We start from the raw sequence: 144,179 nt of genomic DNA on the forward strand, positions 1-144,179 counted from the left end.
ATGGAGGTCATGGGCACTGTGTGACATGGTTTTCTGCCTGCCCCAGGCCCATCGACATGGTATCTGGGCACCTTGCTCTCCATGACTAATTTACCTGAGTTATTTCTCAAGCTCTCATCACTGGAACACTGAAGCACCATGCTGGCTTCCCACGCGCTCTTGCTGTGTGTTTACTTCCGATAAAATCCATGCTCGATGGGGACCCCGTTCTGAACAAATCTTTCCCAAACCCCCCTCTTCTGGCCTTCAAACAGCCCATCAGCCTTGCCAAGCTGTGCATCAGAAGCAAGCTCCCCACAGACACAGACCCACCAACTCAAAGCAGCACCAGACCCTGTCAGAACAACAGATGCAAAACCAGCAGCCATCTCTCCACTGCTGTGACGGTCCAGTTCCCAGGGTCCTACACAACATGTGGGTACCTCATCCAGTGCACTAAGAGCCCCAATAACAACAATGGGGGTGAAACCAGCCAGTTACTGCGCTTTTGAGCAAACTCACACAGGAAAATGGTAAACGATAAAAACACCCTATCCCCTGTGGGCGAATGCTTTTCACTACGTGATCCCGCCACATTGGCTCTCTCCGTCCTCCTTCTCAAAGGAAACCTGCACAACCCCTTCCGCAGAGGAGCCTGGGAACTCATATTCCTAACTGTCCTAGACACCAAAAAGCTGGCCTCAGCAGAGACACTAGTTTTATGGCTCATTACAACAATTTGTAACCTACTAACCCTCCTTTGTCCTGTGACTGCAGAGGTGTTAATGGCCCAGTTCACTTTAACTGGTCTCCTGCCACCCTAACCCTATATGCATATAGGACTGTGTCACTCTGATTACCTCTCCTAGACCTGAAGAAAAGCTCTGGAAAGCTTGTCTCTGCCACCAACAGAAGTTGGTCCAGTTAAAATTTTTATTAAAGTTAATGTTTAAAATTAAATATACACAAGTTAAGAGGGAAGGTGCTGTACATCTGGGGTCAGGCTTGAGTTATGAAGGATTACAGATATCGGTTACAAGGTTCACGAGGTACAGACATTTCACATAACCAGCATAGACCCAGATTGGGATGCGGGAGTTTTTAACGCCTCAGTGGATAAGTCGGCTCGGGTACGCCACCCATGGAATGTATTTATTACCTCTCCCCCACCTTGTCTCATTACTTCCCATGGCAGGTAATCACACTCTGGTGAAGGAATATGCCAAGGTCAACTCCCAACATGTCACATCCACCCAGTCTGGAGCACGGACCTACCCACCTGGATGCTGGCACAGCTCCACGAATGCAATGGGATTTGGGGGGATATTTTGGCAATTTTTGTTGTCAGAAGGGGGTCGAGGTGCAATGAAGTTTGAGAACCCCTGGGATTGATCTTTCTGGGAGGCTCCAGCCAGGCTATCAAAGGCAAACACGAACGTAGCAAGTATCAGAGGGGTAGCCGGGTTAGTCTGGATCTGTAAAAAGCAACAACGAGTCCTGTGGCACCTTATAGACTAACCAATGTATTGGAGCATGAGCTTTTGTGGGTGAATACCCACTTCATTGGACGCATGTCACATGCGTCTGACGAAGTGGGTATTCACCCATGAAAGCTCATGCTCCAATACGTCTGTTAGTCTATAAGGTGCCACAGGACCCTCTGTCGCTTTTTACGAATGTAGCAGTTGTAGCTCCGGCAGACCGTGGCTTTCCTTTGGTGGGCTGGACAGCTACAATTAGCCAGGAGGTTTGTTGCAGACATTTTTCAGAGGGTCATTTCCTCCTGGGAGAGGTTGGGACCATGCTAAGAATGTTGTTGAATATGCAAGACGTACACATGGTAATGGATGGGGCTGTGATGCTGTCCTCTGTTGCACTGCAGGATCTGTTCTAGGAGAAGTGAGTTGATACAGGGGGGTTGGTGTGTTGTACAGAAAATATTTGCAGACCAGTCAGCTGCATCAGCCTAGGAGGTGGGAGGGAAGAACACCAAAGTCAATGTCAGCTTATGGAACCAGTCCCTGCAGTGGGGCCAGTTATAAAACCGCGACCAGCTATAAGGAGAAAGCGTCCAACATGAGTAGAGCGGAGAGACATTGACACTGTTCAGTGCGACAGCTTAATCCAATAAGCCAGAAAACCAGCCTCCACTTTAGCCACTTCAAGGAATTGCTCAAGTGTGGCTCAGTGAGATGGAGATCCAACAGCTGTGGAACTATTTCCCGAACTGCAGAGGTGAAGGAGCCCATTTCATACCATTAATTAATGCCAGCTCATGAGACGGGTGTTGGGCTGAAACAACTCAGTTCTTGGCAATTTCCCTTTCTCCACACAAAACACTAAGTTAGAGACAAGATTTGTCAGGCAACAGATGGGGGCTGATCTTGTGGGTTTACAGCTCCAGACTCTGCCTCAGGAGATCTGAGGTCAAGTCCCAGCTCTGCCACAGACTCTCTGGGTGACCGTGGGCAAGTCTCTTCATCTCTCTGTGCCTCAGCTCACCGTGTAATGAGAGCAATGGTACGTCCCACTGCGTGGCCGGGGGTGTTGGGAGGTCCAAACCAGTCATGTTTGTGATGCTGAAAGTGTCCCATGATCTTTTAGGAGGGATATATCTTGGGCACCTCTGGCTCAACCCCCCCAAGGGGAGGCAAACCAGCAGAAGTTCAGGGTTTAGGCAGTTCCTCCTGCTGAGCCCCGGGGGACGGCCAAGGTCAGGCATTGGTTTGTATTTCTGGGCAGGGGTCGGTTGAGTCGTCACCTGAACAATTTTTTTAAACCTTGGTTTTGTCTCCAATTAGCCCAGCGCCTCCCCTGCTAACCTTGCCTTTCAGGCTGACCTTTCCCTCCCGTGCAGGGAGGCAGCCGCTAATGATTTCAGTTATTTCTGCGTGCCGCCGCATGCAGCCAGTGGAGGGTTTGTCTCAACATGACAAGATTTCAATTATAAATGGCTTGATTTACAAAGGCAGCACCTTCAGCACGCGGCTGGCAAGCTCCCTCGGAGAGGCGGGGGTGTAGCAAAAGCACTTCCTCATCCAGTGATTAATGAGCCCCACACCCACCTGTGCAGGACAGGCTCCTGCGTCCATGTTTAAAGGAGTCAGGCCGCCCCTGTGCAGCCTGCCCCTTCCAGAGGAGGGCAGCCGCTGGGCCAGGGGTTCTCAGTCTATTACCATTGTGGGCTGTGTATACAGCTCTCTAAGTGTTACGTGGGCAGCATCCACACGATACATATACTACCCTGAGGATGTCACACAGGCCGCAGCCGAGTGCCACTGGCCTAGGCAAAGATCCTGGATCCGTGGTCTAGACTCACTCACCCCCCGCCCCCCAGCTGCACATGGACTCGCGCTTTCTGCAGGATCCTAGAGAGTAGAGCAGTGAGTCCCGTGGCACAGGGGAGAGGAGAACTGATGGAGCCGATGCATCTCTGCTAGAGAGATGAGCGGTAGGCCCCCACTCCTGCAAACAAGCATGCACGTGACTTAAGCACCTCCTTAGTCCTGCTGAAGTCAGGAGTAAAGAGCTGGTAGAATTGGGGCCTTATTTCCCAGCTGGAGAGGCGAGTGCACTGTCCCCTTGACTTGCTAAAGCCTCTGATGATTTCCTTACGGTGCCCGTGCGATTTGCTGAGACAGCTCCTGGTGGAGGCTGGCTACATTAATTGGTAGACCGCGGGGAGCACAGAGGAGTTCAGCTTCCTTCTAGCAGCTGTCGCTACTGTCAGGATGCTGAAAAGGGAATTTTGTTTCTGTAGATTAGCATTAATATTCAAGCCCCTTGAGAGAGGAAATAGGGGCTGATGAAGAGTCGCACTGAATTGGTTATTTCTAAAGGCCTGTGTCTGTGCTGTGTTTGCATGTAACGTGCTGGCTATACGCTGCTTTCGTTTACTCAATAAAACAATGATCGGCTTTACGCACAGTACTCTACAGTGGTTTTCCCTCTCCCCTCCCTGCAGCAACATGCAGAATAGAGAGTTTGCATCTGTACTGACGGTGAGATTGCACTGCCGATAGCTCCAAGGTTACCCGCTCTTTGGAAGAACGTTGAGGGATCCTTCACTTCCTGAACAACTTCTGGAAACAGGCAGATGGAGACAGCTCTTCACCCAAGAAAGTACCCAGGATGGATTGTTGAGGTAGAACACCGGGCAAAAAATCTCTCTGGATGGGCTTCCACCTTACTCGCCACCCGCAGCAGGAGGGGAGGGTCTCCTTTCAGCATGCACTCTACTTAATAAACCATTGACACATGTCACACCTTGCCAGAGCTTAAACTACTAATTGGCTGATAATTGCCATCTGTGCTAATTGGCGCATTTCACTGGAACACCTGAAATAAACCCACACAAACAAGTCCTGGCACAGCTGGCATTGGGTTTCATTTATGCATATAGTCTCTCTTTATTGCAACCTTCAAACATGAGTCAATACATACAAAATTAACAAAAATGTCAATAGAGCTTTATTAATTATATTATTATTATTCCAAAACAATAGTGATTCCTGGAGACGCCGGACTAGAATTCAAATAGTGAAATGTACAGTGTCCCTTGTGTTCTTATATTACATTTGTTTGAAACTTATAAAAATATATATTGACTTTTCCAGTATGTATTTACAATATATAACATGTGGTCAATGAATATCAAAAAACCTAAACTGCTGAACCAACTTGATTCCAATTTTGGTTGGGGGGGAGGGAGGAGATTTAATACCTTGCTAGTTTGAACAAACTCACACTTCTTAAATTAAAGAATGGAGCTAATTTGTACTGAGTGCTGTTAAGCTCAGCACTTTGGACCATCCTCATTTCAGGCTGTCCCCTCCCTCAGGTCTCGTGGGTACCGACGCTATTGACTATGACGCTAGTTTTCCTACTTTAAAACCTCCCCTCACTATCCCCCAGCAGAGAGACACCAGCTTGCCCAGCCCCATTTTGGTATGGGATCATGGGACCTGTGGTAGTGTCCAGAGACCCTGATCAGATTAGGGCCACCTTGTGCAGGGCACGCCCCACACAGGTAAGTCCTTCAGGACAGGGCCTGCCTGCCTGAAGACAAGATGCAGCAAGCGGGTTTAACAAACAATGGGAGAGGTGATGAGGAGACCAGCTCCGACTGGCACAGCCGGGAATGCCGGTACCAGATGGCAGCCTGTCCCCACATGGGCTCCCAACGCAGCTAATGCCGGCAGAGCTGAACAGCAGGGACACTTTACAATTATCCCCCCCACAGGGACAGCCAAGAGCTGCAGGCAAAGTGCCTGTACCCTGGCAGAGTCGCATTTCCAATGGAGAGGTATTAGTTAGGGATTATACGGAAAAGCCCTTCAATGTTGCTCCCTGCTAGTGGCTTGAGGTGGCAGTTATGCTACCAGGGGCAAGGAGTGGAAAAATGAGTCTGAGGAAACCAATAATATGCCCAGACACCTAGCATGAGATGGGGATGACACGCTCAGGTCTGCTCCATACACTTCCTGAGAAATACCCCCAGCCCTGGCAGCCACGCAGGTACAGAATCCTCGCCGGAAGGGAGCCAGAGACTAAGCAACAAAAGGAAAAGCCAAAGTGCAAGAATAATGGCCGCACGTTGAGCCTTCAGCCGAGACCTGAATCCAAGTTTATCCTTTGTAAGTTGACAGAATTAATTCCTCCCGATAGCATCGCCCTATGTTCGCAGCATGCCAAGAACAGCTTTGCCTGTCGAGTGCTTTTTGCACTGGTACTTTTGTTCTGATCGTCATCATCCAAAGAAAATCCTTTGTCACAGAGTTGTTAGCAGATTAATGCAGAGGCACCCGAAGGAGCTTTGCGTGAATTTGAACAGACAGCCTGGAAGGTGGGCAGATGGACACCCCTCCCCCCCAAAGAGAGATTGTTTCACTGGAGCATGCAGGGACAGAGGAAGCAATTGCTGATAAGCCTCTTTGAAGAGGGAATTGAAGCTGCAGTTCAAGGCCAGTTGTTTGCACTAAAAATATAATTGACCTGTGAGTCCGGAGTCATTTCTGGTTACTCAGGTACCAGTGTCTTTCCAAGGGCACCTCTTGCATGAGAAAACGCAGGTTCTGCAGGCATGATGGGGGGGGGGGTGCAGAAAATCCATCCCTGGGAGCATGACCTATTGGCCATACGGGCATGTGCTGAACCGGGACACTCACTACCAGCCTGGCAAGTCCTCCTCACTTACCCAGACAAGGAACTCACCAAGGGGGTGATAACCTGGGGGTTTTCAGCACCCTCCTGCAGGGAAATGCCGGTTCTCACTGGCCACCATGTCACTTGCCAAAGCAGATGTTGACAAGGTCTTGGTGCCTGAGGAGGTCACAGAGCCTTTGCGTGTTAAGCTCTTTGGGCCGCTTTGCTCTGCAAAAGGACATCTGGGATCTAATGGCTGTTCTGTTTGTTTCATGCTTGCAGCCAGAGCCCTGGCTGAGGAAAAGCACCCAGCCTTTGGCCACTGGGAGCTCAACTGTTTACATACAGGATAATGGCCCCGTACCTAGAGGTACAGAACTGTGGCCTGGCTTAGGGCAGTGAGGCCAATGGGACAAGCTAAAGAACTCCAATTTGGGTTCAGGGGCTTTTCCCACTCCCGGAGCAGGGGAGGGGAAGGGAGACCAGAGCACAATCCTACTTGGGTGTGGATTCTGACACACACACACACACACACACACACACACACACACACACACACACACCCACCCACCCTCTGGCCGCATTAACGTCTACAATCTAATCCTGTGGTAATTGCATTTATTAGCTCCAGTAAAGCCTGCTGATTACCAAAAAGGGTTCTTTATTCTCCTCTAAATAGGTCAGATTACACTAATGCGCCCATGGGGGAGAGGGAGTACTGTGGCAGGAGCATTAAACCTTCCTTGCAGCCCAAGTGATCAGGGTATCCCTGTGACTAACAGGAGGGACGCTGGTTCTCACTGTGCCAAAGCTTGGAGGGGAAAGAGAATAAATTCCCTTGGTTGAGCAGCTGACAAACAGCATTGATAATTCATTGAATTACAAGGCGTTGAACACAGCCCTAAAGGTTAGCTACTGATGGGATAGACGTTAATATTAAAAATATAACAATAGTCTATAACTAGGGTGCTCCCAAATTCACGGCCATGAAAACCGCATCACGGACCGTGAAATCTGGCCTTTTGTGCGCTTTTAGCCTATACTTTACAGATTTCAAGGGGGAGACCAGCATTTCTCAAACTGGGGGTCCTGACCCAAAGGGAGTTGCAGGGGGCGTGTCACAGTTATTTTAGGGGGGTTGTGGTATTGCCACCCTTACTTCTGCGCTGCCTTCAGAGCTGGGCGGCTGGAGAATGGCGGCTGTTGGCCGGGCACCCAGCTCTGAGCGCAGCGCCCTGCCAGCAGCAGGGCAGAAGTAAGGGTGGCAATGCCATACCATACCAACCTTACTTCTGTAGTGCTGCTCGCGGCAATTTTTAAACCAATGGGATGTTTGTTTAAAAGATTCATCGTTGGGATTATTTTGGGCAGTTTTCTGGCCTGGGCTATGCAGGAGGTCAGACTAGGTGAATCCACCACGACCCTCGATACCATGTTCCAATGGTTAATTACTCTCATGGGTCAATATTCACAGTTTAGTTCCAGTCTGAATTTGTTTAGCTTCAACTTCCAGCCCTTGGGCTCGTGTTCGACCTTTCTCTGCTAGCCTGGTAGATTTTAAGGCCAAAAGGGAATTTGTTTAGCTTCAACTTCCAGCCCTTGGGCTCGTGTTCGACCTTTCTCTGCTAGCCTGGTAGATTTTAAGGCCAAAAGGGAATTTGTTTAGCTTCAACTTCCAGCCCTTGGGCTCGTGTTCGACCTTTCTCTGCTAGCCTGGTAGATTTTAAGGCCAAAAGGGAACATTATGCTCACCCAGGGCCGGCGCAATCCATTAGGCGACCTAGGCGGTCGCCTAGGGCACTAACATTTGGGGGGTGGCAACCACGGCGGCCGGATCTTCGGCCACCCCAGTCGTCATCGGCATTGCGGGGGCGGGACCTTCTGCCGCCTCTGTCAGGGGCGGCATTTCGGGGGTGGGACCTTCCACCGCCTCTGTCGGGGGCGGCATTTCGGGGGTGAGACCTTCAGCCACCTAGGGCGGCAGAAAGGCTGGTGGTGCTCCTGTGCTCACCTAGTCTGGCCTCCTGCACAACACAGACCAGAGAATCTCACCCAGCGATTCCTGCATCTAACCCAACAATTTATGCTCCAGTTCATCCCCCTCGTTTGGAATGAGATCCAGTTTTGATTTAAAGACTCCAAGAGATGAAGAATTTACAACTCTTGGCAATCTGTTCCTATGGCTGAGTAGAGTCACTGCTAAAAATCTGCAATTGATTTCCACTTTGAACTTTGCTGACTTCAATTTCTAGCCATTAGATCTTGTTATGCCTTTGTCTGCTAGATTCGAGTCCTCGGGTAGCTCTTCCCTGTGCAGGTACTTACAGCTCATGAACAAATCACCTGTTAACATTTTCTTCAATATGCTAAAGAGGTTGAGCTCCTTTAGACTCCCGTTGTACGGCATGTGTTCCAGACCTTCCTTCATTGGTGTAGCTGTTCTCTGGGCCCTTTCCAATTTTTCAACTCCTATTTAAAGAGTAGAGCTAGAGCTGGACACAGTTATTCCAGCAATGGTCTCCACAGCCTCTCTGCATGCCCTCCAGAGTGCAGACGACCCTTAGGAAGGATCACAGCCAAGAGGTTACAGATACTGGGAACCCAAGGGAAGATTTCAAATGCAATGAAATGATCAGGAATCAAGTTGGTTCAATTTCTTAGCTAGAGGACTACAGTACACTGTCTCTATAGATAAAATGTAAACATAAAGAGCATACAAATTGCACTTGATCCTTAGGATCTGGCGTTTCTACCAAACGAAGGTTTCAGTTCACAATTATTATTTGTCTGGGTAGGAAACAACAAGATGTTGACTAAGTGGGCTGGAATTAGATGAACCCTGAAGACAAATTCTTTCCATTAAAAGTTAACCAGGTGACATTGGGGCAGGTGTATTTTTTTTTAACTGAAGAAGTGACAAAGAGAAGTGAGGTTCTTACCCACGAAAGCTTATGCTCCCAATACTTCTGTTAGTCTTAAAGGTGCCACAGGATCCTCTGTTGCTTTTTAAAGAGAAGAGAGTTGATCTACCTCAGGGAGAGTTCCTGACCCCAGCAATTCCCCCAAGAAATGGTGTGTTGAAAGGCATGTTGATTTCTGCATGCTCTGTAGATTTGTAGCACAAATTACAGGTCCAGTTCTCCATGGGGCAATATTTCTTATCTCTTGCTTTGCACACAATTTGTGCTCTGGTTACTCCGTTGTTCCTCACCTTTACTACCAGGAATTGCTTAAATTTGTGTCAAAAGCCTGCAAAGAAAGGAGGCAACTTCCTTAAGGTCAGCTCACACAGTCTGAGCTGCCGGGATTCAGGATCCTTTGACAGGAGAGTTCGGCTGTGACATTGCCTGAAAGCTTCTACGTGGGCAGGAACATTACAAAGAGCTTTAGCTGGGACCTCTGTTGTATTTAAAATACACGCCCTCTTGGTGCCACATCTGGAGGGTCTAACGTAGTGACATGATGAACACTATCTGTACCCATCCCCTGGACCATACAACTGTCCCTCTGTGGAACTAAACAGATATAAATCCAGCCTGATGTCGCAAGGAGGCAGTACAAAAAACCAAGAAAGCAAGCCAGCCAAGTCCCATGTAGCTGTCAGAGTCACAAAACGTGCACACATCCTTCCCCAGCTTATAGACAGTGGTCATGAAATGTTATCTGAGAAAATCCCCTCTCGAGAAGAACGTTCCCATTTGCTTTGAGAATGCAACAAAACCAACATAAAGCTAAATCCTGCCAACAAAACCGCTGGACTCCAGGACTCCAGAATCTGAACAGATCACAGCACCTGAGCCAAAACAGAATTTTACTCAAGTATGGACAATTAAAAAAGCCCACCATCGAGTAAACCTTTCTGAATAAAAGAGTTAGATCCCCAACGTAATAGGCTCTGCAAGGGTCACCACGCCAGTGAGAGAAGTTAAAACATACTATTGCCTCTTTGAATGAATGGAGATATCCTATCTCCTAGAACTGGAAGGGACCTTGAAAGGTCATCGAGTCCAGCCCCCTGCCTTCACTAGCAGGACCAAGTACTGATATTTGCCCCAGATCCCTAAGTGGCCCCTTCAAGGATTGAACTCACAGCCCTGGGTTTAACAGGCCAATGCTCAAACCACTGAGCTATCCCCCCAATTTTGTTTCATCACCTCTACGAGAGCAGATGAAGGATGCTCAGGCAGTGGGTAAATACTGTGCCAACATTACAGGGCATAGGAGGAGTTAAGGTCCTGTATTTAGTTTCAATTTAGTTTTCTATCCCTATGGTGCAGTCTAGTAGGCACATCTGAATCACAATGCAAACAGATTTCTAAATGTGCTTTGAATACTTTCCACTGCATTAATTCCCTTTGTAAATCGTTGTCTTTCATCATCAATAATTCACTTGTAATGCTTATAGATGATAATCAAGGGCCTACAAAACTCTGTACATCTAACTGAATCCAGGCTGCAAAAATCCATTTAATTAACTAACTTAAAGGAAACTTGTACTGCTAAGCAAATGCCATTTGTGATCCCTGACTGAAGACAATGGGTGCGTTTGATGTGCAAGGAATGCAGGACTGGGCCTGTTATTTACAACAAAACAAGGGGCAGATACAGCCTGCCTTGTCTGGATTTCAAGACAGTTTCAGAGATCCCATTGGTTCATTGATTCCGTTCTGATTCCCAATTCCACCATTTGGCCAGAATTTCCTGTCTTGGGATCTAATCTGGCAACACCACCATTGAAATTACCTCAAACTGACACCCTGACTGTGGCTCATCAAACCAACCCCCGAGCAGCGTAGAGCGTTCTCATCACAGACAGCGCACATGGCCCAACCCTTCCTGGTGCTACAGCACCATGCGTCTCACACCCAGCGACAAGCTTTCTGGCTCTGACAGTGTGATACTGATCCGTGATGTGAAACGTCAATATTGTGCTACGATTGAACAGGGTGATTCTGACCAGCCATTTCTAGTCCTGCTCCAGAGAACGGTTTTAGGGAGTTCACGGGACAGTCTCTGGGGGAGAAATGGAGGCTACTCACCTGTAACCAGCGTTGTTCTTTCAGTGGCTGTGGGCACATCCCAGGAGTGGGACTGGACAGACACATGCCATATTCTTCTCAATAACTCCAGACTAACTCCCTAATTTTCTCTGTCCCATTTCTGACAGAATTTGGGGACTTTTTCCTGCCACTTTGATTTGAATTAGTTATTTTTCATACACTTTTTGTGATGTAATGAGGTAACTCTTGGAATGGAATGGCTCACGCTGGGGAAAAGTGGGAACTCAGAATCTCCTCTGGAAGGACAGGAATGGATGGGCCAAGTCACCTTTCAAAGCTGGGTCATTAGAGTGCGCTGTGCTCTGGACTCTAGAAAACAGACGGTACTCGGGGGGGTCAGTAAAACACATCAGCTTGTATAAAAAATACCTATGGATTTATCAGTAGAACGCGAGATACTAAAACACTGTCAAATCCAGTTTAAAACCAGTACACAAGTGTCCAGTCCACCCTGTTAACCTAGGTACCATGTGAAACGGCATCATTGTAGCTTGACTCTCATCCTACAAAACATTGCTGGGGAAAAACACAACCAACCAAGCACACTGCACTAAAGCTGCTGATGGGAGAACCCCAGGACAGGAAACGCCAACTCCTGGACTCCCTCACTACTCTGGAATGACTAGTTTGTAGCAGACCTGTACTTCCTACCTCCCACTCACACCGCTGCTCTTGGTAAAGTCTCAGAGATTTGGTCCAGTTTAGGGGCCAGCTCCTGGCCCTGCTGCACCACTGTCCCCGGGGAGTTTTACGTCAGTGCTCTGAAAGCGTCCGTCCGTCCCTGCTGGGCTCACACCTGCACGCCTCGACCATGCATCTGTATCACCTGGGCTCGCAGGGTCTGGATCCCACTCAGGATGGTTTTCTGATGTTCCACTGAGGTGATTCCCAGACTCAGGACATCTCTGGAAAACAACCCCACAGCAGAGGTGAGTTCACAGCAGCAGGCCCCCAAGGCCACCGGCCAATGGTGGAAATGGAGATTTTAGACTAAAGGCAACTGTGGCTCAGGGGTACAGCTCATGTGGACACGAAGCCTCATGCAGTTCTCTTTGGAGCAGCCCACACATGGAGTCCCAGCCAAAGGAGACAGCAACTCAGAGACAGAGACTGCAGCATGCTGGGCACTTCACAGGCAACAGATGCTCTCTCTGCCCTGCAGACTTTGGACGGGGTCCCACACTGTAATTGCCACTGGATGCAACAGAAAGACTGGAACAGTGTCAGGGGTCACGAGTAGAGAAGCCAAACCCAAAGGAAGCGGGCTGGAGGAGGTCACAGTGAGATCCGGAGCTCACTTGGGGCGGTGCTACCTGTATTATCTGCAAATAGGGCTATTTATTTGCAGCTTTATAAACTCCCGGTATGATCGGAGCTGTGCTGGGAGAGGTAGCCGGCCAGCCACTCACCCATAAATTCTATAATTGGCCTCCAGTTTTCCAGCTTTAAAATCTAAACAGGTCAAACAAAGGACAGATACACACACAAAAAACATGCAGCTCCAACCTCTCCTGGAGCGTGTTCGCCTAAGGGGTCCGATGCTCTATACATATCTCTTGTTCACATGTAATAGCAGCTGCCTGGTATTTCAGAGCAGGCTATTTTAAGCTGCATCTATTCTCTAGAACACTTTTCACTTACTGGACCATCATCCTTGCCACAGATTCCAGGTAGCAGTACCCCGCAGCGGTGAAGTTATCTTTGTATCTGCCCATCTCTATGGCTTCCAGCCACTCACCCACGGAGCTGAAAGACGGGAAGGCTGAGAAAGTGCATTCGGCCAGGGGGATGGATGGATTGTGAGGCCTGCCAACTCAAACAGCACACGAGCAGTTAGATCACACCAAAGCAAGGTTCAGCTCCCATCCGTAGGACGGAATCTGGCAGCTACCTCTCTAGCAGGCATGAAAGTGGGCTTGGCCCATGCAAGTTTTCAGGGAACAACTAAGGCAAGGCACATGGAAATTTAACCTGAGCTCTGGCCATGTAAGGAAGGGGAGAACTGAGGGATGGTGGCTATTTGGCTCCTTAATCCTACCCACTCTGTGAGGATCTGGAATCACAGAATGTTCTGCAGTTCCATCAGGAGCTGTGTCTGGCTGGGATCCTGGGTTACTGGGCACTTCACTTTCTTCCCAAGTGACTCAACAGTAGAGAAGGCTCCGTCTGCTGGAGCAGGTCTCACCCCTCCACCAGGAACCAGAGCAGAGCAGGTCACCCGAAAGTCCCAGACGGCCTGCAGCTCCGCCAGCGTAGCCACGCAGCACCGCTACCAATGGCTTACGAAGTAATTCAGTCACATAGCACCGCATGACAGACACACCCCAACGTGCCGAAGAGGAGCTTCTCTTAAACCCCTGCTTCCTCCTCTGAAGGGTTCTGCTTCTAATCAACTTCAGTTGCTGAATCCTCCTCCAGCCAGAGCTCCTAGACCCACCCGCGGGGGCTGAGGAGAGTGTGCCTGACCCATCAGTGCTGCATTAGCCGGAGGCAGAGAGGTGGGGAGAGGTTTGGCTCTGCAGCAGAGGCAGCGTGGGAGAAAACATCAAACAACAAGGGCAGGGCCAGAGGATCCTCACAAGAGTGCATTTGCTGGATCCCACTTCCCGTGATACCTCTCTCCACGCTGGCACGCAGGGCGCCGCACAGATCGATGGGGGGCGGGGGGACAGACGCCTCGGAGGCCCTGCCACCCACCCTGTGCAGAGAGGTTGTACTGGTTCTGTGTTCCCACAGGAGCGGGAGGGTAGAACTGGGGCTGTCGCTCTCCAAGGGTCTGGCTACACGGCAGCTAAAACCCCTCCGCTGGCCAGTGCCAGCTGGCTTGGGCTAAGGGGCTGTTTAATTGCGCTGTAGATGTTCAGGCTGCAGCCCTGGCTCCAGGACCCTGCGAGGTGGGAGGGTCCCAGAGCCCAGACTGCAGCCCAAGCCACCAAATGTCTGCCCCACAATTAAACAGCCCGTTAGCCCAAGTCAGCTGGCCCAGGCCAGGCCTTGGGGTCCAATTGCAATGTAGACATACCCCTAGGCACCGAGCTGGACCCAAGCCTTGGCAGGTCCATATTGCTGGTGTCAGCCCCAGATCCACACAGCAGTCTGTGAACTCAGCTTCAACTGTCCAGGAATCCCTCAATCCAGCCAGATCCCATGAGGCAGACTGCACTCAGAGGGCCCAATCCTGATCTCAGTTACAGCAGCGCCCGTCTGGGAATGGCTGCCATGATTTAGATGGAGTGGCTCTGGATGTGCTTCAGCATCTGGTGTCACCCAGGAGTGAGCCGTGTGGTGTGGCCCATGGGATACATACGGAGGCGAACGCTCCGGCACTCTAGAATTAAAGAGAAAGATTGGGGATACAGGCAGATTTTCACCTGGTGCAAGTGGAGGTGGTACATTTCAGTGGCTCTGGGTTTTGAAGCATCTTGCTTAGGATATTGTGGATGTGTGAGAACTTGGGCCTCTCATTTCGCTCCTTCTGCCAACAATCCAGCATGAGCTGGTGAAGCGGGGGCTGGCAATTCATCGGGGGAGGCAGCCGGAACCCATCCTCGATGGCCTTTATCACCTGAAATCCCACACGGGGCAGGAAGAGAAGAGAGCTATACAAAGGAGTCCATGGGGAGGGGGAGGCCCCAGTGGCTGCGAGCGGCTTTCAATCAGGCCCAGCCATCCAATCAGCCGCGCTGCTGCATGAGGGGAAGGGGGAAATCCCGGACATTTCTACTTTATTAGAAATCCCCCCCGGACGGCTATTTAAAGCTGAAAAAGCCGGACATGTCCGGGGAAACCCGGACGGATGGTAACCCTAGTTTAACCGAAACAATTGTTTTAAACTTTTTGGGTTATTTGCGTAGCTCTGCTCTTATAGGCCAAAAATATGACAAATGTCCCCCTGCCCCACGTTAACCCAAGATGCAAATACAGAGCCACTCAAGCGACATGCATGTCTTGCAATTCCCGAATGCCCGTCATTGAAACATGATCTCTCCGTAGGGTCAGAGTAAGGTGGATGCAAAGCAACTCACATCCTGGTTGGACATGTCCCAGTAGGGTCTCTCCCCGTAAGACATCACCTCCCACATCACGATGCCAAAGCTCCACACGTCACTGGCAGAACTGAAGCGACGGTACTGGATGGCTTCGGGGGCTGACCACAGCACCAGGCTCTTCCCGCTCTGGCCAGGCAGAAGAAAGGAAGACATGAGGATCTCCGCATCAGGACGAGGGACACGTTCACACAGGCTCACTAATGCCTCCGATCGGCATGCGTCCCACCTGTGTTGTGGAGCAGTTAGTGACACAGACCTTGGCACCATGTGCAGTTTTAATGGGAGGGGAAAACTCTGCACCAAATTCTTTAACAATGGACCAAGCCCCAGTGCTAGTCTGCAGGGCAGGGCGAGGCCTGAAACATTAATGTGGGAGGTACAGTCTCCCGAAGGAGCTGATGGCATTTTATCCATTAATATTGAATGAAAACACCCTCCGAACCCGGTAAACACACCGCCACTCCCCCCCACCTCACCTCCCTTGTAACTAGCAAATGCCTCTGCAGTGTCTGCAGAACCCTTCTGGCTGCACGTGGGACAGCAGGCACTGGGCTCCTCTCGGTGAATACTAATTACCTGCTAGGGACAGAGATGGACTTCGGCAGTCACACACCCTGCTTGTTAGAGAGAGGGGACCCTGGCGCTGGGGCATATCCGGCCCCCAGTCTCTCGTTAGCGCCAATGAGGTTTCCATCCATAACATTTGGGTCTCAGAGTCTCAGCTATAGCTCCGAGTGACATGCTTTCCCCTCCAATTCCACAGAGACTCCAAGTCAGGCTCTCCCCTGGCCTGACCCTCGATCAGGTTGGGGGGACGCGCCGAACACTCCACCAGCATCAGACACTCAGACTAACCGAGGTCGTTAAGTGCCAGGCTCGCCAGAGCTGGTGAGCGTCAGCAGTTCCCCGCGCAGGCCAGCAAGGCAGGGAGAGTCACCCCCCCAGTCTCAAGGGCTGGCTGCAGCCAGTGTGTCAGCAGCCGCTAGTTCTTTGTGCTACCAGAATACTGCCTGGGACAGAACGTGTTCTTTGGAGTGAAGAATCCATTGTCGTTTTTAAATACGAATGCCGTGGTTAATGGGATGATATAATGGTGTTGGCTCACGTATGCTGGCTGTGGGACATCAAATTAAACATTTTTTTATTGCTTTTCAGTTAAAAATACTGTACATTGATTTCTTCACTGGCAAGTGAAATGCTCTAAATTGGACTGTGAGCGAATTAATGAGAGCAGCGCTATCTTGCCATGCTGAAGATGTGCTCATGGGGAAGTGTGCGGCATTCCCCCAAACCTGTAATTTGACTCCCTAACGGAGCCTGCAGGACAGTTCCCCCCTCCAAGTGCCATGTTTGGGGTGTGGGTGTGTTTCTGGGGGAATGTAATGGGATCTCAAGCCCCATCTCTTTATGACTCTGAGTGTGTGCGTTCAGGAAGCCTATTGGCTGAGAACGCTGAATAGGCACGTGTGTGAATCAGACAGGTCTTAAATTCTTAATTGAAAACCATGAATTTCATTAGAAGTGATAAAACACACACAGCTAACCCCCAGGCTGTGCGAACTGCTTACAACTCCCAGTGCATGCATGTGTACGTGTATACACACACACACACACACACACACACACACACACACACACACATGATGAGAGGGGAAGAATTTGTCTTGCACTGATTCAGATTCATAGGTAGTTTATGCAGAAAGCCTTCGCATTTCACTGCCATTTACTTTAATCTCCAGCTGAAAAGAAAACTCTTTTACATGCAAATACTGTATCAGGAAGAGACCAGGCAACCAGAAAACATCCTGCTTTTGCAGCAGGTTCGCTGTATCTGGTATTAACTAGAGCTGTGAAACTCAGCTAGCTTCATATTTTGATCCCTACTCAACATTCAGATCAGGCCTGCAAACCTCTTCCACGATGCTGAGCCTAGTTTTAAGTTATCCTGATTGTGGCTTTGCATCGAAACCAGAAGAGATCTGGTTTTGCAAAGATTCAGCATGAGAACATGGCCATTCTGCCCAAGGTTTGCTTTTTGCTTTGGGAAACATTGGTACCAGAAGCCAAAGCTAAAGGAAACTTTCTCACAAACCCTGTGAAGTGGAACCCGAAACCCCAGCTGCTGGGAAGATATTAGATCTCTCTCAGGGGCAGGGCGGTGCAAGAAAACACTCCCTACCATGACAGAACTGTGCTCCTGTTCTGATGGGTGGCAGCAGAACCTGCACAAAGAGCCTCATAACCTTGGCTCTGTCGTGGAAGGGGCTTTCAGCATCTCAGAGGGATCTGGACATGTTGTTTTCTCTATCAGGTTTTTGCAGGGAACGTGGTTCTATCATCCGCCAGGTCCATAGAAGGGAGGTTTCGCCATTCTTACGTTTCCAGAACCTCTATGATTCGTACTTTGTACGGGGAAATTCCTCCTGCCTTCTGAACCTATGTCAGAAAGTTTTGCTTCTCAAACTCTACGCTGCACTAACAGATCAGTCCATTTCCAAGCACAAGAGATGGTCTAATAACCACGTTACCCAGGGAGCTCATCTTTGTATTCCTCAGTGACTGTCCCTGATATTCCATCTCATGCACCTTCAAACCCAACCCTCCCCCTCCAATGACCCCACAAAGTTAGTGAATACCCAGCTGACTGTCCTGCACTGACAGTCCCCCACAGCTTACCATGGTGGTGAAGATGGTCTCCATTTTATCTTCCTGGGACTGTCTGAAGCCTGATATTTTGCAAACCAGGTTGCTATTCACAAGGACTTTGTGGGCAGCAAGGCTTTTATGTACGTAACCCATCTCGGTCAGGTACTTCATGCCGGAGGCAATCCCATGTAACATACCAGTCAGCTGGGCGGCTGTGAACTGGCCCTCGTGTTTCTGCAAGGCAGGAGTAGGGAAGGCTGCATTTCAGGGAGGTTCAGCATGTCACACAAAGAGCTCGTGCTGTGACTCTTCAGTTAGGAAAATGGCAACACTGCTAGCCAAGGTCCGAGGGGGTAACAGACACCCAGGGACACTCACCCTGAGAAACGAATCCAGCACTCCGTTCCCCATGTATTCCATCACAGTCATCATGGTATTTCCTGGGCGCACAGACAGAAAGGGAGTATTTAGCTAACCTTGGTTTTTATCGAGCACAGTTCTGCACAGATATAAATACATACACCCAGCAAAGCCTCCAGACCCAAAGATGCCCAGCCCTTAACCCTTCGCTCCTCGAAAGATCGTTTTCTGCTTGCTTTTCACACGAGAGATTTGGGTCTCGTCTGCTCTGTCTGTCGTGGGACTCTCTGTGCATAACTAGAGAGTTAGTCAGGCAGCCACATTCAAAGGAAGGGACCCCTGAGCAAAGGAGGGGAGCTGGAGAAGGGATTTCTACTCACCCTTTAGAGCCAGCTTTTTAAAAACCTCAAATTCAAATGCCTGATAAACCATGGGGAGAAAATCTCTCTTGAAGATTCAGCAACCCCACCTCCTGCCGCCAAAGTGGAGAACTCCTGGAGCTGAGCTGCTGGGTACTCACCGGGCATGAAGCTGAAGGTTTTGGTTTTGTGGAACATTGGGCCACAGTCCCATGGGAGAGGGGCTGTGCCAAGGGACGGTCTACAGCCCTACAATCGTCTCAGCTGGAGACGAACTGGGGCAGTCAGAGCAACAGAGGGGAGGGTGCTCAGAAGACAAATGCAGAACACACACAAACTTAGCTTGTCGCAAAAAATTTGAACCAATGTGATAAAGAAGGTGAAGAAAAGAAAATTTTCAATGGCTTAAAAACCGATGCTGGGAATCTGGGTAACAAGAAAGAGGAACTGGAAATTCTCCCTGATGAGAAGAAACTTGATAAAATTGGTATTCCCGAATGGTTGGACTGTCCATGAGGGGAATTTTAAAATCACTGGTTACACCTTACTCAGGAAGGATGGAGTGGGCCAGCACTTTATACGATAGACAGGACCTGTTTTAGAGTGACTGACGACTCAGTTTCAGGACCATGAATGCATATGACTCAATGTGTTAAGTAACAAAGTCCAGGAAAAAGAACAGGAGTACTTGTGGCACCTTAGAGACTAACAAATTTATTGGAGCATAAGCTTTCGTGGACTACAGCCCACTTCTTCGGATGCATAGAATGGAACATATAGTAAGAAATATGTATACATACAGAGAACATGAAAAGGTGGAAGTAGCCACACCAACTGTAAGAAGTTAATTAATTAAGGTGCGGTATTATCAGCAGGAGAAAAAAACCTCTGTATATGGCGCTGGTGAGATCAGTACTGGAATAGTGTGTCCACTTCTGGTGTTCACATTTTAAGAAGGATGTTGAAAAAGTGGAGAGAATGCAAAAAAGAGCCACAAAATTATTTATGGTCTGGAGAAAATGCCTGACAGTTAGAGACTAAAAGAACTCAATCTCAGCTTATCCAAATGATGATTGAGAAGAGACTTGGTTTCTGTTACAAGGACCTTCAGGGGAGAAAATAATAGGCACTGAAGGAATCTTTCATCTAGTGGAGGAAGGCAGAACAAGACCCAATGGCTGACTGATTTCTAATGTGAATCAGACATGTTTTTAACAGCGAGGGTGATTAACAATAGGAACAAACTACCAAGAGAAGTGGTGGTTCTCCCTCTTTTATCTCCAGCTCAAGACTAGATGCCTTTCTGGAAGTTATCCAGATCAGTACAGGGACAACTGAGTGAAATTTACTGGCCTGTGATATATAGCATGTCAGACTAGATGATGGAATGGTCCCTTTTGGTTATAAACTCTACAAATTTATGAAAGGTCCTGCTTCAGGTCTCTAGCTCCTCCAGTGCAGGGGCTCTCAACCTTTCCAGATGACTGTACCCTTTGCAGGGTCTGATTTGTCTTGCAAACCCCAAGTTTCACCTCACTTCAAAACTACTTGCAAAATCAGACATAGAAATACAAAGTGTCCCAGTACACTATTACTGAAAAATTGCTGGCTTTCTCATTTTACCATACAATTATAAAATAAGTTGACTGGAATATAAATATTGCACTTACATTTCAGTGTAGAGTATATGGAGTAGTATAAACAAGTCATTGTCTGTATGAAATTTTAGTTTGTACTGACTTTGTTAGTGCTTTTTATGCAGCCTGTTGTAAAACTAGGCAAATATCTAGATGAGCTGATGTTCCCCCTGGAAGACCTCTGTGTACCCCTGGTTGAGAACCACTGCTGCAGTGGGACCTCCAAAAAACAAGACAGACATGACCTCATACTCCTGATATTTCTCAGGTAAAAAAGCAGAAAAAGAAACCTTAAAATAAATAAATAGCAATAATCCCGGCCTCCTTCCAGTATCATCAGGCAGCTGAAAAAAGCACAAACACATTTCTTTTCCCCCTTTCAACAAGCTCCCAGCCACCCTTCAGATTTTACATCCACAGACCTCATCTTTCTGCTAGGAGAACAGTGAATTAGGGCTTTCAAAAGTATGGCTTACTATACAATTTCTATATGGTGAAATGCTTCATGAATATCAAGTAGCTGTGGGAATGATGGGAACACAAAGCTCATGTGGGTTTTTGAGGCTATCAGACCCTGAGATGTCTCCAGAGTCACAGCTAGATGATTCATTTATTTTGAAACAAGATCACATCTGCCAAACAGAAAAGGAGGGAATTACACAGAAAAAGGGCCATTAACAGAGAGGAGGGTGCGTTTGCTCAGGGGGAGAGACTTGCAATTCTCTATCACAAACATATAAATGAAAGCAACTAATTAGTGTTTCTGATTACCTAACTATCAATGGTGGAGCTGTTCATCTAAATGGCATAATTCACACACCCACAAAGCAAGCATACACGTCGTATTTTGAAGAAGAAATTAGTAAAAGGTAGGAAATGGAATGGATATAATTAGAGGTACTTAAGCATTTGACCGTCAGAGGATGGATTTTTGTGCATCTGTATTGCACACAAGCGGCTTAAACTCTAAGGGCCTGATTCTCTCATTCCTTCGACCCCAATCCTGCAGTTTGCTCTGCCTGCATGGATCCAAGCGCAAGATTGGCGTCTCAGAGGGAGACATGGATCTCACCCTGAGGAATGCAGTCAGCATAAGGGGCCCTGCTCTTGATTTGGGGAGGACTATTAAATACTATCGCTAGGAACACTTTGAGTAGCACCATCGAGGAGAAAAGTATGCGAGTGAGGGTAGCTGGATCGGGCCCTATGTTAAAACAGAAGCTGATCCCCCGTGTTATAAATAGCACAGTTAACAACATGCGTGTTCATGTTTCTCCATATTTAACCACACCTTCCTCAGATTCATAAAGAACACACACTCCCACAGGGAAAGACAGCAACCACACACTCATCTGTTTGCTGACAAAACTCTCATTTTAATTTGCTTTTATGCCAAGAGTTGGGTTTTGCTGCTAACCCAGTTTGACTCCCTGGCTTTATTAATCTAGCTGTAAAAATTCGATTAAACAGCATCAGAACCATAAAATAATAAAAACCAACACAAGCAAACATTTGGCTTCCAGAGGGCAACTGTACAGCATCTCCACCACCAGATAATCACATTGCTAAACAACTGCTCGAGCATATTACCAGATTAGTTCAAAGGCGAGACTCTTGCATTAATGACCCAAACTCCATGGTGGGTAATTAAGAAAACAATCAGCATTCTTCCTGCTTTTCCACAGGACAATTGCTTTCTATTGCTTTTAAATTACCAAGTAAACGAGGCCGCATTGTTGCCACAAAAATCAGATCAGGGAGCGTATCGCTTCATTTTGCTGGGCACTAATAAGCGTGTAACAATGCTGGAATCACTTTGTATCTATCGATCAGAGTAAGTGCCATGCAATCGCAGAGCGGCTGTCTGTGCATATCCCTCTTACACTGCCCAACTTGCATCGTTATCAGCCCATAAACGCTCTGAGTTACACAGGACTTGGAATTGTGTCCTAACCTGAAGCAAACATGTTGTTATTGCTGTGTGTGGCTAGGGTGTTTTTACAGCCGTCCCGTATGTGTGTTGAGCATAAAGTCTCATCACGTAACGCACGTCTCTCTGGTCCGGAACATCTCCATGTAGTGATTCCGCAGCCGGCAACCCGGAGCCTGGGCATTGTAGCTCTGCCAGACTCCTGGTCTGTGGCTCTATTTTGTCCTCAACTTTTCCTGTTGTTATTACCATTAGCTGTAGCCACCGGCATTCTCACCACCACGCCATGCAGGCCTACTCTGAGCAGGGGATACAAGTCAGCAGCCAAGCGCTCCCAGCATTGCTACCACAGTGGTGATCACCTGGTGCTAGTGTGTTTGGAAACAGCTGGCAGAAGAGTCTAGTGTAGGCACAGTCAGTGTTTTCTAGTCCTTGCCCCTCCCCATGACTCAGTTTCCCCATGGCAACACACACCTGCCTTTGTGGAGGGCTTCGGGTGCCCTGGATGAAGGGGGCTGTGTGACCATTCACTGTATGTTCTTGCCTTCGCTCTGAGAATCGCACACTGTTAAAACTGCACGGATAGTGAGTGAAGCCACCACAACGCAGCACAAAGCTGCCAGTATTCTGGGGTTCAGCCCTCTCTCCGAGAGAGGGAACAGGAATCCAAAACTTTCCAAGCTGAAAGTGAGGGGGTGGAGGCAGGGGTGAGTGAACCTAGTGCATGAGGCTTTCTGTGCAGGAGGACTGAATTCAGATCTAGCTCTAGGATCTAGTCACAATGGGTTTGGCGAGTGTCGTCCTAGATTAATTGGCCCTTTTGTTAAAAAAAACCCAAACCCAATGAGTTTGCATACCATGACATGCAGAGTTAATAAGCCCTACCTCTGGTGATGACGCCCTCCAGGCGGATGATGTTGGAATGATCGAACTGGCCCATGGTGCTAGCCTCTGCCAGGAAGGTGCGCTTCTGCTTGTTTGAGCAGCCAGCTCGAAGGGTCTGGATGGCAACCGGGAGCTCTCTCTTGCTGGGAAGTTTCAAGCATCCCCGGCAGACTTCTCCAAACTCTCCTGTGCCGTAGGAGAGACGGGAATTAGAGCGTTTCCAGCTAAAGGAGTGCAGCCGTTTAGCGTCCCTGTGGTTGGACACTTGAGAGAGTGAACATCCCAAGAGAACGCCGCACGGGACTGTTTTCATACTGTCGTTCTAGGAGCTGTGCCAGCTGCTCTCGGTCACTCACAGGCCATGAAAACGGGAGCTATTGCTACGCTGATTTTATTTATGGCTTTGTCAAATCTTCAAATATCGCTGCACAGATCAGCTGCTGCGCAATGGGACAAGGGGCAGTGCTTCTCTTCTAGAAAATCAGCTCCCCTTCTGGTAGCGTTTCCTTGTGCCCCACATCCCCTAGCAGGACCTCTGCCTCTGGACCTGCAAACACTGTGATCTGGGTGCCGGGGTGTGGGCAGCCGGGGTCTGAGTACCTGGCTAATCAGGCAGATGGGCTCTGCTCTGACATAGCAGGGAACTGTACAGCCAGAAACGCTCAGGGGAAACATCCACCCACAAAACAGGAAAGTGAATTAAGGTCCCTTTAAAAATTCTCACCCTAGCCTCAGTTTATCATCTTCCCCCACTTCTGGGGGGCATCGTGACTTGTTGTGAACACACAGACTTTGAAACTCTTTAGTGCCAACTAGCAGGTGCAACAACACATGATGCAATTTCCTCTCTTTGGCTGCTTAGACCATTCCCCTAATACACCAGCCAAGTCCACACTGCACTTTTGAAGTGCTTTCCATGAATGGAAGATTATCTCTCAGAGATCAAGACAGTCCTCACTGGGCTCCGACTCTCTCCATTCCCAAACCATCCCAAATCTGCTGCCCACCGGAAGTACAGTCCGGGCCACGCATTGTTCATCAGCACTTGAGACAGAACTTTCTGCTCCTCGCAGTCACCAACGTGGCAGCACAAAGGGACAAATTCGAACGAGAAAAGGCCAACTTTGGTTTTACAGGGAAAAGCCAAGGGATATGAAGAGCTTTATTGATCTGAGAGGCAGGTATCCGCTAGGTCACCCGGGAGACTAATACAAACCATTCTACATTCCTCCTATTTCAAAGACCTACCCTACTTGGATTGCCTGTTCATTACTTATCTAGTGCTCAAAGTTCAGAATCACCGGGCCAGTTTCTCTGCCCAGATTCCTCTGCTCTCCACTGTCCGACAATCACCTTTTATTTCCATGTTAATATTTAAGCTGCTAGTTAAGCTACTCCCCTGCCTCTGTCATTTTTGTTTTTAAAGAGCTTCTCTTTGGGAAAACGACACCCAGCATACCAGGGCCTCCGCAGATCTGGCTTGCATTAGCAATTAAAGCTGCAGGGATTTTAATCTGCGTTGACGGTTTAGGCCGTAAAGTCGATGAAAATCAATAAATCATTGAGAGTTAGCATATTCATAAATAGTTTTTATGCCGCTGTCAACCTGCTAAGAAGCAGATAATTGCCAACGTTCTCTATGAGATGCTGGTCACATCACTGTATGCTCTGCCTGAGGAAAATAAACAGGGACACTAAATCAAGCTCATGTACAAAATATTAACCAACCACACTCTGCGTCTCCCTGCTACGAGCATACAAAACTGGCCAGGACCACAATGAGATTGAAAATCCCTAATGAAGCCGGTAGCAGGAAATAAGTAAATGACTTTAAGAACCCTGACGAGGCTCCCAGAATCCTAGAACGAGCCGAGCAGGTAACAATGGGCTGCTGAGATTCATTCCTACCCTGGTACCTGCTGCGGTCCCCTCAGTGCACAGAGCAGCAATTCACAGGCACCGCGGCCCTTGTCCTCTTGGTTTCAAGGAAGCAGGTGAAAGTCACAATCCTTTCAGTCGTTCCCAGGGATCTTGTGCCTCCACCTTGGCTGTGCCTCCTTCCTTTACAATCACTGACGGGTTTGACGCTGCTGCAGACTGGGACTCAGTTCTCCTCCGAGGGCACCACTCTCCACCTTCCTCCCAGGCCTGTCTCAGGCGAGAGCCTCCTCTCCAGCAGGAGGAGCGGAGTGGAACAATCCAGAGCCCCAGTGGGATGCACTGTGAGTTCTTGCATTTCTCCTCATTCCCCAGAACTCAGCGAGGGGTCACGCGAGACAAGGCAGCGAGGGCTATGGGGGAAGTGAGGTGTTTACACTTGCTGCCCTTTGTTACAGCTGACGAGATCCTGCCATGACCATCATCCAAGTGCGTGGCACAGTTCAACTCTCCACCCCAGTCAGTCCCAGGTATCTGTTTCCTAGCACATGGCAGCTCCCGCAGAAAGCTCACCATGGAAAGAAAACCGCGGGTTGTATTTATACGCCGGCAATGATGCAAGGAGTCATCACCTTACAGAGCCAGGAGCCAGGAGCTGCGGTCGATTTCAGCTAAGTAGCGCTGTGAACAGGTTAATAGGGCTCAGTTTCCTGGGTGGGGGAGGAGCAGCTTGGAACACATTTGCAGGGAAAAGGTCTGGGTGAAAAGCCTGTTTAAGCAGGTCCCCGGGCCCCCCCGCTGATTTCTGACAGGAGCCTATTCACAAGGGACTTGTCTACATCTCATGAGCTGCATTCGATGGAGAAGCAGCGCTTCTGGAACCAGCTCCTTACAGCTGCACGGAACAACGACCCGATGCAACTCTGAATGCCAAGTGTCAGACTTGTGACCCAGACCCAGATCCACACCTCTGCCAGGGCCGGCCTTTTCTGCACACTCCAGTAACATCCACAGCCTCCCCGCGTCCCTGCAGGCAGTTGAGATACAAGGGTTTGGAGGATCAGTTTATCATCTAGAAAAGGCTCGAGTGACATTTGATCTCTCCATTCAGGTGCTTATACAGCCCCATGCCTGTAGCGTCTGAGCACCTCTGAAGTGTTTGCAAGTCAAAATAGTAATAATTCTCTGTCTCTTGTCCCTCGCAGTCAGCAGGAGAAACTCTAGTCCCAGGAGGGAACAGGTCTCAGATATGGCTGAGTTTTTGTGTCTGTTTCATACTCTCCGCCCTGCTGGCTCCCTAGGAGGGGGCCAGACAGCGTCCTGACAGCTCAGCCAGTCGGACACACACGTCTGCTTCTGAAAACAGAAAACTCTTGGCTGCTGACGCAACATACTGCTCCCAAAATGGATTTACAGTTTTGCTTAAGTCCCCGCTAATGCAAGAGCTTAGGGTTACCATACGTCCGGATTTTCCCGGACATGTCCGGCTTTTGGGGGCTCAAATCCCCGTCCGGGGGGAAATCCCCCAAAAGCCGGGCATGTCCGGGAAAATCGGGAGGGAGGGCTGGGCCGGGCGCGCGGTGCCGGGCGCGCGGTGCCGGGCCGGGGCCGCGGGGTCGGGCCACCGAGGGGGTGCGCTGGGCCGCGGGGCTGGGAGCTGGGGGGTCGGGCCGGGAGCCGGGCCGCCGGGGGGTGCGCGGGGCCGGGCCGGGAGCCGGGCCGGGGCCGCGGGGCCGGGCCACCGGGGGGGTGCGCTGGGCCGCGGGGCGTCCGCGGGGCCGGGAGCCGGGCCGCCGGGGGGGTGCGCGGGGCCGGGCCGGGAGCCGGGCCGCCGGGGGGGTTCGCCGGGCCGGGAGCCGGGCCGGGGCCGCGGGGCCGGGCCGCCGGGGGGGTGCGCTGGGCCGCAGGGCCGGGAGCCGGGGGGTCGGGCCGGGAGCCGGGCCGCCGGGGGGGGTGCGCTGGGCAGCGGGGTCGGGCCGCCGGGGGGGGTGCGCGGGGCCGGGAGGTCGGGCCGGGAGCCGGGCCGCCGGGGGGGCCGCGGGGTCGGGCCGCCGGGGGGGTGCGCTGGGCCGCGGGGCCGGGAGCCGGGGGGGGGGTGCGTTGGGCCGCGGGGCCGGGAGCCGGGGGGGTGCGCTGGGTGGTCGGCCGGGGGCCAGGGCCGGCACCCGAGGGCCCGAGCCGACCCAGGCTGGAGCCGCCGGGGGGGCCAGCCTGGGCCGCACCTCCTCCCCCCACACCCCCCTTACCTGCCCAGGCTTCCCGCGAATTAAATGTTCGCGGGAAGCAGGGGAGGGGGCGGAGACTTTGGGGAGGGGGCGGAGTTGGGGCGGGGCTGGGGGCGGGGCCAGGGCCCCGTGGAGTGTCCTCCTTTTGGAGGCACAAAATATGGTAACCCTACAAGAGCTGCACCAGGGCTCTGTGCCCAGCAAACTGCGAGGCCAGACAGAGGCTGGGGATTACACAGACTGGGCCCCACTCCCTCACCTGGGAGTGAGGAAGGGTTTTTGGGAGATGAGCGATGTCACTCGGAACGCAGGCCTGCAGCACCTGCCAGGGGGTAGTGAGCTCTCACTGCGCTCCCACTGGCTCCGAGCTGGGGGCAGCTCTCACTGCGCTCCCACTGGCTCCGAGCTGGGGGCAGCTCTCACTGCGTTCCCACCGGCTCCTAGCTGGGGTCCTGAGGACAGGCGCCAGCAGCACTTGCCGGGCTCCAGGGCAGAGGCTGGGGAAGGACTGAGCTGGGAGGTAGGCTGTGATCTGCTCCACCTGGAAATCCTGCCTCAGCCTTGGATTGCAGCCTGGAGCCCTGGGAACCCTGCTGGGAATTAACTCTTTGGGGTGAAAGAGGAGGCTGTAAATCCAACCCAACGCCCGTCCGATGGGCTGAGGACACGGTCTCCTCTTCAGATTGATCGCTGTGTCCCTGTGGCACAGGCGTCCTCGGCCCGGCAGGAACGCCTCTCTGCAGAGCGCACCGGGAGCCACGCTGCAGCGTCTCGAACAGATACTTGCCTGTTCCAATGATCCGCTCGATTTTGATACTCGAGTTGTCGAGCTCTTTGGCAAAGAGGTGCACGGCCTGCGTGGGGTCTTCACAGGTGTCAGGGTCAATGTACGTCCTCCTGGTTGGTATCTTAACTACAGCAAAGAGGGGGAATAAACAGAGTGTGTGAGAAGAAAACCCTGCGTCACCTCCGCGAAGCTCTGCCCAGCCGGGACCCCACTGAGCGAAAGGCAGCAGAGTGCGAACCGGCAGGAGCTCTGCCCCTCTCTTTACCTGCCAGCCCTGGAAACCTCCTCCAGGCTGCATTCCCCTCGCTGTCTCCAGCCCAACCTACTCCAGCTGCTGCTCTTTGCTCCCCGGGCTTTTAGCAGCGCTTTGGGGCTCAGGACACGAATTGGGCCCACACTGAGGGGCCCTGCAGCAGCTAATCCATGCCCAGAGATTTCCTTTCGGACACCGTGTCCCCTTTTAGGATCTGAGACAGCAGCTCGGAGAAAGCCGGTCACAGTCGCCCCAGAGCTAGCGTTCACATCTCGGCTGAGCACGAAGGCTCCACGTAAATACAGAAAAACCCAAGATTCTGTAGCACCCAGAGCGCCAGGACGCAGCAGCAGGAGCCGGACTCAGCACTGGAGCAACAGCATCCATCTGAATTTAATGTAACTAAAAAACATTGCTGTTAAACGGGTAATTAGCTCTTCAGCTTAACGAAGTCTGACAATAACTTCCCTAAAACCCTACAAACCTGTATCCTCTCACTGTGCCGCCTGGGGCCTCTCGTGGAGCCGCTCTCCTGTCTGCGGAGCCAGGTGATTTGGAAAAGAACACGCGGCTCTGCAATCTACAATATGCTCCGCTGCTCCCAGCCCTCCCGCACTGGGGAGATCTTTGCAAGGCTCTGCTCTTTATCTCACAACCCCAAACTACATTTGGCAAATAGACTGTCCTCTCCTCTCTGTACACTGTTAATGAAATGAAATGAAGTGAGGCAGGCATCTGTTCCTGTCGTCTATGGAAACTATCAGTCAGACCAGGGACCAGGCTTCCATTCCCCAGGACACGCTGTCCACGCAGGCTACAGGCATATTGACACAGTAAGATTCTGAACCACCAGCGGTATCACTGCTCCGATAGACAGAGCGCCTCTCCTCATTGCTTAGCCCCAGACCACCTCTAGAGATACAGCCAACTCCGGCTGTAGGTCAGGTTTGCTCTAGGAGGGGGGGCTGGTCAGAACTGCCATTAGGACATGCCTGGGAGTGCTCTCTCCGGGCCTGGACGCAGAAGGAGCTTTGCTTCCAGCATCAGGACGGATGGAGCCAACGTGCTGCCTTTCCCCTGATCTGCCTCGGCAGGAACCTCCTGCCTCTTGGGACTAAAACCGCTGAGAAACTTGGCTCTGTCCGTTTGCTACCAAGTTCCTACAGGGAGAAAAGGAACCGTTCCCCCTGCTCATTCTCACCCAGACCAGTTCCAACAGGGACACAGCCCCTGCGAGTCTGAGCAGATCCGCCTCCTAGGTTAACCCTTCCCTACCTGGCCAGCCTCGGTGTCCATGCCCCCCAGCAGGGATAATTAGAACCACGTGCTGCTCCAGGCCCCGATGATCAGCGCATGGATTGCAAAGCCTCCCCCACAGGCCGCTACCATCTGCTAAATGGCAACTGACGCTGCCTGGACTGAGCCCAGGAGAACGAAGTGCAGCGAGAGCGACCCAGTTACAAAGAGCATTGCACAGCGCGGGTGGGGACCGTAGCAGCCACTCGCGGGGTTCCTGTAAACCTTCATTTTAAATTCCCAGAACAAATAACAAAGACAGGAGCGTGTTGGCTCTGCTGCTCCTGGGGCCTCTGCTCCCAACACAACAGCACTGGGTGCCCTGACCTGGGAGGTTTGCCTTGCTCAACCCAAAGACTGGCTGAGTTTCTGCACATTCGGAACAGGCAGGGGGCTGTGCCTGCTGCATGTGGTGCTCCCACTGGGGAACCAAACCAGCAGCGAAGGCCAATCCCACATCAACTGAGCACAAATTCCAAAGACTAAATATAACGCACGTGGCTCCTCTGGTGTCCTGCCTGTGCGTGACGGCCCCTGAGGCTTGGATCAGGGTGCCAGGAGCAACCCCCTCCCTATCCAGATCAGTAACAGGTAGCCTAAGAAACCCCAGCTCCTGCCCTTCCTCTCCCGCTGCTTTGTACGGAAAACTCTCAGCAAGCTTCGGAGCGTGGCTCGGCAATAATCAAGGATCCTGAAAAGCGGATGACAGCAGCAAAGGCTTGTCTGAAAAGCGCACCGGCTCTGCTGCCTCTCAGATGCTGCAGGGAGCAGAAGAGTAGGTGTGTGCTTAACCGGCATATGCCAGGAATCAAATACACTCGTCAGTTCTGACATTTGCATTTCCTTTGACAACTGTTGTCTGTAAAATTATCACTGCTTGATAATCAAGAGATGCCCCAGAAAACAAACCCCCGCTCTCCCGTAGCTGTATGTGAAAAGCTGACAGAATAATTCATACGCCCTCGAGAAAGCTGAAAGCATCTCCATTTCCTGTGGCATGCCAGTGACCTCCCTGAGCAGCCAGTGCTTTGTGCGCAGGAAGGACGGCCACTGGCTTATGAAGCTGTCAAGCCAGCTGTCTCCGGAGAGCCTTGCTGTGCTGAGCTGGCCTTCTCTGGGCTAACACGGGATGACAGCACTTCAAAAGGAAGGATTCCTGGCTGCTCTGCAGAGAGCAGGGTTGTTAATAACAGTAAATGCAGAGCTCCCCACGCAATCAGACACAGCACAGTGGCCAGACGTCACTTACAATGGAAGTACAGCTCCTCGTCTCCGTCCTGGCTGGCTTTGCTGTACCCACACTGTCTGCAATGAGATGCAATAGTCACGTTAGGCCTTGAGCGTGAATCTCCCACTGGATACAAAGCCCCAAATGCCAGTGCCCGAGAGAGCTGTCCAACCCCCCCAAATACACCAGCACCAGGAGCCAGAGGCCAGGGTCAAACAAACCTGTACGCTTAACCACTGTGGTCTCTGTGATCCCAACCCCAGCAAGAGAGAATTGCTGAGACAGGGACTGGATGTGGAGTTGCAGCTTCAGCGGTGGGCATGGAAAAGCGTAGGGGTTACAGCACAGCAGACGAGCCAATGACGGGGGCAAACCATGCAGGGTGGGCACCGGCTGATCCGGGGCTGGGGTGGAAGCCAACAAAGGGCAGGTCAAATCTGGGGCCGCAACACGAAGGCAAGTTCCGAACTCCCAGGGATAATGACAGAGCAGCGTCTCCAGGTCATTTCCAGCCCGCACTAAGAGCTCACTGGTCTTCTTGAGCCGATGGGCACCGGACGCCTGGCACACGAGAGCATTTGCTAGCTCAGTCATGTAGATAACTCAGATGTCCACATCCTGTGACAGGTGCAGATAAGCCCTGCTGCAGACAGGATATTTGCTCGCGTGTCCACACCCCTGTAATCTTAGCCTGACAAAGATGCTAGTCAAACGCCATGGGATGTACGGACTCGCTCCAGTGCAGCAAGCAACGAACTCACCAGGATTCAGACGTGGCACTAGCAGTGAGACGGTCAGATCCCTGCTCTGACCTTCAGGGACTCCTGTTAGCATAGACGCAAAGCCCGCTCTGCTGCGCGCCCATGGGCTGCCAGTCATCAGCCTAACCCCTCCCTGCTGCCCAGGGCAGAGCTGTGCTCCCTGGGCTGAACTGCAGTGGCAAAGTCCTGCTGATGTCCGAGGGAGCAGGAGGGCCCAGTGAGGACCGAGCCAGAGCGTGAGGCTGCCCCAGATGCCATTTGGTTAATAAACTAAAAGCAAAGCCAACACCACGCCCTGCCGCTCCTCCGGCAACCTCCCAGCTCAGCCCCCACTGACACCAGCGCCACGCCAGCCAGAGGGAGGAAGGAACTTCCCCAGCTCTAAAGCAGGGACTCAGAGCCTTGCACCAGGGCTGCCTGCACGTGCAAACTGTGCAACTCTAAACAAAGGAGACCTCCCTTGGAGCTGCTCCTCTGCCACCCCAGGGCATTCAGGGGAAACGGCCGCTGGGGGGAGCTGAGTGAACTCTCGCTGCCTGCGTGAGCCTGGCTCTCAGAGCTCAGGCATTCTGTGCACGGGAGGTCGGCCTGCCACTCTGGAGTCGCCCCCTCCCCCCCGCCTGGCCGCTCCGACAAGGGGCACAGGGACCTGGGATTCCCGCGGTGAAGCGAGTGACAGTGGCCTGCTCCCACCCCAGCCCTGTCGTTACACAACATTCAAGTCTTCACTTGTCATTTTTTATTATTCTATTTATTTAAATTACTCTCATTTTGGGCTCAATTTAATCTTTTAAGTTAAAAAGTACAGATCGTTTCACTGACCCATCTGTCAGATGAATACCGATGCCCCTCTGAACCATTTCCCTTGTCCCAGCAGCCCTGGCCGGAGGAATGGCGATCGGAGTGAGTGGCTCCAAAGACAGCACAATTATCTGTTTCATATACTTCCCCATGCAGTTCGGAACCCCAGCTGTCTGGGTTTCACCCGTCCTTAAACTCCACAGCTAGACCCAGCCAAAGCAAAAACCTGAGCCTTAGAAAAGCCCCAGATTAGGAAGATTAACAGAAATACAGATTTTAAAAATGCTAAACTAATTTAAGGGAATTTCTATCCTTGATTTACCAGTTGGAAAAGTGAAGAGTTTCACACTGTTTGGAGATGTCCCAGTGTGACCCACTGGTGACACGCCCCGAACCACAGAGGCTGCGAGTCTGGTACAGTTCCAAGACACGGCCGGGAGTGCAGAGACTCTTGTGCTCTCTCTGAAGGTCTCCAGTTGGCCAGCGTGGTGGCCACATTGCAAACAGTGCAGAGAATCCTGGCGGTTTAGTTGTTATCAACTGGAGCCAACAAATTCTCCCAGATTCCCCCCACCCAGGCCCATTTTCACAGTCACATCACTAGTTCGCCGAGCACCACAATGGCTGCAGACACACAGCTCAGGTTAAGCTTTTCCCACTGTCCGTTCCACAAAACCCTCGAGCCTTGGGAAAGTGACTCACTTGTGTGACAACAGCACAGCCTGGGCCATGTCAGACTCAGGACAGCTTGTCCCTGGGGGAGCTCTGAGTGCCACCAGCCGCTCCTGGCCATGGGCAGAGTCACACGTGAGTTGCCAAAGCATTTTTCAGCTACCAAACCCTGTAACCCCACTTGATCCCCTGGCACAAACACCAGCTATTCCAAGCCTGGAACAGGAAGGTGACATTCACAGCTCTAGGCCGTGTGCTGGCCCTCTCGATGAGTGGATTTGACCCTAAGGCAGCCAAACACACAGCTCACAGGGCAGAACTTGGCTGTTACAGAAACCTGTCTCTTTCCCGGTGTCCCCCGAACCCCGGCTGCAGCATTAGCTACACCAAGCCAGCAAGCCGCCCCCAGAAATCCTTGGTCTATTGCCATATGCACAATAGAAGAGGTGCGAAGTCTGCTCACCTCCTCCAGATCATCACACCAATCACCATGGAAACCAGCACGATCAGCCCAGCGATTGCAACCACCACGATGATGATGATAGGGTTCTGCTCGCTGGGAGCCACAGTCACTGCCAAGGAGGGAAGCGAAACAGGGGTTAGGTCTGTATTCCCCTCTGCACGTACCCGGCACCATGGTTACAACTCCAGACCAGCCTGCCTTGGCTTGTGCTGCATTCCTGCACCAACGGGACCAGGAATCTCCAGCACCAAGGTCGGGGCCCTGGCAATGTCATGGTGTGTGCCAGAGCACCAAGCTCCAGGGCGCTCCTGCACCAGACAGCACTTTCGGCATCACTGGCAGTGTACGATGGGCCCCTCGTGTTTAAACACAACCGGAAAAGGGAACAAAACTCTGGGTATTTCTAGGGCAAAACACAAGAGAGAGACTGAGGTAGGGCAAAAAATCTTTCAGGCTTTTCTGCATCATAAAACACCAAGAAAGGGGACAAAGCAGGTCACTTTTAACTGCCTAGCCTCCCCTTGCACATTCCCTGCAATGCAGGTGCGTCGCCCTAGACCAGGGGGCTGCATAGCTCGGGGGGTATGCAAAGGTCTTCCTGGGGGTACAGCAACTCATCTAGATAGTTGCCTACTTTTACAACGGCTATGGAAAAAGCACTAGCGGAGTCAGTACAAACTAACATTTCACACAGACAAAATGAGAAAGTCAGCCCTTCTTCAGTCACTGTGTGCTGTGATACTTCTGTATTTTTATGTCTGATTTTGTAAGCAAGGTTTTAAGTGAGATGAAACTTGGGAGTACACAAGAAAAATCAGACTCCGGAAAGGGGGACAGTCATGTGAAAAGGTTGAGAGCCCACTGCACTAGACTAAGCTGGCAGTTTGCAGATGTTACATGGTCTGAAAACTTTGCCTAAGCCACAACCTTGCCCTGATGGCTGAAGCTGAGAAAAGATTTCCACCAGGATGCATTCGAAATGCCAGAAGTGCCGTTCATGCTGACCGCGTGTTAGCAGCACACGACCTGTCAGATGTCAAGCCAGACCTGGGAGCAGGGGTCACAGTAGCTGCTCGTGGAAAGGCAGCAAGGGGAGCTCAACATGCTATTTTCGTAGGGTCGGCAGCACTAGGGCTCCGATTTCACAAGGCGAGTGGCAGCTTGTTTCCAAAGCAAACGCAGCTAGACAAAAGCTAGAGGATTTGCCACCCCTTGGGAAGGCTGTAAACGCACTTGGGTCTCAAATCTGGCCATGCTCCCTCGGAGCATCTCCCTGTCCCAGAGCTCGGCCCCTCCTCCTGCTAAACCAGCTCAGGTTCCTCTAGCAAAGACTGTGAGAAACTTTCACCGCAGGTGCCAAGCTGCTGTTTATTGTTATTTCTCCAATTCACTTGCCGAGGCCGTTCTGGCAGCCAGAGCCAGCGCGAGCGGAGTGAAGGGCAGTGTTGTCTCTAGCTCTCAGCCTTAGTGGATTCCTCATTCTATTAGCTGGTGTTAAGGAAACAGGCCTGTTTATGGGGGAGACACATTAAAATGTATAGCTTACAAATGGTCTCCCCCACTAGTTCAATACTTTCCTCTCCTGCGCTGGCGAACCGAGGTCTGAGATAGCGACATTCGATAGACAACTTTTACTGGAGTCAATTCATTCTGAAAACGTGTGGTAAATGGATGCAATTTAAGGCCCTGTTAAACACAATCTGTAGAACTTCATACTGAGCCAGCCATCCCTGGACTTTCATTTCCAGCCAGGGCTGGAAACCTACCATCTCTCCCAGCCCCTCCTTCAGACAGTGAAACCAGATGGTCTTGACAACAGGGTTGAATGGAAGCTGTAAAAAGTAAAAACCCAACAAGATCCAGTGAAGCCGAGTCAGCAAAGTGACCAACACCCTAAGTGCTCCACAGACACAGGCTCGAGACCAGCTTTGCTTCCATGTGAAATGAGCTGAAGGACCCTGGTTTGGTTTCCACTGGACAATAGTGCAACTGCCCCCCCCCCCCTTCTGTGGCACTACTTGAAGACCACCTGGCTCAGAGGATTGAACAACAGTTCAGCAGGCAGCGACCGACAGCCGTTCCCATCTGACAGCTGTTTGGTGGCCCAAGTCACAATCGGCCCTACCGGGCATCCTCGTGGGCAGGCTCAGTAGAACCCCCAGAGATGTCTGGTTAATTTCTCCCCTTCTCCTGCCGAAGGGCTCCCTCTAGGGCAGGGCAGAAGCGGGCAGGCGGGTGCCCTTGTCGATGCTGCACTTGCTCTGTGGACAATTGGAGGACGTCAGCCTGCAAGGCTGTCAAGCCAGCAGCCCTCATTAGCACGACATCAGTCTCTGACAGCGGAAGGAAACGGGTACCTAGCAATGAAGGAATAGGCCCTCGCTCAACAGAAGGGCCCGCTCCCTCCTTAGGGGACAGCCCACACCCAGAACAGACTCTGCTGCTTGAAGTCAGTGGAGTCTCAGGCACGAACCGTGAGCCGTAGAGCTGCTCCAGCTCAAAGTAACGCCCCTGACGTGTGCTCTGTGTTTGAGACGCACCCCACCGGCCTGCTAGCACTTACGTTCCCCCAAGGTTTCCACTTCGATGCCAGGACTGTAGTTTCCATAACCCTGGGCTGACGCTGTCCGGACCTGGAAGACGTAGAGTGTGCCAGGCCTGAGGTTACTGACTGTCACGGCCGTCGACGCGGTTTTCACGGTCGAGTAACTTTGATCTCTTTGATCCTATGAAATAATGAAACACGGGAGATTTAACGAGATTGACAGCTGTCCTCTAGCTGATCTGTGGAGCAGCTGTCTTATCGCTGTGCCTCTGGGTCCTAGCAGGGCTGACTAGCCAAACGTTAGACCATCAGTGAAAATGAAACGTTTTCTAGATGCCTCATTAATAGAAATTACATTGAAAAGTTACAAGAAGGATGAATAAACGCAGCTAGGACTAGCGGATACGACAGGTGAGAGGCTGGGGAACGGGTGTTATAAAAGGGGCGATACACCAGCTTCCTTGGCTGTCCTCTCCCATTCACATCTTTACATTTTCTTTCACACCACCTTGCACGCTGGGAGAGTGCACGCCAAGCCCCTCCCCCTCTACCTCCAAGGAGGTCCTGAGCGTGGCTCTACATATAGGATAAGATTAATATTCACCATATAACAGAAAGTAGTTCCACCAGGTAGGGCTGAGAACAAACAGCTAAGCAGGCCTGGCATTCCAGCCAGCAAAGGGTGCTGGGTGCAGTCACATACTGGCATGCACTCAGACACCAGCCAGCACACTCCTGTCCCCCTCCCAGCCCGAGTTACCATCTCCAAAGAACCCGAGAGGATGGGCAGAGGGTGTTCGTGGATGTACCTTGGGCAGCCCTGTCTGGCTATGGAAGGACATTTGGAGGGGTTGCATGGCATGTCCAGGGGAAGCGCTGAGTACACAATCAAGCCAGCAACAGGGCCCAGCTCCTCAAGGGGACTGGGGTACACAACGGCACTGCCTCAAAGCAGGCCTGGGAAGTCACTGGAACTGCTGGCCAAAGATGCCGGCGTCCCAAAGGGATATCGGAGGAGAAGAGTCCAAAGGGAGGGTCAGGCTGGAAGGTGCTAAGTGACCCCCAAACGCATCAGGGCAGGTTGGGGGGATGAGTCGCCTGAGGGCCAAGGAGTCCCATGTTCAGTGCCCTGGATGGGGAGGGGAGGCTGCTCGAACAGAGAGGCTCTTGGAGGAATCAGGGGAAGGGGAAGGAGAAGGGGCAGACTGAGTGAGAGCAGAGGCAGGTTAGAACAGAGGCAAGTTGGTGCATCCTGGCAGCAGCATGGCCATCTCTTTAAGCTCCCTCTGTAACAAAGGGGCCTTTCAGGCTGGGACCGGGGACAGTGGGTGAGAATGTGTAATTGGGTCCCCAGAGAGGGGTTCATTTAAACTAAACGGGGACTGCTGCGTGTCCCGGGGGGAGGGGGGAGGGTGTTGCTACGAGCCATTTCCCAGGAGAGGAGAAGAGACCTTCAGCCTCAGCCCCTCCCCTCTGCCTCTCGCCAGAGCGATGAGCAGGTTCTCAGTGAAAGGCACCGAGATGGGGCCACACCCCCAAAGAGGGCTTGGCTACAGCTGGGCCAGAGCCCAGGAGGACCCTGAAAGGCAGTGAGCACGGTGGAGGTGTGAGGGACAGCGGAGACAGCGCCTTTACTCACTGCACTACTCAGGGGGAGGACGCGTCTGCCAGCTGGAATCTGATCACCTGCCACCACCAGGCCGTCTGGAGAGGGCCCTCTCCGCAAACTGGAGCCAGCTCTGAATGCTGGGCAGTCCTACAGGCAGGTGGGCTGGGGAGATCTGGGTTACTCAGACCAACAAGGCCTCTGTGCACCAGCTCACCAGCTCCGTGCCAGAATCCCATCACACTCCAGCTGGGCCATCAGCTGACAGCCAGTGGAAAGCCGCTGGACAGCTAGAGCTAAGCCCTTCCTCCCGACTGCACAGAGTGGCCTAGCGCTGGCACACAAACCAGGTTTCCTGGCGAGAACACCGCATTTTAAACTGCTCCAGCAAACAGCATCAGGGGGACTCTCTCGGCCACGGCACCAACTACAGCAAAGACACATCCACAGGAACATCTTAGCTGAGCTAGTCTGGAGCTGCCCGCGCCCTGCAATGCCTCACTCACGCAGCCTCTCCTGCCCAGGACGCAAGTCACACAGCGTTAGCATGAAGAGTACTGCATCCCCTCCACTGGGGGCTGCATGTTCTACTCTTTGGCCAGAAAGCCGTTTGGATAGTGAATTGTTCTCATTATGGCTAATGTGAAGGCAGCACATTGGATGTCTGCAAACAGTCTAACTTAATTTCTTTGTTACTAACCAGTGCCTGCCATGACGGGGGGATGGTATTAAACCCACCGGCGCTTCCCAGGCATGTTGGACTGGAGCAGCCGGGAATGCAGAGGGCAGAGCTCTTCCCGGATGCAGGCTGTTCTTGGCACCAGCAGTGGGCTGTTTCTCAAGACTAAATAAACGTGTATTAGCACACTTGGAGTAATCAAAGCTGGCAGGCACATTCTCTAGTGATTCCAGTCCCAGCAATGTGATTCACCTACCCAGCTAGCTCCGGATTTCTGCCTTGTTATGACTGAGATGGTCAGAACCTTTCAAGCAGCAGCTGACACATGTCAGAATGGGAAGCTGCGTCTCCGCATGGCAGCCCGGAACAGAAAAGCTCTGAGGTAGCATTTCCTAAGGCAATAGGTCTCCGTGTGGCAGAATGGCCGTTCTGAGGGCTTTGCTGTATTCCTTGTCCCGAGGAATCACACAGAACTTAAAGACAAACTTTCTGTAGGCTCCAGAGATGCAGCCTCTACATGCCTACAGCAGCACATGTTGTCACAGTCCAGATGACGTTCTCCATGTTCTCCATTGGGAATCTCAAAGTCCCAGGCCCCTGGATATATTCATGCTTCTCCCAGGCAGAGCCTCCTGTTAGGAAAGCTCCTCCCAAAGCACATTTGACAAGCCTCCACCCTCCTCAATCCAATCACTCGCACAGCACCACCAGAGAAGGAGCTTATGCTTAACAAACCACTCAAACCATCTAGACATACATAGCATCCCATAGGTGCTGGGACTAGAGGTGCTGGGGGCTGCTGCACCCCCCTGGCTTGAAGTGATTTCCATCATATATGGGGTTGCCAACTTTCTAATCAGACAAAACCAAACACCCTAGCCCCGCCCCTTCCCCAAGGCCCCACCCCTGGCCCCGCCAATTGGGGCTGGGGATGAGGGGTTTGGGGTGCAGGAGGAGGCTCCGGGTTTGTGGGGGGGTTCAGGGCTGGGGCAGGGGGTTGGGGCGTGGGTTTATCTCGGGTGGCTCCCAGTCAGCGGCGCAGAGGGTCTAAGGCAGGCTCCCTGCTTGTCTTGGCACTGCGCTGCGCCCTAGAATCAGCCAGCAGGTCCGGTTCCTAGCGGGGGGGCCAGGAGGCTCCACACGCTGCTCTCGCCTGCAGGCACTGCCCCCCAGCTCCCATTGGTCGGTCCCCACCCCGATTCATATACGGGGTTTAGTCTAGTTCAGTGGCTCTCAGCGCCCCCACTACACAAACTGTTCCAACGCCCCATCCAGAACCTCTATCTTGCCTTGCCCAGCCCCGTTGGGGGGGTGCTACATTCCCATCTATTAGCCTGTCGCACCCTGGAGCAGGAACTAACCTCAGGGGGTTTCTGTGAGGTGCCTCATATGTTTTGGGTGTTGTAAAGTAAGTAATAGCAAGAGTAGGTAGCAAGGTAAGAACAGAAGGATTTTCACTGCCTTGTTTGCTATTCCAAGGCGGGAAGGAGGCATTCCCAAGCAACTGGGGCTGTGTGTGCAGGCGTGCGTGAGTGAAATGGGGAAATGCACTGTTAAAGCTGGGACATTCGATGATGATGATGATGAATGGGTTACGCTCTTATGGGAGGTAACAATGACAATTTGGAACACATTGCTTGGCAAACAGATTAGTCTCTTTTCACCCAAAGCTCAGGTAGAAGTTATTTGAGGCCAGGTTTTACTGCAGTCTGTGGGTTCCAGAATTCATACAGCTGTACCTTGTGTCAAAGACTTAGCAGAGCTCAAGCCTGCATTTCTCACACACTGTTTATGCTGAATAACTAACCTGAACACATTTCTCAAACCCTAGTTTCTAGCATTAATGCCCCAGCCTGCACAGAGTTAATTACATTTCTCCAGGGTCTGTAGATGTTGTTGTGCACCATGTTATCTAGTTGAGATGTTTTTTTCTCAGAGCCCTTTGTGTAGAGAATCAGGAAAAAACTGAGTCCTTAAATACAAGGACTAGGTACCAAGCCAGTTTTCTGGAGTCAGATCAAATATTGATTTGTTTTCATATGAGCAATTGCTAAACTGTAGAGTTAAACTTACTAACCAAGTTCAGAGGCAGTGGATTGTTATTTCACATATGCTCCAAATCTCGTGGTTATAGTATTTTTGCTAAGAAATTATCATATTATATTTCAGCAACTGACCTCACAACAAATTCCTCTCTTGGAATCTCTCAGATATTAAAGAGCAAGTTAATGTGAATCTATCTCAAACTCATCTGTTTCAAGGGAAAGAATTTCAGCGTGTCACTGCACCTTTTGCTTGGCATGTAAGGAATTTCATAAGGAGCATCCCCATACGCTGACAGGATAATTTACAGACCCATGTGATAAACTGCATTTATTTGGTCTTTGAACATATTCCCCTGCTCTCTGCCCACTAGTTTTACTTCTAACCTTCTCAAACCTCACAACAGCTATCAAAAGTGGCCATTTTTTAATTTAAAAGACAATCACAAAAATGTTTGCTTCATTCCCCTCCAGTGTGGAATTTCACTCACATATCATTGCTCTAATATCCAGGACTGGTAACAGTCAGTCCTGAACTCACTGAAGTTTTAAGGTTCAGTATTTTGTGATCCATCAGTGCCAAAAATATAAGCCTCCTCCTCCTCCTGCGGTTCTGGGAATGCCCTTCATCCAAAGGGACTAAGCACATATATCTAACTTAGCTGGTTGCAAGCTCCCAAGTCCCAGAATTCTAATGCAGTTAAGGAAAAGCTGTTAAAAACCTCTAAACATGCTTAAGTTCTACTCTTTCTCCCTGGAGGTTTATATATTAGGACTCGCAGTGTTGATGCAACCTGACTGGCTTCACAGATGGAGACAGAAAAAACCCAATGAAAATAAACTCTAAAAATAGCTAAAATAATTTAAAGCATGTATAACCAGATTGTGTAGTGGTGATTTGAGGAATGTGGAACTTGTAAGTAGCAGAAGCAACCCAAACTTATGCCAGTAAAGTCTTGACAATGCGCCACACACACACACACACACACACACACACTTTCCATTATTGAGGATTTACAAAGCAAGTGGGTCACAGCAAACGTTACAGGGGAGACATGCAGACAGCATCCGTAAGCACAGCTCTATGTATCACAAATCTGGCTGGGAAGCAGGGGAACCTCTCATTTGGAGTTTTTGGCATGTCACTGAAAAGATGGGAAACAAGTCTCCAAAGGATCTACCTTTTCATAGTACTTGATTTCGTACTCCGTGTTACTGGCACTTGGGAAGCCCGGCTCCTGCCATGACAAGGAAACGCTCTTCTGTTCAATTTTATCTGTGCGGATGTCAGCGACAGGAGCTGGTGCTGAAAAAGCAGAGAGAAGAGACAAGCAGATCACTAACACCATCGCCCAGAGGCTGGGCTCCCCCACCACTCACCCCAGAAAAACAGCACCCTGATTGTAGAGTCTGACCGTGCAGCCACGCCAAGCAGAGACATCTCACGGAGACTTCCATGCGCAGAGCTGCGGCAGAATTGGGCCCTTGAGGAACAGTATCATCAACCCATTTCTATGCCTGGTCACAAATGTGCCCCAGTGACAGATCACTTGTGAATGCATTTCAGAAATACTCGCTCCTTCTGCAGCACAAAGGGCATTCAGCTTTTGGGCCGACACAGAGTTTCACAGACAAACCCTTTGACACAATAGGTTTCACTCCACATTAGCCTAAGTTGTGTTGTAATAAAGGGCTAGTCGGCATCTGCACGACACACACACCGTGCACGGAACCGCCTTGGTTTTCTCTCTCTGCTGAGACGAGGCTGGAAGGGCAGAGAGAAAATCTCACTCTTCTGCCATAAAACCAGGGTGTTGAGCGCAGCAAGACCCTGCTGCCCAGCTCGCAAGCACCTGCTTTGTGGCCAATAAGTGAGACAGCAGAGGAGGACTGGGTTTTATTTGGGCAATAAGACCCTGGAGTACAAGTCCTTCCCTAGGACTACTGACCAGCCATGAGGAGACAGAGGCCCAGGGTTAGTCACAAGACACCAGCCAGTCACTGCTGCCCAGGTAATTCCACTGCACTGTAATCCTCTGCTGATAGGCCAGGCCCTCAGCTAGCTCCTTTAGAAGACAAGAAGTTTCCACGGGCCCTTAAATAAACCCAGCTGCATCTGCCTTCTTAGTGGCCTTCCAGCTGCACCCTGTCTGCAGTGTTACAAACCCCGGGGCTCTCAGGATTCAGAGTATAAACACGCAGCGGAGGAAATCAGCTCTTCCTGATAGATTATTCAGTCACATCCCCTGGGGCTTGCTTAGATCCTGGCCTGGCTGCCTGCATTTACAACCCTCTAGGTCAAGAACTGATGAAACGGGCAGAAATACATGGGGGGTGGCCTTAGTTGTTTTGTTAACTTCATTCGTCTGTTCAGTGTTGGTTAAAAGCACTGACCCTGTCGGGGTGGCCTGGCAGACCCAGGAAAGGTAATCCGAAGACAAGTTCAAAGCGTAACAGCTTTGTTACAGCCAAAATCTTTTGCATTAAAACAGAAGGAAACTGCTTCAACTTTTAGGCAACTGGTTTTAAACATGAAGACAGCAAACACCACAGGGCTCTGGGACCCTCTTTGCTGCTGCATGTAATTGTTTTGGAGCTTAACGCACAGGGATCTGTCCGGTCAATTAGTCCAGGCAACACAAACAGGTTCTTTGCTTAAAAAAGGACCTTGTTAAATGTGGAACTCAAGCACCCTGAGCCAGATCCCCCAGTCGCACTAAGGGGGTCTCCAGCCAGCCAGCTTAGCTCTGTGGACTTGCACTGAACGTCCCATACTAGGAGCGGTTCTCCTCCCAGCTCTGTATCTTAGCTCCAGCATTCCCTTCTTGCTACATGCACATCCCCGCATTGACGGTCACCAGGAATTCTGCCAGGGTATGGAAAGCAGGGTACCGTAGTAGCATTCTGCAGTGCAGAGCTGGGAGGGGAATCTCGCCTGAGCACATTGGGTTAGGTGAGCACCGTTTTTTGCCAGCAGATAAATCAGTGGCTAGTCAGTCTGCGCTGGGCTGTTTAGTCATCTACAGGGGGGAGATTGAGTGGGTCTGGGGTTTATAGCACACAACTTCCTGGGACCTTCTGCCTGTCAGAGTTACAGTCAGACAGTGTTATAGGGCTGCATGGTCACAGGTGAGAATGAGTCTCCTGCGATCTCTAGAGGACACTGGTCTATCAGAAAATCACTCCACAACTGGCAACTTCCAGCACTGGAATAACATGGGGTACAGTGCAGCACATCCAGCAGTGAGGTGCATCCCAGAGGCAGGAGCCCATATTCACCCATTCAAAACAGATACCAGTGGACACAAAGGTCCATTTGCACAAATTCCTGAAAATATTTTGTTTCCCTAGATACTTGTACGGCAGTTCAGCCCCACAGGGTCACAGCACCTGGTTTTTATCTCCGGTAGTGAGGTTTTTTTTAAGACCTTTTCACTTTCCCTTTGAAAATCTGGCCCACAAAGTACAGACAGTAGAAATGAACTTGTAGCTCGGTTTCCTTGAAGTGACTGTTATGGCCAGGGGAATTACAAAGCTCCAGCAGAAGCTGGGTGTTAGCAGAGCTCAGATCTGAGAACAAACCAACAAGGCTGTCTCCGCTGGGAGGTTCTTTTCCAAAAGCGTATGCCTTGCAATTGAAGGGAACATGGCTGCTACTGGATTTCCTGGACCCGTCTGTGCTAGCAGTATTTACTGGAGAGATGGTTAGGAAGACCCGCAACACCTGTGCCAGCACTGCTGCTGTCTCCTCCACCTGTGCCTGTAGCCAGACAGAGTGCCTAAGCATGGATGCCTCTACCCAGATCCTGGTGTGGTTTTGCAAAGACTGTAACTTGCAATTTCCACTTACGGATATCCAGGCTGGGGGGACCATCCAATGTGAAAGGTGCCTGCTGGTGGAATCTCTCAGGCAGCAGGTGAGAGAGCTACAGGAGGAGGTGGCTAGGTTGAGGAGCATCCGTATCCACGAGCAATTCCTCGACAGTGTCCATGTGGAGACAGCTGAGGTAGCTGTCCCAGTACACAGGACTGCTGATACACCACTGGTGGAGGAGGAGATGGCTCAGGGTGGACGCTGGCAGCTGGTTACTTCTGGCAGCAGGCAGTGCTCCACCCTTGCTCCGAACCCTCCTGCCGTGGTTATAGGTAACCGTTATGCTCTTCTTGATACAGGAAAGAAGGAATCACTCCCTACAGTAAAGGAGGAGAAGCCTCGTACCCCTAAGGCTGGAGAGTCTGCTGCCACCACTGCGAATAGGAAACGTAGGGTAGTGGTGGTCGGAGACTCTCTGCTGAGGGGGACGGAGGCGCCCATCTGTCGCCCTGACATTTCATCTCGAGAGGTATGCTGCCTGCCGGGGGCCCGTATCCGAGACGTTACGGAGGCATTGTCGAGGATTATCCGGCCCTCTGACTACTACCCCATGCTACTCATCCATGTGGGCACAAATGATACTGCGCGGTGTGACACTGAGCGGATCAAGAGTGACTACAGGGCTCTGGGAGCACGGGTGAAGGAGTTTGGAGCACAGGTGGTATTCTCTTCAATTCTTCCTGTTAAAGGTAGGGGCCCGGGCAGAGACAGATGCATCATGGAGGTGAATGCCTGGCTGCGAAGATGGTGTCACCAGGAGGGCTTTGGCTTCCTAGACCACGGGATGCTATTCGAGGAAGGACTGCTAGGCAGAGATGGCGTTCACCTTTCGAGGAGAGGGAAGACCCTATTCGGACACAGACTGGCTAACCTAGTGAGGAGGGCTTTAAACTAGGTTCGACGGGGACAGGTGAGCAAAGCCCACAGGTAAGTGGGGAACATGGAGACCGGGGAAATGAGTCGGAAACAAGAGGGAGTGTGGGCTATATTGGCAGAGAGAAAGGAGAGTCAGGAAAAAACTGGGAGGAAAGATCAAACCAGTATTTTAGATGCCTATATACAAATGCGAGAAGTATGGGGAATAAGCAGGAAGAACTGGAAGTGCTAAGAAATAAATACAACTATGACATTGTTGGCATCACTGAAACTTGGTGGGATAATACACATGATTGGAATGTTGGTGTGGATGGGTACAGCTTGCTCAGGAAGGATAGACAGGGGAAAAAGGGAGGAGGTGTTGCCTTATATATTAAAAATGTACACACTTGGACAGAGGTAGAGATGGACATAGGAGACGGAAGTGTTGAGAGTCTCTGGGTTAGGCTTAAAGGGGCAAAAAACAAGGGAGATGTCATGCTAGGCGTCTACTACAGGCCACCTAACCAGGTGGAAGAGGTGGATGAGGCTTTTTTCAAGCAACTAACAAAATCATCCAAAGCCCAAGACTTGGTGGTGATGGGGGACTTCAACTATCCGGATATATGTTGGGAAAATAACACAGCGGGGAACAGACTATCCAACAAATTCTTGGACTGCATTGGAGACAACTTTTTATTTCAGAAGGTTGAAAAAGCTACTAGGGGGGAAGCTGTTCTAGACTTGATTTTAACAAATAGGGAGGAACTCGTTGAGAATGTGAAAGTAGAAGGCAGCCTGGGTGAAAGTGATCATGAAATCATAGACTTTGCAATTCTAAGGAAGGGTAGAAGGGAGAACAGCAAAATAGAGACAATGGATTTCAGGAAGGCAGATTTTGGGAAGCTCAGAGAGCTGATAGGTAAGGTCCCATGGGAATCAAGACTGAGGGGAAAAACAACTGAGGAGAGTTGGCAGTTTTTCAAAGGGACACTATTAAGGGCCCAAAAGCAAGCTATTCCGCTGGTTAGGAAAGATAGAAAATGTGGCAAAAGACCACCTTGGCTTAACCACGAGATCTTGCACGATCTAAAAAATAAAAAGGAGTCATATAAAAAATGGAAACTAGGACAGATTACAAAGGATGAATATAGGCAAACAACACAGGAATGCAGGGGCAAGATTAGAAAGGCAAAGGCACAAAATGAGCTCAAACTAGCTACGGGAATAAAAGGAAACAAGAAGACTTTTTATCAATACATTAGAAGCAAGAGGAAGACCAAAGACAGGGTAGGCCCACTGCTTAGTGAAGAGGGAGAAACAGTAACAGGAAACTTGGAAATGGCAGAGATGCTTAATGACTTCTTTGTTTCGGTCTTCACCGAGAAGTCTGAAGGAATGCCTAACATAGTGAATGCTAATGGGAAGGGGGTAGGTTTAGCGGATAAAATAAAAAAAGAACAAGTTAAAAATCACTTAGAAAAGTTAGATGCCTGCAAGTCACCCGGGCCTGATGAAATGCATCCTAGAATACTCAAGGAGCTAATAGAGGAGGTATCTGAGCCTCTAGCTATTATCTTTGGAAAGTCATGGGAGACGGGAGAGATTCCAGAAGACTGGAAAAGGGCAAATATAGTGCCCATCTATAAAAAGGGAACTAAAAACAACCCAGGTAACTACAGACCAGTTAGTTTAACTTCTGTGCCAGGGAAGATAATGGAGCAAGTAATTAAGGAAATCATCTGCCAACACTTGGAAGGTGGTAAGGTGATAGGGAATAGCCAGCATGGATTTGTGAAGAACAAATCATGTCAAACCAATCTGATAGCTTTCTTTGATAGGATAACGAGCCTTGTGGATAAGGGTGAAGCGGTGGATGTGGTATACCTAGACTTTAGTAAGGCATTTGATACGGTCTCGCATGATATTCTTATCGATAAACTAGGCAAATACAAATTAGATGGGGCTACTATAAGGTGGGTGCATAACTGGCTGGATAATCGTACTCAGAGAGTTGTTATTAATGGTTCCCAATCCTGCTGGAAAGGCGTAACGAGTGGGGTACCGCAGGGGTCTGTTTTGGGACCGGCTCTGTTCAATATCTTCATCAACGACTTAGATATTGGCATAGAAAGTACGCTTATTAAGTTTGCGGATGATACCAAACTGGGAGGGATTGCAACTACTTTGGAGGACAGGGTCATAATTCAAAATGATCTGGACAAATTGGAGAAATGGTCTGAGTTAAACAGGATGAAGTTTAACAAAGACAAATGCAAAGTGCTCCACTTAGGAAGGAAAAATCAATTTCACACATACAGAATGGGAAAAGACTGTCTAGGAAGGAGTACGGCAGAAAGGGATCTAGGGGTTATAGTGGACCACAAGCTAAATATGAGTCAACAGTGTGATGCTGTTGCAAAAAAAGCAAACATGATTCTGGGATGCATTAACAGGTGTGTTGTGAGCAAGACACGAGAAGTCATTCTTCCGCTCTACTCTGCTCTGGTTAGGCCTCAGCTGGAGTATTGTGTCCAGTTCTGGGCGCCGCATTTTAAAAAAGATGTGGAGAAACTGGAAAGGGTCCAAAGAAGAGCAACAAGAATGATTAAAGGTCTTGAGAACATGACCTATGAAGGAAGGCTGAAAGAATTGGGTTTGTTTAGTTTGGAAAAGAGAAGACTGAGAGGGGACATGATAGCAGTTTTCAGGTATATAAAAGGGTGTCATAAGGAGGAGGGAGAGAACTTGTTCACCTTAGCCTCTAAGGATAGAACCAGAAACAATGGGTTTAAACTGCAGCAAGGGAGGTCTAGATTGGACATTAGGAAAAAGTTCCTAACTGTCAGGGTGGTTAAACACTGGAACAAATTGCCTAGGGAGGTTGTGGAATCTCCGTCTCTGGAGATATTTAAGGGTAGGTTAGATAAATGTCTACTAGGGATGGTCTAGGCAGTATTTGGTCCTGCCATGCGGGCAGGGGACTGGACTCGATGACCTCTCGAGGTCCCTTCCAGTCCTAGAATCTATGAATCTATGAATCTATGAATCTATGCACCCGTCAGCCAGGGCTGTATTACTGCCATGGGGACGCAGGCAAGAGCAAGTGTCTTGCCATATACCATGATGAGCGACTAGCTGGATTTCAAAGCTTATGAAGAGAAAGCGCCAGTCATTTGGGAAAGTACAAAACTCACCAATGCACAGACCATCAGCTGCTACAGGTTGTTGCTAACCTTAGAGCAAACTCTGGCAAGCTCCCAGAGCGGGAAGGTATTTTCAGCTACAGCCCATTGGCATCTCTTCACTGCAAGCCTTTCGCTTAGGCTCGGAGGGTTGCTTTGGGAATGGAGAGTAGATGAAGGAGACCAGAGTTCAGCTGCTTATGCCCCATTAGCCTCCTGTTGTGCTGTTAATAGGCAGGAACCGGCCCCCTGGGCAGACTGCTTCAGACTCCATGGGAAGTGAGACTGTAAATAGCAACACTCCCATTAGTCAGCTTCACACTAGAAGAGGAAATCTGAGCAGAGCCGGGGTCAGGCCCTTCCAACCCGTCAGATAATACAGAGAACTCAAATCTCGGCCTGGACATAACGCAGCAGAGCATAGCCTGGCATTCACCGAACGTCAGCCATGGGGCAGAGTTCGACCCGCAGACAGCTTCTCTCCACTCATCCCCCAGGAGCACAGAACTGCTGCTCAAGTGACACGACAATCAGGCTCTTTATTTGGCCGGATAGTCCCGTGTGACAATCTGATTCTAAGTGAAAATAAAGATAATTTCGTGTAGATTGGTGCCTCTTGATTATTGCACAGGCTCAGAGGAGAGCCAAGCCCCAGCGCGCTGGCTGGGTGTCGCTCCAAAGGGCAGAGGACTTAATTCGCTTAAGAAAAGGAGCCAGCAATAGCAGTGAGTATCAGTCTGGCAAGCCCCTATCAGGGTCTAGCAGCAGGCAAGTCACTCAAAAATCATTGGCAGGGCAAAAAAGAGGCTTTCCTGTCCCCGGGACAGTGCCCGGTTCAACACCGCTTCAGATGAGAGAGCGGCAGGCACCCAGCACTAGCTGGCACAGTCTCAGCCCACGGGAGCGCAGAGCCACTTGGAATTCACTCTCCCCAGGCGGGGCACATTCAGTTTTAAAAAGGAACAAAATCCCGACAGGGATAAAAACTGTTGGTTTGTTTCAAACTCAGCTTCACAGTGTGAAACCTGAAGTGGCAAGTAGAGTAACGGGTAACAAAACCCCCAGCCCAGGATTCCAGAACCAATGCCCAGCCTTCCTCCCCGCGTTGTTCACGTTTAGTTCTCCCGCTCACGTTAACCCAGCTGGGAGCCAAAGCAAACTGACCTATGTGGAGCTGGGACCAGTGGATGAGCATGAAAGCAGCCAACCTGGGCTAACCCTGGGCCCCTCCCCTGGGAGCTCAGCCTTTGCCCCTAGCACTCGAGGCAGGGAGAAGGGAACAGATCTGGGTCCTGGAGATGCCCAAGGAGCAGAGCATCGCATTTCACCCCTTTAAGCTGCAAGGCAAGAGCAGAGAAGAGAGTTTACACTGGCTGATTTATCCTCTGAAACGAGCTTCTTTGAGGAACTTCTGATCTGCTAGTGGCTGTTCACAACAAATTCCCCACTGGGAACACTGCTTGCACCTGTCCCCTTTCTGCTGCTGGAGCCCCGAATCAGGGACACAAACTCTTCGATGTTCCTTTCCCCCGATCCTCAGTGGTCACCAGAGAACAGCAGCGATAATCAGTCTCAGCGGGCAGACCCCAAAGGAGGGAGTTTGCTGTTGCCCTAGTTCTGGTTTGCTCCCATTTTCCGTCACACCCACTGACCTGGGCGTTTACATTCCCTCACTCACAGTCAGAGGGAGCATCCGTGTCTGGGAGGTTGGAGCAAGGGATTGGGAGTCAGGACTCCTGGGTTCTATACCAACTCGACCACCAACACTGTGGGTGGCCTTTGGCAAGACACTTCATCTTTCTTCCCCAGCGTCCTCCTCTGGAAAGCGGAGACCAGGATCTTCCTGTCTCACAGCAGGACCGCTGTGAATTTTAATCACTGAACTGGCACCTTATGTTGCCCTTCTGTAGCATCCTTCCTCTGGGGAGTCCCAGCATTGTTATATACATCAGCACACCTAGGATTTCTCCTGCTCCAGAGGGCCCCCTATGGCTCATTGACAGGAAATGGGAGCCTGGGGCAGGTCAGACCGAGATGCAGAAGGGTACCCTGTTTTCATGGATTCTGTCGGTCTTCCTAGGTCAGTTTGCAGGGATGCAGGTCAGTTTTGGCTTCCTCATTTATATCCTGCCAGGTCATTCAAACACAAATCCCCAATCGTTAAAGCCCGGGCAGATTTTATTTTTTGTTAATCAGAGCAAGAGTCTCTCACAACCCCTCCATTAGCTGGCCCAGGGGACGGCAGGGCTGAGCTGACAGCCTGAAAGGAAGCTTGTTGAGAAAAAGCGGCCTGGGAAATTAGCTAGTTCTATGTTGTCTTCCTTCTCCCCCGGATTTTGGAAGCTTGCTAGAGCCTGACTATCCTACAGGGAATTCCGGTGAGAGGAACAAGTCCCTGGAAAGCAAACTTAAGTAGCTGTGAAATGTTGTATTTATTACGTAGCTCATTAATCTCTGCTGAGAAAAGTCCTGCTGATGAATTATTCATGTTGACTGGCTCCTGGTCCTTTCAGCCTCTATTTAAACAACTGGTACAGGCCAGACCAGCCTCAACACGCGCTACCAGCAAAGCAAGCCAGGGAGCGGCTGTTTGCATGTGCGGGCACTCTCTTTGCACAGGTCACTTGTCATTTACTTCTAATCTGACTAGATGTTATTATTTGACATTTTAAGAACTAATTCTCCAAGTAAATACACTAGCTCTGGGTGCTGACCTTTAGGAGGATATTGAATTATCCGTATGTGAAGAGGGTGGAGCAAATTCACTCTAGCAATGGAGAAAGAGGATAACAAAGGTTATTGACAGACCATGCAGAACAGGCCTGATTCCCTGGGTGGGAGCAGCAGGAATGAATGCAGAGGTTAGAATCTGTCTCAAGGCCCAGAATTAAAAGGCACAGTTTGGGACTTTCATAGACACCAGCTTCATCATTCCCACAGCTCAGCTGAGACCGGAGACAGAGGATGGCCTATTACTGACGCCAAATATCTGGGTCATCTTGAGCTCTCAACTTTTGGCAAGTCTTTTTCCTAGATGAAAGCCCCTGTGTAGTGCTGGGGGAGGGAAGGGATTCTGCTGTGTTTGAAATTAAAGACCCAATGAGAGCATGAAGTCAGAGCAGCACACCTGCGACAGCTCTGCAGGTGGGTGTCCAGGTGTGGTCTGAAGCAGCACTGGTGCCTGCATTACCACTGCAGCTAACGCTGCATCCTGTCTGGTCTGTCAGGTAATCGCAACAACAGGCAGAGGACAACTCCGAAGAAGTGGGGTTTACCCACGAAAGCTTGTGCCCAAATTAATCTGTTAGTCTTTAAGGTTTCAGAGTAGCAGCTGTGTTAGTCTGCATCCGCAAAAAGAACAGGAGTACTTGTGGCACCTTAGAGACTAACAAATGTATTTGAGCATAAGCTTTCGTGGACTACAGCCCACTTCTTCGGATGCATACTAACCCTAACCCTATGCATCCGAAGAAGTGGGCTGTAGCCCACGAAAGCTTATGCTCAGATAAATTCGTTAGTCTCTAAGGTGCCACAAGTACTCCTGTTCTTTAAGTCTTTAAGGTGCCACCGGACTTCTCGTTGTTTTTGAGGATGCAGACTAACACGGCTACCCCCTGATACTAGATTCTGCCTGTAATTCCTGCAACATGCGCCTAGCTAGCATTTCCTTTACCCCAGAGTCTCGGGTGCGAAGCTGTATTTGAAAACTTCAGGTGTCAGCAGTAAAGGGTCCCATCCCACCAAAGACACTAACAGCTCCGGTTTCAGGAATAACAGGAATGGCACAAAGGCTGCTGCCCCCTTGTGGTAGTTCAGAGAACAATAGTTAATATGACAGGATTAGTGCCGCTTCTGTACTTCCTTATACCGCATCTTGCCAATTACACCTGGCTGCCATTTTCCTCAGAGACATTTTCTATGATGGCAAAAATTCAAGTGCAATATTTGCTAAGGGATGAGGGGAGGGGAGAAACTATTTTTACCTGCAAAGAGTCTTTCAACAATAGAGAAAAAACAGAAATATTCTAGATGAAACCATGACAATTTTTTGCCAGCCTTGCAAAGATAAAACACACACACACACACACACACACAGAGTTTCAGCTGTAGTAACTGGAACAGCTGGAAAAATGCCCACCTCCAGCATGCTTTAGTGGCTACTGCATGCCTGTAGTATTTTTAGAGTAACAAGGAGGGTGAGGTAATCGCTTTTATTGGCCCAACTTCTGTTGATGAGAGAGACAAGCTTTTGACCTACACAGAGCTCTCCTTCAGGTCTAGGGAAGGTACTCATAGTTAAATACAAGGTCAAACAGATAGTTTAGCATAAGAAGTTAGCACATATTCTAAGGGACCAGTCAATGTCAAACAGCCCGTTAACCTATAGTCACAGGACAAAATATCTTTGTGCTTTGTAAGAGGTCAAGTTTTGTTGGCTTCTGGAGAACAGCCTGCTCTTTGAACTTCAGTGTTGCTCTCCTAACTTGTGCAGGGGGGCTAGGGCCTGAGCCTTTTTATAAATTAAAGAAAGATCGACCCTCCACGTCTTGAACTTAGGACATATTCCTAGCAGTGACCAACAGCAGTTCTGCTCCTGGGCCTTTTCCTTCCAGACAAGCTGGGAAAAGTCATATTGTCTTTGTTAACAAGCAGAGCCACCCACACAATTCTACCTCTGTATCGCCTCTAATCATTGCTGCTGTTAATAAACCCTATTCATTGCTAATCATAGTTACGTTTTCTGCTGGTAACTCAGTGATCTGCTGCAGACCAGTGTGTGGGGCTTCTTCGTTCGTGTCATATGGTAGATACCAGCTAAAAAGTAAAGCCCCAGATGCATTAAAAAGGAATTAAAAAATCATACCGCTATAGAGTAATTCATGTTGTGAATAAAATGTTTCTTATTAATATTTTAAACTCCCTAACATTGCCTCTATTCTGAAAAGCAAATATTAAATTATTCACCATTCTGCCTGATTTTATAAGCTCCATCTCATTGTGCATGGCTTTGTTCCTCTTAATTAACAAACAAACCAGCAGAAAAGGCATAAAAATAGGTGTACTCACTGCAGCCATCTGCTGAGAAAACAACGGCATCTGAAATATGGATTCTAGCAGGAGATGTCTAAAGATGTCCTAAATACCTGGGGAGGGCTCCTGCCTCCTGGGGGAGGCTGGGATCCACATTCATTGCAATGTTTCACCGATCCATTCCCCAGGGGGATTGAAGAGGGAGGCTTCGCAAAGACATTCAGACGTGATCCACCAAGGAATCAGAATAACTATCTCCTCTCCAGATCCCTAAGTGGCCCCCTCAAGGATTGAACTCACAACCCTGGGTTTAGCAGGCCAAGGCTCAAACCACTGAGCTATCCCTCTCTGTGCACATGGGCAACTCTTGTGGTGTTACTGGGAGTGGAAGCAGAGGCTCAGAAAGGAGAGAATAGGGAAAGAGGAGATCTGTGGGGGTGCCAGATAAATCCCCCTCTCTCCATCATAATTAGAGATGCAAACTAGTCTGCGTCCCGGGGAAGGTGCCACATGGGTGGCTACATGGCAGAAGAGCGAGCTTTGGGATCTCTCTTCCAAGTTCACCATCTCACCTTTATTCTGAGAGAGAAGCTTTCATTTTCCAGCTCAGTTGCTTCCCATAGGCATCCTGTGTCCTTTAATGCGCATTAATTTAGCATCTTTCCCTGTAGACTGTGGGCATCCTGCAAGTCCCCCAGGAGTAGTGAAATATCAGGTGTTTTATTCTGCATGGAACAAAGGTCTAAGCCAAACAACTCCAAGATGAACACGCTTGCAAAGGTTTGGAACGTGACTTGAGGCAGATTCAGCCAGAGACTGCCCAGGGCAATCCCAAGGAAACAGAAAGTTGAAACTGCTGCTTTAAACGCACCCACCCACCCAGAGGGCATCATGCCAGCAGATTTAAAGAGCACGTCATTAACAGAACATCTATACGAGAAAGCAGCTCTCTCTGGGGCTGCACAATTTATAATTCAAGAATTTCAAATGGGGGGGGGAGGGGCACACTGCTTTAATAGGGCAGTAAAAGATTCCCTCCTCCCCACTCTCCTTCCCCCCAAGGTATTTATCATTATAAATGCAGCGAGCTGTTGGGAAGGGCTGAAATAGTCTAACGGGCTAATGTTCCCTTGAAACGGGAAAACTCCAAAGCCAGGAGGATTCCGTTTTTCTGGGTAATGCCGTTTCTGTGTCTACACTGCAATTAAACACCTGCGGCTGGGCTGGCCCCCGTCAGCTGACAGGGGCTCATGGGGCTCGGGACACAGGGCTGTAAAATGGCAGTGTAGATGTTCGGGTTCGGGCTCAGGCTGGAGTCTGGCCTCTGGGACCCTCCCCCTTGGCGGGGGCCCACACGTGGAAACCACAGTTTTACAACCCAAGTCAACTACCATGGTCCAGCCGTGGGTGTTTAACTGCAGTGTAGACACACCCTTCATTTTAAACCTAGCTACTTCCATGCACTACGCTGGACCAGAGCTTCCATGCAGCTATTCCTGGGGTTTAATGGCCAGAGCCGGTTAATAGACCCCAGTGCCTAAACGCCTCTCTACCTAGGGACAGCTTCCTGGCACAGCACCCTGTCAGGAGATATGAGACCAGGCATCCAAGTTTATTCGCAGAGTTGGCGAGGATTTGGGTTTAACCTGGCATGAGCCATCGTGTTATTAGAAAACTTCAGCAAGTCTTCCCTGAAAATCCTGCCCAGTTTGTGCCCTGTCAGTATCAAAAATCCCAGAAAGCAAAGGTGGGGTTTTCAGCCTGGGAAAGCACAGAAGGGAAATTAATGGTGTGTAAGGTATCTGTGCACAAGAACTTGGAACGTGTGATTTAATGGCTAAGGAACTGAGAGGGGCCCTTCAGGAAATCGTTAGAGGATAAGATTATTCTCCACAGACATTTTCTGTCTGTCTCTGTTGCCATTTGGCATGCAGGGAGAACACGTGTAATAAGCACAAGTCAAGCTACACACTCCAAGTTAGCACACTGGGTGGGGTGGGGGGAGAAGTATGGGAGAGAGCTCTCACCTAAAGGGGCAGGGCTCAGCACCTCCAGGAGCCAGAGCTACGAAGCAAACCACATCCAGCGGGCAACCGAAAAATCACACTCCAAATCATCCAAAGAAATGAGCAAGAGGCTCCCAAAGCGAAGGCAGGAAGGGAAGAGAACTAACACTGGAGTTAACGTTGTGGAAAGGCAGCTGATCTCTCTCAACCTGGACTGAGCCCAACAGCCACAGAGACATGCCAAAGAAAAGATGGCTCGAGGATGTGTGATGCTGGGAACTGTTCACTCCTAGCTCGTGAATTGCTTTACAAAATCAGTATTCAGCTATTGCACACTCTATACCTGAGGTCCGATTGTGTTCAGCAGCCATAAGAGAGCCAAGACAAAGCCTAAATGACCACAGGGACACACAGCAGAAGTTTAAGCCACAAACATTAATTCGCACCTGTTAATTTGTGTGAATTGGCTGCAGAGAACTCCAGGCTGGGACATTAAATGGACACTGTGAGCCATAAATCTAGTGCTTAGTGTCCCTGAAAGGCACTGCACTGACCCTCCTGCCCTGCTAGTTTGCCCAGTTATGCACGCAGACCAGGTATCGGGGCAGAAGAAGTGGATTTATCAGGAATAACCCCACTTCTCACTCCCTAGGGTATTTGAAAATCAGACACTTACAGCCTGGGAGCAGGAGGACTAACTTCAGTGAGAACTTTGAGTGCTCAGCAAACGAGTGCTTGACAGACGCAAGCACCTTGGGACATGGGGATAATCATGCCGGCCAATTTTACAGATGGGGATGTTGAGGCACAGACAGGGGAAGTGACTCACCCAAGGTCACACAGGAAACCTGTGGCAGAGCCAGGAATAGAACTCAGGAGTCCTGACTCCCTTTCCCCTCTGAACCATTCAGGAGACTGCACTCCCTCCCAAAGATCCAGAGAGTGAACCCAGCACTCAGGGGCATGGCTGGTGTTGGACTAGTACAGACAAAGCTCTTGAATTTGTTTTAAAATATTTAGAAAAAGCTGCCCATTAAACGCAGCAGCAACTGAACCCACGTATCTTGCAACAGTGACCAGTGCCGGTATGTGAGGAGCACCTGGGAGCCAGGACTGAAATGCATCTCAGCCGAGTCAGCTGGCTAGAAGCCAAGGCCTGCTGAGAATTCTGCAGGTAACAGCAGCTCCCTTTTATTTGCTGAGCTGGTGCCGTAATGTGGGCTGTGCCCAGCTCCTGTTTGTTACCTAATGTTTCTCTCCGTACTGGTAAGAATGAGGACATTTGAATTTCTTGTTAATAAGCGTCACTCTGAGTAGTTATTGGCTGGTGAAAATAGAGTACTGTAATTATAGTTCAAAACCTCCGGTTTACTCAAATCCAGGAGGGAGTTTTCCTCATTAATACAGTCCAGCTGCCTCTCCTGCTGCGGTTGGCACATCCAGATGAACCATGGCAAAGGGGAGCATATGGCCAGCCCCCTGCCGGTTCAAAGGGAGTCTGAGATCAGTGAGGAAATGCCGAGGGAGAGTGCGCTAGAACTGGCGCGAGCACTTGGAGATGCCAGCACTTTCCTGCTGGAGGCTGCAGATATGTGGGGAGAACGTCAGGGAACCGAGCAAAATAATTCACACATTCCACAGAACGGCCTGCCTGAGGTAATGAACTCTTCCCTCGGCCAACTGAGCACCGCACAGGACAGTTCGTGCCACAAGGAACTTGCCATCTATGCTGTAAATGAAGCTCCAGGCATTTCATTGGGAGGCTCTTTCAGAATAGATGCTAAAAACCAAGGTCCCCTCTCCTCTGAGCAGATAGGAAAGAGCCCCAGGGGTGTTTCTGCAGGAGGCTGGCCAGTGTCTCCTAACCCTCACGCTTGTGCAATAGACCAGGAGAAGTCTGGTTACCTGGTTACCACCCTGTCTGGGTAGGGTGGTCAGGAGCATGGCAGCCACGTGTGACCATATAAAGCTTCCCTACCAGGCCCTAATTGGGCACAAATCACACCCCCACAGACAGAAATTAGAGTGTATTTCAGCCATGGCCGCACTATTAATTTGCAACAAATTTAAAAGACAGACCCCAACACCTGCCGGGAATGGAAAGGGCCTTGTCCTACAGTGTACAGAGGTTAATGCACTCCTCCCCTGCAGGTAAGCAGCTCCATTCTCTCCTCAAACACTTTTACTTAGCCCCACGCTGGGCCAGATTAGAAAAAACACAGTATTAATTTTGCCTCCTGTAGACTAAATTGCCTCTTTTCCCCCCCGCAGACACAATGGAGAAGTGTTAATGAAACCTCTTGTGAACACTGACGGGCGGGAAGTGGTTAGAGCTGAAAGCTTTAGTCCAAGCTACAGTTACAGGTACAGGGACCTGGCAGCCAACTAAGACCTTCTTTCTTTTTTTAAGTTTTCCTCTGAATCTGTATATCTGCAGCCGGAGCTTTGCTGCTGCAGATCTCATCCCCTGACGCTGCCACGTCCCAGCCACGAACAAGGTCTCCTCTGCGTCTGTATCTTCCAGGGGGTCCTGGCGTCTCTCTTTCCACACTTCTCTCCCACAGAGACGTCCACATTACACTGTCGTGGGGCATCAGAGCAGCTCGGGCAGTCCAGGACAGAGCTGGAGATATGCCTAACGAGTCCTGCTAAACCCTAACTGCTAGACAGGGCCGCGCAACCCATTAGACGACCTAGGCGGTCGCCTACGGCGCTACAATTTGGGGGGTGGCAACCGCGGCGGCAGTTCGGGGCGGGACCTTCCGCCACCTAGGGCGGCAGCAAAGCTGGCGACGCTCCTGCTTCCAGGGCTTATGCCAAGAAGAGAACAGCCCCTTCCTTAGCTCTGTGAGCCTCCTACACCTGCACCCGTGCTCGGATAGTAACTGAAGCAATGTAGGAAGCCTGGGCCTCCTCTGCTTCTTTCCAGGCCCGTAGTCAGGATGTTCTTCCCCGGTGAAGCGGACTAGCTGAGGCCTGGAATGGTCTGAACGCTCTGGGCTTGCTGAGGCACCCGCCAAGGGAACGAGAGCCGGGGATGCTCAGGCTCGACCTTCTCACGGGAGCCTATACGGGTCTCACAACCCTGCAGCAACTGAGACGTGAAAGAGCTTCTCAGCGCTGCTTCCACTGACGGCTCTGTGACCCCAGCGCAGCCGCCGGCCCCGGTTTTGTATCCGAGGGTCCCCAGCCATAATGGTGGATTCCTCACACGTGCTAAGCAGGCTGCCTTGAAAAGCCTCCTGCATCTCACGGTCTCCAGACTCAGAGCCAGAGCGCGCCGCACAGGTAGCCAGGCTCTAAGGCAGGAAGGGGCAGGTGGAAGGCCAGAGGGAAAGCTGGACTTCAAGGGCACCAGCTCGTTCCCTCCCCCACCCCCATACAGCCTCCCTGTGCCTGGCTCAGTCAAACACCCGTCTCCGAAGTCTCTAAAATCAGCAGGAGTTCAGCGATTCTCGTACCCAGGCTCTTAGGAACGGCTCAGAGCGATGAGCTACAGTCCCAAACCCCTGGTTACTGCTCTTTTCTATTGCACCTCGACCAAGACCAGCGCACGTTCAGGATCCGACCAGTAGCTTAAAAGCCCTTGAAAAAGAAACTCTTCCCCCCAGGCAGGCAGGAGCGAATATAAACTGCCCCAAGCTCTCCTCTACTCACTGTCTTTCCCTGATGTAAGGGATGTTCCACTGGCAGCACAGGGAAGCACATCCAGGCACTCCCATTGTGGGGGGGGAAGAGGCATGTTTGCGGAGAACCCCAGGTCTGAACCATCTCACCAGGGCAGAGTTCGCAGAATGGGCTTATGCTCTGCAGTGCATTAACAGCCCACTTTAACTTGGGGCACAGAGCTTCTCTCGTGCGGGAACATCAAGGCTCACAGAAAATTGCAAGTGACAACTTGTTAAACAAAGCGGAGGCCCCTGGAACTGTGACTGCAATGCCCAGGGTTTGGATTGCACATTCAAAATGAGTTTTGCTGCTCTTCCCGTCTGTCCCCCCCAGAGCAGGGCACACACGCAGGTGCAGGGATTTCACCAAGGAAGGTTGGTCTCTTATCTTGCAGGAATGTTGCAGGCAAGTCAGACTTGTAAGCCACCTTGGTGTGGGAAGGTGCCCTCCTTTCCTTCTTGGCTGGTGGGCACAAGTTAATTATCACAGTCATTTTTTACCCGACAGATCAAAACAGAGGAATTGGGTCTCCTGCAACTCAGCACAACCCCCCAAAGACCAAACACAAAAAGAACAAAATTGGCCATTCCAATCTAGCAATTCCACTGCTTCTCGCCACCTAGGTAAAAGCCAGTTTCAGCAGCAAAAATGAACATGCTTCAGGAAACTTCCTGAATGGTGCAGAAGTCTCAGCTGGTTAGCTAGTTTCTGTATTGCCATCTGCATCTGGAATCTCAGCGGCTTGACAAGAGACATTGATTTGGAATAGTTTACGAGATTACTTGCCACATTCTGTGTCTGCATTTCAGTTTCTTTGGGAGTCATGTATTTGTTAAGCAGTTTGCGAGAACCACCCAGGATTCCCACTTATGAAGGAGAAGGGATACATTAAATACACACATCTGGGGTGTATGATAATCTGACTTGTGTTGCCACTTGCTTCTCGCTCCCTGGAGGAGGAGGGATCTTGCAGAATAGCTGCTGTCCTAGCTTTGCCTTAGTCTCGTCCTATATGACATAATTGCTCAGGATGCAGATTCTGAGTGCACCTGTCTCCCCACTGCCCTCTGCTGGGAGACCTTTGTGGGAGCTCCTCTAAGCAGTTGTTCTCAACCAGGGGGATGCAGACCCCTGGGGGTACAACACAGGCTCTTCCAGGGAGTCCATCAACTCATCCAGATATTTGCCTAGCTTTACAACAGGCCACATAATAAGCACTAACGAAGTCAGTACAAAGTAAAGTTTCATGCAGACAATGATGTCAAGTATCAGAGGGGGAGCTGTGTTAGTCTGGATCTGTACAAGCAGCAGAGAATCCTGTGGCACCTTATAGACCAACAGACATATTGGAGCATAAGCTTTCGTGGGTGAATACCCACTTCTTTGGATCCGATGAAAGCGCATGCTCCAATACGTCTGTTAGTCTATAAGGTGCCACAGGACTCTAAACAGACAATGATGTTTATATTGCTCTATATACTGTGCACTGAACTGTAAGTACAATATTTATATTCCAATTGATTTATTTTATAATTATATGGTAAAAATGAGAGTCAGCCATTGTTCAGTACTAGTGTGCTTGGGACACTTTTGTATTTTTATGTCTGATTTTGTAAGCAAGTTGTTTTTAAGTGAGGTGAAACTTGGGATATGCAAGACAAATCAGACTCCTGAAAGGGCTACAGTCGCCTGGAAAGGTTGAGAGCCCCTGCTTTAGAGAAACCTCTCTCTGTTTCTCATCCCTGTCAGCTAACAGATTCATCCAGTCCCCGTGTCTAATACACTCTGGTTCTGGAAACTTGCAAATCAGCCCTCTTGTCCTTCCCCACTTGCCAGCTGTGACCAGTGTTGGCTTCCCACCTGTGGAGAAGTCAAAGCAACATGGAAACACATTCTGCCTGTTTGCTGCCAAGCCAGGAAAGTCTCTTTTTCCAACGGTAGCAAGAATCTGTCACTCAGTGACCTGTGAGTGGCTCAAACACACGTCCCTCCCGCCCTTGCCTCTCAGAGAGCTCCCCTAACAAGCTCTCCTGCAGCCACAGCATTTCCCTGGGGGCTAATCTGACTTTTCTACAAGCCATCTGGCTGCCTGACTCCCTGGACCTAGGGGGTTAACATGAGCTCGGGCACTAAAAGCTCTCCGCTGACCAGAAGAGGTCTCCTGTGCGGAAGGATAAGTCCATGTTGGCCTTGCATCTAGACTGCACAGCCATAGAAATTACTGAGTAAGGAAAGAAAAAGCAGCGCGAGCAAAAACATTTGATCAAATGGTGGGGAAATTATTCATAACAAGATCAAAGTTTAATCTCTCAAGATTAAATTGTTGGCCAATTCCTATGGAGAGGGACATGGAGATGGCTCATCTCCATTAACTGTGGCTGGGGAATGGATTTTCATGCAAATTAACACCAACAGAGGGAGAGACAAGGACACAACAAGCCCTCCCTGGCTTGCCTTGGAGAGGTTTAAATCATGGAGAGGGACCTGCAGAAACAGAACGGGATTGGAGCAGTGGGAACAAGCCCCTCTCCACCAGGGAAGGGCTCTGGCATGCAGACAGAAAGGCTCCTCCATTCTGCTCAGGTCAGGCAATTAAAGGTGTGAGCCCCTAGGGGAAGGAAGACATTTACAATGGGAAAATGTGCCCTGAAACGTGGCCTGAAGAAAACAACGTAACCAACAATTCTAACGCTCTCCTATTCCCGTGGGACAGCCAGCCGCTGAATCACTCTCTGTTAAGGAGTTTCACGTGACTGGGTTGCAAGAACTGATTCCCTGAAGACATTTTTGTGATCCATAAATTCAAACTGTAACTTAATCATGCCATGGACTCACAGCTCCATGGAGCTCAGAACCTCACTGTCAGAATAGCGACTGTCGTGTAGCTTTGAAATAACACAGTACATGGAGCACTAAGGGCTCTCCCGTGGGCCCGGGGCTACTAGATTGTGTGGGGCCCCTGTCTACAAGTCTTTTTCCTAATTTAAAACAAAATTATCACAATTATGGCACCAAGGCTACTAACACTATACTAAACTTGCCTTCTAATTAACATAAAGCCGTTCTGTGGTTACATTTCAGTCTCAAAACATGTAGAATACAGTTAAGTTAATTAAAAATGTCCTGCTTCTTCCCTTAGAATAGCTGTTATATTCATTTCTTTCTGGGAGGGAGTTTGGTGCAGGAGGGGATTCTGATCTGGGGCAGGAGGTCGTGGTGCAGGAGGGGGTGAGAGGTGCAGGCTCCGTCCGGGAGGCGCTTACCATAGGCAGCTCCTGGCCGGCAGCACAGCGGGGCTCTTGGTCGGTTCCCTGGGAGTGGGGGGCAGCACGCGGAGCCGCTCCCCCCCCAATCAGGGGCCACAGAGACATGCCAGCAGCCAGCTGTTTCCGGGAGCAGCGTGGGGCCAGAGCATGCAGGCAGCCTGCCTGAGCCCTGCTGCACTGAGGCCACCCTTAGCCCAGGGCCCTGGGCTGCAGCCCCTAAAGCCCCTGCGTTAATCCAGCCCTGTCTGCAGAAGAGTGTCCATCTTCATTGCTGAGTGATGGGCTTTTCTAAACCCAGCAAGCTTCTGTTCTCTGTATTCTAGCAATGAAAACCCAGCCCGAGTGCCACAGAGCTGCTTTTGTCTCTTCCCATCTATCTGCCTAGGCACTGGTATGGTCCTCATCACTGCTGTAGTATCTGCGTGTCCCTGAGTATCCAGCAGACGAGTTGAAGGTGAGAGGCCTGGAGGGGGGGGCATTGCTAAGTCCTCGTGTGGGGGAAATCCACTGGCCGAGCTGTATGTGAGCAATCACCTCCTCCCAGAAGGCAAAGCTACGGAAACACCAGCTGAGCAGTGTAAACCCCTCCGGCTCGCTCAGCCATCTTAGAAAGACTCCTAACAGCTCATGAGAGCAGGTAGACAAATGAAAGGATCTCTGGCTTCCTGGTGAAGGTGCCAGGAAATGGACTAGGACAGGAATGTGGCCAGCACATTTGGGAATGCAGGAAACTGTGACGTGACTACTCAGCCCTGTGCACTGTATCCCCCAGCCTCCCAGCCCAGATCCTGACGGCTTGGCATGGAGCATGGGCTGCAGCAGAAAGAGCTGCAGTGCTGGACAGGCCAGTTCCAGGAGCAGATGGTCTCACGTTACTGGGGAGACATCATCCAACCAGGCATTCCCAGGAGCTCTGCCGAGGAACGTCACGCCCCAGCACTGTGTCCTCAGAGCACGTCTGGGATTCCAGAAACAGCTGCTCTGGATCACGCTCCAGCATATCAGGCCCAGTGGCTCCTGTATTCGTTACTTGCTTCAAGAGGAGCACATTGGCCCAGCAGTGAACATGACCCACGTCCCTTCTGTAAAGTGATGGCCGCTGCGGGTGCTAACCTGACTGTTCCTCCCCGGGGGCCCTGGGGCTCAGTGCTGCAGAAGTGCTCAGAAAACCTTGGGCTTTCCAGGAGAGCTCTAAATTAACAAAAATGGTCAGAACTCTAAGCCAGCGAACTTCATTCTAGAGCTGTGCCACTGCCATGCTGGACAATCGCCACAGGCCGCAGAGTCAGCCTGGGGGGGGGGGGCTCTCCACCACTCCCTTTTTACCCCTTCGGGATTCTTGCATCACAAAGTGCAAGTCCCAGACGTTCACAGGAAGGAGCAGAGGGGGATAAAGCAGCAAGTGCAGCCAGGGGTGGCCCGTACCTGTGAGGCTGGTGGAGATGTTCACTTCCGCGTACTGCGGCTTTGACAAGGCATTGAAATCAGAGACGCCATTGACAGCTGCCACCCGGATAGTGTAGTTAACATGTGGTAGCAAGTTCACCAGGGTAACGGTCCTGTCCACCAATCCCGTCTGCTGAGGCACAAAGCCAACACTGCTGCCGCACTGCTCGCACTGCCGCCGGAGAGCCGCCGAGCAGCGGTCACAAAGGAGGTTATAGGTGATGTCGGTCCGGCCGCCCAAGTCTGCTGGTGCGCTCCATTCCAGAACCAGCGTGGACTGCTTCAGGCTGTAGATGAGATTCCTTGGAGCAGATGGGGGACCTGCAAGCAGAAGAGGGAGCGTTTCACTGCGTGTGCACTGGGTGCAACCACCAGCAGCACCAGTGCGGGGCCGTCACAGTTATAACCACACTGGCACTGCCACTGGAATTCAGGGGAAATTACAGAATGGCAGAGGAAAAGCTGGATCCAAGAGAGCCTGTTTCTAGGGCACTCGTAATGCCATCCAATAACACAAGCGTCACTTGGGCAGCCTCGGCCCTGTGCAACATGTGCTGCAGGTGCAGCACGGAGAGTGTCCACACTGAAGCAACGTTTTAAAGAAAGCTCTGAGCAAGGCAGAACAGGATTAATGATCAGTCTCCCTGCAGTCTGAGTGTACGTCTACACTGCAGAAAAAGGCGTGTTCTTAACTCAGGTTAGCTAATCCGCATTAGCTAACTCAAACTGCTGCATTTTCCCTGCTACATTAGCCTGTCTTTTAACTTGCATTAGCAGCTTAAATGAACGCCTGTAGGGGAACATGGGGTTGCACTCAAGCTGCTAACTGGAGTGAAAAGCCAAGATGCCGTAACTTGACTATTTTAACCCAGATTAAGGACACCGTGCAGTGTCCTTGCAGTGCAGACAGAGCCTTAGAGTCAGATACCTGCAGACACTTGACACATGCCGGCTACTCACACTGCTCCAAGCTGGAGACTTGGCTTTGCTTGTTTCACACGGTGAAATAGCGTAGACCCAAGCCATCTGGCTCTGCAGTGAGGCCATGAATAAGACACCTCTCACTCGGGCTAGCTGTCCGTCAAACCACGTAGGCTGCTGCTTATTATATAAGCAATTCTAAAGTGCCCATCACCGTAGTATCTATTAATCAAATGTAATTAACTTGATGCCATTTAATTAAAAATATGGGCCGTGTTAGGCTGTGTCTATACAAGCATGCCCTCGTTTTATTGGGGAAATGCCGACAATCCTTACTGGCATGTTCACAGCCCCAGATTTCAGGCCTTGTGACCTCCGACTGTGAGCTCCCTGCGGTAGGGCCTGGCTTTTCCTATCTGTTTGGAGAGCACCGAGCTCCTTACGGGTGCTACTGGAATAACTCCCGGTGATGCTAATGCCTTGGGACACAGCTATAGAGGCCAAGCGGCTCTGCCTGGGTGTTGGTGGCCTTGCCACCGGGTTGGGGGCACCTCCTTGGCCCGTCATAGGCCTGGCCTATGGCTATGCCCCAGGGCAGTGGCAGCTCTGGCTGGCTCCTCCCTCTCCCTTCCATTTACCGAACCACGGATGTTGCTGGAGAGAGACGTACGGGTGCAGGAGGCAGATGGCGGGTCTGACGGGGACCGGGAGTAGTTCTTCTGGCACGTGCAGAACGTGGAGGCTTCTTGATGTGTGAAGCTGCGTTCAGGGCAGGGAGAGCAGAGAGGGAGTCGGGGGGATAGCTTATAAAATCCAGTAGGGCAAGCTGTGAAGAGACAGACAGACTGTTATGGCAAGCCGAGTTCTGGCAGCACAAGCAAACAGAGCAGTTGTTAGTGACCAGCCTTCCCCAAGTCCTGAGGCCCCCTTTGCTTTGGGTCTTAGTGTTCAGAAACCTTCCCGCGGAGTCAAGGTTGCCAGATTTTAGCTCCAGGAGGTTGGAGAGGCATGAGGAGAGCAATGGGGGGCTCTGAGCGAGGACAAGGAGGAGGTGGCTGCAGGATGAGGCAGGCGATGAATAATGCATGGCCATGGGCTTTAGGAGTCGGGGGGACAGGGAATGTTCCAGAGAGGACACAGATGCAGCAGCAGGATTTAGCCACAGTCTGAATGGGAGGGAAGAGCCAACAGTGACAGAGCATTTACTCTAAGGCCCCTTCACACTGCCAGAATGGTGTCCGTGTAAGTGAGAATCAAGCCACAAGGCTGCAAGCCTGGGCAAATAGGAGTGTGGCTTTACCGACATAGGAGGTGGGGTGTGGGCGGTGAGGTGGTGTAATATAGTCATCGATACTGAATGATACGAATATAAACTTACAAACTAATAAACTTTTGGTTCCCATGTATTCTCTGTAAATTACCTTTGAGGTTCAACCAAACAAGTCCTTAGTTTCAATAGTGACCCTGAACGCATTTGGGAAGAGAGAAGCCTGAAAACAAATGCGTGAGAGTCGTGGTGCGATCAGCCAGACAGACTTGGATAGACGCACTTTCCTGCACGGCTCATGGAGCAGGAGCTCCAGCCAGGACCCCTTTGCTCTATTGGGCAGCTCCTCTGTCTGTTGCGGGAGCCACCCCCAGCTGAGCCAATAGGGACTGCTATGAGGTTGACTCAGCTGGAATTCAAGCCGAACATATGAGCAGAACATAACTTTCAGCACCACACTTTGCTTGCTTCTCCTTCTTCTCGTTGTGAAGTGCTGCTGTCTGCTATGCCTGCATCAGCCCTTCATCAGCTTCTTGAATATTTAAACTTAATCACTTTTAAACTTCCCAGCTGCATAGTTCCACAAAACCCCCATATCTTATCGTTGTTAAGGAGTTCACTGCTGAGATTGTTCCTTTTACAAGAAATTATTCCGGGGCACTCCGGTTCATTAATTTTTTACCGTGATATAATACTGGCAGCTACAATTGTGATCTTAGGACAAAGTACCAGAGATATCGGATCAGCTGGGGATGACATTTATTCATAGGACAATGGAATGCTCAGGCAACACAAAGTGAAAGGCAGATTTTCATCTATTGCAAAGTCTTTTTGGAATTCACATCGCCCTGCAAGTCAAATCAAGGTGCGGCATGAAGCATCTTATTAATCCTTCCTCTTCCTGGAGAGCAAAGTTCAGCTAACCATTCTCTGGTATTCTCTATGCTCCCTGGAGTCTGGCACACGTATGGATAGCTGGCTGGCAGAGTTGAGGTCTACCATGCAAATGAGAGATTTTTTTTTTTTAAAATGTTACATAAATGGCCTTTCAGGAGTTGCCCCCAAATCCACATTTGTTTTATGTCCTGATCCCTGCAATGTCCTGTCTCAGTTCTAGGTACACGTGCACCAAGGGAAGAGGAGAACCATGCTCAGTAGCCATAGACTTTCAGTGTCGAATCAGAGCCCATGTCCTTGAGACCTCCTCCAAGAGTGCTTTACCCGATACCAGCCAAGCAAACCAAGACATCAGGGGGAAGAATGGAGCAGGCTTTGCCAACAAGCTTCCCCAAATGTGTCCAGTAACAACAACAAAATGCTTTCCCAGCTTAGACTGCAAGTCCCACTCAGCACGGGAGAGAATTCCAGCTCAGCATTTCCCAAGGCCAATGTGCCATGTTCCCAGAGGCCTGTAACTCAGGCAGAGCTGCCCACTCGTCTGTGTCATGCGGTAAGAGACATCTTCTCTGAAACGGCCGGCAGAAACTGAAACATTGCATAATGTCGGCATGGCAGGCACTGCTCTGAGCTGCTGCCCGTTCTCAGCTCGTACAGCCGAGGAGCTTTGCTGCAGTGGGTATCGATAGCATCTTGTGCAGCTTTCAACCTTAAAACAAGGATTGTTTCCCTATTTGCAAAAGAACAGTGAATCTGCTCTTGCCTCTGAAAACCCAAATTAAATAGGATTCTTGCACAATGTTACAGCCATGCAAAAAACTAACAACTGCCTGGCCGTTGTCAACGCTACTTCTGTATGGGATGCAAGCCAAGCCTCCTAAGACCAGTCAGGTCAGCTCAGAATTCTTGGAAGCAAAAACAGAGCGATCGGGAGAAATTTTGTCACTGAAGCAGCTGTTCTCTCCTTGTCGTCCTTCCTGGCACTCACCAGAATGCTGGGGAAGCTGCAGGATGATGCACTGAAATAGGAAACCAGGGTCTGCAGCCTGCAGTTGCCAACAACTGCCTCCCAGATCTCCCAATTCATAAACCACAGGCCCTTAATCATGGTGAGGAAGCCGAACTAGGGCTTGGATCCTGCTCTTATTCGCTTAGCTGGGATCGATTAAGAGAGCACAATACCATATATTTTTGGCAGTCTTTGTTTTAAGCAAACCTTGCAAAAAGCTCGAGCCCAGCGTTTCCCCCTCTACTGGATTTGTCCCTTCCTGTTTGTTCACTTCTTGCTGCAAGAGAGTGGTGCTCGATTTGCAAGGAGGCCACATTCCTGTGGGATTTGCCATGATGCTGATGAAGAATTTCCTTGAATGTCCCCTTGTTGGGTTAGGGAGAACAAAATCCCCCAATCTCCACCAATATTCCACACAAAGATGGACTACAAGCTATCAGGAACAGTATCCCCGATAATGTCACAGCTAACCAGGTGGCTGAACTTTGTGACTTTGTCCTAACACACAACTATTTCACATTTGGGGACAATATATACATTCAAGTCAGCGGCACTGCTATGGGTACCCGCATGGCCCCACAGTCTGCCAACATTTTTATGGATGACTTAGAACAACGCTTCCTTAGCTCTCGTCCCCCAACGCCCCTTACTCTACTTGCGCTACATTGATGACATCTTCATCATCTGGACCCATGGAAAAGAAGCCCTTGAGGAATTCCACCATGATTTCAATAATTTCCATCCCACCATCAACCTCAGCCTAGATCAATCCACACAAGCGGTCCATTTCCTGGACACTACTGTGCTAATAAGCGATGGTCACATAAATACCACCCTATACCGGAAACCTACTGACCGCTACACTTACCTACATGCCTCCAGCTTCCATCCAGGACACACCACACGATCCATTGTCTACAGCCAAGCTCTAAGATATAACTGCATTTGCTCCAATCCCTCAGATAGAGGGAAGCACCTACAAGATCTCTATCAAGCATTCTTAAAACTACAGCACCCACCTGCTGAAGTGAAAAAACAGATTGACAGAGCCAGACAAGTACCCAGAAGTCACCTCCTACAAGACAGGCCCAACAAAGAAAATAACAGAACACCACTAGCTGTCACCTTCAGCCCCCAACTAAAACTTCTCCAGTGCATCATCAGAGATCTACAACCTATCCTGAAAGATGATCCTTTACTCTCACAGATCTTGGGAGACAGACCTGTCCTCGCTTACAGACAGACCTGTCCTCGCTTACAGACAGCTCCCCAACCTAAAGCAAATACTCACCAGCAACCACACATCACTGAACAAAAACACTGACCCAGGAACCTATCCTTGTAACAAAGCCCGATGCCAACTCTGTCCACATATCTATTCAAGTGACATCATCATAGAACCTAATCACATCAGCCATACCATCAGGGGCTCATTCACCTGCACATCTACCAATGTGATATATGCCATCATGTGCCAGCAATGCCCCTCTGCCATGTACATTGGCCAAACCGGACAGTCTCTCCACAAAAGAATTAATGGACACAAATCTGACATCAGGAATCATAATACTCAAAAACCAGTGGGAGAACACTTTAACCTGTCTGGCCATTCAATGACAGACCTGCGGGTGGCTATCTTACAACAGGAAAACTTCAAAAACAGACTCCAAGGAGAGACTGCTGAGCTGGAATTGATATGCAAACTAGATACAATCAACTCAGGATTGAATAAGGACTGGGAATGGCTGAGCCATTACGAACATTGAATCTATCTCCCCTTGTAAGTATTCTCACACTTCTTATCAAACTGTCTGTACTGGGCTATCTCGATTATCACTTCAAAAGTGTTTTTGTCTTACCTAATTGGCCTCTCAGAGTTGGTAAGACAACTCCCACCTGTTCATGCTCTCTGTATGTGTGTATATATATCTCCTCAATATATGTTCCACTCTATATGCATCCGAAGAAGTGGGCTGTAGCCCATGAAAGCTTATGCTCTAATAAATTTGTTAGTCTCTAAGGTGCCACAAGTACTCCTGTTCTTTTTGCGGATACAGACTAACACGGCTGCTACTCTGAAACCTATCTTCTCCAGACCATTCAATATGTCATGGACTTTTATCAAATCCCCTCTTGTCTTCTTTCTAAGGACAACAACCCCAAACTTTTCAATGTCTCCTTCTAAAAGAATTTTTCCAGGCCTCTTAACCATTTCTGGAATCCTTCTCCAATCTTCTCCCACTCCCATGCCCCAAATTCTGCACTATCCTTCCAGAGAGGGGGTGACCAATGATGCACAAAGTATTTCACATGAGAACACGCCATTGATTTACATAATGGCATCACCATTTTTATTGTCATCTGCACCCCACTCCTGGGCCTCCAGGTGCTTCCACAATATAAATGTTAAATAATGGTAATGGCTCCATAATCTATGACCAAACTCATGGTCCCAAGCATACCAAACTGCCTGCCTCCCTCCTAGTCCCATCACTGATACCCATGCAAGCGACCACTCGCTTACCATGCATTCTTTATTCTTTGTATTGACAGCAAGCACACTTGTTCCCATCTTGTTAAAACACTGTGCGCGCTCAAAATAGTAGCAAAACAAGCATCATTGATTTGTGCTGTAGGTTGGCAGATAGATAACCTGGCAGATGCACCCGTGGGACGGTTTGGTCTTACATACACAGCTGCTGCATTTCTGTGAAGGGAGGAGTGGAGATGGTTCTATCAAAGGAAGAAAGTGACATCAACTTTCATGCCTGACCTTTTCTGGAAGGAGAGCAGATGCTAGTAGGGATGCAGCATTCAGATGCACATGGCAAAGCTGCTCAGATTATGGTAGGACATCTGTGTCTTCCCCTGCCCAACAGAACTGCCGATCCTCTCCATTTCACAGCACACTATAGTAACTGAGAGCCTCAAACAATTAATTCATCCTCCGTTTTCTTGTAAGGTAGGAAAGTATTAACCACGTTTTAAAGATAGGGAAATGGAGGTACGGGTCATGTGACTGGCTGAAGGTCACACAGGAAGAGTGGCAGAACCAGGAATTGAATGCAGGTCTCTGGAGTCCCACTCCAGTGTCTGCACAACCAGCCCCTAGAGCAGAGACTGCTCTAGACCCACCGATGGGATTCCAGCTCTTCCATGCAAGTACTGTAGCATGAGATAGTGACTTAGACACAAGCGACGTGAAGCCATTGCCAGTGCACACAAAGCGACACCGAATAATCCTTAGGCTGGGCAAGTGAAAACTGCTCTGCAGCAGCACCTATGGTAACTGGGGCACTGTGACCTGCACATGAGAACCGCCCTCCCCCCAGGTCTCCGGGGACACAGACAGACTCGAAGGTCAAGGCTCTGCACCATGTCCCATCATGACCTGGCTGAGTGATGGAGTCCAGTTATCAATTAAGTGGTGGCAGAGGGATTTAATTTGATGCCAACATAGCATCTAAGAGTCCTGCAGCCTAATGGCTAACAGTGCAGTGCAGGACTCAGCTACGGTCAGCGTCTGCTCTCCTGTCCACATTCCCATCTGCAGCTCACAGTCCTATCGGGACAGACATCAGTGTAGAGCAGCTCCTCTCAGCATGGAATTGGCAGTAACGTGGCTCCTAGGGGAAAGACAATTCTCTATGAGAACAGGAGGACGGGCTGGGATAATGCTAGTGGCATCTTATAACTCGGCCAAGAAATTAAAGAGATTCAATCTCAGCCACTCTCACTAAGGGGAAAATCTACAGCCAGTTTTCAGTTGCCATCTTGCTGTAAGAACTGTGGAGACACGGCTAGATTTAAATAAGTAGAAACCCACCAAGGGTAAGTAATAGCAGGGGCTGTGATCCTGCTGCTGCAGTGGTTCTCAAGCTGTTTACCATTGGGGGCCGCATATGTGGCCCACAACGTGTTATGTGGGCCACATCCAATACTACCTGTATGGCCCTGAGGATAATCGCATGGGCCGCAGCTTTGTGCTGACTGGGCCGCAGGTCGAGAACCACCGTGCTGTTGGGTTCACTGTACCTAAAGGTCCGTTGTGGAAGTAAATTTTATTTGCAGAGAGGGGTCCCGGTCAGAAATCCTCCCACACTGCCCGGATTCCACAGCTGTTTGCTTGTTACAGCTGTCACATTTAAATGTTTGCAGCTTTATTACACTGGTAAAGTCAGAACCCTTCCTTGATAGGGCTTGGCTAGCTGCAGCGCAGCAGTGCACCTCCCCTCCTCTCCCAGGTTCATGCGGAGTGTCTGTCTAGCTCTGCATAATGCAGCAGCAGCAGCTGCAGAGCGCTTTTTAAATTATGCAATGGTATTTAATCAGACAAATGTGAGCACGAGCATGTTAAAACCCACTAAAACTGACCCAGCAAATCAGTAGAGTCCAGTGAAGATCAATAATCCATTCTCTGTGGCCTTATCATTCACCTGACTAACTGAAACACGCTTATTGTTTTGCAAAGAGGAGTGGGGCAGAGACCTGAGTAAATATGGCAGCTTAGCATAAAATAAAGAGGATGAGCACAGAGGGGAAATTAAATACGAGGTGGAAGCCACTTCCTATTATGGATTTAGGAATGAAACCTAATGCTAATACTAAAACAAGGACACACTCCTTTATGTGCTTCCTCTCCGCCCGACAGCAGTGGTACAGGTCTGCTCCTCCACACCTTCCTTCAAAAGGGGTAGGCTGATATTGTAGAGAAAAGGTGAGGGACCTGCGAATGGAAACCAGCAATTGCTCCAGCAGGCAGCAGGACTGGGAGAGGACTTCCCTTCTGGGTGAATTTCAGGACAAGCACTTTGAAGATCACAATTGTCTGCTGCCGGGGGGGCTGGATTTCTTAGCCCACCTGCATGATGCCTCTGCTTATAAAAACCCAGAGCTGCTCCTGGGGCTCGTGCTAGTCGCTCTTTCCTTGAAACTGGGAGCAAAGCCGCTGGCCACGACTCCCCGCCCAGGATTCTGTGCTGCCTTGTGTGTTGTCCGGTCAAAATCTGGAACTCCCCGTATTGAATGTGAGCTTCATCTTTCCAAGCCGCGGGATAGAGGAGGATGTTCTGAACGTTTCCTCCAGGGAGCCGTTTTCAGATGTAATCACGCTGAGGTGGGCTTTGTGAGGGGAGCGCCGGCTCCTTGCAAGGCACATTGAAGCATTTGTAAAAGGCTAAATGGTCGTGGATACTGGCAGGGCTCAGAACGTCACAAAACAGCATCATGTAGCCAATCCAGCACTCAGATGGGAGAGACATTCTCTGTGGAAATGGAAAGCACCGAATTCATGGCAAGGTCAATCCAGAATAATAAGAGAAGAACTGAGAAATGAAGTCAGTTATGTCAATCTCTCCCATCAGCAATAACGGTGAAACACGCTCTGACCATGCTGCGCAAACTCTCAGCACACACCCCAGCCTGGAGGGGAGCTTGCGGTGCATGTGGTAGGAGCCACAAGATTCGGGTCACAGCGGAGCCCTCCGCAGGAGGGAGAGCGGCATGGTGAAGGCAGGAGGGATCTGACTGAAAGGAAGTTTAGCTACTTTAGCTCACAGGATGTCAAATTATTTGTGAAGTTCCAAATTTCAGTGCAGCTGCCAGCCTTCCGCACCCCCAGGAAGCTGTCAGAGCAGGAGTTGGGGTATTTACCCCCCACCGCCATTGCATTAGCAGGGCTCCAGCGCGGGACAGAAACCCCACAGATTTGGAAGGAGGCATTCTCAGAAGTTGCATTCATCTTCACCTAGCATTCAGAGAACGGCTTTGAAACGAACTGTGACCGCTGCCAACTCACCTCCCTGCTAGATCGGCATCTAACACGACTGTGACATCACAAGCACTGGTGGGTGAGGGGGACAGACAGGCAGGGACTCGGAGCTCTGATCTGCTGCAGTTACCGAGAACCCAGCTTGAGTTCCAGATTATTAAAGTGGCAAAGTTACATGGTTTAGAGATATGGGCGTGCAAGGCCCCAGTGTGACTGTAGGTGACTCAGACTGCAGGGACTGCTTGCGTACACGCTTCCTAAGCATTCGTGTAGTGGGAAGTCTGGACACACCACCATCTGAGTGGTGAACACAAGAGCAGGCCAGTGTTCCACCCAGTGCCTCTCTCCCGCAACCACCTCCCCCCTTCTCAATCTCTCCACTGGCTCCCCTTTCTGATGCCACCAAAAATCCACGCTTACTGTCCTCACTTTTACACCTCTGCTCTTGCTCCTTCCTATTTACCTCCCCTTGTCGCTTATCAAGACATCTTCTTTGGGCCACCACCCCGAGCCCTTCAGCCGCCTGTTTGTCAGTTTCTCAACAAGCGGCACTGGACCGTCTTCGCCTTTGAGCGCTTCACATGGGATGCTAACCCTGAACCGACACAGAAAGCCACGTTCCTCGTCTCAAGACCCCTCTCTGCAAAGGTACCGACAAGAGATTCCCTGAACTCTGGGGGAGAAAGGATGTTATTCCCCCTGTTCTAGCTCCTCCACAAACAAGGTAGCGCAGCAAGAGACGCCCCAGGGCCACATACAAATGTTTTTCCACAAAGCCAAGCAGCAGCCCCCACAGAAGAGAGCGCATCATTAGGGGACAAATACACACATTTCTCTGCAAAATGCAACTCACTGGTCTCACACAAACCCCATTTTTGTGGCTTTGGGGCCTGAGCTGCATGTGGGAATCCCACTGAGGTTTCTATTCGCAGGTCGCTCCCAGGACAGGACAGGACAGCAGGGGGTACCACTGTACCCCAAGCCTAGGGTGACCAGATGTCCCAATTTTATAGGGACAGTCCCGATTTTTGAGTCTTTTTCTTATATAGCCTCCTATTACCCCCCACCACCATCCCGATTTTTCACACTTGCTGTCTGGTCCCCCTAACCGAGTCTGGCCTGAAAGTGGCCAGAGCCTGCTTTCCGGCCGGGGGGAGGGGGGGGGGGGGGAAGTTATTCTAGAGCTAGATCACTCGGTCCCTTCGAGTCTTGAACAGGAAAACCCTCAAATCCAACTCCCTTTTCCTAACCAAAGCTAAGGATGCCGGTTGCTTCACACGGCAGTGGCACATTCATAGAAGGTAGAAAGCTGCCCACTGACGTGCAATGGTTCAGCGCCAAGGGTACAGCTTTACGGCTCAAACACCCGAACAGAAGCTGACTTTGTAATTAAACACGTTTTCTTCTATTCTTTCTTCTCTCCCCTTTTCGCTCTTGTGTGAGGCTCAGATGTATTAAATCTAGAGGGTTTGTTTAGCTGTAAGTGTAGGAGGAAACAGATTGCTTTTTTCCTAATCATGTTTCCATAACAGCCTGAGGACACTGTCCCAATCCTCAGACCAGTAAACAGTTTCTGGAGCAGTTGCCACACTGGCTTTTCACCTTCAACTTGAGCTCCTATGATAAATCTATCTCCCCCTTGGCATCTTCCCACATTCACTGTGGCTTTGCAGCCAAATTTTGGTCATGAGTTTGTTTCTTCTAGAGAGCTGTCTTTGCGAAATCAGACTCCCCCTTTCTGGAATTCTTCACTTCCCAGACCAATGGCTCTTCTGCTGTTCAATGTGGTCGCCTTTACCTTTGTTTTTTTATATACCTCTTAAGCATTTAATTTTTGAACTTTTTGACAGATCTGTATTTTTCTCATTGTCTCAACTTACTTTGTTCACCCATAAACCCTACAGACATCTCTAAAGCAGAGAGACAAAAAACCTGAAGGACACAGTATGCATTAGCACTATTGAACTTGTTCATGTTGTTTAATTCATCGCTATAGTGGAAGTGTTGTATGCTTGCCAGCACGAATCAATAACGCCTGCAGTTTCTCCCCCAAACGCCTATACGATCATTTATAATTAACACTACAGCTCAGTAGTCTTCTAAAATCAATTCCTTTCATTTTTTTGTGAGAAATTGTATTTGACAAAGTTCGTACACTTTTAATGTGTTAATTTTCTGTGCCGAGATGTTTAATAGCATGCATTCATGAAAGGGCCATAAAGGAGAGATGACAGGACAAACGCGCCAAACCTAGTGATTCAGACCAGTATGTTTATGGACTGTTATTGGTCACGTGTACACGTCCTCACGAGTTAAACCTGGAACCTTCAATCCCCTCACATCCTCCCAGTCATAGAGCCACCAGCCCAGCCTCCTTCAAACAGGTCCCTGGCGTGGAGCCAGAGGAGCTAGTTAGCTGGAGAGGGAATGCAAGCCGATTTGGATTAACCTGGTCTATCCACTCCAAGTGCTACACACATCATCATACACCCCATTACTGCATTCGGCGGTGGGGGTGGGAGGGTTACAGGTTCATTCTGAGGCTTGTTGATAATCTGTTCTCAGCAGAACATGGATGACCATTTGGTGGTGGGTGTTTCTTGCAGGGAAAACACTGAAGGGCAGGGGCAAATGAAGAGCGGGTTGTTATACATTTTAGGTTCCCCTTAACCTCTGCTCAGAAACTAGCCCCTTCAACTCTCTGCTCGTTTAACAGGGCTCACCCAAAGCTCTAGGTATTATACACAAATTAACACACCAGGGGGTAGGTCCTGAGAGACTGTAGAAAGACCCCCTTTGAAGCACAGTGGCAACACACACCAGCAGACAGCATTGCAGGAGAAAGTTCTTTGTTGTCCATGGCGGAGGGACAGGGCAGAACTTAGCACTAAACCAATTTTCTCCTTAGAATCCATCAGTTGCATAGGATGACGGTTTAGAAGGGAGGGAACTGGCTTTCACAGAGGATAATTGTGCTGCTGTGTCAAGGCCTCATGATGAATCACACACGCCGAGCGCCTTCAAAGTCCCTATTCCAAAGCCAACTCCTGTCACACGGCGGTAAAACAGTGACATCATTTCCCCTAAGGCAAGAGCATTTGCTGCAAATTTCAACTCGGTCGTATAGCTAAAACGATGTTTCAAGCTGACATCTATTCATACAAAGAGAAATGCCACTGTCCCAGCTGGAGTAGCGCTGCCGCCTATTAATCCAATAGCCACAAACAACGTGAGCTGGAATTAATTTGCTCTTCGCCAAAGAGTAGAAATAAAAATCAATATTTATCAGTGTGTGGCTCCCCACAATGACGTTTGAAAGTTCCGTAGTCAGCTCCTTTGTAGCGCTCCAGTCTGCTCTGTGCCAATGATCCAGGATGAACAGACATCAGGGCTCTGGCCCTTCCCCCCCACCCAGTTAACACTCCCCTCCCATCATTGTGCCCCCGTAACTGAGGGATGGGCAGAAGCAGGGCAGCACGCACGTTCAAGCAGGAAGAACCCACATTCACACCACCCCTGGGACAAGTCCAGACGGCACATTCAGCACTGCACAATTTGCCAGGCACTTTCTACAGACAGCCTCCTCCCTCTGAATCAGAAGTCGCTGGCCGCTCCTGGGAGGCAGGCCATGGAACCAGAGGGACTACACGTCTGATCTGGCGACGCAAGACTAACGAGAGCGAAGGGACAATGGAAAAGCAGGGGAACTGCTCTGGAGACAGCTAAGGAGAATGGGAGCCATCAGCCCCGCCCTCGAATTCCCAGGGGCACTCCACCCCGTCCGCTGTTCTAACTCACTGTCTTGAACCAAGTGACTCGACTCTCTTTGACGGTGCAAGTTGTATCCGGCAGATACATAAATGAAAATGAATGCAGTGCAGCGGCACCCAACGCATGCTGGACGTTGGGCAGACGTAGGAGGTCAAACCCTGCCCGGCAGAGCTTCCAAAGGGAAAGAGAAAACAGGGGGAGACGAGGGGGCAGGGCGGCGCCTGGTACATGTCTCAGGTCCCCACTTTAATTTTGCACATATACTAGAGCACCTGCTGCCCTGCTACGAGCCAAGAACGCCTGGCAGGTTGCTTGTGGGGTCTGAGGTAGACGTAGCTTTCCGGAAGGATGTGAATGCCAAGAAGGCTGGACAGACCAGCTCAGAAAGGGCATAGAAGAAAATACAGATACTGTTGTGAGAGAAGCAACAGACAGAGCATGGACACTGGCACATTGGTGCTCGACCATCAAACCCCTCTTCCCACCCCTCACTTCTCCCCTCGCCCCCCGCAGTGGGATTGCAGAGCTCAGAGAGCAGGAGTGCGGCTTTAGTGCATTTCCTTCCGCGAGTCTCTCTCTGTCAACTCTGCCTATAGGGCTTCTTTTCCATCACGGTCCATGACGGATGAGAATGCCCAAGCCTCGTCATTCAGGTTCCTGGGAGAGGGGAGAGACGGGCAGAACCAGCTGACACTGTATAGCTAAGATTTGTCTCTCCTCTCCAAAATCTTCAGACACCACCTTTCAAGATGGTAGTTACCTTTGTGTGCGAGTCCGTGTCAGGCTAAATTTGGTGGGTCACAACAGGGAAGCCTCAAAGCAAAGCCCCGGAGCTGGAGGCGACAGAACATTCTCTAACGTGCTGCCAAGTTAACGCAGCACCACCCTCCCCGAGTGGGGTCACATCAGACAGGCTGCTGGCGCTGCCCAGGGGAAAAACAGAAGTCAAGCAGAAGGCCACAGGACCCACGTTCAGTCCCACTCCTTTGGGAAGAGGCGTTCCAACTCTGCCTGTAGCTTCTGAGGTGCCAGGTGGGGGAAGACGAGACAGAGCAGAGAGGTGGATGTCCAGAACACGAACGCTTTTCTGTGTTAAAGAAACTCTGCAGTGGCTTTTGCTATGTTCAAGCTGTTCCACACACAGCTTTTGCTTCACTGTAACTATATTGATTTAGACAAAGAGTTAAAGCGGCCTGGTCCCTGAGCCCCTTCATGCGGTTATAACTGCATCCACACTGGGAGGTCATACTGCTTTAACTGTAAACGGTATCAGCCGAGAAACGGATAAGGCAACATAAACATCTGCGTGTAGACAAGCCCTCAGAGACAGGAGATACCAGAAGGGAAGAGCAGAAACTTCTGTCGGCCAGCTAGCACATTGGATTTTACCCAGCATTTCACAGGATCCTCTTTGGTGCCTTGCCCCCTTCTCAGTTGTAACAGCTATATCATGCAATAACTTGGGGGACCAGATTGTATTATGTTTATGTATCACCGTGGGCCAGAAATTGTATGCAACCCAATCCTCCAGGAACCAAACACTGGGGAGTGGTGTGAGTGTGATTAAGATTTATCACTCAGGTTGTAAACACCTCCCCCTGGGGAGACCTGCCTAGACTGGGTCATACTGGGCTTTCACAGGCCAACAGACAAAGATCTTTCTGGCAAGTGGGCCTTGTTCTCCCTAGTGCAGAAAAATCATTCCTGTGCTACTGGACTTCCACCCTTCTGCTCCACTGAGGAGCCGAGGTGGAGAACTCACTCACTTCACCCACCTGGAAAAAAAAAAAAAAAGGGGGTGGGGGGGAGGAAAAAACAATCCTGAAGACAAGGGCAAATTCTCTGGTGTCCATTGTATACAATCACAGATTTTGCTGTAACTAAATGAAATACTAGGGTGAAACCTTTTATAAGAGAAAAAGGTGGATGAACCATTGAACTGGATTTGGTCTAGTACATCAGCAGGTAGGAGAGGGAGGGGTGTGAGCCCCCAGAGTGAGCCAGGGATTAACTGCATAATCTATTTCCCTACAAAGGGCAAGGATGAGAGATGAATCGCAGATAGAGGGGCAGCCGTTAAAACAGCCCCTTTTCCCCAGAAAAGAATCAGTCTTCATTTTTCTTAGTGATGAGCCTATTCTAGCTCACTTCTCCCAGTAGCATTCTTGGCCTTAAGGTGTCGAGTCATCTGAAAACCCAGCACACTCTACCAGCGATTCCACAAATCCCCTTTCAGTCTGCGGCTAGCCGGTACCTTCTCCTCCAGTGCGAGGCAAATGGAGCGGTTACTCAGAACTATGGCACGAACACCGCACACATTGTTAGTGACTTTTCATGACAAAGGACCGAACAGCTGTTCACAGGTTGTCTTGTGTATTTAACACATACCGGATCTGCAGGTCCCTAGGTGGAGCCCTGCGTGTGGACTACACAGATGCTACTTCTAGGTGTCCTGTTGTGTGACTGAAGTCACGTGAAAGTACAGTTTCAGCTGCATGCCAGCCCCCTTCCTGATGTCAGTGAAGAAAAGGGTCCCAGCTACACGCGTCTACAGCAAACTGGACATTCGAAGTACTGTATAAACATCAATCTCACTTGTCTCTACACCTGCGATTTGTGAGCTACAAAACTGCTCTCACTGCAATTTCTCTCCGGAGTTCTTCCCATGGATTTTAGCTACCACTGATGCCCCTGTACCAGGCTGACTCCTGGCCTCTCATCCATCTGATTGCCATTATTAAGCTTAACTCACTGTTATGTTTCAGACATTGTATCAGACTATCAGGGAGGACGTGTGCTTCTTAACACATGGGGATGGATGAAAAGAGAACCTTTGTCGAGGAAGAGCTACAAGCGCTCCGTGTAGGCGTGTCCTAGATTCCCAAGCCCCATGGCCGGTGGGGGGAAATGGATCAGAATATCAAAGTACTAAAAGGTGGGAGAAATTCACCCACAATCTCATGCCAGGTAGATCAGAGGACATTCCCACTGCTAATAAATGCACATTACCACTGGGTGATCATCTGGATCTGGGACAATTTCCCCATTTTCGGCACTCACTACACATTCAAGCCCAGACCCACGTGTTCCAAAGTGGTCTCTAACTTTGGGTTCCCACCTTGAGATATGAAAGGTCTGGTTTTTAGGAGGATGAGCACGTGGGCTGTTAGTGCTCAGCACGTCTGGAAATCTGCCCCTTGCTGTCTCAAATTTACTTTAGGTAAATTCAAGCCCAAGATCTTCAAGGAACTAATCCCCGGACAAAGCACCAAGGCGCCTCCTCCATCCTGTGAGCGCAGCGGAGGTTTTATTACGTGCCTCCAGCACTGACAGGAGCTATGAGGTGCTGCAGATTTCATGCAATTAAGATTCACACTCTAAAGATTACATTTAAATATCATTAAGGAAGTCCGGGCGAGAAGCGCAGCAGCTCGGCCCTGGGCAGCAAACCAGACTCTGATGTAGAAACAGGCCAACTAATTTCCAGCCAAAGCTTCTCTGGAGTGCAAAGTGGTGGTGCTCACAACGGGCCAGAGTCAGTCTCCCAAAGAAGCATCATGCCCTGCCCCTCACCCCACAGAGGGCAGAATAGCCCTGATACCCCCAAAGAGACGCCTGGAGGATGGGGGGGGGGATGGGAGGTGGCCACGTACCCCTCTCCTCCCCATAGGAGCTGTTGGAGGGGTAGCAGTGTTCATTTCCCGTCTATTTCCGACTGGGGGGAAGGGAGTGTCTCTCACACACACACCCCTTACCGGCGCCAGAGAGCCAAGGTGGCCCATGGAACATGCGACCTATGGGTCGAGTAAAGCTCAGACAGTCTGGATAACTCTGCACGTTGAATGCTGACCCTGGAGTTTGCCTTTGCCGGCTCACTGCCGGGATGGGAGTGTCTGAGTCCCAGCACTGGGGCAATGCAGCCGTGAACCCTGTGAGCATCAGATCATCGCACTGAAGCTGTCGATCATTCGGGTTTCCCTCCATTACCACCGAGACGTATCAGTTACTGACAAAGGCAGTAAATGCCAGCGAGCTGCCACTTCCCTTCAGTCACCTGGCCCCGGGGGAGGCTTTGCCAGCTGACCTGTGTGAGCTGCCCCTCCTCACACATTCCATTTGAACTGTCTTTCTCCAGCACATCTATCCCCGCCCTATACTGACTGTTTGAATCCTTCCACACCAGGGGTCTGGCAATTAGCTGCAGTGCCAAGGAGATCAAGGAAAGGAGTCGTTTCAGGAGGGAAGGAGAAGCCCAGTCTAATGAACTGGAATAACCAGAGCAGAATTTCTTGCCCGCATTAAGCAGAAAACGCGCAGCCCAGTCTATGGTTCTGGGACTGAGATAGCGTCCAGCCCCCATTGAGCCTGCCTGGGCCAATCCCCACCCTGCCAAGCTGATCGAAGTGGCCATCTGAAGCTAGCTGTACACCAGCCCCCAGCACTCGCAGAATGGTGGGGCGGGGGCACGCTGGGAGCCCTGGAGATACCCCTCAGCAGAGCCATCAAGGAGAATGCGTCTGTGCCCCTGGTTTGAAACGCCCGCAGGCAGGAGCACCCGTCAGCGCTCTGGAGAGAGAGCCCTGCTAGTGCTCACACCCTTGGGATGCAGCAGAAAGCAGAGGAGTCTAAAGACATTTATTTTATTGCCCACAAGGAAGCAAGTTCTGGTGGACCCTCCCCCCCCGAAGGTCCTGGACTTGTTTCTGAACAAGCCTGGCCTTGCACTGTGGGCAGTGAACGCCAGCAGGAGGATTAACCAACACACACGGCCTCTGCAGAGCGTCGGCTTCATCCGGTGCTTTGGGTGCGTTTGAATGAACACGTTTGCAGTCAGACTGGAACGAGGTGTCATCCCTACAGAGCCCTGACTGCTCCCTGCTCGGGCTCTCGGAGGCTCACCGTGACAGCTCCAAATTAGCAGCAGGTAGCACAGGCTCCACTCCACCCCCCTCCTACAGTGAATAAAGAGAGCGCCCGGAATACGGACACACGCATGGACAGACAGCTGCTCGGATGCCGAGACGCCCGCAGGTTAATTTGGCAGCACCGTGACAGTCATGCGAAGAAACCCTGGGGTGGAGGGCAACAGCAGCAACCCCTGCCTCTCCCAAACAGCAAGTACAGACAGAGTCCTACGCAGCTCCGACCCCTGCCAGGCCGTGCACAGAAGGGCCATTCCCTCCACCGCACCCCTGGTGAGGTACAGAGTTGGGTCGTAGCACTCAGACAGCAATTCACACCACCAGGTACGCCCAGCTATGGGGCCGATTTCTGGGCAGCACACTGGTCTGCTCTTGCAAGTCTTATTTTCTGGTACTGCAAGAAAAAGCTTAAATACAGCAAAACACAATCCTGCTGCTTAGTGTACCATCTGGCTGCTCCAGACACAAACTGGCCCAGCCCCTGAGTAAACGAGAACAAACTGTTCCACTCTCTACACCTACCTAGGAAGAGAAAAAAAATATTCTTCCGATAGAAGTAATTCCAGGTGAGATAGATTGCTCAAGTGCATTTTCATTAGGGCTGCGATCTCGTGTGTTTTACTCCTGGACGACACACACCAATTACATCAAGATGAGAAATACCAGGAGAGTGCACAGGACACTGACCCTGATTGAGAGACGGCTAATACCAATGAGTCACATCTGCCATCACTACTGGAAACGTACTTGGAGGAAAATGGGAAGAGAAGCCTTCATGTCATTGCTGTCTATGCAGACTCATTCAGAAGTCTGACAGATCCCACTAGCTTCCCAGCTCCTAATCCCCGGCCGGGTCTATGCTAGGGAATAGCTCTTGTTCAGCAATCAATGCCCCGCACCCGGTACGGCCAGCCCAGTGCTGACCCATAAGTGTCGCTTGCACTGATGGAGCTAAATGGAGTTTACGCCGCTTGAAATTGCTCCTCCCTGATATTTGGGGGGGGGGGAACCCATCAGGTATTTGTGCCTTAAAACTGTTGCAATCAATGACTTAATACAGCAGGTCTTATTTTAAAGTAAGGCTCAGCTCCTTTGAAGAGTGCCTTTTGAATCGAACAGCCGCCACACTGCCTGTTCGAGAGGAAAACTCAGGTCGCTCAGGAAAAATCATCTTCCCGTTTTCTGTCCAGACTTTTGCCCCTGCACCTCAGATTAAAGCTGAGCTGCTGTTCAGTACTAGGGGCACCTCTCCCGAATCACCACCAGCCCTCTTGTAACTAAGCAAGCGACACCTGACATCTGCAAGGAATGGGCGGAGAGACAGGCAGCGGCAGGAGGGCTCAGTTAGTTAAGGACACACCAATCTCTACAGAGCAATTCCTTTGCTCAGATAGGCATGTTATTGAATGTCTTATTTCTAAGCTGCTCCATTACCTACCATGAGAACCCTCTTGAAGAGGGTGGGCAGGGCATGAATAGGGGTAGGGAAATTCTACAGGCTTCCCTCCCGCCCCCATACAGGAAGTCAGACTAGATGATCACAATGGTCCCTTCTGGCCTTGGAATCTATGATAAAGTGTAAGTGGTACAGCTCCTGAGCTGGGGAAAAAGCCTAATCAACAATTGTCACTGTCTCACAGAGGAGCTCTCCTGTCTTCCCCATACGTGCTGGGTTTGGGGTCTTGCCTTGTCTTATTGCAAAAACTGTCGTCAATATTTTGCAGACAGTGAGCAATTCTGGTACAGAGCCCCGCTGTGAGGAAGAAAAGAAAATCTTGTACAATCTCCGTGCCTGTGGAAGAGGGACAAAGTCTGTGGGAAAGAGAGATCAATACTAGCAGTGGATCAGTTCTTCAAGGGACAGTCATGCTCTTCCCTTTTAAACTCCTGTTATCTTGGTACCTTACTGTTAAAATGGATCTTTCAGACTGTGCCACTTTGGAACAGGAGGGAAATCAAAGGTAGTTATTTTTCTGTTAGAGAACTGGTTTTCAACAATACTTTTCAAAGTCTACAGTCTAATGTGTTCTCAGTATTCTTGAAACTCTTAGGACAACACTACAGTATATTTTTTGCCCTTCTTAAATAATTTTAAGAACACAAGTGAAATAAACTATGTACAGATGCCAGAATTGTGTGCATCTCTTGAAATATTAATAAGCTCTTACTAGGAGAAATTAAATTCAGTGATTTTATCTAAAGGAAAATTAAATACCCCAAGTGTTATCAGTATGGCAGCGCTGAAATATCCCACGATTTAAAGTCCGCAAAAATATTCACTTGAATTCAGTGTAGGGTGACCAGACAGCAAGTGTGAAAAATCAGGACAGGGATGGGCGGGGGGGGGGGGGGGGGAGGGAAATAGGAGCCTATATAAGAAATAGACTCAAAAATCAGGACTGTCCCTATAAATTTGGAACATCTGGTCACCCTAATTCAGTGCAATCCCCAGTACTGAACAAAAACCTTATAAACATTTCTCTTTATGTAGAGCCTTCCTCAAGGCCACATAAAAGCAGAGACAGCAACAGAAGCCTACTGTAGTTTACTGTTTGTCTGTTTTAATTTCATAACGTAATTCACCAAGTTACAGGTCAGGGCATACATTTCACGGGAATATCCCCAGCCTACCCCCGATAACAACCTGGAACCTACCTGCCTTCCAGTGTTCCCCCGGCTCAAAGTGAATACTTATTGCCTGCCTTGCCTCTCAGCAGAACAATCAGTATGTCCATCTAGGAGCCAAACATCTATAACCTTAAGCTTGACAGGAATTTTGCAAACAAGTTGTGATTCTTGTAATTTTCTGAGTATTTTACGCTAAAATAAAGAGTCATTGGGTAATTTGTGTCTAGCTCTGCCAGGATTTCCAGGGCCCTAATTATGTCAGACACACCGTAACATAGCGATAGACTATGCAGGACAATAAAATATCCCCAAGCTCGAGAAGCACTCCAAAAAGGAATTTACAGCAGAAACATCTCTCATAAGGAAGGCACAGGAGAAAGTGTGCGTGGGAGAGAGAGGCACCTGTTACGGGGTAGGGTAGACTCAAACTGTAGGTTGTTAAACAGATGAGAGAGGGCTTCAGTAAGACAGACGTTCTCAATGCAGTGTAAAGAGTTGCTTTGCTTGGGTTGCAAAAGCACGGCTACCACAGTATGCTAATATGCAGAACCTGACTAGGGAAAGTGACCTGTCTGCTTTTACTGTCCAAGTTGCTAAAGATGCCAAAACAAAGTCATGGAGCACAAAGGAAGTTAGAGTCAATATAAAAGCTCTCAGATTACATGGACTCAGGTGGTTTTATTTTTAAGCGGAAAAAAAAAATCCTTTACTAGTGTTACTAAATCAATGTATATATAAAGAATGTCCCTTTAAATGCACAGAATTCTATCTGCCAAGGAAATTATGCAAAGCTGTATATTGTGAAGGATACTGGATAAATCATGAAAGTAAAGCCTGGGTGTTTGGTGCAAGTCACCAGAATCCCAAGAGAAAAATAAATCCTTAAACTATATGCAATTGATTATGCATAATACTCAGGCATCAGCCAAAAGACAAAATAAACTCAGGTTTCTAAGCTAATGTATAAAAAACTAAACGCATTTAAAAAACAAAGTGCTGTACATATGGATCTCTTTCTTTAAATTAAATGAAAAAGCAGATTTGAGGCTTCAGAAGACTTTTTGCACTAAAGAGCTACAAGAATCCCATATTAAATTTAAAAATTCTCTAATTTTCAACTAAAACATTTTGTTTCCATTAAAAATTAGAGAATTTTCAAATTAAAGACGTGACACTAAAATATACAGCCTTTAAAAAGGCCCCCCAACGCTATCCTCCACCCCATGCTTTGACAGAGCCAGGTAAGATCCCAGTTTCGGAAAGCATCTCCGTGTTTAAAGTCAGACACACGTTTAAGAGCTTTGCTGGACCAGGTCCTAACCACGTGTGGTACCTTGAAGCCATGGACAGATGGGAGGAGGCTGTATCAGACACATACCTTGGATTACTTAAGGCTTGCACGTACCCATGACACTCTCTGACCTCTCCCAGGCTGTGGCAATCACACATACTCTACTAGGAAGAAAGTCATGTGCGTAGGGTGACCAGATGTCCCAATTTTATAGGGACAGTCCCAATTTTTGGGTCTTTTTCTTATATAGGCTCCTATTACTCCCCACCCCCGTCCCGATTTTTCACATTTGCTGTCTGGTCACCCTATGTGCATGCAGTGCATGGCCACACTGGACTAAGGAAGCTGCTGCTGTCTGGTTTCCACTGGAAGATGACTACAACCAATACACCCTCCCTAGGCGTTCCCATTTCACCTCCCACTCAGTCACAGGAGGGCTTCTCCTGGCTTGCCAGCTTAGTTTCTGCAAGGCTCTGGACATCTGCCGGTCTCTCTGTAAAGAGGCCCCATTGTTCCTGTTGCCCTTTTACAATAAGTGTGTCTTTTCCTGTTGCTTTAGGTTAGATATGGGTTTCTGTTCATTCCAATGGCTATAACACCAGTTAGCATTTATTAGAAGAGTCCCCCAACTTCCAAGACTGTTTGGAGGGGAGGTGACCTGCACAAGGCCCCCATCAAATCTAAGGCTCAGATTGTCTTCAACCTTTTTGAATTCTGCTTTCTTACCTGGCTAATGCAAGTGCCTCTGTTCCCAGCATGGCATGGAGCATGCCAGGATTTAGGTATTATTATCCTGAGTTATTTGTATTATCACAGTGCCGAGGAACCCGAACACGGACCAGGACCCCACTCGGCTAGATGCTGTACAAACAAAACAAAACGACAGATGTTGCACCAGACTTCCCATCTAAAGAAGCACTAGTCAGGCACACCGTCCCAGCCACATGGAAAGATGCCACAAAAGCACTTTCCCTATTTAGCAAAGATGGAGTCTTTCTTTAAACACCTGTGTTCAAAACCTATACATTGTATATAAATAGAATATATTTATTTCTGCAGCTCCTGAATCCCCACATCTGCCTCTCTCATCTTGGCTCTAGTGCAGTTTTATTTGTTCCACATTCCAGTAATTCTGACATTCAAGTACAGGATGAATACTGAGGACAGCGAGAGAATGGTTGATGTGCAATGCAAACAAATAACCCTTAGGATTTACAAGGACACAAGCGCAGTACGCATTTGAGTGCCAATACGGGAAAGACATTGCCAATAACTCACTCAGTGCCAGCAACTGCCTTTTATAAAGCTGATGTTTGCATTTCCTCTGTATGAAGAAACTTAACTGCCAGTTCTGGCAGAAGACACTAAATCAAGTCCTGAGTTTAAGGCCCTGGAGGGGAGGCATTCTGATTTACTTGCCGCTACGTCATCCTCATCTGACCTCTGGGAGTGAGCGATTATAGCACCCACTAACCTCTCAGTGAGGCGCTCACTGTGTCAAGACTCTCACCCGTCAAGCAAGCACTGACGCTCAACTCAGTTCCTGCAGCTGTGCCATCTCTTCCATTTTTGTTGAGTCCCCCATCTTAGGGTCTGTGGCAGGAAAACCGTGTCTTTATTTGCTTCTCTATGATGGGTAGCAGGGCCTGAAAGGTTTAATCTCCCCCTTTCAAATACAGTGGGGGCATCGCTGCTTTTTTAAGAGTAACAGACATTCAGGTCTTGTTGAACTGGTCTTAAAAGTCTCCATGGATGACCAGAAAATGAACAAGATTAAGATACTGGACAACTCCTGCATGTAGCACTGGTTGAAAACCCGATTTCTCTCCCCGTCCCCCTGTGAAAGAGTTCAACATGAAAAATTTCATTCAAAAATTTGACTTTTTTTGCAGGAAGACTTCATTTTGATTCAAATCAATTTTGCTGTTTCAAATCAGTATTCCAAAATAGGAAAAAAGTTTGGATTTGTCTCTTCTTTTGGGCATGGAGTGTAACAGAATGAATGAGGCTACGTCTACACTGGCAAGTGAAAGACAAAACTTTTGTTGTTCTGAGATGTTAAAAAAAAAATTAAAACCTCCCTCTCACCCCACGAAAGACAAAAGTTTTGTCGATGACAAGCGCCGCTCGTTGGGGGTGGAACTTTCTTGTCAGCAGAAGAGCTCTCTTCTGCCGAAAAACAGCAGCTACACTGTGCGCCTTTTAGCAGCACAGCTGTAACCACCAGCCGTGTTGCTAAAAACTTCATAGTGTAGACATAGTCTGAGGAAGAGGTTGGGTTTTCTCCCACTCTTTCTCCCCCCATTAACATTCTGTAACTTCCCCAGCTTTGGACAAGTTAGAGAGAAGCAAAAGGAAAACTGAAACCCTAACTTTGCCACACTGCAATTCTTCCAAAGTTGGGAAAGTTTTGAAAAGTTACAAAATGATAAAATAAAACAAAACCCCACATATGCCCTGGGCATGATACATTATTTAATGATACATTTGTTGCATCCAGTGTCAAAATGGGGCGGGGGAGGCAAAGAAGGAAGAAAGATGGGGACACACCAATTATTTGTTTTCAAAAACTAAAATGAAACAAAATTTTAATTTCATTTCAAAATTTTCCTTCAAAAAAAGTCTAACAATTGAATCCAAAGTGAGATTATCTTGTTACAGTTCGATAAAGCCCCTTTTTGACAGGAAAAAAAATTTGGTCAAAAAATTTCAACCAGCTGTGTATGTAAATAAGGCCTGATTAAACACCATGAAGAAGATTTGTTTCCCTATTTAGTTAAAGCTTTTTTGTTGTAGCTGCAGGATAACTCGTTCTGCAGCTACACACACGCTTCGACTGATAACACGTGTTAAAAAGCCAGATTTGCAACACACTGTGTGGACTTTTAACACAAAGATTCAAGTTGACCCACAACCAATCTGAATTGTAGAGAAGTCCTACAGAGGGAAGCTTTTCATGAAGGACTCTGCACACCAACCCTTCAGCTAAAGGGTTCAAGAAGCCAAATACAGGAAAGAAAAGACTCGCCTGAGATTTCTGCAGTAAAAACCAAAGCAGATACTTCAGGCCTTCTTTATAGATCAGTGCAAGAAAGGGCCCGATTTAATTGCCCTTTGCAGAGCACCGTTCCAAGCAGGTGCTGCAGCAGGATCTTCGCTGGTTGAATCACGGTGGGGAACGGTGGGGAGGGATTTGCAAACCAAAGTCCTTGTTGCGTTTGACAAAGGGACGGTCACTGGGCAAAGATGGTGGCTGCTCCGCAAGAGGCATTTCTCCACAGGCTGAGGCAGAATGGCAGCATCTGAGAAATAGCTGGACCGCTAACAACTGCCGGAGGAAGAGAAGGAAACACCCAGAGCACAGGCAGGCTGACGGTTTCCTTGCTGTGTTTGCACTCTCGGGCAATAGTCTAGCTGTACAGTGCAGTGTTGCTATAGCTGGGTTGGTGCCAGGCTAATAGAGAGACAAGGGGGGACGGGATTGGTTTTATTGGACCAACGTCTGTCGGTGAGAGAGACAAGCTTGCCAGCTACACAGAGCCTGCCTGTGTAAAGCTCAAATCTTCTCTCTCACCAACAGAAGCTGGTCCAGTAAAAGCTATCCCTTCCCCTCCCGCCCCTTGTGTCTCTGGATGTTCAGTGTTCGGAGCACGTAAAGAATGGGTGAGGAGCCCCGATAACAAGCCAGGCTTTGCCATCGTAAATCTTGTCTCGTCATTACCAACAACAATTACATGCTGCCAGAGAACATAATTATACTGTGCACACGGTTAGATTCAACAGCCAATTCAAGCTATTAATAACATGCCCTGGCCTAATCACCCAGCAGAGATACAATGCCGCCCACTGCTGAATCCCACTGCATAACCAGCACGACGTTGGTTGTCCCCATTGCACAGCTCTGTGCCAGTGCCAGTGGCACCTACCGTTCTCTGGGACAGTTTGCTTGTAACTGGAATGACATCAACCTGGGCCTTGTCTCTCATCGGGAAGTGCCTACGACGCTAGCTGAGTTAGGGGTTGTAAAGTCCTTGGAACCCTTCAGGTGGAAGGTGCTAGAAAGGGCACAGAACTGTTACTAATTAAAAACACATTGCAAAATACAGGGCCCGTTTCAGACAGTGAGGAAGCCTTCCAAAGGCGCACCCCATATCTGCGGGTTGTTAATTATCCCATTTGCTAATCCCTTCCCAGAGCACCCTGCAGCATGGCTGGGAGCCTCTCAGCAGGAAAAGCAGCCTGCTAGCTCCTGAACAGCTAATGACTTTACCTCCAGTCCCACGGACTCTGGCCAATGCAGCAATTCCCACATAAACAAACATGCCCAGCAGCGGCAGGCTGGTAGGAGTGCAAGAGAGAGTGATGTGACTGGCCGGAATCCTCCCCCGACACGGGGCACAGCTTTCATTTCCCATCTACAGAATTTAGGGAAAACGTGTGTATACTACAAAAATCCACACGACTGGTGAAAGTTCTGCACCAGCAACCCCACTAGCTCCCCTGCATTCCCTTCCCTCCGCCTCGGGCTCCTTTTAAACTAGTTGGAATGTTTCTCAGAAGGGACAGGTGGGAGAAGCGTCACATTTACAATACGAGCGGGGACTCAGAAGAGCGGCTGACCCATGTGTCTGGGGGAGAAATGGGGGAGAGTTTGGGGCTAGGTGACCTGTCTATGGGGACTCGAACTGAGTGAGCAGTGCGACATTTGTAGCAGTTTGAGCACAGCAGTCCCAAGTCTGGCAACAAATGTTCAGCTTTGCAGGAAGTTTTGCTTGGCTGTCCCATCAGACTCATTTGGTCCATTACGAAGCTCTCCCAACATAGGCTCTCTTTCGATCACAGTTTCATGGCAGAAGCTGCTTGGGCAAGACTGGAGGGAATGTAAGTGTCAGGAGACACCTGGAGAAACAGCAGGGTCATTGGGAGCATCTTGACTTCCTGAAGAAGTACAGTTTGCTCACAGAGGGATGGCACACAGGGCATGAGATGGAGCCTGGCACACAGACTCCCCTTTTCCAAACATTTAACGCAGCTAGGAGTTATTTACTTGTTCCCATACTAAGAACTAGGGGCCACCAAATGAAATTAATGGGCAGCGGGTTTAAAACAAATAAAAGGAAGTTCTTCTTCACGCAGTGCACAGTCAACCTCTGGAACTCCTCGCCTGAGGAGGTTGTGAAGGCTAGGACTGTAACAGAATTTAAAAGAGAACTGGATAAATTCATGGTGGTTAAGTCCATTAATGGCTATTAGCCAGGATGGGTAAGGAATGGTGTCCCTAGCCTCTGTTTGTCAGGGGGTGGAGATGGCAGGAGAGAGATCACTTGATCATTATCTGTTAGGTTCACTCCCTCTGGGGCCTTTGCCATTGACACAGCGAGTCAGAAGATAAATGTAAATCGATTGTTATTCAGAAGTAACTGCAACACAGGACAGAACTCCCACAGGGCACTTGCTGGTGGGTTTGGCGAGATGGCGGGTCAAGCGGTGCTGACTCTCCTTGTTTCCAGCTGTTGTGTTAGACAGGAACAAGTTAGAAGTTCCTGAATGGCACTTCTGCCTGTGCGTGTGATGGTCTTGGAATTGCTATGCAACAATCTAAGAATGCTCAAGGGTAATAATTTCATGAACATTGACTGGGACATGGTCAGCAAGGGGAAGTTACTGTTTACTGGGTTATTAGAATTTCCTGTAGGACTGTATTAATCTAACTTAACAGGGGCTGTGGGAAGAGCACACTAGATATAGGCAAGGACACCCCAGCACACACTTGAAAGACAATAGGGCAAACCGTTAGCTTCAGGGATCAACAGAACACTAGACAGTTACACAGCTCTTCTCCAGGGCAGGAAGGCGATGTGTATTTGGAAAGCGAACCATCAGCAGGACGAGCCGTTCGCTCTTCTAAAGGAGATGAGGAGTCAAGCAGAGTCCTGCTGTTGCAGCCATTTTTCAGTGAGTGGCAATGGGGGACACAAGACCCTCTCACACTCTGTTGGACGGCTGATTTTACAGGATTACAGCCCAGCAGGTACTACAACGTGCCTATTGACAGTCATGTACACAACCTGAGCAGAGTAACAAAGAAAACTAAAGCTCCCCCTACTCCTGCCCAGACTTGCATGGCCTCAATTATAAGGGCACCTTTCAAACTGGGATTAGGTTAGTTACCTGAATATCTCCCTTAAACAAGTGTGGTGACTTATGCTCCACCCCACATTCCACACTAGTGAAAGGGTGAGACCCACTGTATCACTGAACATGCTTCTCTTACCACCTATTGATTCCTGTAGAGTGCAGAATCTCCATCACCAGTGGAGGGTGCGGGGAGGGGTCAATGGCCAATAGAGAGTAGGGGGGGAACCACGAGACTCCCCTGCGCCCCAAATAAAGTGAACATGTCTTACCAGAGAAGCGAAAAAAATCCATATTTAAGAGGTTTTTGTCCCAGCCCAAGTTCATGGGTAAGTAGAGATTTGGGCCATTATTTGCTGTAGATATATTAGTGAGTAATCAACATCTGCAATTACTCACACAGTGAATTAATGTCCCCAGTGCTCTGTGCTGTGTCAATTCTGACTTGCTGCTCAAAAATCTAATCAGCAACTTGGGAGGAGAACGTGCTTCACCCCTGTTACCCAACAACAATTTAGATAATGAGCTGATGCGGCCAGTAAGTTGCCAATATGACTTGTGGGACACGCATGTCCCTCAACAGCAAAACAGGCACACACAGCGCTGAGTGTTACCATCACCCTGATCTGTTAGGAGAGCGTTTATGTATTTTCCTCCTCTGCATTAACTAGGATAAGCCCAGAACAGAGCTCATGACCAGCAAGCGTTTGACAGAATGTGTCTCCAGAGCCTGCTCCTTTGTAGTAAGCATGGCTGCAGGTACCACAGTAATTCATTCAATATGTTAAACAAATGAAGAAATCAGATGAATCTCTCCCAAGAACAGGTTAGCAGCTCACGAGCTGAGCCCCCCATCCCTAAAAGCCCTTTGGAGCACAAAGGGCTCCAAGCTTAGGACATTGAGGGAGGGATAGCTCAGTGGTTTGAGCCTTGGCCTGCTAAACCCAGGGTTGTGAGTTCAATCATTGAGGGGGCCATTTAGGGATCTGGGGCAAAAAATCTGTCTGGTGATTGGTCCCCCTTTGAGCAGGGGGTTGGACTAGATGACCTCCTGAGGTCCCTTCTAACCCTGATATTCTAGGAGTCTATGTACAAGTGCATTTTTTAAGTGATACATAATACAGTGCAAATTCCCTTATGACAATATAATACTAGCCCATCACCCCTCTGGGATGGTGCCCTGATGTTCTTCAGTGAGCACGTTCATTTCTAATTGCCATCTCATTTGTGCAGTTCCTGAGCACTGGGCTAAACCCAGGCTATGTTCCACTAGTGGAAATCTGTTGGAAAGTTTGGTTAAAATTTACCACAGCTTCAGGTGTCCAGCAGCAAAATCCACATTTCCATCTCAGCGTGCAGAGTGCCAGACAGTCAATTAGTACACACCTTGCTTCTTTGTTATGTTAATATTAAAGCAATTTCCATATTCATGTCCGCGTGTGTGCTCTTCCCATCATTAACACACACTGATGGTCTGTCATGGCCATGCATTCTAAGGGTAGGCTAGGTCTTCGTGTCAAGAATCTCTCTCTACTTAATGTCACCTGAGGATTTGATTTAATTTGAGTTCTTGTCAGCACCTCTTAAGGAAAAGACCTAGTGACCTAGGACCAGGAATGACTAAATCCAACTCCCTGTCGTTCGGAGGAAGAGGAGAGCTATAGGGGCAGCAGGGCACAGTGTAAATGGGGACTGCTCGCAATCTAAGCGTTGCTTTCAGCGTACTAAGGATAGAGAAGGGGAAAGAGGGTTAGTGAGGCAGGCACTTGGAGAAAGCAGCATTGCTGCATTTATAGATAATTTAACCCTTCGGCAATGGTTCACAACCTGGCACATTCTCTTACACACACACTTTCCAGACTGATCTATTGTGGTGGCTTGTAATGTGGACTGGCCCTTCGCCATCTCACTGGCTCCTATAACACAGCAAATACAAGACAAGGCTGAACTCTGCTGATCTCAGTCCTGCCAGGTTAACCCGGAGGCAAATCAATGGGTTAGGAGCATGCAGTACCACTGCTGTGCCTGTACCCATTCTGCACACAAGAACATAAGAGCGGCCAGACTAGGTCAGACCAATGGTTCATCCAGCCCAGCGTCCTGGCTTCCCACAGTGGCCAAAGCCAGGTACCCCAGAGGGAATGAACAGAACAGGCCAATTTAAGTGATCCATCCTGTTGCCCATTCCTTGCTTCTGGCAAACAGAGGACACTTCTGAGCATGGTTTTGCAACGAGAGACCATCCCGAGCTGTCAAGCTGACCCTTTACACCAGGACTAAATTCACCTTTTTAACAGGATTTTTAAAATCCTGACAAAGCAGTAGAGATTCCACATCCCTCCCAAAATTGGTTTCAGTGCCATTATCCCCACAAGGAAGGTGTCCTAAAGCCTGTGGAATTGCCTGCTAATTAGATCATAGCCTCCTGGGGGGAAAAGATGCTGACTGGCAGGTGATAGAGGTGAAGTAAGAACTACATACAAAGAGGCTATTTCTCCAGTGCCTGCTGCAAGCCCAGCAGAATACTAACGTGCAGCCAGCTCCCACCAGGGCTGTCAAAACTGGGCAGAAATAAATTGAAAAGAAAAAAAAAAAAACTTAGCTACAGCGCGAATTTACGTTTCTGTCAAAGAAAAGTGGCTGACAGCTATTTTTGGAAACTGGTCATCATATTAATTCACCCTCTGATGAAAGTTGTCTCATTTGCAACAAATCTGGCTGGTAAATATTAACCTTGGGCTTGGTTGAAATTCTCCTTGCAGATACAAAGAGGAGAAGGATGGAGAAGACGAAGCAGAGACAACTTCACCACAAATGTCAGGCACAGTCTCTACATTAGGGCTTCAGTTACACAAAAGATATTGCATACACCGGAAAGTAAATGATACGTAGGGGACCAACGCATGTGTCTCATGACATTAAGGGTAAAAGGACACAGCGGCTGAGGACCCTGTCAGGAAAAAGGCAGGAGTGGACAGGTCTGATCAGCTGCAGTGTAATAAGACTTAATTCACTCACTATGTGATCATTGGAGCTATTTTTCAAAACAAAGACAAGCACAGAGCAGCATCTGGCTACAGACATACGCTAAACAAGAAGAGTGTTTCAAATGTATTTAGTGACAGAACTTCATCTTATTTGATAAGATAGTCAACAGCTACCTCATTCTACGCTAGAGGTGGCTGCATTTCAGTGACTGGTGAAGTGATTTAGAATATATGAGAACACATACAAAGTTTGTCACCTGCCTTGGGATCCTTTAGGATGAAAGGAGCTGTATAGAAAGATAAACAGCAAAAATATTTGGATTTATTGCAGCAGTGATCAGTGCATGCTAGAAATCCTATTAGTCCTTTTTTAAATCTCTGCTGATTAGTGTGCTAAAACATGAATATTCCCTCAGCACAACGATGACTTCAGTACTTTAATCACTAGAATACTAGAGACTTATAATCTAATTAGAGCCCAGCCTTGCAAATTCAAGAAGACACAGAAATCCATTTGCTCCCCACTGAGAAAAGCGTCTTAAAAGAGCTTTCTTCTCCACCACATCAAGTTTAAGCTCTGCATCCTCTCCACCCAAAGTCCATGACTCCGCCCTGCTTATTTTATCCAACTCTCATTGTGTCGATCCCCATTCCTTCTGCTTTGCAGAGATGCCGGCTTTAACGCCCAATCTCATAGCGCCCAACTGAAGAGGTACTGATCAGCAAGGCAGGAAATAAAACTGACCAGAAGGCTTGATACACTCCCTACAGACCCCAGCACTCATTTGGTTCACAGGACTCGGATCTGGATGTAGCGTGTCATGCTTGCAAACAGGGTCATTGTAGCTCAGGTTTAGAGGCTGCCAAGGAGAACCACAGAGGATGCTATTGTCGGGGAGGCTGGGGGGGAATGACTATTCGCATGATTCTCATTCCCTGCCACCATTTAATTTATTTTTTCTTCCTATTTAGAGTTAATCAAACACACCTGTCCGTGGGCTCTGTGCACCCAGCCAATTACAAATCAAAAACACTAGAATCCACTCTTCACTTTTACTGTGAGCTGGAGAATGGGGCAAACTTTTCAAATGAAAAATTAATTTATTGGGAAAGGCTCCTGGCTTGGCAGCTACGTGGGTCTGGAATTAACTCAGGAGCCAGCTTGTGTCTTGTCTTCAAGGGCTCATTTTTAAAGGCCAGTCAGAGCAGGGCCAGTGCCACTGGTAAGGGAGAAAGACTCAGCCCTGGTGTTTTCATCTGCAAAGGGCAACCCACACGTTCAGACGCATCCAGCTTTAGTTACTTTATCATTTCCTCATTGCAATCAATGCCTAATTCGGCACTCTCCCTGCAGGGCACAGTGTAGGCGCACTCTCTGTTAGCCGCGTCAGAACCGGGGCAGGCAGGAAACATTTGGAAGAGGGAGTAATCAGAAGAAACATTAGGGCCTGGCTTATGTAGGGGGAGAAGAGCAGAGGCTGGGGATCAGACAGACACTGCTTTGCTCAGCACCCCTCTTTAAGGCTGAATACTGAGAAGATGTTAACTCCAGCAATGCTGCTCCAACCATTTCATTGCTCTGTCTGAGCCCCGGCCCTGCTGCAGGGTCTCTCGTTTCCACGTTTTAAAAGACATGGGCCAGATCCAAGCTTGCATTAGTAGGTGCAATGCCAGGCCAGCAAGGCTGGATTTGGTCTGGCACACCATGGCTTTTTATCACCGTGTAGCTCCATTCATAGTGACTGGCAGCAAGCACACAGAACTGTGCCCGCAGCAGCCATGTTCCAGGGGCATTTAAGGCCTCCTGCCTGAGGTGCTCTCGTGGCATGGTGTCCTCTTACTGCAGAGGCCCCAGGCAGGTCACAATTACAGCTGGCCAGTCTGCTGGATCCTGCAGTATCTTACTGCGGGTGCAGGTCTCCCTCTCACGCTTGGCACCCCCCCCGCGTTCAGAGAGTTCCCAGCCCTGGGTAGCTCACTGCAGACGTGATGCCAGGTGACTGCTGGTCCTGCACATGCTGCTACTTCCCAGCAAATTCCAAACATGAGGTGCAGCCAGAAGGGTGTCAAAGAAGGTCTCGAAGGATAAACAGACAGAGGCCAGGGAGCTCTGAAGCCTAACATGAGGAAAAGCCTGGCAAAGAGCCAGGCCTCCGAACTGCCAGGCCTCCATTACACCAGACAAATGGTCTGCCCCGAGCTTATCCCAGTTTAACTGGGAGCTGTCCTTGAACAAAAGAACAGGTACTTCTGGCTGCCAACAAAGAATGAACGAGAGAAGTCCATTAAGATTAGGATTCTATCCCTGTCACCTCATGAAATAAGGGCCCTGCTCACAGCCCCCCGCACGAAATCAGGCAGTGACACCCGCAGACAAATGGAGCCTCAGAGTAATTCATCACAAATCAGTCAAGCCACATGTTTCAGACATGGCCCCAGAGGGAAAGGGAGGGGGTGTTCAACAGACAGAGGAGCAGAATAGCCCAGCAAGGTTGCATGATGCCCTCTCCTTGGGGGAGAGAAAAGACCATGGCAAATGCTCTGGCAGACCAGCTCAGTGTGTGAGAGACAGCATTGCACACACTCTCCCCTAGACGCTGGCCTTCACCCACAGCCCACACATCAGCACGGTGGCTTGCAACCATCATGATATACTGGGAAAGGACTTCTGCTGCAGGTCCAAGCAGCTCCCACTATCCCAAGTCAGAGCTGCTGCTCCCTTGAGCTGGCCCGCAATCACATGGGCTGGAATTGCTTCTCTCTCACTTATGTTTGCCATCCATGAAGTTCCCCAAGCCTCCACTGGAGTCTCTCCCTCACTGGTAGGCAAAAGCACTGCTGTCAGAGGTCAGAGTCACAATTTCACTGGGAAGGAGGCCCTGGAAAACTTTAACCTGGAGTAGGGCCCTTCTCAGAACAGATCTTGGGAGCAAAGCACTGGAGTCAGATTTGCTGCACAGCCAGTCAATTTTAACATCCACAAAAAGCCATTGTTGTTTGCCTTCAAGTGAAGCTAATTTTTTTGTCCTTGTCGAAGAATTCCTGCGGCCTTGGATGCTTTCATCATAAATCTTTAACATTATTCACTTAGCACTATGCTAATGCAAGGTTTAAAGAAATTTCCACTTTTCAAAATTATTTTGATATTTGACCAGACATCAGATGGCGCTCCACACAGTGACTAATGACCTGCTTTCTGTGAATGGGGAAAAAAAAAAAAACTTAATTATGTCCATTAAATTACTTCAAATATTTTTCCTAAGAGAATATGAATTATTTAAACTCAACAGAGAAACCTGAAACATTAGTAAGAGCCTTCTGGGACTCGCTATGTAAATTCCCCACTCCAAACAGATGGGAAGAGCATGGCAAGCTGCCACGCAAGCACTGAAGCAATGAACAATACCAAGATTTCAATTCAATAGTTTTATTATGGTCTTCTTAAAGAGGGCATTAAGTGAATCACTACTACCAAGAGCACCATTAAAGGCTTTCCCGCCTTCCGGGGGAGGAGGAGAGACGGCCGGCACACGGCATCCTGTAAAGGGAATTTAAGGTTTGCATGGCGCCAAGTATTCATTTGACAACTGAACTGTTGTCCTTAGGCAGAGCTCACTAACACACGGGTGCATTTCTACCACAGAGAAATGTTAGCACTTTAGGACATATTTATGTCCTTTCGCCTCTTCACGGAGTGAGTTTTCTGCAGCCTTGCATGGCCTTCCAGAAGCAGAGGGTAGCAGGGGTTTCACCCAATCTGCATTTTGGCAATAGCTACAGAGCCACTGCAATCTTAAAAATAAAGTTACCCTGACAGTCACCGAGATAACCTCCAGTTTAGAATCATAGACTCACAGGGTTAGAAGGGACCACAAGGGTCATCTAGTCTAACCCCCCCTGCCACGATACAGGATTTGTCGTGTCTAATCCATCCAAGACAGATGCTAGCCAGCCTCCTTTTGAAAACCTCCAGTGAAGGAGCTTCCACCAGCTCCCAAGGCGTCTGTTCCATTGTCCTACTGGTTTTACAGTTAGGAAGTTTTTCCTGAGATTTAATCTAAATCTGCCATGCTATTGTTTGAGCCCATTGCCTCTTGTCCTGTTCTCTGTGGCAAGAGAACAACTTTTCTCCATCTTTTCATGGCAGCCTTTCAAGTAGCTGAAGACCGCTATCATGTTCCCCCTCAATCTCCTCTTTTCCAAACTAAATATAACCAGTTCCTTCAAACTTTGCTCATATGGCTTGCTTGTCCCATCCATAGTTTAGATGTGGGATCAACCAAAGTCAACTCAAGCTGACCTGGACAGAAAGAGACAGAGAAAGAGAGAGGTGTGCCATGATTGGGAAGACAAACCAGCTGTAGAAGGACCCTGGAGGTCCACAGGGAAGACTGACCCCAACCCAACCCAAAGAATGCTCTGGAGTAGGGAGGAAACTAAGGCAAATGCATGAAAAGTTTATTATTTCTGTCTAGATCTGTGTATATCTTGTACAATTAAGAGCAATCATGTTAGATTCCTGTGCAAAGGCTGTATGTACATTGTATTACACTAGTCTCAGGCCCTTGAAATGTTAACCTGTGGGACCAGCATGCTCACACAGACGGAGCTCTGGAACAGGGTGTGTTTAAGCTATGAGGGAGTACAGTGGGAGGGGAAGTCGGCACTGATCACAGGGGCTGGACCGTTGGACATGGAGGCCTCAGCTCTCAAGAGGGGTAGCTAGACAGAGGATCTGCGTGCTGGGACCCCAGACTAAGGGCAGTACATGAACTGGTTAGGCCTCAAGCACTCAGGATCCGGCAATTGGTTCCCCTCACAGCAACCTGGACAGTGCCCAACAGGGGACACTTGACTAGTCTGTGACAAAAAGGTGCACAAGAACTTCCTAAAAAGAAGAACAGGAGTACTTGTGGCACCTTAGAGACTAACAAATTTATTAGAGCATAAGCTTTCGTGGACTACAGCCCACTTCTTCGGGAAGAACTTCCTAGTATTTGCACAGATAACGCCACTCTCAGCATCCTGCCCTTGAAATTGTTTGAACAGATGCATCTTAGTTATTTTGACATTTTTAACTTGATTTACAGAAGCATTTGCTACAATGCTGGGCTGAGATTAGATATTGAACAAGAACTAAGAAAAAGACGTTAACAAAATAATTCTCCTCCATTCCAAAAGCATTTCCAAACACTGATTCTAAGGACAGCACCAGCCCCCTGGCTCACTCAGCCCCTTGGTAATGCTGAGTTTCTCTTACCATCATTTTAAAAGAGAGAAACTGAAGTGAATTTCAGCATCAGACTCATTAAAGTGACACTAGTTAAGTAGGGGTTATATCCATTTTTACAGCTGTCATTAAATGTAACCTTGCAAGCTGTAAAGTCACTGAATTATTAAGTTGAGTGTAAAGCACGACAATGGGGATATTAATGTTCTAGAGTCATTTTATGGCACATACAAAGTTATGGAAAATACCTGAAGCTATTCTGAGCCTTTGGCATGTCTGTTTAGTCAAAGATGCTGCTGAATCAGTCGGCACAGTACAACCACCGTCACAAAAGACAACTCTCTTATTCCCTGGTCCCCAAATAAAGCTCTGGTTATTGGATTAGTAAATCAGAATGAACTAAAAAAAAAGCCACAACACAAGATTGACAAAATGCAATTCCATTTGTTTACATTGTGCTCTGATACCAGGGTGCTGGACACAGTATAACAATGAGATGGACTGATTGGGGCCTGAAATAGAAATAGAGCATGAATGGCCATTTTTACCTTCACACCCATCATCCTTCTCTTCAAAGCCAGCACTACATGTACATTTCCCAATGGGGACTAGCCACTCCCCCTCCGCACTGCAGTGCATCCTGGGAGGACTATCCAGGTCTACTTCAGAATGATTGACGCAGGTGCCCTTAACTTCCACCAGGGTTGCAAATGCTGCTTCTGCCACAGTGTCTGGAAACACTGCCAAGTTCTGCACCGTAGAGAGGCACTTTTTGTAATAAACCCGCACAGAAACCAGAGCCACGCAAGCACCCACGTCCTGGAAGCCCAGGTGGAAGCCTCTCTTGCTCAGGTGCCCAATCTCCCTCAGCTCTGTGTTCAGCTTCATTTTGCGCTCGCCCAAGTCCCCCTGGGTGAAGCTCTCATCGGCAGCGATAGTGTCAATTTTTGTATGCTTGTTCTCACGGATGCTGCGGCCCAGATCAGAATCTGACTCAACATAGTAGAGGTTGAAGGTCTCCTTGCACGTGCCAACCACTCCAGGGATGCTGTTACAGTCCCTCAGGGTGAATTTCAGCTCAATGAAGATTCTTTGGCCACTGCACCTGGCAATCCAGCCTGTCTGCAGCCAGTTGTTTTGATTTGACTCCATGACGTTGCAGACCTGGTAGGTACGAATCGGTTTGTAGTTTTCATCCACTCCACTGATTTCTTCCCACTATAAAAAGAACACACACGTCATGATAACTGCTATTTAGTGAGAACCAGTCTTCCAAGTAAAATCCCCTTCATACTGTAAAAAGCAACACAGTCCTGTGGCACCTTTAAGACTAACAGACGTATTGGAGCATAAGCTTTCGTGGGTGAATACCCACTTCATCAGACGCGTCTCTGTTGCTTTTAACAGATCCAGACTAACACGGCTACCCCTCCGATACCTGACCCCTTCATACTGAGATCATTATAAATACAGCCACTAAAAACCCCTTAACCTGTGCATTATTATAGCAGACATTAAAAAAACCTGAAGCCCACAGAATGCATAAATCCCAACACATCCAGTAACAGAGAGGATGGACACAGGATTTAATGTCTAAAACAAGATCTCATTTCTAAAAGCCAGAAAAGTCTTGTCTGCAAAGCTAGAGGCAAGGTGCACAATCCCCCAGTTCGCTCCCGCAGGGCCAGGGATGGCTTTCCCTGTATTCGTGACTAAAGTGTATTATCAGGGCCAGTTTCCAATCCCATTTGACTGACCTCTTCTCTCCAAGCACCTACTGAACTGTTCTGAAGATGGCGACTGTCAGTCTCTCTGCAACTCCACTCGCTTTAGGTCATAAGCTGTATTTTAGTATAGCGCAGCAGCAACTACAGCTCCCCAGTGGGGAAACTACCCTCCTAATTAGAGCACCGGCGGGGGGGGGGGGGGGGAGAAAGGAGAGTAAGAAGAGAGGAAGTGTCAGGCCAACTTCCTTCTCCTGCCCACCAAATGACAGGCGAGAAGGACTCCACCCTCCCTGCCAAGAATGAGCAACTCAGGTCAGAATGGGGGGCAAAGTCCCCAAGGCCGACTGTCTCTCATGGCTTTACCTTCCCAGACAGGTAGTATTTGTCACCCAGAAGCAGCTCACACTGCCAAATATCAAAAGAAGCTAGAGATGGCTGGGGATGAAGGAGCCAGGTGCCTCAAACCCAACAGGGACAATCTCCGGCCTGAAAGCAGGCCAAGGACATTGATGCTCTCAAGGAACAAACTCACTCCAAGTGTAAGTGAAGTGGCATTTCCCTGCAGCAGCCAGGGAAGCGTTGATTGATGATATGGTGATTAGATCATCAGCCCTGAGAAGGAAGTGATCTGAGGGCTGCTCACAGCAAGTCCTTCCACGGGTGGCAGAGTTTGTAGTGAGATAACCAAAGAAACCCCCTAATGGAGTTCCTTCCCAGCCACCCACAGGCTCCAGTCCAGCTGACCCCTGAGCCAAGCTCCAAACATGCAGTGTCACTTGTGAAGAGAGAGTTAAGAGCAGCAGGAATCATCTGATTTCACTGATTTGCCCTTTCAGGTGAAAGTGGGCACAGCTATAGACAGAGGCGGCACCGCAGCCATTCACTTAGACAAACTACAAATCATGCAGGGGTATGGGGTCAAGTTCCCCAAGGATTCCAGAGATCCTGCCCTTTTTGCTCATCAGGGAACAGAGTGAATCCTTAAGGCAACTGGCCTGGAAAGCGAACTAGAGAGAAAAGCTTTAATTGACTTGAGTTCCTTTTCTTAGTACAAGAATGCAAAGCGCATTGTCATGAGCTATGCTCAATTTGCAGTGTTTCTCTGACATAATCAATACAGTCACTCAGCTCCTCTCCCCGGCTGTCTGGGATTGACAAACATCACCGTTCACGTCAAGGCAGCATTGTGTCAGCTTGTCAAGCCTGCTGTTCACATCACGGAGATGTGTCGCTGCTTCTCCGCTCACCTCTGGGAGCTGGATTTTAAGCAGAATTTTGTCTACCCATCATTCTAATGCTATTTAGTGGCTGAAGGCAGATACCTATCTAGACAAGCAATAGCCAAAAGCAAAGGCCCTCCACAGTATAGAGCACTGGACACCCATGAGGAGATCATCGGGATCAAGAGTTCTGTCTTCATCTCCTTGAAGGGAGTGCACCAACGAATGCACTTCCGCAGGTGGCGTTACTCAGCTGCTGAAGCTAGTTCACTCGAGCCACAAAGCCATTCCCATAAATCCAGACAGCCTGGAATCACCATGCAGAATTGGGAGAGATTCGTGACACATGTAGGCGGCGAGTAATGCTGGACACACACCATTGCTCTAAATCAGGGTTAACTAGGCTGACCGGGGGTGGAACGGGTGAGATGCTGGAGCTGTATTATAGTGACAGAACATCTCTGTGTATGTTTTCACTTACCCCATTTGATGGGTGCGACGTCCAGCCCAATTCGGCCTGCGACTCCTTAGAATCCAGCAAAACAACTGCATGGGAGACAGAGGTGTTAAAAAGTGAATTTATAGAACTCACACCCATCTCAGCCACCCTGACAAACTACACTGAACATCCAGCCTCTGAAATGACCAACTGGCTCGACCATTTGGAGACCGTATTCAGACCACTTCTCACTTTTAAAGAGGCACAATGTGCCTCAGACGTACACCCCACGGAGCAGTTTCACAGGAGTGACACTGCCGTGCTTTAAAGGAAACCCTGAAACAGCTTAAAATTCCAGTTTGTCACCAGCTGACACTAGAAATGTAATGATGACAACTACCACATCTGCAAACCATTTCAAAGGCCATTTTGCCTTCCCTGACCAGCTGAGACCAGAGTTCCAGGTTCTGCATTTGCCCATTTCTACTGTGCCAACAACAGCAGCAAAACTGCCAAAGGACATGCTGTTTTGGGGGTCTGGAAGGTCAGCAACTATCTCAGGGTAACCACAGAGCCCTGAAATGGGGCAGGTGGGGTGAGAAAGAGGGGGGAACAGACCATTAGCTTGCAAGTTAATTGAGAACTGTTAAGTTCAAGAACTTACTGCTGCTAATGTAGAGTCTTTAATCTCATTTCTAAAACATTCCTGTGTACCTCTGACTAGCCAGCTGTGGTAGCGCTACCTCACCAAGCTTCAGCAGACCTACCCAGCTACACTGTAATTGCATCTAGGAGGGATGTCTATTTTACAGTGGCAAGAAGAATTCCAGGATACACATTATGGCGCACAATTACACCTGAGTGGTGAAATGCTGGTGTCACTGAGGGTCATGGCAAAACTCCCACTAACGGCACAGCTTTCATGCCAGAGGATTAAAACGCTCAGATACCATGGTGATGGGTACTAGTAGAAAAATCTTTAGCTAGCTAAAGACAGCTAAGCATTGGGCTCTGAGTAGTGTCTTGCAACACAGCTCTTCATACTACAATCAAAAGATCAGCAAAGGGACATGACTCACGTGTGTAAGTCTGGTCTAGAAATACCATGACATTAGAACAAGTGAGTTTCAGTACTAATCCCATGACAACCACTTGACATTAAATACCACATTGAAATTGACTTTAATGCTTGAGATTAGGTCAGGTTAGCCCACGCGGCTCCTTGGAGCAAAGCACAGTGTTCCACTTTACAAACATCAAAACCTTTACAACAGCAGAATTGCTGGAAATTCTCCCATTTTCTGATCCAAGTTACTCAAAAGGGATTGGGCGAGGTCAATTTCCAACACATTGGAAAATGGTGCTGCCCTTTCCAAATGCACCATTGCCACTACCAGGCCTGAGATACTAGATATCATTTTACACTAAATATAAACCCCCACTTTGATTCCCATATGTAATGGCCAAACATCACAGGTCACCAGCAGGGACAGATCCTGGAATGGTCAAGATGACCCAACAGATCTTTTCTACGCTCAGTAGCTGTAATTTCCATGCCGGGGCTATACCAAGTCATTCATTTATTCCAGTGTAGAAATGAACCAAATATCTTGGCAGAGTACCCCAAGAGAGGCAGGATCAAACTCACTCACCCCTCTGAAAGTCATAAAGACACCGTCTCTCTGTAGTGGGATTCTCTTTAAAACTAACAGGATATAAAGGCTAATCTCGACAGGCTCATGCCAAAAATAACAGGCTAGAACCATCTGCATTTTTATCACAGTGATAAACATTTCACTGGTGTAAGTGTTGCACATGGGCCTTTTATTGGAAGAGACGATCACCAATAATAATAAAAATGTTCATTTTTAATACCCACTTTGGAATATAAAGACTGTCAAACATTTAAACTGATACAATGAGGATATTAAGGATAACTGCTAGCTCTCAGGAACTTGTGCTATAACTTCAGTCACAGACAAACAGAGAGTAGCTTGTTTATTCAGTTAACGGACAATAATTAAAAAACATTGTCATTACTGATTCCCTCATGAGTAAGGCTGTGTGTCTGTCATGGAAGTCATGGATTCCGTGACTTCTGCAGCAGCCGGTGCTGGTTCCAGCAGCAGCAGTTTGGGTGTGTGGAAGGGGGCTCAGGGCTGGGGCAGGTGGTTGGGTGTGTGGCGGCGCTTACCTGGGGTGCTCCCCAGCTCCCACCAGCATGTCCCTGAAGGTCCTAGGCAGAGCAGCCATGGGGGCTCCATGCACTGCTCATGCCCACAGGCACCACCCCTGTTCCCCGCGAATGGGAGCTGCAGAGCTGGCGCTTGTGGCAGAAGCAGCGCGCGGAGCCCCCCTGGCTGCCCCTCCCCCTAGGAGCTACAGGGACATGCTGGTTGGAGCCAGGTAGGTAGCCTGCCAGCCCTGCCAACCCTTCCCCCCTCCCAGCACCAGTGGGGATCGCAGGCCACAACCCCCCCCCCGGAACCCCCATGCCCCTCCTCCCCCCTGAGCACCTGCGGTCCCCCAGCCCAAGTTTTAGTTAGGGGTATATAGTAAAAGTCATGGACTGGTTTACTGCCTGTGAAATACCAGTGACTAAAAAGTAGCTTTACTCATGAGTTTGCAAACTGTGAGCTTGGTACAAAGTTTTCCCCAGAGAATAAGGGATTCCCAAGCCAACCTGAGGATTGGGGGGGGGAGGGCAGAGATTCAGACAAAACACAACCCATGAGAGGCAAGCAGGTCAATTGCAGAGAATAAGTAGTCTCATCTCTACCTTCGGTTTCCATAGAATAAAAGAAGTTTTTATTCACATGCAGAATTCCCCCCCCCCCCCCCAACATCAAGTTTAGTTATCTGTAAGCCTTAAATTGCCAGCCTCTGCGGTGTATTCCTGGCAGATGCTAGTTCTTCCATCAAATGATATTACTGCTGATTTGGCCATTTGCTATGCCCCCTGCCAGACCCACCATATTGTACCACTTCATAAATTCCGCTGATCATCACCAACGGTGCTTAGCGGCATTAGGCTTCTCAGTATCTGAGCAGCAAATTGAGAGAGAGCTGTTTCTGGACAGCACAACGAGCAATACTTAAAAGAAATATAATCTGTATGAAGTGAAGTTCAGAGTGAACTGAAAACAAACCTTGGCTCTCTCCGTCCTCGATCATTCATTTGCAGGGGGGTGTTGGTTACAATGCAGACCACACATTTTACTCGAAAGCCCAATCAAATTGGCCACAATCCACTGGGCATAGTTCAGCTAATGCTCTTTTCCTACATTATAGTAGAGCGGATTACAGCGATGCTGAAATTATTTACAGCAACAAATTCTGACAAAACCAGTACTTCTCGCAAATAACCTCCCTCCCTGCATTTCATGGTCTGCAGCTTTCATTTCGAGCTGTGAATGTCCAAATGAAGCACCTGTATTTCCAGGTCACAGCTGAGTTTAGAGGAATTATTATTATTCACCACACTTGTGCGACTATTTACATAATCACCAAATAGCCCAGTGATGGAGCATTCGTTATTTGAAAATCTAGAGCGATGAATAAAATCCCTCAACAAATGAATGACAATTTAAAAAACAGACCGCAAGCGCAAGTCACTGGCAGCTAGTTTCTTCCTCTAGGCTCAGGGGTTTCTGATTTGGGGAGGTGGGGGGGAAGAAGGGGGACTCGGTTTTCACATCACTTTTTTAGACACTCTTCTGCCCGTTCCAGATAGAGCTCTTTGTGGTTAAAAATGTCAGCAGGACACACTAGCTATCTCATCGTACCCACAATTCCAGGGGGATTATTAGGTTATGTGCAGATGTTTTGCCTATGTTAACATAGTTTGGCGCTGCGTGTCCCTCTCGTGGTTACATGGGCAGGTATGAGGCTGCTGTTACCTCCAGCTAATAGACACAGACCTGAAGCTCAGGCAGTATCTGCTTATGCTTTTAAATCCACAGATCTTGGGTTCACTCCTCACAAACGACCCAGCCAGCAGCTTCCTTACATGCCCATAATGGAGTCTTATTGTATTAGAAGTAAAATGGATGTGGGAGAGGTGGGTGGAGGATGAAGAGGAAGCCCTACCGGGTCTCCTTCCCTACCTCAGTGGTGTTACTCTGGGCTGCTTTGGATTTAATTACAGCAAAGTGTGACAGACACAAGGGCTAACAAGGAAAACAGTCAATAATGCAGAACCTTACACAATTTACACTAACAACTCATTGTCCTCTAGCGCCTGTCTACTAAAGGCCCCAAAGCACTCTACAAGCAGTAATGAATGAAGCCACACATCATCCCTGGGAGGAGCACATTGTCCTCACCTTACAGATGAAGAAACAGAGGCAAAGAAGGTTGTGAGAAGTGCTATAAGTTGCGTCTGATGAGTATTTTTGGACTGACCGAGGTGATGTTTGTACTGACTGGCTGGCTTCAGCTTTGTTTGACCCAAGTGTATTCTTAGCAAGCTTCTTAGTCAGCAAACTTGCTTACAGCCGAGGCTGCATAGGACAAAGGAGAGGTTTTGACCACAGATATTACATAAACTGAAGGGAGTTATTGGGACAGATACGCAAAACGTACCGCCAAGAGACAATTAGAGAAAAATCAGGTAAAAAGTCCCTACACAGAGTAAAGAGTCAAAGTGACCTGGCCAAATTTGCATGATCAATGGTAATAAAGCAATTAGAGAAAAGAAATAACAGGAAATTAGCAAAGATAAACAGAAGTTATGCCAATTAAAGTTTACACGTGTACTGTATGAGTTACATAAGATATTTAATATTCATGATACTTAATGGTTATTGAAAGAGAACTAACGAATACGCAATTTGGATGTATATAATACAGGATAGATTATCAGAGACAGGCAGAGCTTTGTAGGAGAAACCCATTGTGACCCACTGATGCCCCAGGAGAAAATAGCTAGCCTTTTTCTCTCCCCCCCCCTCTCTATATGTCATTCATTACTTTAATAGTAATTGCAATCCCAAGGCATGCTTCTGTTCAAACAAAGGTCTGAATTAATAAACTTAAGTGTGTCAGACCTCAGTGGGTGTCATGCTCAGTCGACAATGGGAAGAGACTTCTCCTAGGCACATTGTGTTTGTTCTAGAGCCAGGAACAGAAGCTAGATTCTCTCCTTCCTCCACCGCATGCTTCAACCAATAAGCAATGCTGCTGAGTTCCATATTTGCAACACACCATCGTACCTGCTAGGCAAATTTGTATGCAGTCCATTTGGCTGTATTGTAACTGAAATTTAATGGAATATCCCCTCTCCAAGGGACCCGCTGATTGATCAGATCTGATATCAGGTAACAGAACCGCCATGATTGTACTAGGGAGCTCTCAAAGGAGCAATCAATATTTTACAAAATTAATTATTTGCCCTTTTAAATTATATTTATAAAATCCACTCGTGCTGCCATTTTGAAGAGAGATCCCCTGGGAGAGACCATCTCCAAAGACCAAAGAGACAGATGTTTCTGCTACTGAAGCTTAATAGAGAAATTAACCAAATATATGCACATCTGGATAACAGAATAAAAACACATAAAAGAGAGGCCTTAAAAGCTAATGAGATGTTCAAATATTGCTTCCTGGTGGAGTGGCAATAAAGCACGTTTCTCAAAGCACAGCACAGCGCTTGTTTGCTCCTTGCCAGCACCACAACCTGACAGGAAAGTATTGAGATTTCAGATCTCTCTTTAGCGCTACCACTGCACAGCAGCTAAGAAAGCAGGCACATGCAAATCAGCCTTCAGAGCTGCAGTGGAGTGACAAGTACAGTAAATTTAAGTCCCAGAAATCTCTGTGGGGCCTGTCTGGATACAGTCCTCTGTGCTCCTTGGCTCCATCTTCTCTTGCACATCATAACTCCATGTCCCGAGCCCCAGGGCCCCTAACGACAGGAACAAGCGGGAGCTTTCGCAGACCCCAGCATCTCACACTGTTGCTTTAGTTGCTCTCTGACCCTCCTTCCCCTCTCAAACAATACGATCTAGTTTTCACCCAGATGCATGCCTGTTCTTAATACTGTCCCATAGGCATTGAGACACCACTAGTGCTAAAGTGTGCCAAGCAAAGAGACAGGGTGGGAGTCCCAGAAGCCAGCATCCCACATGCTCTAGCCTGCCCATCCTTCCCCTCGCATTAGGCTGCAGCTCCACTCTTCCCACTCATCCATGGGCTACAGAATACCCCAAGGTGCAGAAAATCTCTGCTTTGTTTCAGAGAACATTTAACTTGTCATAGAACATGAACCTAGTGAGACAGAGATGTCCAGTGTTGTAATATTTGGAAAAACACAAAGGGATGTTTTGGAAAAATCACGTTATTTATAAATCGCTTGATGCTGAATTCTTGGATTTCTCATTTTCAGGAGAGTTTATTATCGCCTGTCAGCGTGCATGGGTTCCAGTGAAGCATAGGTGCCTGCGCTGCCAAGGTTACCTGCCTTAGTAACTGAGCCCCGTGGGGAGCACTGACTGCACGTGTTTGGCAGAGCAGAAGGTTAGAAGTATCCATATTCATTCCTTCTTCCTGGCCTCCCCACAGGGCAACAGGCACTCAGAACGGTCTGCTGAAGACGGAATGCTCTCTGTATACCAGTTGATGGCAATGTCGTTCAGCATGCTCTGCTGGCTAATTCAAGTATCACAGGGTGCACCACATCCACCAGGTAATTTGATAAAGGGGACTGGAATGGTATCTTCAAGCTGGTTGTTCGAGGGACTGTGCAGCTGGGTTCCCCAAGAGCTCCAGGTATTTCTGACCAATCTACTTTACCTAGTTTGCCAGGTTAAGCACGCAGCATGCAAGAACTCTAGACCTAAATTCCATCCCACACTTTGGCTGTGTTATGTACTTTGCAGAACCTACGCACAAGCAGCATCTTCCCCAGCACTTAGAACCTGATATTTCACATCTTAGCCGGAGACCCTCAGCTGCAAGCCCTAAAGCCCCTGCATTATTCCAGCCCTGATGGCAGGGTTGCTTGTGATTGGGGCGGGGGGGAGGGGGGGCGGGAAGAGCAGGGCTCAGCTGCCCTCGGGGTCTCTTCTGGTTCATGCCTTGTGTTCCTAAAATCTCATGCTTCAGAACTTAGCTGGTTACCTGCAAGGGTCAGGAAGGGATTCCCCCTCCCCACACACACACCCCAAAATGTATTCTGAGGCAAGCTTTTTGTTCTTCAGAGATGGCCCTGGCTGGAGGTAGAACACCGGACAGGTGGGCAGGCAAGCATTCTCTCTCAGATGCTTGCCTGGCTGGTTCTTGCTCACATGGTCAGGGTCTAACGGATTGCTCCAGAAGGAGTTTTCCCCAGGTCAGACTGGCTGTGATCTGGGGCGGGGGGGGGGTTGCTTTCCTCTGCAGCATGGGGTGAGGGTCACATGCCAGGATTATCCAGATCTCTCTCACTTAATCAATTCCCTGCTAATTGCACAGGTCTCGGGCTCTGGTGCACCTCAATTCCTACTATTCTCTGCCTGCGGCACATACGGGTCTAGTCTCCTGTGGGCTGTGATAATTTGGCCTAATTTTGGTTGTTGAGTTTAGCGTGTGGGCGCTGGGCAGTACTGGTGGCCTGAGTCATGCATGAGGTCAGACTAAATGATCTTGGGTCCCTTCTGGCCTCAAACTCTCTGACCAGCCCAGCACAGAGAAGGCTACGCTATAGTGTAACAGTTGCCATAGCACCAACCCCCAAATTTAATTGAGCATCTGAGTTGTTGAATACTTGCTAACTTATTGGATCGGCATTCCCTCTCCTAGAATCGCATTCCTTCGGAGGCCAGAAGCAGACCCCTCATCTCCAGAGCAATAGAGCTTGAATGAACATTGTTAGCAAGGGACTAGTGGAATCCAATAGAATAAACTGACTCTTAGTCTCTCAATGATGATAATCAAGCCCCCTAACATGTTGGGCAGCCTCCTGAGGAGAGAGTTTATACAATGTCTTCAAGAAGTGTGCCTGAACAAGAGCTTCCTTATGACCCAGATATACAAGGAATCTGCAGGCAGATGTCTGAGACATTGAAAGGTGGAAGAGAAAAATCCAGAGAGAAGAGTGACACTCAAGTGTCTAACTATGACATGCAAGAATTTTAAGGAACGCATGAAGCAAGACTTCAGTCAGACCCCTAAGGATTGCCAGGGATTCTCATCCCTCCACAACTCCTGTAACCGTAGATTAGCATCAATTCGGTCAGCCAAGGCAGAGTTCAGGTGTGCTCTGTACACACAGAACCCTATTCACCTAATGCTCCCCTGGTCGCTAGGAGGTAGGCTCTAGTGGGAGCTGCAGGTGTTCTGTTTGGGGAGAGCCGGGCCCAGGAGCTCAAACCATCTGAATGACAATCCACTTTGAGAGAAATGCACTGGGATATTCCTACTAGAAGGCCGATAAAGTAGGTTTACACAGAAAAGCTGGTGTCCCAGCTTCTTGAGATTCCAGTCAGTCTCCTGGGAGCAGTCTGTTGTGTGGGTGGCTCATTCGTGGGGCTAGCTGCAATAGAGGTTTTCATCTTTCTTGTGTTTTGCTGGGGGTTAAGAGGACAGGGATTCTCCCCCACTACTGCTGTACAATACTAACTCTCTCCTGCCAAGAGGGAGCTTGAGTTGACCTACAAGCTGTATTAGATTGAATAAAAATAACCCTGCTCTCTGAGGCAGCACATGGGATGGCGACTGTTTAATTTGTGAAATCAGTGGAGCTGAATAGCCAGAGCTCTTACTCTGCAAAAACCGGAGAGTGTGAAAACCTCCATATTGGTGCAATAAACTACGTTTATGAGGCTCTATTATTTTAAATCGTAAGCCGTGCTGTAACCGTGTCTGCTCCCACTATCTTACTCTATGAAGGATTTGCACATGCTGGCGGAGGGCACTTTATCACTGTGTAATAGCAATGGCTGTGAGCCATCTGAACAGAATAAGGAAACCTCCTTTATCAGACTGGCCCCTGGGTCTCTGGTGCCATGAAGCCGTCACAGCTCAGGATTCGTACACAAAATCTCTGTGTCTTGGCTGAGATGGCGCTATTGGTCCAGACAGAGTACAGCTATGCTTGAAGGTGTGGGCTTGGGCCAGAGAGTGTAAAGGGTTAACACTGACAATTTCGGGACTGCCAGGCAGTTTTATACTTAGGACATCATGTACATATCTCTTCCAATGCTTCTTAAAAAAAAAAAAAAAAAAAAGGCAAAATACGTAGTTAAGGTCAACTTAGCTCTGCCCATATTTGGGAGAGCTCTGTGCAGCATTATACAGAGCACACCTGAACTCTGGCCGAGTTCCTGGCAGTCCTTAGGAATCTGATGATTGAAGTGCTACAGAGGTTCCTTAAAATCCTTGCATGTTCTAGTTAGATACTTGAGTGTCACTCTTCTCTCTCTATTTTTCTCTTCTGGCTTTCAGTGTCTGTAGATTCCTTATAGATTCGGGTAATAAGGAGGCTCTTGTTGAAACACACATCTTGAAGACACAGGCGTATAAACTCTCTTGATAATCATCATCCAGAGACTAAGAATCAGTTTATTCTGTTGGATTCCACTCATCCCTTGCTTACAACATTCATTTAAGCTCTTTTCTTCTCAAGGCAAGTGGTTCTGTCTCCGTGATTTTTAAGGAGCGTGGCAAAAAGATAGGGCAAGCCAAGAAGTGAAAACTGATTCCCACCAAGTACACATCACCCCAGGAAAGAGACCGAGGACACCCAGAAAGACAGGCAGGTGTCCAGGAAATTAAATTAGCACAGTGGGCAAAATCCTTTCATCTTCTAGTTCATTGTGATGCCACTGTGAAAGGTCAGTAGTTTTTCCAACAGTGGGCAGGAGTGCAAGGATCCCACCATGTAACACACATGGCCCCACTAGGGTCGAAATCCTGCAGCAAGGCTCCCTCGGCTCCATGGCACTGTGGTGCCAAGTTCTGCGGAGGAGTTAAACATGGTAGTTATTGCATTAAATATGAAAGCAATCCCACAGCACAGTCAGCGTAGGACTCCTTCATTTATAGACTCTAAGGCAAGAAAGGAGCATTATGATCAATTCACCAGTGAGCTTCCCAGACCTGAAGAAGAGCTCTGTGTAAGCTCACAAGCTTGTCTCTCTCACCAACAGAGGTTGGTCCAGTAAAAGCTATTACCTCACCACTGGTCGCGCTAATATACTGGGACCGACAAAGCTACAACCACCACTGCATTTCAGTCATTCTTTGGTCTTCCTACCCGTAAGGCTGGGAAGTGTAAACAACGTTTCAAATTCCTCAGGCTCCTATAGGAAAAGCAAAAGGTTGGAGCCGACAGAGGCTAACAGGCAAGGTTAATGCAACCCACATCAGGAAATAAACAGGTGCAATCCGTGGGATTACTTGGAATGAAAAAGCTGCAGCCACCAGAGGGCGTCACTAGAGTGAAGCAGAGCTAAAAACATGCAAGGCTGGCGGACAGTAAACTGCCTTATTCCAAGGGACTGCACCTGCCCTCATTACTGAGAGGGGAAGACAGGCAGAGGAGCTTTCTCAAATGAGCCAAATTGTTCAGGCAAATGATCTGGGCTGAAAACCAGTGCTGCAGCTTGATGTTGGGGGGTCATTTTAATTGCAAATCAAGGTTGAAATCAGGCTTTGTTAATATGAACATTGCAACCACACGACCCCCAGATCCAGCTGGGCTTTCAGCACGTGTTCATCCACGTACCGTAACCTTTCTTGGTGGCCGGTGTTCAGACTCTGATGCTTCCACCGCACTCCCAGAAGGATATGGTGGCAGGGACCACTCTGTAAGATTTGGGGCACTAATATAGTATTTTGGGCATGGATGAATTGTAAAAGGGGAAAGAGGAAAGAGAGAGGGCTATAACAGAGACATTGTGATGCACTGAAACCACCAGGAACCTTTTAACTTCAAAGAGGGAGCTTCCCTCCCCCAGAATTCACCATGGGCAGATTTTACCATGCAGCCAGGATCAGGGTTTACTGCACAGAACAGAAAGGGGGTCAGACCAGGGCTCAACTTTGTTTTCATCCACTGAACGAGAGAAGTTGTGGCCAACTCTATTCTCTATGGTCCTAGAAGAAATAGAGCAACCCAATGCAGGAACATTCTCAATAATGTAGGGACTGCTTCTCAGTCTGAGAAACTTCTACATAGGCCAGGATTAGATTCAACTCCTGCATGTGAAAGTCCCACTGCTTCTTAGTTACAAAAGGAGTGTATTTCACCTACAACAGCAGGAGAGCCCAGGTTGCTCTTACAGTGAGAACTCAACATTTCCTTTCAAGCAAACCACACTATAGGCACAGATTGCACAAGATTTCTGAGCCAAATCTGAATGCCACAGAATAAATAGCAGGCTGAAGACTACTGCACAGCGGACTAGGTCGTGCCTTTAAAAGCAACAGCTCTCGGATCCAAATGGTTGCATATAACTTAGTCCGAGATGTTATCTTGCCCAGAGCATCAGATCTTAGATTCACTGTCCAGCCTCCCACGCTAAGGCCCTCTGCTGTGAAGCGAATGGCGCAGACACTCAGAGGAGTCCTGGCTCCTCTCCCCCATGGGAATTTGTAAATGCAGCGAGCACATGTGGGATTGATCTCTCTATTCCATCAGTGATAAATCAAACCACTACCCATCACTAAATCCATGCAAGTGGAAAGCACAAAGCTCTATGTTAGGGGAAAAGCAGAGTCCAACGTAATCAGAAAGCAAGAGGCAGAATGGGGAAAGAGACCAAGCTTGCCACACCATTTCTAGACAGAACATTGACTGCAACACTCAGCATCCTCTAGGGCTTGGGCCACTTCACACCACAGTGCAACACTGAACACCATCTTCACGGTGTGAATGGGAATGTCAGCAACACTAGTGACCCTAGTGTATTTTAACTACAGCTCTTCAGAAATTCAAAGGTTGTTCAATTAAGCTTCACTGGGCTCATTTGGAAAAAAGCATATGAACTCCTAGCCATTTATTTGCCTGCTTTATTTGAATGAAAAATATTGCAGAAAGCAGATCAATATGCTACAGCCAGATTGAATTCAATGGTTTTGAGTGTGAAAGTAAAGCAGGAAGATGGCAGAGGGGTGGGAGACACGAGACTAGAACAAAGTCAGCCTCTCTGAGTTTTCCTCGTAGGACATTTTTAAGCATCTCCAGAGGGCAAGTTCAGAGAGCTGCCGTGTAACCAACTGTAAAGAAAGGGAACTTGCCAGCAAGAATTTCCAGGTGATCACCGCACCAACAGAACCACACTTTTCAATATAGCTTCAACATGCATCCTGTTATTTGTATTGTTAATCATTAATGCAGCATCAGAGCTTTGCCCAGCATTTTCCAGGGATTGCCAGAGAGGGTCACTGCCCCAAGGAGCTCTCTTTCTAAAGAGGATAAGCATAGAACACAGCAGTGATAGATACAGGGAGAAGGTAAGAAGCTTAAAATATACGCCAGTTATTAGTATTACAATAGCGGTAAGAGGCCCTGCTGTGCGGGGCACTGCACAAGCGGAGAGTGGGACAGCCGCTGCCCTGAAGACTTTACCATCGAAGCAGACAAGAGAAAGGAAGGATTATCATCACTCTTTACAGAGGTGGAACTGAGGTAAGCAAATCTGATCTGCTCACAACTTTGAAGCGGAGACTGAGCTAGGAGGAGGAGAAGACAATCCAGTAGGAGAGGTCAGTGATGAAGAGAATGGGGGGAGCGAGGGTCTTTCCAGGTATATGGAGCATCATGACCGAAAAGTATGAAGAAGGGGCAGCAGTTGAGGTGGACAGTGACAGGGAAGAGGTAAGGGCAAAGGGATTAGAGAGAAGGCTGAAGCCTCAGGATACATTTAGTACAACAAGCACAGTCCCAAGCTACAGGAGTTCACTTTCCTTCCTCCTTTCCAATCTCAGGGTTGTGTATTTATATCAGATACTGTCCCATTCCAGAGGTGGGCACACTCAGTCTCTCAGCAGAGTTCCAGTGAGATCCACTGTCTGTAAGATTGCTCTTGGTAATCTAGTCAACGTCTGGAGGAGGTAGCCAGTGTTGGCAAGCTTGTGTGTCTGTCTACAGATAAATACAAACTTGGGTAAGTGACCAGATGGGGACCCGCACACAATATCCATGGGGCATTTTTTGTAAGCCAAAAGTCAGGTAGCTTCCAGGGAACCCATAATGAAGGATGTTCCGAAGTGTAGGACTCCAGAGTACCCACACTGCACTGGCAATGGAAACAGAAGCAGCAGTTCACACTTTTCAACACAAAACAAAGCAGTGTCATGCAGTTAATGCAACAGCAGTCATGTGGCACCTAGACATACAGGAAGTTAGCAGCCACAAATAGTATTTCAAGCCGAAACAAACTACACTTGACCAGACTTTATTACCAGGATCTCCTCTGGATTAATTCAAGAAAGGAAAAGGAATTGAATCTAGAGTTTCAATTCCAGAGAATATTCTAGTCATGTAACCAGGAGAATTTTGGGACTCTAAATTAATTTGTGCATACCACAGAAAAGCAGAACTGTTTTCCAACTACACACGTGCATAGCATAGAGGAAAAAAACTCCAGTCAAGCAACAACATATTGGGAATTTGCATTAGCTACCTGAATTATGAACTTTTATCACATAGGGCCTAAATCATAATCATGTTCTCACTTAGTGCATTATTCACCAATAATACAGGAACGCATTGGTTACAGCACTAATTACAAGGTCTATACCAGCACCTCATGTTAGTTCACCTGGATGACAATTGTGCCTAAGGTATACAATCTACATGGTTTAGTTTACCAGATTATCCACAATGTCAGCCAGTCTGCCTTGGAATTTAGAGTTAGTAGTGACTCTACTGTTCACATCACCAGATGTCCATCTTCTACTCTCTCCTTAAATGATGGGATTACAACCCAGCAAACACAGTAAGAATTAATCAGACAAGGATGGAAACTTTCGATTCTTTGGTCCTGGAAACCATAAAACTGCTGTCCAAATCTTTAAGCTACACACTTCTCTCAGATAAATTAGACACTTCTAGGTCCAGAGGAAGTGAAAATCCACTGATTTGGCCAGACTACACTGTAATCTTTTCCGATCTCTGGCTGTAGGGAATATCTAAGCTGCCTCGATGTTATTCTGTTCTTCAGACCAGACCTGAGGAAGAGTTCTGTGTAAGCTCAAAACCTTGTCTCTCTCACCAATAGAAGTCGGTCCAATAAAAGGTATTACCTCACCCACCTTCTCTCGGTGTTATTCTGTCAATTAAGAAAGGAATGATAACTGCACAGCCTAATGAAACTCACCTACCTTCACATGTTCTATTGTCCCCACAATAGCACAAATACAATACTAAAAATTCACATCTTTACAACCACAAATTGACAGCTCTACCGTGATTTCGCTCTCTCTAGATACCGATCTATTCTCCCATAAATTATGAACCAGGAGGAGTTCACACAGCCAAAATAATAGTCTGCGGAGGTTTTGGATCTTGGAGGCAGACTGGGAAACATGTGCACCCTCCCAGCTGTTGACTTTTTGAGCAATCTGCTTGCTTTTCCCCATTCCGCCTTTTCTCTTCACATAGCAGACAAAACTAGCATGAGGAACCAGGGGCTCCTTGTAAAGCTGCAAGTGCCAAAGAGAATTATCTGTGCAAGGAATCTCCAGGCACAAGATAGAAAGGGGCCAGGCACCGAGACTAGAGGGAAGGGGTGAGCAACCAGAGTCCAGGACAGACTCCCCACAGAAGGGAAGACTTTCTGCAGACTTCACTCCCCTGATCCCAGCCCCCAGCTATCCTCCTTTCTGCTGAGGGAAAGGGGATGGGAAAGGAGGGTGAGGACTAGCTGCTGTCTATAGGGACACTCAGGAAATGCAATTTACAATGACAACAACTATTTATAAACTTGCTGGAAACACTATTTATATGCAGATGGCAGAAACTCTTTATTCATCACATCCCCATCCTGTTCCCCTCTCTTCAAGGCACCTGTTTTGGCAAAGGACCCTCCTAGGGAGGCTGGGAGGAACCACGTGGGGCACAGGGAACTTTAAGATGTTCCTGTCAGTGCCCAGTTCATGGCTCAATGACAACCAGATGTGTCCCCCCCCCATCAATCCTCCCGTCCACAGAGATACTCGCTGTCACATGCCTACCTCCTCCCAAGGCCCCTTCCCCACCCAGCCTGCACGCTGCCCCTAATCAACCGCCCCTCCACATTGCCACTGTCCAACCCCCCATTGCCCCATCCACCCTGCCAGCCCCCTCCCACACTGCCCTATCCACTCTGCCAGCCCCCTCCCACACTGCCCAGGCCCCCTCCCATTGCCTCATCCACCCTGCCTGGCCCCCTCCCCCACTGCCCCATCCACCCTGCCCAGGCCCCCTCCCATTGCCCCATCCACCCGGCCCGGCCCCTTCCCCCACTGCCCCACCCCCCCTGCCCAGGCCCCCTCCCATTGCCCCATCCACCCGGCCCCCTCCCACACTGCCCCATCCACCCTGCCAGCCCCCTCCCACACTGCCCCATCCACCCTGCCCAGGCCCCCTCCCATTGCCCCATCCACCCGGCCCCCTCCCACACTGCCCCATCCACCCTGCCCAGGCCCCCTCCCATTGCCCCATCCACCCGGCCCCCTCCCCCACTGCCCCATCCACCCTGCCCAGGCCCCCTCCCACACTGCCCCATCCACCCTGCCCAGGCCCCCTCCCACACTACCCCACCCCACTCAGCTCTTGGGCGCCCCTCTGCCCGTGTCTCTGACCCCCCGGCCGGACTCACCCTCCTCGGCGGCGGCCCCGGGCAGCAGCAGCAGCAGCAGCAGCGCCCCGAGGAAGCCGCCTCCGCCCGTCTCCATGGTGCTGCCGACTCCGCGCGGCTCCGGCTGCCGCTGCCGCCTCCCTCATCCCGGCCGCTCCCCCGCCCTCCTGGCCCGGCCGCCGAGCCCGCTCCCGTCGGAACCCGCCCCGCCCACCCGGCAGCCGGGCCAATCAGGGCCGGGGGCGGGGGCAGGCGCGGCCACTCGCCGCGAGGGGAGAGCTGAGTGGGAGGGGGCGTGGCGAGGAGCGGCACCGGCCAATCACAGCGACAAGTGCGCTGGAAGGGCGGGGCGAGGATGGGGAGCAGCCACTGACGACGGGGGGCGCGGCAGGGGCAAAGCGTTTGGGGGCGCGGCCGCACACCAGGGAGGGGCGTGGCCAAGGGAGCACAGCAGCCATTCAGAGAAGGGGGCAGGAAGGGGGCGGGGAGAGGAGCGGCGGCTCAGCGTGCGGGGGCGGGTCTCCCTGCCAGCCAATTACAAGTGAGGGGGCGGAGCCGAGGGTGGGGCACGCGCGGTCTCGGGTAAGCTTGAATTTGAGGCTCGCCTATGTGCGGGGCCCGCCTCGGGGGGGGCAGGGAGAGCTGGCCTTGGGGGAGAGCTCTGGGATTGGGGGGCCCAGGGACTGGCCTGGCCGGGGGGGGGAGAGCTCTGGGATTGGGGGGCCCAGGGACTGGCCTGGCCGGGGGGGGGAGAGCTCTGGGTTTGGGGGGCCCAGGGACTGGCCTGGCCGGGGGGGGGAGAGCTCTGGGTTTGGGGGGCCCAGGGACTGGCCTGGCCGGGGGGGGGAGAGCTCTGGGTTTGGGGGGCCCAGGGACTGGCCTGGGGGCTGGGAGAGCTCTGGGAATAGGGGGTCCAGGGACTGGCCTGGGGGCTGGGTGAGCTCTGGGATTGGGGGGCCCAGGGACTGGCCTGGGGGCTGGGAGAGCTCTGGGATTGGGGGGCCCAGGGACTGGCCTGGGGGCTGGGAGAGCTCTGGGATTGGGGGGCCCAGGGACTGGCCTGGGGGCTGGGTGAGCTCTGGGAATGGGGGGCCCAGGGGGACTGGCCTGGCCTGGGGGGGCTGGGAGAGCTCTGGGTTTGGGGGGCCCAGGGAGTGCTGGGGGAGGGGCACTGGCCTGGGTGGGGGGGTGGGAGAGCTCTGGGATGGGGGGCCCAGGGAGTACTGGATTGGGGGGAGCAGGGCTGGTGTTGGGGGGAGCTGGGATGGGGGAGCTGGAAGTACTGGGGCTTTGGGGGAACAGGGATTAACAGAGTTGAGTGTTGGTGGATTTAGATTGGTTAGGGGGAGCTGGGGGGGCTCTGGGATTGGGGGAGCTGGGGGGGCTCTGGGATTGGGGGAGCTGGGGGGCTCTGGGATTGGGTGTGCTGGGGGGCTCTGGGATTGGGTTGGGGGAGCTGAGGGCTCAGGGATCTGTAGTGGAATTTGGAGCCTGGGGCTCAGAGTTGCTGGGGGATGTAGCTACTCCATAGGGCTGGGGATTTAGGGGGCTCTAGGCTGCCAGGTTCTGGGCAAGGGAAGCAGCTCACAGGAGCTCAGCGCCAAGTCCACAGCTCTTGCTGTAGGTTGGGGGGGGGGGTCACTGTGCTGTTCAGAGTGATACAACTGCAACATCTCTGAAAGATATGAGCTCCTCCTATTCATGCTGATAAGTTTGTGATTCTGAAACCTAATGGCTACATCCCAGGGTCCTAGAAACATAGATGGACAGTTGTGCATACAGAACGGGCTTGCAACTGCCTGCCTAATTCATATGCACAGTTACTTCAGTCCCACACATAAGTGGACACTTAAACAAAGGGCAGAAATATCAGTGGTCCTAAAAATCTAATTACTATGTCAGGGTCATAGTTTGCCCCCAATATCATTGGGAAATCTACTGTGGAGGGTACTATATGTTCTTGTAGTCAAAGTGCATGGACCCTAATTAAAAATGTAATTTGGCCCTCTCCACTGAATGAGCTCAGTTCCCTGGTGCAGTTAATGAAAAATTAGTAACTGGGTAATCTGCAAAAAGTGCTGAGTCAGGATTTTATTTTGCAAAATCAAACCCAGAAGCACGGGAGGAGAGTTGAATCTTTTCTCCATTCATCCATAACCCCAGAGTAGCTCCAGTTTTTGTCTATCTTTGGTTTTGAACAATAAACAGAAGCAGGTCTAGAAAATCAAATTACCCATGAAAAGCTAGGCAATATTTGTTAATAAATAGTAAGTCTCTTAGATTTCTAATAGTAAACCATAAAGCGAACACTACTCTTGTATCACCCTAGAGTGAGACTCATTAAAATCCCCAGATATCAGACAGAATGTTGATTGGCTTCTCAGCCTGTTACCAGTCAGATTCAGTTCTGCGTGTCATAATAAATTGGATTCATTTGATATGGTTATTGCAGTCATATTAAAATATGCCTTGAGCCCTAGTTACAGAACACTGTATTCCTAATATTATTAATAAATATGCCTAATGAAAGCTGTGTTGTTAGTGCTAGTGTATAAATGCGGAGCTGCTCTTTATGTAACCCTGCTAATAAGCAGTGCAAGTGTTTGAATATTTATTTTAAGTCAGTAGGGCTTCATGCAAGATCTGGGGTCTGACGGTGCACAGCCCATTGCAGGATCCGCACCTAAATGTGCAAAATCTTATGACAAATCCTCATGTTATACTTTCCTTGGTTGAAATCAGTCCTCTTTCAACCCAAACAGTGTTTTTTGAAAATGTATGTATAGCTAAGTTAAGAGGGCAAGATTCAGAGACATGCATTTCAAACAGGTGTTTTGGGTTATGGTCAATTTACAGTTCCACCAAGACTATGCAAGTAGAAAAGCTCTCTGTGCTGTCTGAATAGACTGGACCCGTGTGGGGCATGTCGGGGCGGTGGGGCACAAAGGAGTAGCCAGGGGGATGTAGTACAGTAGTAGAGCTAGTTTCACTCTAACATGGTGAGTTTAAAGGGGGCTGTGACTAGGATTTTCTTGAAGGGGGACTCGGCTTTCAAAAGTGGGAAACAATGGATTGGTTTCACTCATCCCCCACAAAGACAAAAACATTCAAGGCTATTTTTCCTAGTATTTTTCTATTATAATCACGTCAATCTTTTCACTGTCCCCTGATCCCAAAAGAAAATGCACAAATTTTCTATGAGCATGTTGCAAATTCTCATGGTGACTCTACAGGAAGCAGTAGAGTTTCTGATGATTTGAGTGAATGATGGGTCCCTCTCCTGGCTCACTAGCACTGAAGCACACAACCTCAGAGGCCCTGTAGAAACAGTGACTGCATTGCATTGTTTCCTATTAATTTCTTTACCATATAATTTGAGATTTGTTTTTCCCTTGGAGGACATTCTAGACTAAATTACAACATATTTCAGGTGAATTGAAATCCTGATGTAAAAGCAGGAAAAGACATGTACATTTGAGTGTAAAGTTTGCTCATGGACTGGGCTTCTCTACTGAAAGGTCACTTCTGACAGTGAGAGTGACCTTTCTAATGGGTGCTGCTGAAGGAAATTTGAAATGCAACATAAGTATTACATGGACCTACTGTAGGGCTGTATTGAGCCAGTCCTGGGGCCAGCAAGGAAAGAGTTAACACTCTCTGAGTCAGGGAAAGAGCAGGACTGCATGCACAGTGAGTGGGAGGGTAGCAGGGCTCTCAGCTGGGGTGAATTAGAGCCTTCCCCCAGCACATTACAAAAGGGAAGTGCAGCGCTAGCTCTGGTTGTTCCTCGGTGTTTGCTTCTCTTGGGGGAAAGAGCTAGCTCAGAGCGTGTCTTTGGAAGGTCTGTTGCCTTGTTTGTTTAGGATTTGAGAACGCTCAGTGGAGCTAGGGTGACTAGATGTCCTGATTTTATAGGGACAGTCCTGATTTTTGAGTCTTTTTCTTGTATGGGCTCTTGTAGATTACCCCCCACCCCCTGTCCCGATTTTTCACACTTGCTGTCTGGTCACCCTAAGTGGAGCTCACGCACACCAGGGTTACAGGCTGTTTGTTTGCTATTGCTGTGTTTTATATGAGATTGATGTAACCCTCCCAAGCCCAGGAACCCTTTAATCTGAGACCTGCGTAATAGAAAGACTAAGGTGTTTATGTCCTTAATTATTCAGCAACATTTACTTCCTTCTTTGTGGATATGTACAGTCAAATGTAACCCCCCTGTCAGGTAGTTTGGGATGCAAATGTTGAGCCCCTGAGTGATGCAGTGTGGCTGGGAGATGCTGCTTCCCAAGCAGCCCGTCACAAAACAGAGATGTGTAGCTAGATAGTGGGCTGAACTCTGCTGTTCTGACTCCCTGCTGCTTGTAGATAGGAAGCCCATCAACCTTCATCTTCTCTGATTAGATCAGTCCTTTCAAAGCGAGGATTTAAACAGCAAAGAGGAAGTGAGGGACCCAAGCAGCAAAGAGGAAGTGAGGGACCCAAGCCTGGCTTGGCAGGTGTGTGCGAGGGGAAGTAGGAGGGAGACACCCCACCAGCCACTGTCTCTGGATACAAGAGGCTGAAAGCCGGTGCTGATTCACTACATTGTTCCTCTGTGTCTGAGAGAGACTTGGCTCAGCTGAAGCCCAGATGTGAGGCAGGTGGTGAAGCAGCAGCAGAACTTTGCCTAAACTGGGTTCAGAAAAAAATAAAAATGCCCCGTCAAAAGCTGCTGGAGAAAGAGGCAGGTGGGGGTGAGGGACAGCATTCTGTGCCAACAACAATTCACTCAGTGTAAATATTTCTAGAATGTTAGGCACCGAAGCCTAGATCCTGCAATGACTCACACATTGAAGCCTGCTGCCAGTCAGACTCAGAGGTACACATCCTATAGCAAGATGAATTGGATCTGGTAATTGCAGCTACGTGCATGCCTTGTGGTCCAGTTACTGAACACCCTGCTCCTGACATGAATGGGATCGCTCATGTGAATAGAGCGAACTCTGTGTGTGCCTCTTTGCAGGATTGGGGCCTAAATCCTGAACAGAGTCTATCCACAGGTTTAAAACGGCAAGTCCATTATTTCTGTAACATGATCAGTAAGACCCTCAGTCTCCAAAACCAATTAAAAACCAAAGCACATTTGCTGACAAAGGGTGTTGGACGCGCTGCACCCAGTATAAATCCGCCAGCAGCCCCAGGCTCCTGGTCAGCTAACAAGAGTCCACGGCTGTCGTGACCATTCTACTGAAATGAAGGAAACACTTTTCAAGCACAAAGAGGATTAGCCATTAGATTCGAGGAGTATAAATCTCTCTAGTGTTTCCATTTGATTTCCTCACCTGTCAGCTCTAACCTCCATCTCCAAAGCACCGGAGTCCCCTACCAATCCCTCCATTCGGCCTTAAACATTTCTGTTCAGACATGGAGTTGAATGTTAGTTTGACAGATCTGAGGAGGGGGAGTGCTGTGATGTGATACTTCACACACCCAGCTGAGTAATAAATGGCCTGTAGGATATTTCAGGCCCAAATAGGCAGTTATGGTATCTCCCATCATCCCTCAGCCTCTCTGCAACTATTGTTGTTACCTTTGTTCTATGCTGAGGTTAAGCCACAAGAAAATCATTGCTTGTTGGCTGTTTTTCTTTCCACGGTTTGGGCAGAGCTCGGATGGTGCTTGCAATTTACCCACTTCAGGCATGCCTAGGTCCTGAACGACAAAGGGCAAAGCAAAAAGTCTTTAAAAAAATCCCAGGTGTGTCTGAAGGTGTGAGGCATTTATCAGGTGATGAAGGGCATGGAGTTCATATTACCAGAGTTCTCCCTCTATCACATTGCTGCTCAGGGAAGCAAAAGACAGCATTTATTTATAACCTTCCTCAAGTAGAAACCAGCAAAAGTGACCCATCACTACAGGAGATTTTTCAAGCCACCCAGGAACAAAGTGATATTTAGTTATCGTTAAAGACTCATAACTGCATAACAATTTCATGCTATGTTAACTTCTAGGTTTTCTTTCGCATATAAATTTTTAAGGAGTAAAATAGAAAAACCCAGGCACTTGACCTTTAATCGTAGTTATTTGTGTGATCAGTCAAGTGTGGGAAAAAGCTAGTTTGTGCTTGAAAGATGCCCTTTAAAACTAGATTGCTCTAATATGACACATGACTCACATGCTGTAATATATAGGATCTCACTTAGCAGCCTCTGGGGCACAACAGCCTGCCATTTAATATTCATGCACGGGCTCATGCTTCTGGTACAATGAAAGGTATTAATGTCATGTACCAAATCAATACAGACCACTGGGATAGTTTCATTCACAACAAGAAGACCCAGGGGAGCCATATGCATTTATTTCATTTCACAGCCTAACCAGTGGAGTGTATTTCAAATGTGTGGGGAGGTTTTGATGTTTGGGGTATTTTTTTTTCCAGTGACACACATCGTGCTAATCAAATACAAACTTTTCCATTTGGTTACAACATTATTCCAGGCATCTGTAAAGACTTAATGTTAGAACAGCCAGAGGTGTTTTAATTATGTTTCTGGAGCATCATGGTGTGCTGGGGAATTGAGCTCATGAGTTTTTCTTTGGCCAGATGGAGGAAATAAAGATGCTGATGGAAGCACAGAGATGCTTTTATAAACAGAGACTCTTAGGGTGGGAAAAGCTCTTAGAAAAGAATTCCTGGGTTTTCTGCTCACTCCTGTCATACACACACAGCTCTGCCACCTTCCTGATTTCCACTGCCCAGCACTAGGATAGCCCCAGGTGCCAGCAATGGAAGAGTTTTGAGTTGTCATTGGTGATCCCTGCTTCAAACTCCAGAACAGCAAAGGACTACCCTGAAACTCAGCAGACATGGGGCTGCAGGACCCGCACCTCTATAATTCCCCGAGATGAGATATTAGCTGCTGTAATTGGAGACAGAAAGATAGTTTTGAAACCGCAGTGAAAATAACCCTCATGACAAAAAAATCGATAGAAACACCAAGGACAAAGGATCAGACTCCGTGCCCATCAATTCCTGAGATAAAGAGCTGGAAGTCTTGGTGGGAGAATGGGCACAGCTGGACCAAGAAACAAAACTTTTTTCTTTTGCTGACAAATGAGGTTTTAGGATAAAGGGTAAGGGAACTGGGAGGACATAGGCTTTGATGTGTGGTGGCAGGAGATGCCCTTGAAGAGAGAGAGAGACTACAGAGAAACTGAAGTCTTGATGTTATGATAGGTTTGAACCTGCACTTTCCCTTCTGGACTCAAAAGGTTTTGTTTACAAGTGTAAATTAATTAGTCACATGTCTTCTTAGTGCTCTTTTGTGCATGTCACACAATCAACAGACTCCAGCACAGATTTCCCCGTCTCTGCTCCAAAGGGCTGGAATCTGGAAAAGCAGAGGGTGCTGCAAGCAGGTCAGGTCAGGTCAGGTGCATTGGCAGAGCTGTGGGATAGGAGGGCTTGTGCTGAAATAGTAGGGGGCACTGCAGGTCTAGATTCAGGGGGACTCTTAGGGCTGTGTGGGCATGGGCCAGGATGGGAGTAGCCAGAGGTGATGCAGATCTGGATTGAAGGGCATCAGCAAAGCTGCCAGGGGACAGGAATAATCTATTAATTGATTTGGCATGAAATAAATATGTCAACTTGGAATGATGAAAAATTAGGAGGGTTTAAACAATCAGCCCACATACACTGTACCATCTGCAAATCTTCCATTTGAATGCACAACCCCAAGGCATGTTCTGAGGGCTCTACCCCTAGGTCTCCAAGAGGGTATAGTACTACCTCGATAAATGCACCCACAGGGGCTGGTGACAATGCCAGCTAATTGCTGGCATTCTTTTCTCACAGTTCAGTGACAGAAGTCATAACTAAAATAAAAATTAATGTCAAACTAGCTCATAAATCCCATGATAAAGGCAGCAGGGCTCCTGACTGCAGGCTCCAAAAGGAAAATGTTCATAACAAGGATTAACTCTTTGTACCGTCTGTGGCATTGAACTGGAAATAAAAGCAATCAGCGCAATCCGTTTGTTTTTAATGGCCTACTTTGCTGTCAGATGTATGCTCTTCTTGCACTCTTTGGAATCTCTGTAGTAGAAATGTTTCACAGCAGCTCTTCAGCTTTTAATGTAATCATAGGAAAGATCCTTGACTAAATAAAGGCAGCTAATCTGGGTAAATGCCTTTAAGCATCTTTACATTTCTTGCTAATGGATTTCTAGGCAGCCCACAGGGACCCATGTACCAGAAAATAATGTAAAATATAGTGAGTGTCTTGTGTTTTTTTGAAGTGCCTCACATTTGTCATAAAATGAGAAAATCCACAGCTGTAGGCAGCGTAAAACCATTATATTCCTATAATGTATATGCCTTTTTATTGTTGTCTATATGAAATCTGGATTTTCATTGGGGGGCAGGGATCCACCCAGTGCTCCGTTCCAACTCAATCAGAGACAGATTATCACATGCTATTAATTAGAGCCAGCCAGGTGGGGATCTGGGTTTTGCAATCTGGTGTTAGAATCTGAAGTGCAGGCCCAGGGCACTTAGCACCGCTCAGGAGCCCTGGAGAGAAAGAAAATGACAACCTCCACTTCCAGTATCGTCTGTGTTTTAGGATCAGCACGCTGGCTTGGAGAGAATAATGCTGTTGCTATCATTTATCCTGGCTGGGAAGCCAGCAGAGCCAGTCAGCCAACCACAGCTGGCTCAGGTGAGGGGTCAATACAAACCATTTCTGTAGCTCGTGAGATCCTGTATCCTTCCGAGCATCTCTATTTGTTTTCCTTCCTCCTTTTCAGACTCACTTAGCAAATCTGGGTAGAAGGATAATCAGTTCAGAGCAATATTAGTACCGAATGGCAGGCCAGCACTAACTCAGGACAGCTGCCTGGTGACCCAGTTCGAACCAGACACAAGTCCAGGATTCAGAAATTCCAGACTGACTTGTATAATAATCATCTTATTTATTAAGCCTCTGCCCTTTCTTCCCCTCCCTCTCCCCACCTCCTCCATCCCAGCAGGGCTCTCAGGGCTCTGCACAGACCATTTAAATATAAGAACAACACACCACATATTCTTTATTTTGTTCCACAATTCAATGACTTTCACAGCGATTCAGAATCAAAGGCAAATCCCCATACAGAGAATGGATCCATTTGTTCCGCGCATTGTGAAGGCGAGAGGCCCGTCTGACCTTGTCCTTCTCTCCATGTAAACAAAAGCAATGCTCCCATCACTCTGCATGCTCTCTGGCCACCTGCCATGAGGTCCATACCTTCCTGCAGAGACTTCATTCATCAGTGTAGCAACCACAGCTAGTCTGGTGCATCCGTCCATACAACCAGATACCCCGGTGATGGGCTCAGTATAAGAATATGAACAAAGTAAAAATTCTGCCCTGGCTTCCATGCTGTGCCACTCAAAGTGGGTGAGAGGGGAAGAGCAGGGGGGCCCATGCATCTCGAGGATACGCACCCTGACAGCAAAAGGTTCTCTTCATCAGCCATGCAGCAATATCTCTTCTTTCCTCCAGATGACATTGGCTGTGATATGCGGTGTTGTTGTAGTTGTGTCGATCCAAGGAGATTAGAGAGACAAGGTGAGCGAGGTACTATCTTGTATTGCACCAACTTCTGTTGGTGAGAGAGACAAGCTTGCCAGCTTACGCAGAGCTCTTCCTCAGGTCTGGGAAAGGTACTCAGGGCAGGTCTACACTACAAACGTGCATTGGCAGAGCTGCACCCCCCACAACACACCTTTCTAAATCCATGAGTCTTACGCATGCCTGTCACAACATGTGGTGCACCTCATCCAGGGCACTAAATACCCAGTAACAACAAGGAGGGTGAAACCAGACAATCACTATGCTCTTGAACTCCCTATGAACTCACACAGACAGACGATAAAAGAGAAAAACACCCCGTCACCCATGGGTGAACACGTCTCACAAAGCGATCGCTCCATTCCGACCTCTCAGTCCTCATCCTCAAAGGAAATCTGCCCAACACCTACAAAAGGCGAGCCTGAGCGCTCAAAGTCAGAACTTTGCTAGACACTAACAATCACCGACTGAATAGAGACGCTGGATTTATATCATATTACAGCCATCTGTAACCCACTAAATTCCCCACCAACCCTGCTTTTTTTTCTCCTTTCTCCCCTATTATTGGAGAGAGGTTAATGGGCCTCTTCACCTTGAATGGTCCCTTCATATATCCATTAGCTCCTTGTGCTGAACAATCCATTCCACCTGGTATTTAGCTGTTCCTTTCTGAGCACGTTGCCCAGACCTGAAGAAGAGCTCTGTGTAGCTCTCAAGCTTGTCCCTCTCACCAGCAAAAGTTGGTCCAATAAAAGATATCCCCTCCCCCACCTTGTCTCTCTAATTGGCTGTCATATAAAGATGATGCATGGCAGGACGTCCCAGAGTGAAGCAGCTCCCATAAATGGTCATAGCACAATGTGAACATATGGTTACTTTGGCTGGCGCGGTCCCTGCTACCTGTGCTAAACCCCAGAGGGTCCCCTGCGTGGTCCTGCTGCCCTGAGAGTCGTGCGCTAGGACTTATCCTCCTTGGCATCTGCAGTTTACAGCAGGGCTTCCACAGCCTAACAAATGTTCATAGCAAAATATGTCCCACCCCATTCCCATTGTGATGGATACATTCACAACTCTACGACATGTTCTTCTAAAGCAGCAGAGAGAAGCCAAGCAAGTGCACTGGTAGCTGGGAAAATAGAGACATGGGCCAAGCAAGTTTTCATCAGAAAAATTAGACACAACTGAGGGTCCGACCCAACCATTCCCAAGGCCAGACCCTGATGCACAGCCAGTGTACAGGTGGTTTTTCCTCTGAAAAAAGATCAGTTCTAATGGCCTACAGGTGGAATTTCACAAGGGTAGTTGTTGGCTTTGATGCAGGCTCTGCTACTCACAGCCCTTATGAGCCAGGAAACAATCATACCCATAGCCCACGTCTGGAAGAATGTCAATGTTTCTGGAAGTTGATCTGCTGAGTCTCATCATGAAGTTTCAGATCTCAAGACCAACTAAAATTTGGGTCACGTTTGCAGAAGGTAACCTAGGCTTGGCAGCCTTCTTCTGAGCCAGGCTGGCTTCTGGTGACCTCGGGCAGACTTCTCATTTCAGGTGGGTCCAGCAGCTCCTGGCAGGGGTTCTGAAGCCAAGTACAGATGACTGTGTGTGTTTATGCACATGGCATGGCAGTGAGCTGTGTATGCAGAGCATCCAATTGTAGACACTTTTCAGAAGCAATGTATCCAGGCCCAGGGCCTTTTTCAGATTTCACCCTCCCAGCAGCTCTAGCAGTGGGGAGGTGTCCCAGGAAGCATCATGGCCAGCTAGATCACCATGGGCGGCAGGTACCATAGGCTGGGGAGTCTGTGCCTCTCCAAAGAACTAGGTGTGGCCCCGCCCACACTCCACCCCTAGCCCCCCCCACCCCGCTTCCCGCTCTCTGGCTCCAGTCTCCCTGTGCGGTGGTCCCAGTTTGGGCTGGGGCCACGCCACCCGCCCTCCCGGCACTCCGGGGCTGGGGGTGCTAGCCTGGGGCAGGGGCCGCCGCTGGCAGCCATGGTGGGGGGGCTCTGGCCTCCTATGGGGGGAGGGATGCAGAAGGGGCGGGGCTTGAGGCAGAAGGGGCAGGGCAGGGGTCTAGCCTCCCCCAGCTGGTTGTTCACACGTCGCCCATGGGTTAAACTAACATGCGTTATTGCCCCTGTCACTTTGTGTCTGTGCCTGAGAGTCAGACAGGCAGCCCAGCTCTCCAAGTCACCTCTGTTTCTCTCATCGGCTGCCCTTGAAAGGCAGGCTGGAGAGAGACCGTCTGAGTAACCTCTGGCAGATGGATTGTTCCGCTGCATTAACAACTGGTCCTGCTGGGCTCTGTCCCATCTGGATGTATTTGTCTCCGGTTACACTGTGGTGAGTTTTAAAGGGGAATGTAGGGAAAAGCAGGAATCACAAAAAGCCCACCTGGGTTGTCCATAAGGAAATACACACTGCAACTCCTGTTACCTCAAGGGGTGTTTTCGGAGGAGCGGTGAACGCATTGCAGCAGCTTGGACAAAGCTCTGAATCCAGGCACAAACTGGAGTTAATTAAAGCAGGTGCAAAAGAAATAACCGTCTCGCCCTTTCCGAATCCCAACTCCACCCCAACACGATGCACTGCTACCATGCGATGGCAAGGGATGTGTCTGGTGCATCATGCAAAGGTCACCCAGACTTCGCTTTGCTGGAGGAGCTCAGAGAGACACCAAATGAGAGTGGGATCAGGATAAGAGGGGTTGTTATTGAGCCAAATACATCTCTGGTGTAACAATCACTAGCCACTTTTGAAAATCTCAGTCAGCCCCTGTGCTCTCGGAACGTGTCGCCCAGGGACAGGTTTGGGCCTTGAGTTTCCCACAATTCTTGGCTTCAAGGTGTCTGAAGGGTGACAGCACTACTGGAGGTGAGTGTCTAGGGCAGCTTGGAGATGGATAAGCAGCCAATTAGCAAAGGGTGGGGGGGAGGTTCTGCAGGCAACAGCCATGCTAGAAGAACTGCCATTTTGTCACAAAAGCTGGTGGTAGGCTGTGGCCCTATCTACACTACAGCTGTAATCCCACCAGGGGCCCTGTGGCACCGAGGTTAAAACCTGTGTTTTGTAACTAGGTAAAAAACCTAGACAGTCCAAGACTTTCTGGCCAATCCACAATCTCATCTGCCTTGGGGTGTGACTGGCTTCCCTAACTCAGTGACAGCTGGAGTGTGAAAGGGGACTGAAGAGATTTCAGAAATGGGAAAGACCTAGGAGATCACTTAGCCTGTCCCTGTTCCCTAAAGAAGAATCCCAGGGGTGCTGTGTAGACTGCATTTGAACAAACCCACAGATGGATTCGCACCATCTCTACGATGCATGTCTCATACTCTAAGCATCCTTCTGGATAGTAATATTCCTGTTGTTCAGCCTAAAATGGTCCTTTTCTCAACCTCTGGATTTCAGAACAGGGCTAGTGTGTTAACCAGATAATGAGGTGAAAGGACAATGACGAACTTCTGTGCTGTGAGTCCATTCCGTGCTGACACATGGCTCTCACTCCGCTTCTGCCTGCAGCTCCAGGACACAATCCCACCTGTGACCTCCTGGCAGAGTGACTCACTGAGACAGTTCACCTCGCACAAAGCTCATTGAACGAACATTACAGTCCTGAGACAAACCTCCTGGAGTACGAGAGAACAAATGGCAGGGGAAAGCCGCAGTGCCCCAGAACCCTGGGGGGAAGGGCAGGGCAACATGGAACAGTACCATCGCTCTGATACTGATCAGTCAGTTCCTTGCCTGTGTGGGTTAATCCTCAGACCCTACCTTACTGGTTAGGATACGGTGAGATGGTCTCCTGCATTTTTAGTGCCTCTTTTAAATGTTTAAATACACCTTTGCTGAGAAAATTTTGAAAAAGGAAAAACCACCATTTAAACTGCATAGCAAGGGCAAAAACTTGGGGGGAGAAAGAGAGACTGTTTCATAGTATCTCAGTTCTTCGCTTAGCACACACACTGGCTATGTGATCTTGTGGTACGTATAGGGGCACGTAAAGATACTGAGGACATTTGGTGTATTCGGGGTGTGTGTGTGTGTGTGATAGATAAATAGATTAGATAGATCCCAGCTGGAATCTTTCTCCTGTGGGGCAGTAGATCTCAGAGAGGGAAACATTCTTGTTCTGCATTTAGACTCTTACATGTTAATATGCAAAACATCCCATTGCTTTGTCTAGAATACAATACATTAACTCATTCTCTTTCCACTTTATCTGACATATGGCCTGTCCCAGCAGCCACATTGCCTGAACGCTGCCCATATTCACAAGAGGGAAATGCTATAATATACGAATGGCTGTGGCAAAGAGGCAATTTGTCTCCAATGAAGTCTAACGTCCCCTTAAACATCAAAATAAAAGAGGAGCTCTAGATAAAATAACGATCTCAGTGGAGCAGGTCTGTTGACCCCAAGGGCCCGATTCACATTAATCTGACTTTCAGGGGTTCTTCTCCGAATAGCGTCCTGGCCCTCCTGCTTAGGGAACGAACCACAATGATTAGCCAAATGGAACGTGTGTCTGCACAGCCCCAGCTGCAGGTGGCCATAAGCCTCCAGGACTCATTCCCGGATTCGGGGCTGGCCCCCCGGTGCAGTACTGCTAGCAGTGAGACAGCAAACAGGACTCCATCCAGCCCATCTCTGGAAGCTGCTGCCCATGAGGAATTTACACCTCCCTCTTTGAAAAGAGCCAGGAGACCCACAGTGTCCCAGCCACACGTTCCTTGTCATGGGGTCAGGGTGTGTGAGGGTTACAGTGGGGATGGCTAGGTGTGGAGAAGTCCTGGTATGGAAAAGACTGAGAAGCGTTGCTCTATGCCAAGCCTCTGCCATACCCTTTGTGTTCCTGCCGCTCCCTTAGCAGCTCATTAAGACGGGCTACTGCCGTGGCTTCACTTCAGCCAATGTACCTCAGCTTCTCACGTCCCCGAGAGCTCTGCAGGGAGAGTCCATCACCATGGAGCTTAGCATGCACTGGGGTTCAGCTGCACCACAGCGTGCCTCTCGTGTGGACATGTTCGCACTGGTGCAGTGTGACTTGCACGGGTGCAGCTAACTCCACTGTCAAAACATGTTGCATGAGTGTAAGTCATGCCTACACTCCGGGTTTTCAGCTACAGCACTGGGTGGGGGCTCTGTGTAGACAAGGTCTTAGCTCATTGTGTTTGCTTTCCAACTGAAACTCCCAGGAGCATGCTGGAGAGAGGGACGGGGAGAGACTGGGGAGCAGGTGGGCTTTGCTGAATTTTTTCGCCCCATGTTTAGAGTGGAGGAGAGGCCTGCCTGAGCCAAGGCAGGGTTGTAAGAGGGCAGCTGGCTCACTGGAGAGCTGAGGAGTCTCTGGTGGCATTTCTTGGGCCTAGTTTCCTTTTCTGTCTGCTCTATTGTTGCTTCTTGCTTTAAACTCGAATCACAAAATCCCTTTAAATGAAAAAGCTCCCTGTCTCCTGAGCTGTCCGCTGTAATGATCTCTTCAAAGGAGGGACTTAGGGATGCCTTAGTGTGGACTGGGCATCTAATTCTGCAGATTTAGTATATAAAATAATTAGACTCTCTGGTCCAGGCCCTGAGGGACTCAGCCCAGCAGGTAACTCGCTGAACGCAGGCAGCGTTCCAGAAATGCAGGTTAGAGTTCAGGTCTGCAGAGCAGTTCAAGGCTGGAGTCAGATCTCTCTTAACAAGAGCAGAGGGGCCTGAGATGGGCAGTGCAGCAGCCCTTTCTGGGTCGCCTGCAGAAATAAACCCTCCTGTGCCCTGCTGGCCCTGGCCATCATGCAGGGTCCACTGCTGGGGAGCACAGAGAGAAAGGGAGGATCAGGATGTCCCTGCTTTGTGGCAGTGCACTTGCTTCAACTCACTGCCATGACAGGAACACAACATGGGGCAACTTCCTCGGAGGGGAGAAATACCCGAATCCTGTTGACATCCCGCCATCCTTCCCCGGCATCCAGATCCATATGACTGGGGCAGATTCCCCAGGGAAGCACAGCATGTGCTGCCTCGCCGGGACCCAAAGATTCCTGCTGGTGCTCATGGCCGCCAGCGCTTGCTGCTGGGTCATTTCTCTCAGGGGGTGTTCAGACAGATTTGTGGCCTGAACTTCTGAGGTGCTGAGCCCAGGCCGTTGACTTCACTGGGACATGTAGGTACTTGGGGCCTTGAAAATCAGGCTTTTGGAGAAGCAGATTGGGGAGGAAAAGCAGAGAGCTCTGGGGGGAGCCAAGAGAGCAAACGGGGCAACGTTGCCCTGGGACGCGAGCCCCCTGTAGTTACAAAGTGAGAAGGAAATAAAAATGGAGAGGGAAAAAAGGAGAAAGGAAGGAAGGGGGGGGACCTTATGAATGCTCCAGTGTGGCTTGGAGTCCTGGATACGTGGCTCGAATTCAAACCTGGGGCCGTGGTCCTCCAGGCACGAATGGTAAAGAGGGTCTGTGGAGGCTGAGTGAGAGCGCGAGCTCCCATTCCTCCTCCTCTAGGCCTCATTCCTCCTGTCCATTCTCATCTTCACAGCAGAGAGGCCTCTGCGAGTTTCTCTGCCTCATGCCATGTCCCTGGCTGGCCTGTTCGGAGACGCATGTTGGGGTCCTGCCCTAGGACACACACTCTTCCCAGCAGCCCCAGGGAATGGCCGAACACAGGCTCCCCAGGGTGGAAGAGGGGTGGCAAAGCACCCCCACTCTCACTGTGCTCCACCAAGAAGCATTTCTCAGTCACTTAAATGACACCCTAGAACATGGATCGGCAACCTTCGGCACACGGCCCGTCAGGGAAAGCCGCTGGCGGGCCAGACCGGTTTGTTTACAAGCAGCGTCCGCAGGTTCGGCCGATCGCAGCTCCCACTGGTTTGCTGTTCCAGGCCAATGGGGGCTGCTGGAAGCGGCATGGGCTGAGGGACGTGCTGGCTTATGCTTATACTTCTCCACAGAGCACGTTTGCCCAGTCCCTGCAGAGCCGTGCTGTTGGCCAAAGCACCGAGCTGCCCCGGCTCTGCCTTTCTGAGGACAGGAGGTGGGAGGAAAGCGGGTGTGAGATGCTGGTGAATAAGTCCTGAGCCCTTGGAGCGGTGTAGAGCTGGCTGGACAATAGAGACCCGGACAGGTAATTAGTATCAGAAAGGAGATTTTACAGGATTAAGAATAAACAAAGGGAATCAATTATCTGATAGGAGGTTTCAGTCAAGAGGCACACAATGGGATATAAATTGCTGACTCCGGAGATCTGATGGAGCCCAGATAGCAACAAAGCACAAATCCAATTCCGTCCCGGCTCATAATGGACCTGCAGCCCCGGCTCAGGACCAGGCTGGGGAAGGCTAAAACGAAAGCATTGCTATGAATCGGCGGCAGCTTTGAGTGGACCTGGCCAGCCAACATCATTACAGCCCGGACCGATGCAGTGCTCCGGGCTCTCAGAGTGTGCCCCACTCAGAGACGGACACAGACAGGTATGTCATCTAAGTGCCATTGACATTAAACACGGGGTCGGGGGGGCAATGAAGAAGGGGGCTGGAGGGGAGCAGGGGGAGGGCTGAGGTATGGAACAGCCCTACCTGTTTGGGGAGCAGTAATGTCGCTCTCTAGCAATGGCCCCAAGGATTAACTGTAAGCACGGCGTGTGAACACAGCCACTGTGGCACACAACTAGATGAGGCAATTGAATGTGACAGGGCCCGGGCTCGGGCATTACCGATGGCGTCTGCTCATCCTCCCTGCACTGGGCAGGACACTTACCAGCCCTCCACAGTGGGGGAGATTCTGGGAATTTCATTTACTGAACATACTGGTTCCCTGCCATCTTCCACTCCCATTCACACTGCACAGCCTGTACCATGCTTGGAACCTGCCATCTTGCTAGACAAACCGCGCTGCCCATCCCTGCCAGGCCTCTGAATACTTTGCAGAGAACACAGGCCAGCTGAAGCCAATGGATTTACCCCCAAGGAGGGTTTTAGCTCATTCCCTGCAGTGACAATTGATCAGCCATCAGGGCCGGCTCCAGGCACCAGCTTAACAAGCAGGTGCTTGGGGCGGCCAAGGGAGAGGGGCGGCATGTACGGCAATTCGGGGGCGGCAGGTCCCTCTAGGAGTGAAGGACCTGCCGCTGAACTTCCACCGCCGATCGCGGCTTTTTTTTTTTTTTTTGCTTGGGGCGGCAGAAATGCTGGAGCCGGCCCTGTCAGCCATTAATAACAGCTCTGATATTCACTGTGATGATATTACTCAAGAGGAAATCGTTGGGTGCTAATAGAAATGTAATTTAGCACTCCAGAGGAACCCGGTTGTAATTTAGTGCTAATTAATGTCCAGTTACTTAAAGTAAACAGATTGAATTTGGGACTGAATTATTTTCTATGCATTGAAATAGTTTCTGAACTAACATTGTCATGACTATCAAATTCCTGTATTCCCAGAGCCTGAAAGCCACAAGCCCCCAGACGTGGGTGTGTCTCCAGCCATAAGGAAAAACAACGAGGAGTCTATACACTGAAATGTAAACACAATATTTATATCCCAATTGATTTATTTTATAATTATATGCTAGAAATAAGAATGTAAGCAGTTGTTCAGTACTAGTGTGCTGTGACTCTTCTGTATTTTTATGTCTGATTTTGTAAGCAAGTCATTTTAAAGTCAGGTGAAACTTGTGGGTACACAAAACAAATCAGACCCTGAAAGGGGAAGAGTCCGTCTGGAAAGGTGGAGAGCCCCTGCTCTAGGCACCTGTTACAAATGGATCAATGGTAGCACCTTATATTGTGGCCAAAGCAGTCTAGCATTTGTGGTCCCCATACCAGGGTGGAGGCAACGCCTACACATCTAACCCCTGGAGGGACCCTCATAGCAGTGATTCAGGATAGCTTGTGGCTTAAGGTTAGAGTCCAGAAGACCACAATTCAAATCTGAGCAGGGCGGGCTCTGCTCCTTATGCGGATGAATTGACTTGTGGGCAGAGAGTGGATCCTTCAGATAAGACCTTAAAATTCAAGTCCCTGTTTCCCCAGCATGGACAGCAAAGATCCAGGGCGCTTTTACCAAAACGCCCCCTCCTCTCTGATGTGCTCCTGGCTGCCAGCCTGCAGCGGTAGTTGCATTCAGCGGTGCTGTGCGAATACAGGGTGTGCAGGTCAGCGAAATGCAAAGTCTAGCTTGTTACGTTCAGATTGGTAGTGTTGTAGGGGGCGGGGGCGGGGGTGTTATTCTCTTGTTTCCTAGAGTGATAGGATACACCTGGGTACACTGGGGGGCAACAGCAACCTGCTCCCTAACCCATGAGCCAATCAGACTCCACAGGAATTCTGGGGCCCAACCAAGCGAATGTTCCTGACAAGCTCTGTCAGACTGAGCAGCACCTCCGCCTCCTTCCCCAGGCAGTGAAATCAAGGCAGCCGCTCGCAGGCCCTGTGAGACGCTACTCGGCACGGGGGGGGTGGGGGGGTGATAGACTCTGGCCCCAAGCGTGCGCTGGCATGGGAAGGACTGGCACGCTTGGGGGGAGCAGAGCATGAGTTTGGTGGCGACAGAGCCGTGGAGGTGAGTGACCTGTGGGGTCAGAAGGCGACAGGAAGCGCACTGCTCTGCCAGTCATTTGGGCTGCAAGGCTTTCGAGGCAGAACTGGGTAACTGTGGCGGCCTTTCCAGGCACTTTCCTAGGCAGAGGCAAAGGGTGTCCAGCTCTGAGGTATAAAACACAGGACATGGGGGTGGGCAATCTGGACTGGAGGGGGAAGGCTCGTCTCAGTGCCACTTGCTCCCGCCGCGCCCCCCACATTCTACCCTTTAAAATGGCAACGCATGGAGGAGTGTGAGACGAAAGCGCTGAGCCACTGATGGGACCTATGTACTTGGGCCTGGCCCCACTTTCCCCCCCTGAGCCTCGATGGGCCCCACACCCCCTCCTCTACCCAGGCCTGAGGAGAATGCCCAGGTGTCCTCAGCCCTGGCTCCCTGCACAGGCAGCAGCACCCCACCCTGTTCCCTCCAGCCCCAGGGCACAGACTTGGAGGGGACGAAGCCCCTTGTACAAAGGGGAAACCCGGAAGGGAAGGCAGGCCACACGCCTGGGAATGGGAGGAACAAGAACCAGAACTTTTAATGTCCCAGGAAGACACACAGCTGCAAAAGTTATTACAGATCATAAAATCTTCTAGTTTTATAAAAAAACAAATAGTCCAGTTGCTGTGATATAGAGAGAAGAATACTATACAAGGACCAGCAATCCCTAAAGAGAGGAGATTGCAACCCTAGAGCTCCCGGCAGGAGAAGAAATAAATGAAATTAAAAATACTCCTGGCACTAGCATGGCCCTTCCCGGCTAAGCCTCTATCATGTGTGACTCCCCACCAATCTCTTCTCGGTGCACATTGGCTGTTTCATTGCTGAGCTGTTTGGAGCAGGGACCTTCTCTCCTGCATGTCTGCAGAGTGTCTAGCGCGCCGTTAGCACTAAATAAATAATAATAGCTGGAGATGAGGATTAGCTGTTGAGACTTATGCAAAGGAAGCCTCCAGGGCCTGAAGCAAAACAAAGGTTTAGTGCAGGGATGCTGGGATGAGTCACACTTTACTCCATCCTTATTACAGGATGTTCTCATTGAACATTTCAAAGGAAACCTTCTTTGCCTGTAAACACTGAACCTGGGTGCCTGTGACTGGTGACTGTACACAGAGGTCTATCACAGAAATGCTAAGTACTGTTGGATTTGAGAGCACAAGAGAATAACTGAGCGTGCGTGGAAATGGAAATGTCGGCTTTTGAAAAAAAGAGAAAGGCTGAGATTTGACTTGATGTTTCTCTGAAAAATTCACAAAGAACAAAAGGTGAACGGGCCAAGGGGAGAAAACCAGAAATTTTGGCAAAAGCAAACCCAGGCCCGAGAAACACACAGGCCAGAGATCTGAGCAGCTGTTCAGCCACCTGCCTTCACATCTGTCCAGGGATCTCAGTGGGGCCAGAGAATCACGGCCCAGACCAACATAGGGGTCAGTCCCATAGAGTTAAACAATTTCCTGGAGTTAAACTATCACTTCAAACTGCAGAAGCATCGCAAATATCAACAGCTCTCTGCAAGGGCTTCCTCTCCCCTTCTGCACAGAAGAGCCTGAAAGCAGTGCTCCCAGAAACACAGCCAAGACAGAATCACAGTCACCCTGCAGAACAAGGGCCGAGCTGAACCACGCACCACTCCTTCTTCTGGCCGCGCTGTGATTCACAGACCTGTCAGGGAGGGGCCTTTCCCGGGTTTCCGGATCACTTGTTCAGACCCGTATTCTTGCTTTTTGGCAGAAGGCCCCACCGCCAGCTCCTAAGACCAGAGCAAACTGCTCACAGGCAGCCTGGGGAACGTTCTGCTGGTTGCGCGTGTTGTTCCTGGGGGAGAACCACCCGTTTGCCCTGAGACTGCGGGTCTTCCATGCAGGTGTGGTGCTTTCCCTGCCTACTCCCCGGTACCCTGCTCCCCTGCTCTGGCCGGCAGGCTGGGTGTGTGCTGGCTGAGGCTTGAGTCCCCCGGAATGCTCTGGGCTGGGGGTTTAGAGGAGCTGTGGGTGCAATGGAGGGTTTGCTGCGAGAGGCTGGATTCCTAAAGCTCTTCTACACGGACCCCGGGAGCAGCTCCCGCAGCTCATTGATGACACCAAACATCAGCCAATTTCACAGACTGACACCTGCTCCCAACGACTCCTGCCCGGACACTTTGGGTGGCAGGGACCCCGCCCTCAGCTCCATGGAACAGCCTCCCACAGTGGGGATTTGCTGTCCTGTTTCCTGGTCTCCTCTCAAGCCCCCTTCCTTCCACAGGGCACCCCGGCTGACACAAAGAACATCACAAGCAGCATCGGGGCTGCAATGAGGGGAAGGCAAGTCCGTGGGGTGTAGGAGAGCTGCAGGAAAGGGAGACAACTCCGGAGGGGTGTAACTACCCCCGCCGTGGGTCAGAGTCTGAACCAGGACTTCCAGCATCCAGGCACACACCTCCCCCAGTTCAGCTAAAGGAGAGACTCTGTCAGCTGGCAGCAGTGGAAGGCTGCCATCCGCCATTTAGATGAGCCACGAGAGGGGGATATAATGCTGTGCACCTTACAAGAGTGATACATGTGCACTGCCATAAGTGAAGACAAATCCTTGGGGAGTGTGTGTGTGTGTGTGTGTGTGTAATTAAGGGGAGACGACGGGTTATTGTACAAGCTGTCAGCCTGGCTGTAAGGATGAGGAATGATACATAATACCAGCCTTGTTATTAGACAGTTACCAGTATATTACAGCTCTTCTTCCATTAGAAAACCTATTGAGTGTGAGTTATAAGAACAATGAATCCAGTAACGGCAGCACCTCAGACTGAATGCCATTAAATGTTTCAGCCCTCTCATTTACCTGCAATGACCTTTGTTCACCATTACCCAGGGCAACACCTTCATGCACCCATCCCAGATCTCTACTGAGACCCTTCATTGGTTCCCAGCTGCAGAGAATCCATTGCTGACCCATTGAGCTGCCTCTCAGAATCAGTATTTGCTGCGCTGTCTTTCTAGAGCACCGGCTCTCTCCCCCTCTGGCTGAACGCCTGCTGGGGGCACTTCGGGAGTGTCTGGCAGAAGAGTGTGCTGAACTGCCTAGCCCCAGTGGGGCCGAATGTCCCTGCTGTAGCAGGCAGAGCTCCAACCTTCCTAGCATTGGGGGGTTTATCTCCCAAGCTCACTAATGTTGTTTAATGCAGAATGATTTTTAATTTAATTCCTATCCTGGGCTAGGCTCTGGGATGCCCTGGCCGTTATGGGCCACAATAAACAGCTGCCTTGCATCACCAGAGTCTTAGTGCTGCATCTGGCCCTGGCTTTGCATGTGGGAAGGCTCTTTGCCAGTTGGGACAAGAAGGTGTGGCCAAGCCAAGCCAGCCAGAAACCCACAACTGGGACACGTTTTTAATAAAGGCTTTTTCATATGAAAATAACCAGTGGCTGCGTTTTAGACTTTCTGCCTCTAGGAATGTGCTGGTGCAAGTCTCAGGACACATCTGGTGCAATTTAGAAGTTCCCTCTGAGACAGTTCTCATCCTGCAAAGCTACATCTAAGGGTAGCTTTCAGCTCAGTCACTGGGAGATGATCCAGTTTTTTAGACTCAGTAAAAAGCTGATAATTAACGAGTCTCTTTCTTCACTGGAAACAGATGTCGAGGAGGTTAGCGGAAAAGCGAGAACTGAACTGCGGCTCTTTGCAGCCCCGCAAAGGTCAGAGATGGGGCGGGGGGAGGCGCACCCACCCCTCGGCAGCAAGCTTTGTCGGTGCAGCCAATCACAATAATTTAGTCTTTCCTCCCTCTGAGATGAGAGAGCGTTTTCGGCTTTGAACATCTGAAAGTGAAGGGGAGAGAGGAGCTTCAGATTAATGTGTTGGATCCAGGAAAAGCTCCCTGTCAGTCCTTGATCCGCCAAACCTGAGTGAAGGTGCCATTGAGTCCAGGATGCAGAACCGCCCACGGCGCTGGTCTCTGGGCCCAGAGGCCATGTGCCTCTCTGTGGGCCCCTCCAGAGGCCTGAGTTCCTTCCTATTGATTCTGCTGACCCCCAGCTGGAAGGTTTTCCAGAGGTTTTTCCTTGTGTTTGTTTTTTGTATCTGGTGTTTGATTCTGTTACGAGGAGGGATCTTTCTAGGGTTAGCTTTCCTGGTCTTGTGAGCTAGGCCCTGAGTAGATTATAAGGTGGACAGGTGGGATCTGAAAAGATGCTGCTCATCCCTTTCAATGGTTCAGTTCAGTGATGTAACAAACAGCTCAGCCGGGGCCGTTCGTAGCACCAAACGGAGACAACGAATCTGGTTCCCTGACAAGACGAGGTGGGTGATGCAGTCACCTCCCCTGCGCTCTTTGCATGGGTGCAGTGTTCAGAAATCATCATCTTCCTCTCCAAAGCCCTCCCTGCTCTGCAGAGACCCCCTGGGAGGCAGGGACGTGCTACGCCCCATTGAATGAGCAGGGAGGTGGAGGCAGAACGGTCGGGTGTTACTGCCCACACGCCTCGGGTAGCTGTTTAACCTGACCATCAGCTCGAGTCCATGACAAATGTTTGTGTGATGAGGTGGGTGATAGGCACCGTTGTGTCTGTCTCTCTGTCTAGGCACTCCATGGCATCTGCATGCCCACTCTGCTCTCTCCTGCCACCTCCTATTGCATTGCCAGGTCCCTGGGTAGAGAAGAGGGCTGGCTCCGGTCAGGCAGAACTGGCACATGCAAATGGCTGAGCAGGGTCATCAACATATTCCTCAACAATAAAGCCTGAGACTGACAGTCCGCAAACGAGGAAATTAGAGTTCTATTTTTCAAAAGGCTCCTGGTGGCTTTACAATGAATTCACTGATAGAAAAACAGAGCAAACCCAGAAGGAGCAAATTCAATGGCTTTCAATTCGTGAAGCCACAGGGCTTTGAACAGCCCAGATCCCTGTGGCTGACAAACGTCTCGTTCCCATTCTCTCTTTCTGAATGGCTGTCTCTAAACCAGCAAGGGAGCGACATTTCTTTTAAATAAGAAGCCTTCCCTGCTCCTGCAGCCCCGCCTGTGTGCCATGGGGTGGAGAAGGCCTCTGACGGGAGCATAAGGGAGGCGCTGCAGGGTTTGTCTCACCTCTGCTCCTGCTCCTTGCAGCCGCTCCTCCTAGAGCTGGCAAAACTCCTGCCCTCGTCACACAGAGCTCTGCAACGCCAGGCACCCCTCAGCCACCCAGAGACTTCCATGCAGCCTGGGAGAGTCGTCCCCATGCAGACAGACAGCACACGGCCTGGGCACCACTCGAATCCCACAAACCATCTCCAAATACAGCTCGTGAAAGAGAAGTCATGCACACACCTTGTGCTGGCCCTATGAAGAGGGCCGAATTTCACTTCCTTATACTGTAGCAAGAGCTCCAGCAACTAATGCAACTGATAATGTCAATATCCACCAAGCAGCAGGTGCAGCCACCAGTCAATTCCCAAATTTAGCAGCAGACGACATTAGAAA

At 49.4% G+C, this 144,179-nt stretch overlaps 1 protein-coding gene across 1 annotated transcript; it reads right to left on the bottom strand.

The window, feature by feature from the left end:
- Nucleotides 1-11,542: 11,542 nt before the first annotated feature.
- On the bottom strand, nucleotides 11,543-119,761 carry EPHA10 (EPH receptor A10). The gene is made up of 17 exons (XM_054012108.1): nucleotides 119,617-119,761; nucleotides 103,874-103,938; nucleotides 100,994-101,663; nucleotides 65,209-65,364; nucleotides 63,597-63,938; nucleotides 41,467-41,591; nucleotides 35,977-36,139; nucleotides 33,414-33,522; nucleotides 30,738-30,793; nucleotides 27,940-28,065; nucleotides 23,050-23,235; nucleotides 18,257-18,318; nucleotides 17,909-18,112; nucleotides 15,209-15,358; nucleotides 14,555-14,748; nucleotides 12,825-12,989; nucleotides 11,543-12,088 (listed from the first exon to the last, which is right to left on the bottom strand). Exons 1-17 carry the CDS (start codon nucleotides 119,690-119,692, stop codon nucleotides 11,974-11,976), a joined length of 2,964 nt encoding a protein of 987 aa, XP_053868083.1. The 5' UTR covers nucleotides 119,693-119,761; the 3' UTR covers nucleotides 11,543-11,973.
- Between the last annotated feature and the right edge of the window lie 24,418 nt (nucleotides 119,762-144,179).

The sequence above is a fragment of the Malaclemys terrapin genome, chromosome 22 (assembly GCF_027887155.1).
Source record: "Malaclemys terrapin pileata isolate rMalTer1 chromosome 22, rMalTer1.hap1, whole genome shotgun sequence".
Lineage (NCBI taxonomy): Eukaryota > Metazoa > Chordata > Testudines > Emydidae > Malaclemys > Malaclemys terrapin.

Excerpts from the sequence above, each read along its gene's own strand:
- EPHA10 (XM_054012108.1), bottom strand. The coding sequence starts at position 119,692 with ATGGAGACGGGCGGAGGCGGCTTCCTCGGGGCGCTGCTGCTGCTGCTG. Across the intron at positions 63,939-65,208 it reads GCCATCTGCCTCCTGCACCC|GTCCCCCATCTGCTCCAAGG; the intron begins GTACGTCTCTCT and ends TTCTGCTTGCAG. Across the intron at positions 23,236-27,939 it reads CGAGCGGATCATTGGAACAG|GAGAGTTTGGAGAAGTCTGC; the intron begins GCAAGTATCTGT and ends CCTACGGCACAG.